Below are 144,179 nucleotides of genomic sequence, written 5' to 3' on the forward strand. Positions count from 1 at the left end.
ACATCCATTAGCACACTAATTTGTAATTAAGTCAGAAGTCAGGGTTCCCGAAACGCATACCTTATGCATAGATACACTTGACTTTTCATCGAGTGTGATGTGGCTAATTTTTCTCATAAACATATTGCATCTCCATTTAAAGTTGGTGGCACAACCTACCTCTTGCTTCCATGATATCAATTTCACCTGATGCGGGCCACTTCCCATATTTCCAAGGCCATTCAGCTCGAAGCCATATTGCTTTCAAACAAAAGGATATACGATTAAATTCTAAATGTCGGCAAGGTGATGAACAACATGTAGTGAGCTGGTGTCACTTGTGAGCGAAAAATACGCAAAATCCTTGTGATACAAAGGCGGTACGATGCGGATATTCAACAAAATTACCGCCGTAGTATCTCGGTACTACTGCAGAACAGAACATCGGGAAAGCGATAATTAGTTGTAAGCAGAAGAGTACTGCATCAAAACGTCCTTCAAAGTAACGTTTGACATACCTGGCCACAGCCAATCGCCTTTGGGGATTTGAGCCACCACCTCCACACTACCGTGAACTAGTGTTACTTTAGAATGTATTTCCGCTGACATGATTGGTGGTATGTTTTGGAGAGATCCTTCTCGGAAGCATCCGCTGTGCCCACTGTAGGTGCAAGAACCCCACTGTTCTGAAAAAAACCCAAACTTTTTTCAAGTAACAATTCATTGCTACGCACAAACATAATACCCAACAAAGAACAACTTGAATACAATTAGTATCATTCAGAAAATATTTATAAGTACATATGGTTTGAAAATTATTTGCACTTACTCACTGGTAAAGTTAAGCTTTCCGCTGTGAAGGAAATGTTCTCCAAATGTGTCAGCAGTGAAGGTCTGTATGTTAAAGAATGTAAATATTATTCCATCATTGTACATGTTATTTGGTCATTTACTGTAGGATTCTAAATCGTAGCTGATATCAGTGAGTTTAGGCAGTCCGCAATGCCATAGCAATCAATTCAGGGCCAGGAAACCAATTGTTGAGACAATAAGAAACAACTGTGGTCGCCGTGGAACATACTCAGCAAGGTTACCCACTGAAGCCACCCGAGCCTCATTACAATGAGCATGTCATACTTGAGACCTATGCTGCCCATGAATCCTCAAGTATTGATAATGGATTTTTTTATATCAGGTTCAATATGGAATTATCTTTATTAACAATTATTTTGTTTGCTTTAAAGAAATTAAGAAAGCGGCATCTAGTGAGTGAGTGAGTATGGTATTACGACGCCTCTAGTAATATTCCAGCAATATCACCGCGGGGGACACCAGAAATAGGCTTCACACATTGTACCCATGTCGGGAATCGAACCCGGGTCTTCGGCGTGACGAGCGAACGCTTTAACCACTAGGCTACCCGACCGCCCCAAAGCAGCATCTGATTCTAGATTTGCTAGGTTACAAATCTGAAATAAGCTTGCATACAAACCGGCTTAAGATAAAGTATTCCATTCCTAATGAAAGTGTTCGCAGTATCAGGGGTGTACATCTGGAACTGTCCACTCTGTAATTAGACCCGAATACTATGGTGAGGTCAAATATGATATATATTGCTTAGGTGCATGGCAGTGTGATTACTGTTATCAATTAATCACAATGTCAAGTGAGTGAATTTGTTTAACGCTGCTTTGTATTCTACATATATCACTTATGATGTGCGACGAAGGTCTTTACCGTTTGCCACTTTGGTAAAACCCTTGAGCGCAGGCTGCTGCTGAAAAACATTGATTTATAATCCGAACGAGTCTGGGATTCGAACCCACGGTCGTAGGGTTTTGCACTTCTAAGGTACGCAACTCTGAACAAAGAATTGCAGTGCCTTTAACAAGAGGGCCACATAGAATTTTTCATAAGTATTATCTATAATTTTGAGTGGTACTTTAAAAATGTTGATCGATTGACTCACTCCTCCCCCATGGGACGTTATTTCAAACCACCACTTGTTGGTGTCGAGGACGTTGGAGGAGAAGTCGTCATAGAGGACGGTGGTTCCTCTTCTGACAAGACGAGGTAACAGGGGTGTTATTGCTGATGAAGACACAAACGACACCCTATTACATTTTGAAAGGAAGAGTACTCTTTATTTGGTTTTCAAAACCATCATCATCAAGAGTGGTTCTTTAATTAAAACATGACTTCAAGGACACATCAAGAGGCTTCTATGTCGTCAACAACTACTCCCAGACACGACAGGTGAACTGGACCTTGCACTTCAAGAAGGGTAGGAAAGATCAGTTGATCAGTGACATATCTGTAACGTCAATGCATGCTTGTCGAATCGTGGTGGGTTTATCTGTTAGTAATGGTTACACATGTACGTGCATTTTTCAGAATGGTGGGTTTGATGAATTGTTCTACCATCAGATTGCTTCAATGGCATGAAGTCATGACAGTTATGATTTCTCAGACCCTTAAAAGTAATTGTCCACTCATTGCCAGCATCAAACACGTCTGCATATGTGTAAGATCCGTTGTCATTCTTTGATATCCCTTACTGTTTATAGTATTTTATATCTTGAATCAGTGAATGCACACCACCACTTACATGGAATGAAGAACCTCTCCCGAATGCGTCGTGTGATGTTGCCATCCGGTGCATAATAATATACGGAATATTCCAGAATACCGTCATCACTTGGGTCAATGGTGTTTACAATTTCACCAAAGAAATGCCCAGCATCTGAAACAGTAGGAGAAATTACATACCCATATATGATGATTCTCCTGCCTTGTTCATGATGGTGGCATTGGAAATAGACAACTGACGTATTCCATACTTCCTGGTTTGTGTTGTCAATTGTTGTCATGTCTCTACAACATGTATACTTTGTTTTCCTGTGGCTGGCCCTTGGCAGACATCTATCATTATGCTGTTCATTTGTTGACAATGACATATAACACAGACAGTGGATCGATAATTGTTAAGAATTTGAAAATATAATAATCTTTTTCGCCTGATTATAACTATAGTTCTGCTGTTAGTGTTGACATTCCATGGTAGTGTGCATACGCAGTTTGTTCCAACTCAGTGGGCCTATGTAATACTGCCGAAAGTACATAAAATGATGGATTATTGTCGAACACGAACTGGCATTTACTCAATCTGGCATATGTGTTTTGGTACTTGTATGACACGATGAACATATGTAATGATACCGCTGTGATAAACGAAGGTACCATAAAATGTTGAACTGAAAATCCCAAAGACGATTGACAAATACCTCACCTCAAATTGCCGAGGAAGGACAAATTCATGATCAAGTGCAATTTCTGAATTCGCTCCCCTGACTTCAAGGCCCACTTGCACAAAGCGAGTTAGTGCTACGAGTTAGTTGGTTGGTTGTTTGTTTTGTTGTTTAACGCCGCACTCAGCAATTATCCAGCTATATGACGGCGGTCTGTAAATAATCGAGTCTGGACCAGACAATCCAGTGATTAATATCATGAACATCGATCCACGCAATTGGGATCGATGACATGCATCAACCAAGTCAGCGAGCCTGACCTCCCGATCCTGTTAGTCGCCTTTTACGACAAGCATAGTCGCCTTTTACGGCAAGCATGGTTTACTGAGGACCTATTCTACCCCGGAATCTTCACGGGTTACGGCTATTGTAAATTTATGTTGAAGGTACAACAGTCGAAGGTATTAGTTCTCTGTGTGCAGGTGGGTCTTGGTCGCCTGAAATCGTCCTTTTGTGTGATAATCAATTCTTTACAACTACAGTAGGTTCCAGGGTTAATTCGTGGCCCCTTCATCAGGCAAAAGGTAACTCGAACCGTCGTTACAAAAAACACAGAAGTCCTCACAAATGTCATATATTAAAGTTCTTCTAAACGCCTATCAAAGACTTCACGTGCGGTACGTACTAATGATAAAATATACCGAACAGACAATATGAACAATGTTAACAGAACACGATGTATGCAATTTACATTATTTCGTCGGACAATGTTACGAACAGCGATGTATGTACGTACAGTTTCTGTTCAAAAGTAATCTTCCAGTCTGTACAGGCCTGTAGTCCACAGGGTCTCGTCTTTGTAATTCATACCAGAATATAACATCAGCTAAACCAGATGCATCTGCAAAATATGATGTGTAAATATAACAAAATATGATGTGTAAATATATCAAGATTTGGCAACCTCGATTAATAAACAATAGTAGATTAATAACTGCAACACATGTTCCAGATTGTCATTTTGTATTTGAACAGCGGACTTACACTACTTGTGCAGGACAAACCTTTAGCAATATCGTACCTGGAATTCTGATGGAGATTTGGTTACGGTTTGAAGCATCTATCTTTATCTCAGGTTGTGGAAATGCTGAACATAAACACAGGCACACACTGAGAACTACATATGTTATTGTGTCCATTGTCTTCTTGGAACAGCGTGTTATCAATAAGGTTTGTAGGACGTTTGCTAAGTTTTGTATTGGTTCAACGGCCTTATCAGCAGGTGTCCTTTGCTGACACGGAACCACAAAACCTTGCTCATAACTTTACACAGGTATTTTCATCAAATGTAAAATCTGTTTTTGTAAACCTGTGCATGTACATGTAAATATAAATGTATTAATAGTGGCATGTATGCAGAATATTTAAATTATTGTAGGGTCCTTTTGTTAAATAATCTAGGTATATTTGAAATTTAACTTTTCACTTGGAAAAGAACGGGGTAAGAGTGCAGTCTATTCCGTTAGGTGCCATTCATAACTACCCTCGCACTTCACGTTGAGCACAGAGGCTTACTTATAGTTTGTGGCCCGTGAAGATTCGGGGTGGAATAGGTCTTCAGCAACCCATGCTTGCCGTAAAAGGCGACTATGCTTGTCGTAAGAGGCAACTAACGGGATCGGGTGGTCAGGCTCGCTGTCTTGGTTGATGCATGTCATCGATCTCAATACGTGGATCGATGCTCATGATATTAATCATTGGATTGTCTGATCCAGACTCGATTATTTACAGACCGCCGAATATTGTTGAATGCGGCGTTAAATAACAAGCAAAACTTACTCACCGTGTAGACGGTTTTGCATTACAGTATATTTAACAGTATTTAGTTGTATTTAAATGTGTTAACAGTAAAAATACATGAATGAGTATCATAATTTTAGTTAGCCTATTTTCGAGGAAATGGATAGATTGACGACATATCGTATATATAGTATTAATTCGCTCTTTGTTTGAAATACAAGCCATACTTTAATTTGGACAATTGACATTTCGTCCGATTCCCGGCTGTTTTGCTTCATTTTGGAGACAGTTTGACTTACATCTTTAATGAGAGTCCAAATTGGCACCCTGCTTGTCTTGAACTACAGATGACTCGCTACAGTTCATTGTCCCCAGAAGTTTCTTTCTCTTTATATCAAGGGTTCGCATTTCGGTAAACCTACAATAACCCCTGGATCCAAAATACCCGCTCTTGATTTCCGTCAGTCATTATGTCTCCCCCAGAATGGAGGGAGACATATTGTTTTTGGCACGGTTCCCGTCGGCGTCGGCGTCGGCGTTGGCGTCGGCGTTCCCACCGTTTCCGGACCATAACTCAGAAACCGTTTAATATTTTTTCGCGAAACTTTGTATACACATTAACCCAGCACTGAAGTGGTGCCTTTTGCTATTTAGAGATTTTTGACATTTTTATTTTTTCTCGTTTCCATGGAGATATCTTGAACATAGACTCTGAATGGGGGTAAGCTTGGTTTCCTGACCATAACTCAGAAACCGTTTAATATTTTTTCGCGAAACTTTGTATACACATTAACCCAGCACTGAAGTGGTGCCTTTTGCTATTTAGAGATTTTTGACATTTTTATTTTTTTTTGTTTCCATGGAGATAACTTGAACATAGACTCTGAATGGGGGTAAGCTTGGTTTCCTGACCATAACTCGGAAACCGTTTAATATTTTTTCGCGAAACTTTGTATACACATTAACCCAGCACTGAAGTGGTGCCTTTTGCTATTTAGAGATTTTTGACATTTTTATTTTTTCTTGTTTCCATGGAGATAACTTGAACATAGACTCTGAATGGTGGTAAGCTTGGTTTCCGGACCATAACTCAGAAACCGTTTAATATTTTTTCGCGAAACTTTGTATACACATTAACCCAGCACTGAAGTGGTGCCTTTTGCTATTTAGAGATTTTTGACATTTCTATTTTTTCTCGTTTCCATGGAGATAAGTTGAACATAGGCTCTGAATGGGGGTAAGCTTTGTTTCCTGACCATAACTCGGAAACCGTTTAATATTTTTTCGCGAAACTTTGTATACACATTCACCCAGCACTGAAGTGGTGCCTTTTGCTATTTAGAGATTTTTGACATTTTTATTTTTTTTTGTTTCCATGGAGATAAGTTGAACATAGGCTCTGAATGGGGGTAAGCTTTGTTTCCTGACTATAACTCGGAAACCGTTTAATATTTTTTCGCGAAACTTTGTATACACATTAACCCAGCACTGAAGTGGTGCCTTTTGCTATTTAGAGATTTTTGACATTTTTTTTTTGTTTCCATGGAGATAACTTGAACATAGACTCTGAATGGTGGTAAGCTTGGTTTCCGGACCATAACTCGGAAACCGTTTAATATTTTTTCGCGAAACTTTGTATACACATTAACCCAGCACTGAAGTGGTGCCTTTTGCTATTTAGAGATTTTTGACATTTTTATTTTTTCTCGTTTCCATGGAGATAACTTGAACATACATTCTGAATGGTGGTAGGCTTGGTTTCCGGACCATAACTCGGAAACCGTATAATATTTTTTCACGAAACTTTGTATACACATTAACCCAGCACTGAAGTGGTGCCCATTAGTTGTTTGAAATTTCTAGGAGTTCTATTTTTGTCTCTGTTATTTAGTAATGGAGGGTGGGAATGAAGAGATGGGGTTTAACGTGAAGTAAACGAATGAATGGGGGTTAGTGGAGTGGGGGGAGACATATGTTTTTACGAGTAAAAACACTTTCTAGTTTTGATTGGAAACAGCTACTCAATGTAGGGGACCAATCGGAAAGCGAGTTACAAACCAGCCTCAATGTTTGGTTATCAACAACATGGCGGATTGGTCCCACCGATTACGTTGGAGTTAGCGAGAAATTCAACATTGAAAATCTGACTGTCACGCTAAAGAAAGCCACGAAAATCTTTTTGGTGGAAAGCATGTCCTCATTTAAATTCAAACTGGTGGTGGCAAGTCCTGCCTTAACTATTTCCTTTTTCGTTATCTCGACCTTTCATTGGTCTGTAAAATATAAATGACAATCAGGGGCGAATAATCGGAGATCGCGAGAACCTAGGGAAAAATCCAGACGTCAGTGTAGGTTTATCTAAATGCGAGCCTTGGAAATATAGAGGATGCATACATTTCAATTAACGAGTTACAAAATCAGTCACCGCAAACTTACTTGGGTCGTCAGAGTAGTGGCTGCACGGTTCCCTTCTTAAGATCGGGTGCATGAGTGGCCCAGATACTAGCCATTTTTGAATCCTATGATTATGGGTTCGAGTCCCACATTTCCCCCACCAAATTAGTAAACATCTAACACCACATCAAACCAACACGCCATGATATAAATGAATTAAACCAACTCACAAACCAATTCTGAACGAAATACGGTGACGTCATTAACGAGGAAGAAGGCTTATTTTCAAAAGAGGATTAACGTACTTTTCCTTGTATGTGATGTATATATGTTTTTATTTAAATGGGTTTACCATGCATAAGTATTTATAATAACAACCAAATGAGTAGGAGATTAATAAAGCCATGAATTATGTATCTACTAATGAAAGTTGGTGTAGTACGCTAACATTAAGAATTATGCTGAATCTCTACATTCACCATCAGCTTGATCGGTCATCAAGATGTCATTATATCAGACCGATACTTCAACGAATACTTCAACTAATAATTAAAAATAAGTATAATTAAGATATTATACGGTAATACATCTGTACGTGTTCATTGATATCGTATCTTGATGGGGGCACGGGTGGTCCAGTCGTCTAAGGCGCCGCGTTTCGCTGTGCAGAGTTGCGTCCCTTGGGCACGCCAGAAACATATGATTGTGGGTTCGAATCCCGGTTCGCCCCGATTATGTTTCTAGGTTTGTCAGCACCATGTCCGTGCTCGTGGGTTTCACCGAAGTGGTAAACGTCTGAGACCAGCATCACTTCCGGCTTTCCTCCCATATTAAGCAGACACGCCATGATACAACTGGAATAATGTTAAAAGCGGCGTAAAACCCAACTCACTCACTCGTATCTTGACTATGTTTCACAAGTATATTAAATGATATCTGTCATTAATTTTTATATATTCGCATTTTGTTCGTCTTGAACACAGGACACATAATTCAAAATTAACATATCGTTTATATTTCTTTCAATAAATCAGTAAATTTACTATCGTGCCACTGGATTTACTGGTTTATCGACCTCTTGATTGTCTGGTTTGTTTTACAGGTCGCCGCCGCATGGCAGGAGTACTGCAGTACGGAGTCTGGCAATACATGCTTACTTTTGATGCAAATTGTGGGAATACCGGGTGGTACTGGCAGAGCAGGACATGCTTACCCTTTTCGCGAACACCCAGTGTCATCTCTAATTTTCATTTGTCAATTCATATAACTTTCACAGTTATGTTGCCAAAGTAGACATAATTTATGGATCATAACTTCTTTAATACCGTAAAGGCGACGTTTCGGTACAGATCCTTATATCGAGTCAAGAAACTTAGTCTTGCTTGACAACGGTATAAGGATCCGTACCGAAACGTCGCCTATACAGTATTAAGAAGTTGTTTTCCATGGATTGTGTCGACTTTGTCATCCGTCAACTTCTAAGTAATGATATCAAACAATTCAGCTATGTTGCCCTTCACGCCAAATGGAATCTTTTTTGGCTGGTTGTTGTCTTGCATTTAGTTTCTATTTATCCATGACACGTCATACATTTGTCCTTGAGTGTAAACTTGCAACCTCTCCCGTGGTGTAGTGGAAAGAGCATCTGTCCGGAGTGTGGAAGGTAGGTAGTTCGATTCCCGACCGCGTCATACATGTTAAAATGTTGTACTTGTAGTTCCTCTGCCGGGAGCTCGGCATTAATAAAAGGGGACTAATAAAAGTTGAATAAAACATGGTCTGGTCTGCGAGGAGTCAGTGGTTAGTTCATATTTTTGTGGACACCTGGCGTCAACACTTGATGGCAATTCATAAACACATGGTGGTGATGCAGTCGGATTCGTTCAATGCTTTTGGAAGATATTTCTTATTATCACGAGTGAGTGAGTGAGTGTGTATGGTTTTACGCCGCTTTTAGCAATATTCCAGCAATATCATGGCGGGGGACACCAGAAATGGGCTTCACACATTGTACCCATGATCGAATCGAACCCGGGTCTTCGGCGTGACGAGCGAACGCTTCAACCACTAGGCTACCCGACCGCCCCTCTTATTATTACGGAAGAGGTTTCTGTCCTGTTTGTATGCAATGCCTCAAGGGATTACAAAACCATAAGTATAACCATAACTTTTTCTTGTGTATATTGTAATCTTAGTTTTATTCGTTCTCATAAACAAAGACAGACAGAAATCTTTATTCCAATATTCCTTTCCCAAGCTTCTGTTACTAATACTGTATCATCTTGACGGACTTGACCTTCATGGCGACGTCTTCACCGTGCCACGTTGACTGCCACTGCTGCTTGCTCTTCCAGAAGTCCATCATGGCGGTCGGTGAGTTGTTCTTCCATGGTTTTGCATGAGGCGTATTATGCAAGGAGTCCGGGAAGTAGTTATTGGTACCGCCTACAGCAACATTCAGAATGAGGCTCATCTGTAACACGAGAGAGTGAGTGAGTGAACGCCACAGGCATCACTATTCCAGTCAGATACTATACAAAAATAATAGGGGAAGGTCCCAAACATAACAATTTAATAGTCATAAAGCACGTGAAATCGGACATCACGTGCAATGGGTTGTATGCCAGATTTACCATTGTCACCTTGGCGCGATTGTGAACAGAGTGACGCATATTGTTTTCTTGGAACCGAAAGCTCAAGCTCACTTCATAAAACACGTTTAATTATTTAAGAAGCAACAACATTGCTCATGCGACGTTTGCAACGTGCTGAACGTTTACGTGCAATATGCATGTTGCTAGTGGGCACTCGTCAGAATAGTGTTGCCCAAACGCTGCATGTTTCGCAATCTGTCAGCAGATTGAGGGCCCGATACCAGCAAACACATAACGTCGATGATCTACGTCGCTCTGGACGCCCAAGGGCAACAACTCCAGAACCAGGACAGGACAGCAACAATAGTTTGTGTCAATACCATCCAGCTTTCCTCAAACATCAAGCTGACATTTCGTGAAACAGCGCACATACTCTCGCTTAGTCATGGAAAATCATGTGGTCAGATGAAATCCAGTTTCTTTACCTTCCCATCAAAGGGTGCATCGTTACCGCCATGAGACCAGACATTGGTACCGGATTGGTGGCTGTATGACCAGTAGCCTTGAGAAGGCGTCGTCCAGGCCATGACTGGCTGGTTGTCTATGTCCATCCTTATAAGAAAACGTGTTTAATATACAGTAAACTACGGTTATAACGAACTCAAAGGGACCACTAAATTTAGTTCGTTAAAACCGTAGTTCGTTATAAGCATATTTACAACATATAAACATGGTGCTTTGCGAAACGAACTGTCTCAATTGACAAGTTAAATGAGAAATTTACAGTTAATAACCAAACATTTTCAAGAGACTAACAAAGAACAAGAAGCGATAGTAACTCAATAAATGACCATCTGTCATTAGTGTGCCTTGTCAATGTGGAACTAACGTAAAAATGAAGTCAACAGATTGGGTACGAGCTAGACACTTAAGCTAAAGGGAGAGAATTTTCGGGGACATAACTCTTATAAGACAAAAATACATTCAAAGTGTTATGTTCATTGCAGTGAAATATCAAGTGTTACGTTCACTGCAATGAAAATATCACTTTTCTCAACTTCAGAAAAGTAAGTCTCAGTATTAAACGTTTTCACTGGTGTGCGTTGACGTATACACATAAACATGCAGTATTCCAGGACAGGATAACGTTGATAATAAGTAGTATACACATTTATAAAAGACCGGTTTTTGATGACTACATATATGTTACCTGATATGTCCAGCTGTCCAGTCCACTGAGTAAGTATGAAAAGAATCTGCCCAAGTGGTTCCGGTTTTGCTTGTTCTGTAAAACACATAGTCCTTTATGAAAGTGTGTCTGTTTGTTTAATGTTGTGTTAACGCTGCACACCGCAGTATTCCAGCCATATGACAGCATATGTGAATAATCGAGTCTTGACCAGAACATACATTTATTGACATTACGAACACCGATCCACACCGCCGAGCCTGATCACCGGCTCATCAAGTCGGCTCGTACGACCAGCACAGGTTGATGGAACTTTTTCTAAACCCGGAATTCCAACGGAGTGTGCGGAAGTGAGATAGAGAATATGACATTCGTACGACTCAACAGCTACTGATATATCACTCTAACGTCATTCGGGATTAAAATGGCGTTGTATCTACATGCATGTCATTTGGTTCAGGTTTCCACGTGTCCACGTTTAATGTGCATTTCCTGAAACATCATCTTCACCCTGCCTCAGCAACACGTAGTAGTGTCCTATAATTTAGGATGTTCATAATTGTTGCACATGTACTGACATTCGGAATGCTTGTCGAGACCAGGGCCCACTTGCACAAAGCGGTCTTAGCACTACAACTATTGTAAGCCTATGTTAAAGTATGGGAGTTACGATCATCTTAGCGCTAAGATCGCTTTGTGCAAGTGGCCCCTGATCTGAAGGTTTAATATTAATATCAAGATATTGATGTTCCATAGTAACACTAATGAACATTGCCATTTCATGTTTGTTTGTCGTTTAACGCCACACTCACAATATTCCAGCTGTATGAAGGCGACCGGTGAACAGGAAAGTATGAATCAGAAAATCCAGTGATTGATATCAGAAGCATCGATCCACGCCATTGGGGTACGATGACATTCATCACTGAATCATCAGCTAAGTCAATAGGCCTGACAACCTGATCCCGTCAGTTGCCTCTTACAACAAGCATGGGCTGCTGAAGACCTATAATTCACGGGTGGATTGTTCATGATAACGGTTGTATTACTTTGAATCTCCTTGCTGTCTGTGTTGACTTGGCGACGCTCCGTAATGAATTGTAGACAAGACACGGTCAACGCCCTGGGTGGCACCGTTAGCCTCTTTCAAATGGACGTTGCCTTTGTATGAAATCATAGATGCATGTGTTAGCGTAGACGGATTGGGGTATATTTCAAAGGAGGGTATTCTAATATTTCTAATATTTTCAACACGAGTCACTGTAACAACTAATTTTGAACTATTCTAAAAACTCTAATAGCGTTGATATGTTTTAACATGCATATTATTCCCGAGTTGTTTGGTCTATAATCATAATCCCCTCGCTCGTTGGTTAAACAACGCGCCAAATGTTCCACATAGTGAGTGAGTGAGTATGGTTTTACACCGCTATATCTATTTCCTAACAATATCACAGCGGGGACACCAGAAATTGGTTTCACACGTTGTACCCGTGAGGGGAATAGAACCCGGATCTTCGGCGTTACATGCGAATGCTTTAACCACTAGGCTACCCGCCGCCCCGTTTCACATTCTGTTTCACATTTGTTTCACCGCGACATCCAGTATGTCCAGTGAACAGGTCTTTGGAAAATGTGGTGAAACTTGGCAAACAAGTTTTTTTCATTTCTTTTCGGAACAAATATTGTTTTTTAAAAAAAAAAAAAAATAAATCCAAGCACACTACGTCCCTCCCAACTCAATATCGAATTGTCCCCACATAATTAAAAGGCTGCCAACTTACTCGCTCAATGATGGAACACATACCTCTTGATTCCATAATGTCGATCTCACCGGAAGCTGGCCAGGCACCATATTTCCAAGGCCAGCCGGGAGGAAGCAGCCAGATTGCTACAACATTTAAATCAAAATATGAACAGTTTGCTGGATATCTATAATTTCGGAATGTTCATTATTGCAATGTCCACAATGAAACTATATCTATATGTAATGCTCCAGTGAAATCATTTGCGTAAGTCATAAAAGTAAAACATCAACGCCTGAGAATAGTCAGTCGCGAAACAAATTCCATAGGGCGCAAAAGGCACAATAATGATGACAATAATATGAATGGATCACTGCAAAAAAGAGATGACACCCGGTGTTCAACATGACACGTTTGACATATGTATTTTAGGCGCATGCCATATACGGGTAGCACCATCATCATATGGAATTCGATGATATAAATCAAACGGTTTTACTCACATAATATCCTCTTTCAAAGGACCATTTCGTATTTTTGAGGGGACCTGGGATTTTATCGATAAAATGATTGTCCCCGAAAATTCTTGAAAAATATAATTATGCTGAGGCAAAAGGAAATTGCCTTCCATGAACATCACATTATTTTATTTCAATAAAATTCAGGCTCAAGGTTTAAATAAAAAATAGATCTGGTTTTGTAGCTGTAGTTGAAAAAAATAACTAATATTGACACAAAATCCTAGCCACCATCAACCTCCTCCCTCCCCCTTCCCCCACTCCCCCCACCCCTCCTCTGATGGTCGTTCCCTTACTATGCGTTACACAATATGTAATTGCATTGGACACAGAGGACCCACCTGGCCAGATCCAATCTCCTTTAGGAATCTTCGCCACAACCTCAACCCGTCCATGTGTGATTGAGGCTGTAGAAAACACCTTAGATGACATAATTGGTGGAATCTGAGCTCCCTGACGACGACAACCATTGTCTTGAGCCGCTGTGCATGATCCCCATTGTTCTGTAATAGATTTTATAGAGCTAAACTGTCAAGTTTGGTGTATGTTAGGACATGGAGACATACGGATAGGTGTGGTGTCTTTAGGGACATGGAGACATACGGATAGGTGTGGTGTCTTTAGGGACATGGAGACATACGGATAGGTGTGGTGTCTTTAGGGACATGGAGACATACGGATAGGTGTGGTGTCTGTTAGGACATGGAGACATACGGATAGGTGTGGTGTCTGTTAGGACATGGAGACACACGGATAGATGTGGTGTCTTTAGGGACATGGAGACATACGGATAGGCGAGGTGTCTGTTAGGACATAGAGACATACGGATAGGTGTGGTGTCTGTTAGGACGTAGAGACGTACGGATAGGTGTGGTGTCTGTTAGGACATGGAGACATACGGATAGGTGTGGTGTATTTAGGGACATGAGACATACGGATAGGTGTGGTGTCTGTTAGGACATAGAAACATACAGATAGATGTGGTTTCTGTTAGGACATAGAGACATACAGATAGGTGTGGTTTCTGTTAGGACATAGAGACATACAGATAGGTGTGGTTTCTGTTAGGACATAGAGACATACAGATAGGTGTGGTTTCTGTTAGGACATGGAGACATACGGATAGGTGTGGTGTCTGTTAGGACATGGAGACACACGGATAGATGTGGTGTCTTTAGGGACATGGAGACATACGGATAGGCGAGGTGTCTGTTAGGACATAGAGACATACGGATAGGTGTGGTGTCTGTTAGGACGTAGAGACGTACGGATAGGTGTGGTGTCTGTTAGGACATGGAGACATACGGATAGGTGTGGTGTATTTAGGGACATGAGACATACGGATAGGTGTGGTGTCTGTTAGGACATAGAAACATACAGATAGATGTGGTTTCTGTTAGGACATAGAGACATACAGATAGGTGTGGTTTCTGTTAGGACATAGAGACATACAGATAGGTGTGGTTTCTGTTAGGACATAGAGACATACAGATAGGTGTGGTTTCTGTTAGGACATGGAGACATACGGATAGGTGTGGTGTCTGTTAGGACATAGAGACATACGGATAGGTGTAGTTTCTGTTAGGACATAGAGACATACGGATAGGTGTGGTGTCAGTTAGGATATGGAGATATACGGATATATGTGGTGCATCTTAGGACATAAAGCCGCTGTTAGAATAGAATTCTGTTAGAATATAGACATAGAGAGTGTGTTTTCTTTTAGAACATGTACTATTCATTACAGTGGTTTCTGTAAGAATAGCATAATTTCAGAGGAATAGATATTCACAAAACTTACCAATAAATGACATCACGTTTTGGGTAAAGTTAACATCGAGATAAGCTTACTGAATAAGACGGGTGTAACACCAGACTAAGAAATAGAATATACGATGGGGGTACGGGACCACCCCATGGAAGCTCAGGAGCTGGATCTAGTCTAGGGTGGAGTTGTCCCGTACCACCATCGTCTAACTACTTCAGATGACCTCAGTGGTTAAGGTTAACTCTTAAGGTAGCTGATTTTGTTTTGTGGAACGGGGCCTTGTGACAGAGACATATGCCATAGTCTTCTGCTTTTTTATAGTGAACGTTGGAACAAACAGTCAAGTCTGCTATTCTGTCATGGAGAAGATATTTAAAAACATAAGTCAAATCTCAACTCTTCTTATAGAAAAAATAGCATCATATGGCTAAGGTTGTTATTCTGCTGAAGAGGTGCTAAAACATATGACGTTTCGAGTTGTTCTGTTGTTTAGCATACAAAAACATGCAATAAAGTCATCGTTCTGTTAACGAGAACACAGTCTGCTTTATCTGTAGGTTCCGAGTACGAATTGACCATGGGTATGGGGAAAAGAATGTTGGTATAATAAGTTTTAAGAACAAGTCAGCATTGGTTCAGATCGATTATAAGGTAACCCAAACCAGTGTCTAGAAACATTTTTCAGCTGAATTATGCTTGGTTTTGACTCTGAGGTCCATACATGGTACGACCCAGAATATGTAGACGCCGTCATGGAAAATCATAAAAACAAAATTCTATGGAGTAGGCCCGTATACAGCCTCAGACGTATCCAGGCCAACAAACCTGATATTGTCCTATTTGATAAATCCAGTGAAATCATTAATATCATTGAATTTTATGTCCCCTTTGACGCCAATGTGATTGACAAGATTCATGAAAAACATGGCAAATATGTAGACCTTCCTTTGGAAATGTCATGCTTGCATCCCAAGTACCAAATTGTCCGACTCCCCTTTGTTCTCGGTACCTAAGGTTTGGTACCTCCCAGTCTGTTGACTGACATTGGGAGAGTACACGGTTTCGCTACCAGGAATACAGCCCTTCTGACAATCTGGGTAAATAAGAAGGCTGTAGTGTTGGGGAGTTTTCACATTCTCCGAAACATTCTTGGATGGTCCCATTTGCTGTCCAGGATGCGTGTAGAGGGGGCAAGGGCCCTGAAATGATGATAAACCTAACCAGCCTGACTGTGCCAGGATCACCCAAATTCTCATTTTTGCATTTTTATTTTAATCTGTAAATAAGAATAATAGCCCAACGATAATAACTAGATTAATACAGTTTTGGGTGTTACTGTTAGCATTCTTGCATTTCTTAATTTTTAATTTCACCAGGTGTAAAACATATAAAGGTTTCTTTACGTTTGATTAGTTAGAAAAGAAGTATATAGAATAAATCAAGTTTTACTTGCATTACAAAGGTAGTGATGTAGTATACATACGTTTAACGTCAAGGACGCCGTGTTGAAAGAAATCGTCTCCAAACTTGTCAGCAGTGAATGTCTGTATAATAAATTGATAAAGTAACAGAATATGCCATTCGCTCCTCGTTTTATGTCTATAAAAATACGGTTATGTAGTTCATTTATGTTATCAAGACATCTTAAATATATTACCGGTTTGAGGTAGAGAACGCCATTCTTGATGTACGTGTTGGCAGCTTCAGGTGTATACATCTGGAACTCTCCATTCTAATAATTATAATCATAATCATAATAAAAAAAGGAACCATGCAAAACTGAAACACAAATTAATAATATATAGCTTAATATTTGGCACGTGACTGCTCAGGTCTTACATGAAGAATATCTTGTTGACAACCAAATGTCCGATCAAAGGAAAATCATAGCTCTAGTTGATGGATTTGAGATGAACTATAAAGGAAAACGTCGACTTCAATCGGGGTCATGGGTGGCCCAGTCGGTGCGTCCCTTGGGCACGCCAGAAACCTATGATTGTGGGTTCGAATCCCGGTTCGCCCCTGTTATGTTTCTAGGTTTTACCGAAGTGGTAAACCGCTAAGACCTGCATCACTTCGGGCTTTTCTCCCACATAAAGCTGACACGCCATGATATAACTGTAATACTGGTAAAAGCGGCGTTAAACCCAACATACTCACTCGTCTTGAATCTTACCCCTCCTCCCCAACATGTTATTTCATGGTGCCAATGGTTAGGATTGAGTTGGTGCGAGTTGAACGAGTCCTCAAAGACGGTGTTACCACGACGGTATAGCCGTGGGCTAAGTGATGAGGCAGCTGTAGGGGTATGTAATACTGTCATTAAGGCGTGGGTACATGTACATCATATTTGTCATACAGGTTCATTTCATGTCAACATTTGTTATTTGTTAAGCGAGTTCTTGTCGGTGCTACTAATTAAATCCCCCGTAAGAACAGGGATCTTCAGCAACACATACTTTTCAGAAGAAATCGGGTTGTCACGCTCGCTGACTTGGTTGAGTGAGTGAGTGAGTGGGGTTTTACGCCGCTTTTAGCAATATTCCAGCCATATCACGGCGGGGGGCACCAGAAATGGGCTGCACACATTGTACCCATGTCGGGAATCGAACCCGGGTCTTCGGCGTGACGAGAGAACGGACATGGTTGATGCATGTCATCGTATCCAAGTTGCGTAGATCGATGCTCAAATGATTTCAAACATTGGATTGTCCGGTTAAGATTCGATTATTTACATACCGCCGTCATACAGCTGGAATATTGCTGAGTGAGACGTTAACGAACAGACAGTAACAAACAAACGAGTATGTTCTTGTAGCAAACGGTTCTCCATATCAATGTGTGCTTTATTAATCATGTTACTTTCAAACCATTTCAAATATCTAAAGATTTACTTAATGTATATGATCAATGTGACTATGAAATATGGACATACCTGGAATAGTGAAGACACCGTCTACATGGTATACAACATCGCCACTAGCAGATAAATATTTCACTGAATATTCCATCGCTTCCTTATCAGTGAAGGCATGTTTGCTTTCGACCTCACACTTGAAGTGTCCAGCAGCTGAAATATGGGCATATATCATGAAACGAGTGAGTGAGTGAGTGAGTGAGTGAGTGAGTGAGTGAGTTATAATTTAACTTCACATCGGCAGTGTGTCAGTCATAATATCATAGTGACGAGAAGAGTTACAAAGATACATATCTGTAATTGAAACGTGAATGCGACATACATATATCTATATTATATTGGAACATGCATGTAGAAGCTGGCCTTTCAAATGATAAAACAACCTAATGCGGGCACAGTCATACAGGTCGATCATGACATTGATTGTCATCAGATGGTAACACTGACTGCTGTCTTTAGCGCTCATTGGATGGTAACACTAACTGCTGCTTTCAGCGTTCATTTGATGGTAATACTAACTGCTGTCTTCAGCGTTCATTGGATGGTAACAATGTATTACTCGCATATCATGATGACATATTTGTAATGTTATTAACTTAAGAATTGACTTCCTCATTTTCGTGTTTTATAACGTGAAAATCAGTGAACGCACTGTGTACACCTGTGAAGCGGATTTACGCCAATTGTGCACACCGGGTTTAACATAAACTTCATAAACCAAAAACAAACCATACATAAATCAATTCCTTTATCTTCGTCAACAAAAAAACTCCACTTACTACTTATATAATCATCAACAAACATAACATTGGAGAAAATAACACAATAATACAACAGTAGTACGTTAATGGTCTGATATTTTTTCGGGTGTGTGTGTGAGCGGGTGTGAGAGAGAGAGAATGTGTGTGTGTGTGTGTGTGTGTGAGAGAGAGAGTGTGTGAGAGAGAGTGAATGTATGTGTGAGAGAGAGACAGTGTGTGTGAGAGAGTGTGTGTGAGAGTGTGTGTGTGAGAGAGTGTGTGTGTGAGAGAGAGTGTGTGTGAGTGTGTCTGTGTGTGAGAGTGAGTGTGCGTGAGAGTGAGTTCGTGTGTGTGTGTGTGTGAGAGAGTGTATGTGTGAGAGAGAGAGTGTGTGTGAGTGTGTCTGTGTGTGAGAGTGAGTGTGCGTGAGAGTGAGTTCGTGTGTGTGTGTGTGTGTGAGAGAGAGAGAGAGAGAGAGTGAGTGTATGTGTGTGTGTGTTTGTTTGAGAGAGAGAGTGAGTGTTTGTGTGCGTGTGTGTGTGTGTGTGTGTGTGTGTGTGTGTGTGTGTGTGTGTGTGTGTGTGTGTGTGTGGCTGCTAGTCCGGACTAATCTCTTGGTAGATGAGACATTTGCTCGTCACGTCTATAATTTCTGCGCTTCTGTACCCTCGATGCATATGTGTCAAGTAAATCATCGACTACTGCTCAAAACGACGAAAAGCCTGAGCCACTTTATACGTCCAAAACTAACACATACTGAGGATTATTCTGTTATCTGTGCGAGATTTAACTCACCGTTTCTACGAACTGTAACAGTGTCAGTCACGCGTGGCAAATGTCCCGTTGGTTGATGAATAGCATACTTGAACTCAATGGCATTTACACCTGGTACATCTGTCAATCAAACAGGATCAAGATTAACAAATGTTATATTTGGGATAACACTTTCTTAGTAAAGTACAGATTCTCGTACTTTTTGGGGGGTTGAGCTCCGTGGATTCGAACCCAAACTTGCCAGAGTGAGGCACCTAATCGCCAGCACACAACGTCAGCGATCTAACCCACTCAGCCACCTAGGCTTCCACTAAAATGAAAGTCCGACAACTGGTAGTCTAGATCACGTACTTTGAGTACCGCTCTGACAAGTGTAAATTCGCACGGTTCCCATGGCCGAAAGCTATTCAATATTATTTGCGATTTTGTAATATTGATGATCTGATCTAATGATCCTCTTGTGAAGCATGTCAAGATTCACGATGAGTACAGTTTTCGTGAACGAACCAAGGATGTAAGACATGATCTCAATGTCAGTGTTGAATTTGATGATGGTTCTGTACTGCTGCACGGTACAGAAATGAGTGTCAACCAAGCGAAGTACCATATACACAGGCTTGGTCTTTCAAAGGAAGGCTCTCTGAACGACTACGGCCACTGTGTCGAGTTTATGTGCAGTGTGTTGAGAGGAACAACGACCCAACAACCTCCAGGCCAACATGGCTTTGAAAATTATTTGTGTAATAGATTTCTCTGTCCCTTTTGACAGTATTGTGATTGAAAAGATTCAGCATGGCACATATCAGAACCTCGCTTAAGAAATGTCACACTTGCATCCCAAGTACCACGTTTTCCGACTCCCCTTTGTTCTCGGTGCCTTAGATGTTGTACCCTTAAATTCCTTGACTGACAAGTGGAGAGTACCCGGGTTTGCTGCCAGGAACACTGCCCTTATGTCAATCTGGGTAATGCAGAAGGCTGCAGTTTTTGGGAGTCTTCACAGTCTCCGAAAAGTTCTGGGTGGGTTCGACAGGGCAGCGCTTCCTGGGAATAGTCCCATTCGATGTCTGGTCAGCCTGTGGAGGGAACAAATTCCCTGAGCTGATGATGAGCCTAACCAGCCTGACTGTGCCAGAATCACCAGGGCCCTCTGTCCTGCATTAATTTATTTCTATCTGTAAAATCTAATAACGTATAACTGAATGTGCTTACCAGGAAAGGAAACAGCCAACGTGTTCTTTTCTGCCTCGTGTAATTTGATTGTTGGTTGCGGTCCTGCTAACGTCACTGAAACCAGGAGGCCGATCAGCAGAAACATGCAAGCTGCCATATTGACGGTGCAAATGCTACTGGTCTAATATTCCTGTGGCTTTTAACGTATTTCTGGCATATGTGTGAAGTACCATGTGTTGCACTTATGTAAGGGCGCTATCTTAATACTAAAACGTACTGAACACGTTATCATTTGCGTGCGTTTAAGAGCATTTAAGATGTAGATACGTTCTAGTTTCAAAGTTCATGCTTGGGTGGAGGTGAAATCGAAGCCCAGATAATTATGCATGTTGCTTCGATTATCGTATTTTTTGTATAACGCTGTAACAACGAAGTTTTTTTCATGAATTGCGATGTCCGTAGCATTTCAATTATGTTCACGATTTAGAGTGAACAACACGCTATTGATTAAGAGCCGTGTGGTTTATTTAATGAGCTCTGTCTTTGTATCATGTATGGGAATTAAGGGTTTGGTTTGAATACATCTGCCATTTAAAATATGCTCGTCAAAACAATTTAGGGAACACTGATATTTTGTAGCACTGTTCATTCGATTCCTTTTAAAATTGGTAAATGGCCTCCTGATCGGCGGCTTACGTACTGATATTGAAGACTACCCTTACTCAAGTGACTTCATGACCAGAACAAAGAATTTAAATCACACTGGACTCGTCAACGTTAATTTTGACCAGCATTCATTTTCATGGAATTTTGTTGTTGTAATCTCCTCCTCATAGCTGCCGTAAAAATGGAGATCGTGCATTTGCTCACTTATTCTAATGAAGCACGAGCCACAAGGAATTTGTGTGCGAAATTTGGGTTGATAAAGGCAGGTCGCTATAAAACTGCATCACTGTGTTCAACATGCCACAACGTCGACACCTCACGATTGAAGAACGAGCAAGAGTTATTGGGTGGCTAAATGAGAATGTTTCACAGCGGGAAGCTAAATTACATGTTGAATGTTAGTCCGTCCGTCATTTGCGGATTACGCCAGCGATTCCAACAAACACAGACAGTACGTGATAGGTCAAGGTCAGGACGCCCTCGTGTGACAAGAGAAGATCGGTACGTCGTTCTTGAAGCATTCAGGAGGAGAACAGTCACAGCAAACCATCTTCGAAGGCAACTGAGGGCTGCTACAGGAACAAATGTCAGTGACCAAACCATAAGAAACCGTATGAGGGAAAGAAATATCAGGCCCCGGCGTCAAGCCGTAAGACCGCTTCTTCTTCCGTGTGACAGAGCAGCCAGAGACGCAAGGGCACGGCAACACCGACAGTGGACAAGACAACAGTGGTCAGCAGTTCTTTTTTTCTGACGAATCTCGGTTCTCACTGCAGCATAATGTCGGTCGTGTTCTTGTCTACAGACAGCGGTGGGAACGTTTTGCTGACGTCAACGTCCGTGAGCACAATCGTTTTGGTGGTGGTGCTGTCATGGTGTGGGCCGCCTTCTCATTTCATCACAGAACCAATCTGTACGTCATCAACGGGAATTTGAATGCTGTTCGCTACAGGGATGAGATTCTGAGACCAATGGTGATTCCTTGCCTACAGGCGCGTTTCCAGGATGACAATGCTAGACCTCATCGTGCACGCATAGTCACTGACTTTCTGGGACAAAACAATGTTACTCGCATGGAATGGCCAGCATATTCTCCTGATATGGCACCCATTGAACACGTATGGGATCTGTTAACGAGACGTGTTAGGAAGAACCACCCCCACCTCAAGATCTGCGCCAGCTTTCTCAATGGCTGAGTTTGGAGTGGCATCCTATCCCACAGAGCACACTACAGACATTAGTGACATCCATGAGGCGTCGTCGTGTTGCATGTGTGGCTGCTAGGGGCGGATACACTCGTTACCGACTTTTCTCTCATGGGCTGGATTTCTAATTTTGACACCAGTGACATTATAGATATCAACACTTGTTCACGTTATGAAATGTAGTCGATTGTTCATGATTCTTTCTTATTGTATACTCGGTCATTATTGAATTTACTACACTTGTCTTCGTCTTCTGTTCCTTTTTGATCTTTAAGTGCAAACATATCAGTGTTCCCTAACTTCTTGTGACTAGTATATATGAAGGTTTGTGTTTTTTCTGGTGATATTTTAGTGTAATTTTAGTACAATCCTATACTACTCAGGCTAACTAAAGTTATATCAAAGAATTGGGTGTTCCTTAACTTTCTTTGAGTAGTATGTATTTAATCTTTCATGGCGTGGGTGTTATCTTGGAGTGACAAAGTCTTTGTTTAACAAAGTCACTTATCAATCGAGGTATCGTTGTGACCTGTAAATGTCCTTAGTTGTCCTTGGTTTCTATGTAGCCTAGTGGTTAAAGCGTTTGCTCGTCACCCGGGTTCGATTACCGACATGGGTAACTTTGTGAAGCCCATTCCTGGTGTCCCCCGCCGTGATATTGCTGGAATATTGCTAACAGCGGCGTAAAAACATACTCACTCACTCACTCGTTTTAGTGGGATGGATACAGCATGCGTGTCGACAGATAGGCCATCCTTCAGTGTGCTATGTTAAATTCGTCCTCTATATAGTGTTTAACCTAAGATTATGTAGTGTCGCCAGCGTAATGGTGACCAATCCAACAGATTGAGGACAGATTGAGGTCAAATTGAGGCACAACGATAGTCTCTCCAGAATGATAGGAGAACAAGGGTGTCTGCGCCTAAGTCTTTTATCTGCCCGATAGAAGCATTTCTACATTCGTTATACAGAAGGCGCTTTGCTCAAAGGCAACAGTAAAAATGATCCTATAGATCTATCTGGAAAGTAGCGTTACAAATGACCCAGTGTCAAACCAATGGTTAAGGTAAAGCTTGATAACGTCTCAAATCTTCTGTCACTTTCAAACCGCTGAATATATCTAATTTAGGAGTCATAATATGTAAACGTTTTACATTAACTTGTGTGAAAATCATTAATATTCTAAGGCAGAATTTGAGTTTACTTAAATTATCATTTCATAACATATGATATCTCAACAAATCTTATAAATGCTACAGATTGATAAAACATAGGTACACGTTAGAGGAGGATGGACATAGGCTTGTTAGCGATGTGATAAATAGGTACATGGATGCAGGAATGTAATTGTCCTTCTAACAGTCCTATTGAGAAACAGTTTGATACTGAATCGCCTTGACAGACTTGATCATCATGGCGACATCGTAACCTTTCCAGGTGGACTGCCACTGGTGCTTGTTCTTCCAGCAGTCCATCATGGCTGTCGGTGAGCTGTTCGTCCAAGGTGTACGATGAGGAGAACTTGGCTAGGACCCAGAAGCCACTGGTAGCTTCAGAATGAGGGTCATCTGAAAATATTTTACAGTCAGAGGGAAAGATAATATGTACAAGCGTGATATTTGGAATATCGACGTTTTTAGAATCAAAGTCATGAAAAACGACGTATGCTTTGTTTGTTACTTATCGCCGCACTCAACAATATTCAAGCTTTGTTTAAGAAAAAACGACGAGTGGGAGTTGTTTATCGCACAATAAAACACTGCAGGGAGAATCAACCATGAGGGTCGTTTATTTCTTATGTTAGATATCATCATTGGGTACAGCCTCTTTAAGCATGATGATGAAATGCACATTCGTTTAATATGTTTACCCGTATTTAAATAATAACGACTCCCTCAACAGAATCCGACCTCGGCAATGTTGGACAAGTCCATTTGATGGACAGGTGGGTATTTCCCGCATATTCTCACAATCCTCGCGTCTATTACCCGTACCTTTTCTCCCAAGACCGATTGTCGAATCTCTCCCGGTTTTGGATGCGATCGTTCAGCCATCGCGTTTATCTGCGTTGCCCTGCTACATCTATGGGGAACAAATCGCTAGACATCCGCTTCTAAAAAATAACAAACATGTCAGTGAGCCTGACCACCCGACCCCGTTATTTGCATGGTTTACCGAAGACTCAAAATGTGCCCTTTACTTTCTGTTGTACGTGATTGCGAAACAGGAATCTTGGTATCCGTTGACTCAGTTGGGTGAATATATTGCAAACCCACCTGATGAGGACATTGCCTGTACGATATTACTGATTTAAGTGGAACATATTGACCATTCCTGTCTATGGCATTACCGAGTCTGGCGCAGGAAAGCCAGTGAACGGAAACAAGAACCACGATCCATGTTGTCGGGGACCGATGGCACAGAGCCTGATCCACCGATCAACATTTTAGTCGGCTTGTATGACAAGGATGATGTACTTGGGATCTATTCTCCACCAAACAACAACAGTGAGTTTTATGATCTTTAGGAATATACTTTGTCTCGATAGTATTGCAGAGCTAAAATGTTTTTCGCTTGAAAAGGTTACAAAAGGCAAATATAATCAAAATCAGCAGAGCGTTTTTAACGCACCACTCATCAACATATCCAGATATTTGAGGGCGGTCTAGACAGACAATCCAAGCAGATTATGAGCAACGAATTAACCATCGGGGTAAGATTCCTTGCAATCAACCGAACCTGATATCCCGATCCATCAGATCGCCTTTAACGACCATCATAGGTTGCTGGAGACCAATTCGAACCAGGAATCCCCACCCTCCATCAACCAAAAAAAACCTTAGAATAATTTAAGCCCTATTATCGTGAAATGAAAAACGTTTTGAGTAAGAGGCGTCTTTATAAACCTATTCATTGGAATCGCTATTAAGTAAGAGAATTCTTTCTATAGGCATTAAAACCTATTGTGAGGTTTCACTTTCAAGTCGGGTTAAATCTCATAAACAGGGACGTTGTAATGTCCCTCAGATTGTATATAATATCCCAGGGAAATTATATAATGTCCAGGGTATTTTATTAATATAACTTCCGTTCAGATTGTAACATGTAATGAAATGTAAAATCCATTGACATACGTTTTCTTTAAATTCCCGAGGATCGAACTCGCAACCTTCATATCTGTAGCCCAGTGAGTGTACCACGAGGCTACAGAGGTATTGATAAGCCTTACTGGTTTTTAGAATGTCCTTTTCAAGATCCGTACGCCAGCAACAGATATTTTACGCGCGTTTCCTTAGGTTCATGGAAAGTATGTTCGAAATATAAAAATGTTGATAAATGTTGTTTTAAGTTTCTTTTTTCGGTTTATAAGCATGGAAAAACACTTTCCCTCGGTTTTGGTAGACAGAGCATGCCCTGGGGGTCGGGAAAAACCGCGGGGGATTCGCCCCCTTGGTTTTTCCCTCTCCCCGGGGCATGCGCTGTCTACCAAAACCTCGTGAGCGTGTTTTCTCCGATCCAATACATAAAATCACAACGTTATGCATAAGGACAAAACTACACAATTAATTACCCCCACGGGCTTGAAAATGTCACAATGCTGCGGCATAAAAAATATTCACTCACTGATATAATGCGAGAAATTAAGGATCTTATGGTGCTCATTGTAATTGCATGTGCGAAAGCAATACCGGTATTATTCAGCTTAATCTGTGTATGTTCGCCATGATCGAACATGGAGTTAGTGAACTTGGAGGCCCGTGTGTAGTAATCTGTATAGTATCGTTATCTTCATTTAATGTCAGACATTCCTCATTTGGTGTGGAGTATCGGTGCTGAAATGTTTGGAAAGAATTATTAATCTCACGGGAACCAAATTAGAATAAATTTGGATATTTGAGTACCAAATTAAGGTAATATAATGCCTGAGTTCCCTATCAGAGATAAGAAGGTTGTAAAATGAACGTTATTCTTCTATGTGTATTCTTGTAGTGGCAAAAACAAGCTCTGTTTTGCTGTCAGGTAAGATTTATTGTAGAGTGATATGATGCCTCTTGGTTGATCTCAGATCCAATCTAATACTGTATCATCTTGACTGATCTGATCTTCATGGCAACGTCTTCACCATGCCAGGTAGACTGCCACTGGTGCTTGTTCTTCCAGAAGTCCATCATGGCGGTGTGGGAGCTGTCCCGCCACGGTTTGCCATTCTGATTATGCCACGAATCTTGGAAATAACCATCTGTGGCACCCACAGCAACGTTCAAGATGAGACCCATCTGAAACCAAACATTCAACTTTGATTTTGACATCTGAAAGGAAAGTTTGATTCATCGGTAAACGACTGAGCTGTGTACATCACGTTTTTCCGTATTAAGGACTTTTAATCAAGCCCAAACTGTCTGCACAATGTCCACACACGAAGATCAATAACAGTTTTGTAGTTTTAAGTTTAAAACTTACCGGTCCATCAAAGGGTGCGTTTTTACCACCCTTGGCCCAGGGATTGGTGCCAGAGAGATGACTGTATGAGAAAAATCCGTTGGAAGGCGTCGACATGATCTCCACAGGATGGTGATCTATTTCAAACCTGATTGAAGAAAAAAACACAATTTTTATCTCGCTGCTTACCACATTGAATTGCATGTATACAGTACAAAGGGGAACACAAGCTACCTTAAATGTCTCGAACCTATTGACTGCATAAACAGCTTTGTAGATACATTGAACATAATCAACTGCTGATTGAACATCTTAATTGAAAGTTTACGTAACTTTTTATAAATATGCATGATGAACATAGGACTTCCTCATTGTCTTTTTCCTTTTGAAAGATCAACGTCATCTTTCGTCCAACCCACCTTATGTGGTCAGCTGTCCAGTCAATGCCGTATGTGTGGAAGCGATCGCCCCATGAGCCGGTCCTGCAGCAGATCACAGATCACAGTCACAGCAACTTACGGAAAGAGCCTGCACGTATGATACACGTAGGATTTGATGATCAGCCCCAACCTATTGCTTTCAGTGGTTGCATAAGTGAGATTTTATGCTACTATGGACAGTTTTATAGTCACAGCTTGTCAGTTTCATGTGAAAGGAAAGTCCGAAGTGATGCAGGTCTTAGACATTTATCATGAGAAGGGGATGAGGGCAGGGGTGAGGACGGGAATGAGGACAGAGCTGAGGACGGGAATGAGGACAGGGATGAGAACGGGGATGAGGACAGGAATGAGAACGGGGATGAGGACAGGGAATGGGGACGGGGATGAGGACAGGGATGAGGACGCGAATGAGGACGGGAAGGAGTACGGGGATGAGGACGGGGTTGAGGACGGGGAATGGGGACGGTGATGACGACAGGGATGAGGACGGGGTGAGGACGGGGAATGGGGACGGGGATGAGGACGGGGTGAGGACAGGGGTGAGGACAGGGGTGAGGACAGGGGTGAGGACGGGGATAACAGCGGGGACGTGTCCAAAGTTCATTGAACAATTCCGATTACTACCATATGAAAGCATACGCAAGCCTGTGCATAACGAAGCACAATGGATTTGTAGTGTAGTTTGACACTGACAGGTATTTGTCACCGTTTTCACTTAAATGTCAATATAAGGCGCCTAGCATGTCCTCTTTAAGATAAATAAGTTTAAGTCAGTTGGTGATATGGTTCATACAGTAACATGAAGATCAATCACAGTATGCACAGTATAAAGTATTGGTGATAAGACGCAGAACTACAGACGCTGAATGAGACTGTTGCCGGTGCTGGCTGGATGTGCCCCAATGGAGCGTCGAGAACGCCACGTGAACACCATGGTCATGCCCACCTGTGTCCTTTAGATTCACGTTACCTTTGAATGAGAGAAGGCAAGTGTAAACCTTTGTATTCCATCAAGTGAATTTTGTTTGATTTCCATGGAATTTCTATTTAACTTGCTGTCGAAACCACGTCTGACATATCGCCCATGTAGAGTTCATGCATTGTATAGAAATATCAAATTTATTTGACGTCAACGGTAGTAAGATAAACAGGACTAAGAATTTATGAAACCAAAGATGAATGCGTACATTCCTTTGTAGTATCATAATCGAGGGACATCTCCATGAAGATGATCTACCTTATTTTTTATGAGTTCATATGTTACTTTAAAAGCGTCTTTAACAAAGGCAAATGCATGAATGATTTCATCTGCTTTAGAAAAAGGAAACGTGACTGGAAATATGTAGACGAACTGCATTCCTGTTCAAGTACAAACTCAAAACAGTGCTGAGGCATAGAAACAAACACCCATGCGCTAAAACACCGCCTTTTCATTTATACCATTTAATTGACAATGCTACATTAAAATGAACAACGAGGTCCACGCAGTTCAGAGTACAGAATAGTTGCACGTCGACCTGCAAGACGTTACATCCTGACCCAACATCATCGTGAACGGCCCTGATGGTGTAACTGGCATCGTATAATGCCAAAGCTAAGGTGGAGATAAGTCCTGTGTACCAATGAATCACGTTAAGGTGACGGGATGGTGGAGGCAGAGTGTACCGTCGACGTCATGAACGTTACACACCCAACTATATACTGCAAGTGGATCGATTTGACGGTAGAGTTATGTTGTGGGCAGGTATTCCTCACCTACACAATGGCCATACAGATGTTGTGCACAATGACTGGGGTTCGTCACCGGGATGAAATATTAGGACATCATAATGCAAGGTTATTAATAGACATGGAGGAATAATTCAGCAAGACAATGCCAGACCTCATGGTCCCCGGGCACATCAGGAATTCCTTCAAAGACTAATTCAGCTAAATATTTCAGCTAAAAATAAAAGCGACAAAACCCTTTCCATATTCGCAAGAAATCTCTGCAAATGTAGCATCATTGTAGGATTCCGTCTACATCATGAACATGTGTTTATGAATCACTATCAAATAGAGCTATACTCCTGCAGGAGTGCTATTGTGAAAATACATGTTGTCTGAACCATAATGCGTGTGTTTGTGTCTAAGTGTTGTACGTTTCCCAGGCCCCGTGCAGCTGGAGGTTTCCCAACCACTTAAACAGCAGACAGTGAGCAGGTAATGACGGTTGCACTTTTCCCGAGTGATGTTGGTAGCAGGAGCATGTGGAAGTGGATTCTCGTCAATATGCCTTCGTGTTCGACTGCCGTGACCTAGCACCATGAAACTATTTTCTTACCTCTCGATTCCATGATGTCTATTTCTCCGGAAGTTGGCCATCCACCATATTTCCAAGGTCTTGATGGTGGAAGCATCCAGATAGCTTTGGGGTTGAATTCATAAGTTAAATAATTATAATCGATATGTTGTTTGTTTTCAAGTTGTAACATCAGAGCCGTCAACTTCATCAGTCAATATATACTGAACCGCAAAAGAAACGTCATCCCCAAGTAACATTGCATGAAAAGTTATCATTGACATATCTGAGTAATTTTTGTCAAAGTTTCTAAAATTTAACATTATCTTGTCCGGAAAAATGAAATTTGATGATAAAACAAAGCAGATAACAATAAAACAGATCGCCAAGACGCATCACGGCAATGGCCATGGTAACCCGATGCACGTGAGTTCCGTTCAGATTGAAATGCACACGCGTTGCCACATTTCTTGCCCTATAAAAATCCACCCAGATCGGATAACATTCATTCGTTATTGAATTGCTACCACATGCCAAGATCGACAAGAAATCAGCGACACCAAGCACTTGGACGATTGCAAACTGGACAAACCGCCCGGCAAGTAGCCAATGCATATACATATACAGGTTCCAGCAACGGTACCAGACCACCAACACTAAAGATGATCGACAACGTAGTGGAAAACCAAGGGTCACCACCCGACGTCAGGATCGTCAGATGGTGGGACAGCATCTTGAAGATCGCTTTGTTACTGCTGCTGAAACTGCTCGACAGATCTTGGGGACACACCAGCGACACATTAGTGCGGACATCGTGCGTCGACGATTGACAAGCAGACACCTCAACTGTCACAGGTGGACAAATTCTGACACCACGTCATCGCCGGGGCCGTCTTCATTGGCCAACACAGAACCAGCATTGGCGCCACCAGCAGCGGAGAAGAGTTCTCTTCTCAGATGAGAGCCGTTACTGAGAGTCTGGCGACGCCGTGGGGAACGTTATTCGGATGCTTGTGTTGTTGAGAGAGACTCGTGGGGTGGTCCGAGCATCATGATGTGGTGTGGAATTGGTCCTGCACAGAGGGTCAGCCCTGTGGTCATCCAGAACATCGGTCCAGGGAGAGGCAATGGTGTCACAGCAGCCCGGTACATTGATCATGTTTTGAGACCACACGCCATACCTCATTTGGCACGTCTCCGCAACCACGCGTTTCAGCATGATAACGCCCGTGCCCACACTGCGAGAGCAACAAGAGACTTCCTGAAGCAGAATGGCCTCAGAACCATGCAGTGGCCTGCCCTCAGTCCCGATTTAAATCCCACTGAGCACCTGTGGACGAGATTTAAAGACGGCTGAATGACGTCCGACCAAGGCCGACAACTGCAGCTGAACTGCTTCAGGCGTTCCTCAGAGTGTGGGCTCAAGTGCCTATGGCCTTCATCAACCGCCTCATCCATTCCATGTATCAGCTTTGCCCGGCACTCATCAATGCACATGGCGGACACACGAGATACTGACTTGTGATGCCATTTTCTCAGAGACTAGTGTTGTGTTTCACTTTAAGAACATTTGACACTTTAATTTCACCCTTGATGATCAGTTTTGCCAAGCTTCTTCTTTTTAATATGTCTCAAAGTATGTTTACAGTATTTGGACAAATAAGGTTTCTTATATATCTATCCATGGTGACGTTTCTTTTGCGGATCAGTATATAAGAACTATAGAATCGGTTTGCCACATGTATGTACGACAATGATTATATTGGTGATCAACTGAAGCTGTTTAGTGTATATGAAAATAACTTCGATGTTTAGTTCCAGTAACATATTGATTTCAATCACCTTTCTCGTCAGATAAATATTCAATTGTGTTACTGTGTTACTGTATTAGTTTTGAAACAAAATAGTCACAGTCGGAGCATATTCACCTGGCCATAACCAATCTCCTTTAGGTAACTGTGCAACAACTTCGATTCTTCCGTAGGTGATGGAAGCTATTGAGTAGAGTTTAGCCGACATTATTGGTGGGATATTATTCTTCGATCCCTGACGGTGACATCCACTGTCACTTTGATACGTACACGTTCCCCATTGCTCTGGAACAGATAAATTACTGACACACTGCAATGGACAAGTTGGAAGACCCTCAATAAACCACAAGGCAGACTGGGCGACGGCCCGATTGTTGAAATTCCGCAGCGCGTCAAACACCGGGAACCCGTTTTAACCCCATTAAGGTGATCATCTCAGTGTCGGAATCCTACGTTTGTGGGACGATTTCACCTGTTGTTTTTATCGTCCGTTCTACGCCATTTCCCTTTTTCAAATGTTATTTTGGTCAAGAATTTGTGATTAAGTAATACCCTAAAGTATTAACATCAACAAAGTTGCTATGTTGACTTTACTTGCCCTTTAAAGTATTGGTTACTCTGAATCAATTCTACCCTGGAATTCCAACGCACTAAGTTTCGGAGTTTTAATTTCTATGGGCTCATATTGATGAATCTGATAACAAAAGACCCTAGGGTAAGATTACATTTATCATCAACAATCATTCTCCCAACATTTCCAAAAATATTCAACGCGTTTTCTATATCTATAACACACAACGGGCAGTGTCGAACACACAAAATCAACATTTTGCAATCTACCGTACTTGATTATTTAAGTTTAACAGCATGCCTAAGCTTTACTTAAGTTTAACGTCATTTGCAAATGTGCTCACACTAAAAGTATGAGAGAAGGAAAACGTTTTGACGGTCCAAGTTTTCGAGGTTCAATGTATCGTGACCTTCACCTTTTAATCACGAATCATGTTATCGTATGGTTCTATCTATTAACTGTTGCTATCTGTGCTATGTATTCACAACAGCTGGTCTTATCACTTCACCTTTAGCCTAATTCATGAATGCAGGCCCTTGAATTAGTTGCTTTCAATTTGAATGTTCACTTTTCGTTATAGCGATACAAATGCGAATTCTTGTCACGTAGGTTGGTCAAATAAGCTCGAGACATTCACAAAATTTATCCAGACGGTTGGGACGATAAATTCAAATGAAACTCACTGCTAACGTCCAAATCTCCATGGTTAAGGAAGTTTTCTCCAAACTTGTCAGCCGTAAGTGTCTGAATAAAACAATGGAAAACATGACACATACGTAAGTGGGTATGGTTTTACACTTCTTTTAGCACTATTCCATCGATACCATAGCGGGGAAAACCAGAAATTGAGTGCACACATTGTACATTTGGGGAATTGAACTTTCAAATCTAAAACTAAGCTAATAGATTAAGTTTAAACATATTTTATTCAGCTTTACTTGAAAGGCATTGTAAACAGGCCTTACTGGCTTATTTAAATACCACTCCCTGTTACATTTGTGTACACATCAAGGCTTTAAGGTCAATGAACAAATACAAATTGTATAATAAGAAGACCACTTTTAATACATATACATAATATCAGTACCGGTTTGATGTAGAGATAGCCGTTTTTGATGTAGGTGTTGGCTGCTTCTGGTGTGTACATCTGGAACTGACCACCCTGATAAAAAAGTAGCGAACATATTGTTAATATGACTGTAAATACATAATACACGTTTTAATTTAAAAAAACCCCACTTAAGTGTCACCTTACAACAGATTACTCTAATTTATAAAGTATAACAAATAGCTGCCTCACTTATGAACCAATATGTTAGTAGGGATAAACAATCATGATTTCGAATGTGGATACCCTCTGACCAAACTGAATTGGAAAGTGATTCTCACCCCTCCTCCCCAGCAAGTGACTTCATGCTTCCATTTGCTACTATCGAGATGGTTACTGTTGAAGACGTCATACATGACGGTATGGCTGCGCCTGTATAGCCGGGGGCTAAGAGATGAGGCAGCTGGATGACGATATACATAGAATATCATATTGTGGATGATTCATACATCAAGCATAGTCTGAAGGGGGCTATGTTACTCAAGAAAGACAGTTTACTTCTGAATCGGGTCCTAAACGTTGCACTATTTTATGTGACAAATGCTGTTTTTTTTATGTAGGATTCTATTCAACGAGGCAATCTTAAAATTGTTGTAAAAGATTGCATCTGCTACTGAACTACTTACCGGGAACGGTATATACGTCCGCAAGGTGGTATACGACGTCGCCACTTGTAGACAGATATTTTATTGCATACTCCAGCACTTTTTTGTCAGTAAATGCTTCCTCAGTTGGAACTTTGTAAGTGAAAGATCCATGTGCTGAAACAGGTTTGAATTTCGCAGGAGGATCTCCTGGTGATATCTGTCACAGAATGATTTTTGCAGAACAAGCATTTGCTGAGTCATCTGGGTCTCCTGGAGCAAAAAGCCATTGGATGACTTCTTTGGGGAAACAGTAAAAGAATGATACCTCACCGAATGATCTCTTGGAGTAAACGGTCAGTGAATGATCACCAGCAGTGAACAGTCAGTGAGCATCCCCTTCGTTAAACAATCACTTAAAGATCTACAGGATGTACAACTCACTGAACGATCTACTGAAGAAAACACTCACTGTGTCATCACCTGAAGAAAAAAGTCACTGAAAGAGCTCCTGATGAAAGTGCTGAGAGATTACCCGGAGAGGACAGTCACTCAAAGATCTGGAGCAAACACTCACAGAACGATTTCCTGGACAAAACCTTCAATGACTGATCACCAAGAGCAGACACAGAGCGATCTTCTGGAGAGAACAATCACTGTATTGTTTTCGGGTCAGCGTGTTTTTGAACATTTACATGTACATTTCTTTGAATTATTTTTGGAATGCAGCAAACTGAAATAAACTATGATGTAGTTCTGAAGAAAAAAACATTTCTGCGATGATAAGTTTCAAACATAAGACGATATACGAGGGGCGTTCAATACGTTTTGCAACTTCAATATAAGACCAAGTCGACTATTTCCTGTTCCGGCAAATGAAATCTGCCCTACGTGGAAGATGCTTCCAGGATGACGAGGACATAAAGGCTGCTACAGAGGCGTGGTTAGAAGGCCAATCTGCGGATTTCTATAAAAGTGGTATTAAAAGCTTGAAGGACAAATGGACCAAGTGTATTGAGGCGAATGGAGATTATATTCAAAAATAAGAGTGCAAAAGATATTCTGCAAATTGGTCTTATAGTGAAGTTGCAAAACTTATTGAACGCCCCTCGTATGTTTCGTTGGGGTAACCCGCTTAATGTTTTTGCCCCTTATTGAGTTCAATCAACAGGAATTCATTTGACAAACTTTGATTTTCTGCACTATTCGGGGTATGGCTTACCATGTTTATACACCCTCACAGTGTTGATCACGGAATGTATTTGTGCACCTTTGTCATGGAGTGAGTAGGCCAACTCCACTGTATCAACACCAGGGATCTCTGCCAACAAGACAAAATGTTACACTATTTATCGAATCGAATTTGTTTCAAATGGTATGCAAACATTCATTGATGCAATAATGACCTTCATAAGGGTACGGGCTGACGAAATGATAATTTCCCATTTTATTCTGATATTGTTCTATGATTATAAAAATAACAGTATGTTTTCCCAGCCATAATCATGTTTCACCTCATGATTACATACTACTGACAGAGAGTGCACCTTCTCTATTTCTCTTCCACTCCTATAACGTGCGCGACATACAAGGAGATACAGATAGATAGGTTGTACATGATACATACAAAATCAGTATCCAAAAACATTGAAATTGAATATATATATATGCAGTGTACATATAAAATAACTCTTTACTTGATTTTGGGACAATACACCGGGATTTATCATTTGTTTGTTCTTTAACACCGCACTCAGCAATATTCCAGCATTATTACGGCGGTCTGTAAATAATCGAGTCTGGACCAGACAATCCAGTGTTTGACAACATGACCGTCGATCCACACAATTGGGATCGATGCCTGCATCAACCAAGTCAGCGAGCCTGACTACCCGATCCCGTTAGTCGCCTCTTTCCACAAGCATAGTCGCCTCTTTCCACAAGCATAGTCGCCTTTCCGGCAAGCATGGGTTGCTGAAGACCTACCCACGGGTCCAGTTATCATTTAACTTAATAAGTGACAAATGTGTTTATGTAAAATATTCATCACCACGACATAAGCCCAACATGACAGATCTAATATGTCTGCTTAAGGTGTATGTATAAATTATGTAGATAAATTTTAGAGATACTGATACTGCGATTACCTATGCAAAATTTTACTGGCATACATCTTGTCGTTAAAGAGACAAGCAAAGTCAATGATAATCGCCTTCATGTGTGTATATAAGTTGACCATATCGGGATTTCAGCTAAACAGAGGTAACCCATGTTTCCTCGTAAACAAGCTGTTTAGTCCAAAAGAGAATTCTTCGACCTGGCTGAACTTGACTGACGTTAAGATTGTGTTGGGGGAATGTGCATCACATTTATTTCAAAGTAGCTGGGGACATCTACTACATTTAAGGAATATGAGGTTAGCGAGTAGCGAGTGAATGAATTATTATTTAACATTTTGACGAATATTTCGGCCAATTGCAACCAAATAATATCATTATTATGTACGTTTTAAACTTACTTGGAAAGGACAGTATCAGTTCATTCTTCTCTGTGTCTTGTCTGATAGCTGGATGTAGAGACGCATAACAAAGGCTGACCAGAAGAGATGTTAAGAACACGTTATTCATGCTTGCCTATATCGAAGCAGTCGCTGGTAGCAACCACAGGTATCTGTTTTCTGTGGTAAGATTACATGTACATATATATCTATATCTACTATCTTATCAGCAAACGACCAGAACTTGTCTTAAAAGTATTACAGGCGCCTTTGTTTCTGCAGTATTCAATATCACACAATCACCCTTTCGGATGTATGTAATTTATGTTTACTTATACATATCAATGCAATCTGCTTTTTATGATTTCAAATTAATCAGACTATTCGAGAACTCAGTGTCCGTTTGTTGTCTAGATCTGGGTAAAATAAAGATTTACGAATTGACATGGGTCAAGGTAACATTAGCACTGAACATGAACATGTTTCTAGAAACGTATCTTGTGCCCTATTAAAAAATGGTATCATGTCCTTATGTGTTCAGGGCATGTCTTGACACAATCTAGTCTCTACCTCCGACTGGGTTTTTAATTCATCCGTGTAAAGTTTTATGTTAGTGTTTGATATTGGAATGCTATTTTGTGATACACATATTTTTGGTACCATAAATATGGTATAGGGACTTACGCAATAAGGGATCTCACTGTCTTGTTTTTAAGTGCTGCCAGGCTGAGATACTGAACGTAAAGTGTAGCGTGGGATTTTGAAATTAATTGTATTTTCATTTGCAGGCAGTCTTTCCTCAAGGTGCCAAATCTGGCTAAAGTTATGCATTGCAGCCACGACGACAACAAGCCTGTGTACAGGTGCATTTCCTTGGTGGAACAATACACCTTGAGTTTTCCATGACGTTTAGCCTTGACGTCCTCACGCAGTTGCCTAAGCAGATAAGCATAATATTGGCCATTAATGGTCCGACCTTTCGGGCGTTAGTACATCAGTATTGATCCCAGAAAACCTTTGAAAACGACAACGCTTCATCTTTGGAGAAGACGGCAGATGCTTTCACTGCTTTGACGGTCATTTGGTCTCATCAAAACCCTTCCCTGGATATTCATGTAAGACAACACTTGCTGGATCTGCTTCAAATCTACATAAATTCTGACGAGAGACAACGAGTGTTTCTGATCATGACTAAGAAGTCTTGGAATGCAGCGTGTCCAGTTCATTCCTCAGAATGTTCCGGACGTTCCAATGAAAGATGTGAAGTGTAGTAAGTCGTCGCTCATTCATAATCAAGGATGTATTTTATACACAACTTCCATAGAAGTGACACTTGAACGTCTTCCTGATGTTGGATAATCCTCATGGCTCTGTCCACTTGAACTCTGCAACCCACCTCTTAACAGTGGCAAAGGAAGGAGTATTATCACCTTATGTCGACACCATATCCACATGGATGGCTGTTGGATTCAGTCCCTTCAGTTGGAGATACTTGCTGACACTGCGGTGGTCAATTTTGTCCAATTTCATCAACCGGGAATACTTTTGATGCCTGCAACAATATGTTGCATGTGTGTGTATTTGGTTTAAATTTAGCCTGGAAGCATGGAAAGTAATGTACTTGATACATGCCAACTTTTCAGCCACCCCATGTAGAAAGATAATTTTACGCTCTGCCTCTTTGAGATTGGAGCTTGTATAAAGTAATCATTTCCGTAATAATGTGTAATATCATTGCTAATGATATCGGATCATACATATAACCATCTAGGAATGGGATAGAATAGTTATTTCGTAAAATAGTGATATCGTGTATCAGTATAGAATTCAATATATACTTATAGTTGTGCATGGTATCGTTTCCAGTTTCACCCATGATATATAGCCGATAAGAGGGATGCATATAAACTGTCCAAGTTGTATACTCCTTTAGAACAAATCAGACCAAAGCCTCATGTGAAGGGTGTCAATCATAGAAAGTGAACTATCTAAAATTTGTTTATCTTATCAGTCTAATTGAGGCACTACTTAAAGATTTTGATCAAAGTCAATGACGATCATTGATCTACGTGAACTGATGTATATTATTTACATCCACGTTTGCTCTTCAGTATGAGAAATTAGATTACTTCAAGCATCCACAAAATGTAAATAAACCAAACAACATTGCTGACTCCAATAGCGGTTGGAGCTAGTCAGACGGTGTCTCGCGTGACCTGATTGATTACGACGAGTGTATTTCTCGAGCAGAAAGCAGGGCAATAAACAAACTCAAAGGACTTTGTTCTGCAAGTGGGTGCAAGTGGGTGCTTTTTTAGGTCTATTCGGCGACTGTCGGATAATGTTACCCAGCCCATGCAAAACCGCAGCAGTCATTCTCTTGTTCTGTTGGTTCTCAGCTTTATCCAGTCAAGGAGAATGGTCGGGAGTGTGTTTCTTCTGGTAGGAATACAATCAGTGAGTTATCAGTCGGACTACTGGTGTTGGCGTGGGTGGGTTGTTATCGGCCCCCTGTCTACTGGGTATGTGCGGGTACGAATCCCCTTTCTGACATCGCCTTGGGTCCTGGGTGCCGGTTAACGTGTTCTGCGTTTTGAGCAGGACAATTTCTTAATGCTAGGGTTTTCTGCGGGAGAAGGGTAAATCCATTGCAGCCCATACCACCAGATAGAGCAATATTGTCACAACAAGAGAATTTATTGAAATCTGACCAGTTTTAAAACTGTATTCCGAAATAGAAGCCTTTTATTCCAAATGTTTGGATTATTTGGACTCAAGGACATCTTCTTGAGCCTCTCAGATCCGATCTAATACTGTATCATCTTGACGGACCTGATCTTCATGGCGGCATCTTCACCATGCCAGGTTGGCTGCCATTGGTGCTTGTTCTTCCAAAAGTCCACCATGGCTGTAGGTGATCCATTCTTCCAAGGTTTTCCATTACGGTTATGCCACGAATCGGAAAAGTAGACGTCATCGCCGACAGCGACGTTGAGGATGAGACCCATCTACAAGTGATACATGTTCAAACCCGTTACCCATTGCTTAACTTATTCATAGACGAGTGTCACTGTTTATTTGGTTGATAAAGCTTGTCAAATTAGATTCGTACCTTTTGGCAATGTGGCATTGGTCGTGGCGGCTTGATCTTGTAAATTTGAATCAATTATTTTGAGTATGAATATAAAAATTATTACAACTTCAACTGGAGATTCAGTTGATATGGAATTGTAGGACAAAATCCATTGTCTCATGTCGCCATCACATTCAAGAGTGACGATATGTCTATCACACAACTGTTTGAGGACACGTTGAATGAGCGCCGTGCAAAATAGATATTTTGCATGTGCTAGAAATTACATTCATGAATTGAAACCTCTGACTAGCTCTGTCGGTTCCACTTAAATTTCGATGAAGTTCTCTAAAAACACATACCATTTATCATTTGTTTATGAACCTGCACCTTTGAAAAGAGAAACAACATAGATCCGATTTCCATTTGAATTCCTATTTTCCAAGGGAATAAATTTGTAAATACAACTTTACCTTTCCATCAAAGGGAGCATCTTTACCTCCGCTTGCCCAGATATTGTGCCCGGTCAGGTGACTGTAGGACCAGTAGCCTTGGGAAGGTGTTGACCACGCCAAGACTGGATGGTCGTCAACAGACAATCTAGTTGAGGATAACATGCATGTACACGTACGTATGTATATTATTTTGAGATACATTGCATCATGGGTGATAGGATAACAGCTGTATGTCATATGTTCCTTTTCCTTTGAGCAAATATTGTAAACCGATATTATGATAACCAATGCAATGTTTTCGAAACTGCCTTTCTTGAAACTGTACAAAGTCAATAATATGCATACATATATACAGTATATATATTTCCTTGTTCTCTGATTTCTAACAACATATCTTCCCACCTTATGTGGTCAGCTGTCCAGTCAGCGGAGTACGTGTGGAAATCGTCAGCCCATACTGTCCCAGGTGCACTTTTCCTGTTAAAGAGAACGATAACCTGTTTTCTTTGCAATTACATTATATTCATAGATAGATTTTGAGACCCAATAAGAAAAAATTGTCCAAACTGGACAACCTTATGTGTGCAGAATCTCCCACATAAAGTTTTTATAACTGAAATATTGTTGAAAGTATCATTAAGAAGATATGGATACTCTGAAAGGGAACGAAAGTAATTTACAATACAGCTGTAGTTGCAAGACAGTTTTGCAAATGTAGTAACAACAGGCCGACATATTATATTGCCGACCAATCCCAAACCTTGACACACTATGCTCCGAAAGGTCAGACAGCAGTCATGACACCTGTGCAACCGTAAATGCCGATGTAAAGTCAAGAGGATACAATTCCTGATATGAAGTGACCCGTGAAGATTCCGGGATAGAATAGGTCTTCAGCAACCCATGCTTGCCGTAAAAGGTGACTATGCTTGTCGTAAAAGGCGACTAACGGGATCGGGTGGTCAGGCTCGCTGACTTGGTTGATGCATGTCATCGATCCCAATTGCGTAGATCGATGTTCATGATGTCAATCACTGGATTGTCTGGTCCAGACACGATTACTTACAGACCGCCGTCATGTAGCTGGAATATTAATGAGTGCGGCGTTAAACAACAAACAAACAAACCTGATATGAAGTCGAGTTGTTATGATTTCCTTAGTTTGATTACGCGCATTTGTGAAACTGTACAACGAAAAGGAAAGAGAACTCTTTATCATGAGGAACACAACCTTTCGGAGTTTATACTTACTCATTCATCAGGTGAATGAAGGAAAAGGCATATACTCTGAAACGTTGTGTTCCTCGTAATAAAGAAGTTGACATCCATAAATTCTCTTCCCTGTGTGCATCACTTCTTAATGCCATTCGAGACTTGTATACCGCAGTTAATGATATACGAAGGCTTATCAAAAGACGCAGACTGAAGTGCTACCTTCCATATCCTTTACTTCGGTGCTGATCGGAAACACCCCAGTGAAGTGTGGAGCGAAGGTACTGGGCGCCATGGTCATTGCCATTGCTGTCCTTCAAGTCGAGGTTCCCTTGGTACAGAAATGAGGGATCATTTTTCTCTAACGGTACTACAGGACATGCTTACCATGGCCCGTTCCGCGAACACCTCGTGTCATCACTGGTTTTCTGTGACCATATAGCTTTCATCGCTATGACCGATTATTTTCTGGCATTGATCTTTTACATTTTGTTCAATCAACTGAATTGGATTTAATAACAAGGACATCATAGGAAGAACCCATGGGATAAGAGTAATAATATTAAAATGACTAATTGGTGGTGACATGACCTGAGTGATGGTGTGTGTCATCGAATCCATATGTCTTGCATCGTTTTTTTAATGCTATATATCGGTCGTAGGTCTGCTTGCCTGTATGGTAACAGTTTTTCTTTGTTCAAAATTAAACTTGCTCCATTGATGAAACTGTGCGTTGTCCTCATATTAATAAAGTATGTTGTACTGCTTACCAGACTCTAGAAAGTGTCTACAGTGTAATGTTATCGTTTCTTGAAGTTAAACAATAGAATGGTGCATTTAAGCACTGATGAGGCAGCCAAAACTGTTGGCGTGGTGGAAGATTGAAAGATGGGTCTGAAAATGGGCGTGAATAGGTGGTTCTGCAATATCAGAAGATGCTCGGAACAAGCATAATCCCCCGATCTCTACGTGCAACTGTGCAAGGAGACTATCAATTTATTTTAATGCAATGATCAATCACCTAGGAAAATGTAAATGCAGAGACATAGGATTTTAAATCTTTTATCAACGCAGAGGTAGCATGTACGTCACTATTTACATGGAGGCGGTCGGGTAGCCTTGTGGTTAAAACGTTCGCTCGTCACGCCGAAGACCCGGGTTCGATTCCCGACATGGGTACAAAATCATACTCACTCACTCACTCACACACTATATCCATGGAATGCGACCACACAGGCCAAGAAGATTTTTTCACAACACAAATTAAAGCCAATCTATTATGACCTGGTTTTTAAAAAAATTATATGTCAATAAAGTACTACTTCATAACTCAGAAATATCGGTGTTAAACTATTTTGAAACTTTGGAATCTGTACAGAATGTGCCTGCAAATATAAGCGATAAGACGCTTTCCATATTCATGAGATACTTAATTGTACAATTCCGACCGTATCATAACAGTATGCGTCCATGTATCACCATCGAATAGTGTTGATACCAGGTGTTCGCGAAAAGGTAAGCATATCCTACACCACCAGTAACACCCGTCACAAACACATGCAAAAGCAAGTCAATTCTTGACGTGAAAAAAAAAACCCACGAGAACATATGGTCAAATTAGGGACTTGCATTGGACATCACATCATTTTTGCCACTGAAACATCAAATTTGGCAATGTCATTCACATGTACATGTCTTCGACAATTCAAAAATTTGCCGAGGCCTTAAATGTTGTAAGCTTAATCTTGATGGTGATTAAACGATATCAGATCATCTATATATCTGAAGCTTCAGTGGAACTTCTTGTACAAATGACCTTGTTTTGACTTCGCCAATCAGAGCAGAAATTCCGATTTAATGTAAAGAAACAGATCATCAAGAAGGGTGCATATTGGTGCCCATGGAGATGCCAACTCCTTGCATTATATTGTCCAAGGCGAAAGTGGACGCTTCCCCCTTTTCATATTACCAGCTAAAAGCGTAGTTATGATTTTGATTTAAGTTATTGGCAATGCCAGATACCAGATACCATATAGCTTTGTCCCAGTTACGGTGCATTTCCCATAATCTCAGCATAGAAATGGGGTGGTACTATAATATTTCAAGACATGAAAGGATTTGCCAGTACTGTATTTCTAATGTTTTTGAGGATGGGTATCACAATGCAGGGTATCATGTGTATAGATTTGTTCTGAATACAGAAGGTTACGAGAAGGACATGTACTAAATAACTTCATATCAACCCAACACTGTTTTAATTTATTCATTAATGTCTTCATCTAATGTAAAGGTAAATAAAAACAGCGCAGTGTACATTTATCATGCCAATAATCTTAGTGCATTACTTAACTATTTTCTGTATTTCTTAATATTGTTGTGTACACTACGGTTTTGTTGTTCACTGATGGATCACTCATATGTTGTGAATTCGGACCGATGCCCTACATTCTCACGCAATAGAAACATACCATATACAGCGACTAGATATTAAGATTTATACCCTTTGTTTCGATTTCGCTTATCGTTGGTAGTGTTTTTGATGCATGAAAAAATTGACCCAGTGGCTTTTAGGTCTTAGATACTACATCTTAGTAATTGATAAGGTATGATGCATAACTCTTCCTGCATAACTCTTCCTGCATAATTCTTCCTGCATCCTAACAGGCGGATGTAAAGCCGGAGACCTTTCTCAGGTATTGTTAACGCTAGGTCTAATTGAGCAAAAGCGTACGGTATGAAAACATCTAGAAAATGGGAATTCCTCTTTGAAACTTGTTTCGGGACAATAGGTCTCGCACAATTATCAATATATTCTGAGCCGACCAATTCTTGTTTAGCTCTGTATTGCCGAACGCCAGAAAGGGTAACAACAAGTTCCATCTTCTGGTATGACTCTCTCCGGGCGGACGCTCTACCACTAGACCACGGAGGCGGTAACAGGTTTTAACACATATTTCATTTGATGTGATACCGAGTCAATTTTAAATGTCGCTGAAGGTGAAACTGTAAACGCTTGTGCAGGTGAGATTTTGGTATAAATGTTACTTTTTATATACAGAACATTTCATGAAACATGGCTTTTTTAGACAATAGTTATTACGTTTACATGTCTTTTCAAAGTATTTGTGTTCAGTAAAAATGAAAAGATCTCTAGTTGTGAGATATATCGAAATAAAAATTATGTTACTTGATCATACATATAAGCAATGCCATATAAATCAACGCTGTCATCGAAGCAATAACCCTATACGATGGACAAAGGTTGGTATTTATGTTTATGCATCCTTTTTTAATGTGTATCTAGAGTACCATTACCATAAGCAATACAGTGTTCATGCATCCATAATGCCAGCAAAGGTTACAGATCTGAGAGGTAATACCAAGAAACTATCACTTACCTCTTGCTTCCATAATGTCGATCTCACCGGAATCTGGCCATCCGCCATATTTCCAAGGTCTTGTGGGAGGAAGCATCCATATTGCTATGGTAACCATGGAAATTATTGTTTGTATAAGGTGATTGAATAATACCTTCACAATCAGTTTGTTCATAGGAACATCTTTACACAAAGTCTTAACCATCAAAATCGATACCCTTTATCAGATTATTTATAGGATAAAATGTTATTGATGAAACCATATTATAAATTGTATGAGAAATCAAACAAACTATCACCTGGTTTTAACCAATCCCCTTTAGGTAACTTTGCAACAACTTCTACCCTTCCGTAGGTTATGGAAGCTTTTGAATAGAGTTTTGCTGACATGATAGGTGCAATTCCATTATTGGATCCAAGGCGGTAGCATCCATTGTCACTGTGGTATGTACAGGTTCCCCATTGCTCTGGAACAGACATTATGTAACACGTGAAAACTTACAATCTGGACTTCCGGTATGATGTAAATTACTTTCGCAGTCGGTTTACTCGTGTAGATTTGCATACACCTTCTGGAACTGAACCATTCCTTATTAATACATACCGTGTGACATAAGGTTGACAGTCATGAATATTTTGTTTAATGTGTACGACTTTCAATGACCATTGATTCTTACTCATGAAACAGCTAATCTGAGAGATCGTGTTTTTCGTGTGGGTAATTGATTTGAACATGTCTCATAGAAATTGATCCGTATGATCATATGAATAAGAAATTGTTTGTCAATAATCATAGAGTGTGAATATGGGTATGAGTTTCATGATTTATAATTGTTAATAAAGTCGTCTAAATATATTTTGTTTATCTACTTTGTTTTAAATTGAACCTGAGATATTAACCGTCCTGTTTTACTGAACATGTTGGCAGCTTTTTGTTTTGAAGAATTCGTTCTCGTCACTGTATGACATCGATATTGCGGATGAGATGTGACATTTTAACTCATTTACTAGCTCTATATAAAGGTCATGACTAATAAATAGTGACCAGTACATGAATCACAGAAGGTGGGTGTCAGGCATGGACGATAGAGAAACCTTACTGGCAACGTCAATAACGCCATTGTGAAGAAACTTTTCTCCAAATTTGTCGACTGTAAATGTCTGAAAAAGAAAACCAAGTCTCGTGACCGTCATAGCATGAATGTAAGATGCGTTTGAACGCTGTCACAACATTAATAATTTATACTTTATAATTATACAAGCACTGAGTCCAAACATACCCTAGTGCGACAACAAGGAAAGTTGTTCACAGGAAGTAACAATAGATCTAATATAATATCGGCCTCATGAAATTAAGAAGACACCTACATCCAAGGAGAGTTGAATACGGACATGTGTTGATGAAACGTGTTAGTATATTCTAAGAAATAGAGCAGTCGCAAGTACTTTGAGGATGACGACATTTTAATCGTGCTACTGATCTCAAAGTTTACTTGGCTATGTATCACTGGTTTATAAAGGTTCACAAAACGCAATATAGCTTCCATTCAATCGGTATAGTTTATAGATGAAAATTAATAGACAGATTAGTTTATCGATGATTTATTCATGACAGACTTAAGAAAGTTGAGTACCGGTTTGATGTAGAGAACGCCGTTTTTGACGTAGCTGTTGGCAGCTTCTGGTGTGAACATTTGGAACTGACCCCCCTGGAAAATATAACTATCAGTTATTATGCTTTAGAAATAATCCCTTTAATTTTGAATAAATCATGCGTGTATTTATGACATCCCAAAGCGAGATCATGTGTTTTCCTGTGTCCACAACTGTGGTAATTGCTGTCTCTGGCTACACCGTAAACGTGATATGAATACATATGCCCAGGACTCAAGGTCATCACATGATCAGCCGACACGTAGCCAGTGACGACCACCCTGTCAGCATGATGACACACAGTATCGGCCTCATTGGCCATGTGATGATAATGTATCATCGGTCATACCTCTTACAACCACCCAATGTCGTAACTGTTCATCTTTAAATGCCAAGGTAAAGTTCGAGCACACGTTGGTTAGCACTTATCAACGTCTCCTCACAATTGCCTTCAACACCGTAAACATGCATTGATACATTTGAGGCGAATCTTACCCCGGTTCCCCTGCAAGTGATTTCATGCTTCCATTTGTTGGTGTCGAGGTGGTGAAGGTGAAATTCGTCTAAAAGGACGGTCGTGCCACGCCTGTATAGTCGAGGACTGAGCGATGATGCAGCTGGATGTCGGTATATTAAACAACATTATGAGAGGGCTAACAATATTCTTACTCTATGACGACGGTCTGTAAATAATCGGGTATGGACCAGACCGTCCACTGACTGACATCGTGAATATCGATCTTTGAATGTGTGATACGATGACACGCATCAGCCAAATCAGCAAACCTTGACAACCCGATCCCACTGGTAGGCCACAGTCGCCTCTTATGACAAGCATGGGTTGCGGAAAACCTATAATTCTAACACGGATCTTCACGGCTGGATAGTTCATGATGACGGTTGTATTACTTCGACTCTCCTACTTCTAACGCTGTTCTCCACGGGGTCATTATGAGATGAAGTACAGTCACATTTGAACAACTTACAAAAAGTATTCTGCAATTGCAATTGCCAAATTCATCCACTAAATGAGTGAATGCTGTTTGACGCTGCAATCAGAAAAATTCCACCAACATCACGCTGACCTGTACACTCTGAAATCATGAGCAGCGATCCACGCAGACATACTTAGTCTAAGTATGCAGTCCACCCGATCCTTTTCATTGGATACGAGGTACACTACTGTTGAACAGTGTGTACATGTTAAGGAAATTCTGCAACAACTTGCCGATGCCAAAGCGTACATATTTCCGAAATATATGATCATCTATACACAATGTAGTACAATTAAATAAAATAAGTGCCATGCTAGAAACGCTAAATCTATGCAAATATACCACTGGTATACATACGTGGGATGATGTATACATCATTAAGATGATGAAGAACATCTCCGGCAGCAGACAAATATTTTACTGAATATTCCAGCACATCCTTGTCAGTGAACGCGTTCTGGCTTTGAACTCTGTAAGTGAAATATCCATCAGCTGAAAAAGATAGAGATAACACGCAGCAGCTGAAAGGAGTCTGTAGGAAATGGACAGCTGTGCATTTGAATCTTGAACTAGCAGTAGCGTTCTTATGTCACATGCAAGACTATCTACTCTTCCCTATTTAGAAGAACCTATGCCTACGTGGGACAAGCCTCCGGCGAGGGCCATACAATGTATTTGGCATGCACAAATACGCTTTAGTTTGAATCAGAACGTCAATCACTTCACATATATATTTGTACCACCTTATTAAAGGAAGGTTTCAATTACAAAGTAATCAGAATACAGCAGATCAGAATGTCCTTAAACTCGTGTCTTTACAAAATGTAATTGTATACAGTTTATGATGATTTTTGTACATATGTACAAGGATATCGACATTGGCATCAGTAGTTATTCTACACATGGTTAACGTTTAACATTGTCATGAAAACCAAAATAGAAGCATAATCTATGAGCATTATATAAAGTCAAACCGACAGATCACGATCATAGTTACCTTGTCTGTGCACTCGAACGATGTTGGTCAATTCCGGCAACTGTGCCTGCTGCGTCAGAAGATGGAGAGCGTACGACAATTCAATCGCATCAACACCAGGCACATCTGCCAAATAGAATGTACACGTTACATGTTTTCATGCACGGGTTGAAATGTGTTAGGGTGAGGTGGAAACGTGATACATAATTATTATTCAACAAATAACACATTTACATACATCATGGACCGGTGTAGGAGGTAATGTATAAGGGAGTGGAGGAGACTTTTGTTTGTTGTTTAACGCCGCACTCACTAATATTCTAGCTTTATGACGGCGATCGGTAAACAATCGAGTCTGGACATCATGAGAATCGATCCACACAATTTGGATACGATGATATGCATCAACCAAGTTAGCAAGCCTGGCCACCCGATCCCGTTACTCGTCTCTTACGACAAGCATAGTCGCCTCTTGTCGCAAACATGGGTTGCTGAAGACCTATTCCACTCCGTGGAAGAGACGTGGTATTTGTATTCAACAAATAACGGATATAGACACATGATGGTGAAGGTTGTAATGTGTAAGGGTGAGCTGTACACGTGATATATATTCAACGCCTATCACTGAGGCATTAATATGTCAGCCGTGATCCAACTGCAGATAAGGAGGCATGTGTTAAAATGGATAAATCTTCAGATTGTTTGTACAATCCTGGAACATTAGAGTATTCGTGGAACATGAAAAATCGTAAGATTTGATTTCATCCCAAGACTGTACATAACAGATACACTTATATTCTCTATGGTAGTCTGGCGCCCAGTTTTCTCAACAGGATGCATACTGAATACTTTCGAAGCAAGTCGTTTCAGTTGCGGGAAATGCGTCTGTGGTCTGGATAACATTCATATATCTCTTTGTGTCATAGCACCCATCTAATAATTAATAACCGATATTAACACATTTTATTGTTTGGATAGGGGTATGTTCGTTCTTTATAACATAAAGTAATTACTACGGTCTGATACATATCGGAAAAAAGCAGCAAACTCATTTCTGTAATCATAGGAAATCAGCTTAAAGCAAAATTCTGGGGCGGTGGGGTAGCTTTGTGGTTAAAACGTTCGTTCCTCACACCGAAGACCGGGGTTCGATTCTCTACATGGATACAATGTGTGAAGCCCATGCCTGCCTGGTGTCCCCCGTCGTGATGTTGCCGGCTGGAATATTGCTAAAAGCGGTGTATAAAACAATACTCAATCAGTTAGTACGACTTCATCGGAAGCATGTATTCATGAATTATTGTCAGTTTGTGAAAAGGTGATCGTAATACCGTTTGTTGTCCCACTGTTGGTACCCGTCACAAACACAAGGAAAAGACCCGTGAAGATTCCGGGGTAGAAAAGGTCTTCAGCAACCCATACTTGCCGTAAAAGGCGACTATGCTTGTCGTTAAAGGCGACTAACGGGATCGGGTGGTCAGACTCGCTGACTTGGTTGTTACATGTCATCGATCCAAATTGCGTGGATCGATGCTCATGATGTCAATTACCGGATTGTCTGGTCCAGACTCGATTATTTTACGGACCGCCGTCATATAGCTGGAATATTGTGTGCGGCGTTAAACAACAAACAAACAAACACAAGGAAAAGACAAGTGATCACGTGAACAAACACAGGAACATATGGTAGCAGTCAAAATAAGGAACTGCATCGGACATCATTTGGTGAGTCAACTGATTAAGTCAAATATGGAAATGATCATAATGCATGACCAGGATTAACGTGTGTGGGACGCAGCACCATGCAGTTAAGTTTCATTCAGATGTCCTTTCGAGATGTCAGATGTCTTTATGGGGAAACTATTTTGATTGTATTCAAACACATTATTTGAAACACCTAACAAAAATTTCAGTCGCTTACGGGACTCTTATCTGTGGGGAACTACTTACCTTTTGCTGATATTGTGTGGGGAATGACGTCACATTTATTTCAAACTAGTGTACGCAGAAACGTTCGCGCTTCGAGCTCGGTATCTGCTACAAGTGGGCGCTGCATATTAGATTTGAATCATATACAGCATTGACGCAATTAATTTTATATAAATGACTAAAATTGACAATTTAACAAAATAATGATGACATATTGAATATAAATTGACGTCATAAGAGATTTGAACCATTTTGGCGGCCATCTTGGATTTTCTACCACCAGGTGGCGCTGCTGAGTTGGATCCATACCCAGAAATGTTCGGAATGTTTCAATGTATAAGTGTGCCAAGTTTGGTGCTTTTAACCTATAAAGTGCACAATTTTGAGTAAAATCCAGCCTTAACCGCCCCACTAACAGTGCACTAAAGGAATAATTATGTGCTTCTGATGTTCCACACCAACGATAGAGTAGGGAGTGAATGAGTAATTATTTAACGTACCACCGAATATTTCGGCCAGTTTCGACCAAATGCATATTTCTATTATGTATGTTTCACACTTACTTGGAAAGGTCAGTATCAGTTGATTCTTCTCTGTGTCTTGTTTGATACCTGGCTGTAGAGACCCACAACAAAGGCCGACTAACAGAGTTGTTAAGAACACGCAATTCATTCTTTTCAATATTGAGGCAGCCGCTGCTAGCCACCGCATAAATACCGTCTGTTCTCTCTGATAAGATTACGTGGCCATATATGCTGTCTTATCAGTCAATAACAGAACCTCTCTAAATACAAGTACAGCTACACATGTCACATTTCTGTAGTATTTTTAATATACTCTTACAAAAAGAAAGGGATCAAGAAATATAACGTTAATACCAAGTAGCAAAGATACGTGTTGACGACAAACAACCTCTGCAAGAATGTTTCTGTCAGCGAAACCTAACACCAAAACACATCCTCTCAATTGCACGTGCCACACACGTGCGTTGGGTGTCATTCCTCATTTTGACACTTTCAAAGAAGTTCGAATAATCTCTGGGGACCATTTTCAATCTGTTTTATTTTGTTTATAATACAGTTGTGACTTACTTGATTTCATTCATTGCTTGTGTATGAACTAGCAAAGGACGTCTGCAACGCTTTGAAATGCTGGAAACCGAATGTCAGCGTGCAGTGGCCAATACATTCATTGTTTCACAGTCTGTGATTAGCAGTCTATGGAACAGGTACCAACAAACCCAAAATATTGACAATCGACCCCGTTCAGGACGTCCCAGGTAAACGACAAGAGTACAGGGTCAATTGAAATACGAAATAGGTGGTAGCATCTAAGAGTAGGATAGAACAGTACTAGTAAGTTATATTAAAAGTAGTCTCGTGAATCAGTATAGAATATAGAAACATGTTTGTGTTTATTGTGGTGTGCAATAAATCTATCGTTTTGTAGGTTCACCTATGGAACAAGTACCTGGTCGATCCCAGGGATGCGTATTACTGTCTAGCAACGCAAAAACTTTTATACTTGGTAAAAACAATTCAGAAAAAGGTTCCATATAGAGGGTGCCAATCATAGAAGTGAAAATGGCAAAGTATCTTAAATATTCGTTTATCTTATCAGTCTAAATTCCGATCCACATACCGATTTTATCAAGGTAAACGACGATCACAGACGTACGTGAACAAAAACTGAAGGGCCAAACAAAGTACACCGAGATTGTTTTTTATGTAATATAAAATTAAAACAATTGCAACAGTTTGTGAAAAGTAATCTGTAGCTTGACTTTGAAAACACATGTCCGCTACCGTACCCTGTGTGAAACGTTGTAAGGTTATCATTTTAAACGATAAGATGTCTAAGATACCCAAAGTTGTGTATTATGTTTTTTAATAAATATTTAAGAGGTTTAAATGAAATTATATTATTTTTTAAAAAAAACATGTCGATGTATTCTTTGAGTGCTGACTAAGAAGAGCCAGGTAAGTTCAATTTTTGGATATACTACCGCTAACTTACGCTATTGTGAACTGAAAATCAAACAAAATATGAAATCAACTGAGAGGTATTGTAGTTTCATTTGCTCCTCTGTTTAGCATATATTTACTTTTCAGTACAGGGAAATTAGATTACTTCATGGAAGAGGTACATGCTGAAAATTAAACGTCTAGAAAATGGAAATACACATTGCTGATCCATCCGAAAGCGGTTGACCACTGTCAGACTGTGTGTCTCGTGACCCGATTAATGACTCGAATGACGAGCTGAAGGCAGGGCAAATATCAAAGGCAAAGGGTTCTCTTTCAGGTTACCCAGCGATTGTCAGAAACGTAACCCAGCCCGTGAAAAACAGCAGGTGTCACCTTCGTGTTCTGCCTCGTTCATTTATTATTATATCATACATTAATAAAGCGCAGGTATCCAAGTACTAGTATCTGCTCAAATGCTGCTTTATTTGTTCCCCGACAAGTAGATCCGTTTGCATTTCAGTCATCATTCTGCGGAGTATACAACCCAAGCTGCCTACGGGCGCTAGAGGTATTTTTTATATCCACCACAAATATCGGGTACCCAATCTCTGCCGTTGGCTCTCAGCTCTTTTTAGGTGAGAGGTCGAGCGTGTGTTTTCTCTTTTGAGGAATTCACTCAGCGGCTTTGGCTTTGTCTTGAGACATAAAACACTAAAGATATTTCCTGTACAATATTTTCTTTCACGATAAATGCGCTTGCAAGCAAGCATCTTCCCGAGGCAAGGGAGTTAACTGACCATAAAGTCCAGTTTCCACCCTTGCCGAACTAGGCTGGAATTCTAGAGTTACATTTTGGCTGGACTAAGGAATCTATACATTGGCCATTGGCATTAGCATCCGGTCCGGAAACAACATGGAGATCAACGTGCAGATTTCGGTCGACTGCAGTATTTGCAAAACACGTGTTCCGTCGACTGAGCGTCGACAGATATTTTCCAAATATTGACATGTGTTTATTCAAGGTGTTCAAATGGTCTGATGCACTTCGCGGTCGCCGCTATTTCGTTTGAAAAATAGTAAAGTGATATGAAAGGTGGAATCTGATTGGTCAAAAGGAGCGGCATACCAGGGACATAACTCGTAATAGCCACTGGTGGCGATTCGATCGAGCTTATTCCAACCTAGTTCGGCAAGCATGACGTCCTTGCCTCGGGAAGATGGTTTGTAAGGGACTGTTAGTCATGGCTTTGCTAACTGCATTTCTCAGCTCGACTACATGGAATTGGTGGGTCGGCTTACCGGTGTGGACGTGGATTGGATGGATTGTTATCCGCTGCCAGTCTGCTTGGTATCGGCGGCTGTAGGGTCCTCTTTCTGACAGCCCCATGGGTGCAGATCACCTACTTACAGGATGGCGCTTTGTGTTCGGCTTTTCCTGATTATCAGCGAGTCTGTCAATGTGTGTTGATACATTGCTATCAGCTCCCTTTGTACCTGGTATCTACGGGAGAAGGGTTCGTCAACTGGAGCCTAAACCACCAGTTGGAGACATGTTGTCATATCAAGAACAATGTATTAACATCTGACAATTTGATGAATTTATTCCGAAATAGAAGCATTTCATTCCGTGACGACTTCTCGCCAACGATCTAATACTGTATCATCTTGACAGACTTGATCTTCATGGCGACGTCTTCACCGTGCCAGGTTGGCTGCCACTGGTGCTTGTTCTTCCAAAAGTCTGCCATGGCTGTAGGTGATCCATTCTTCCAGGGTTTTCCATTAGGGTTATGCCACGAATCTGAAAAGTAGACGCTGTTATCGCCGACAGCGACGTTGAGGATGAGACTCATCTGCAAATGTTCACACTTGTTAATCATTGCATGTTTCGATTATGTACAGACCGTCGTCAATATAGTTGGAATATTGCTGAAAACAGCGTTAAACAACAAACAAAACACATTAAATCACTTATATACGAGTGCCACTGATAGATCTTGTTAAATTGGATTCGTCTCCCGGACATCCCTTTTGAAACAGTGGGATTCCTCATGTCGACTTGACTGTGGTAATAATTTATTTTAAGTTTGAATATATAACAACTTAAACTTAGTTCATCTTGGAGATGCATTTCTTATGAAAGTAGGACATAATCCATTGTCTCAAGACGTCACATTCCAGAATGACGATATATATATCACACAACTGTTTGAAGATACAAAATGGACATATTTTGCAGCTGCTTTATATATACATAGATGAAAGTTTTTAAATTGAAATCTCCGATTAACACCGTCATCAAATACTCAATAACAACCGCAAATCTGAAAACACATACTGTTTATCTCTTATTTGTGCACCTGCACATCCTATAACATGAGAACAACATATGTCATATTTCCATTTGTATTATCTATCCAAAAAAAGGAACATATTTGTAAATACAAATTACCTTTCCATCAAAGGGAGCATCTTTACCTCCGCTTGCCCAGATGTTGTGCCCGGTCAGATGACTGTAGGACCAGTATCCTTGGGAAGGTGTTGACCACGCCAAGACTGGATGGTCGTCCACAGACAATCTAGTTAAGGATAACATACATGTACACGAAGGTATATATATTTTGACATACTACTTAACATAGGCAATGACATAACAAGTGTATGTCATATCTTCGTTTTCCTTCTAGCTATTATGGTAAACCAATATTGTGAGAAGCAAATGTTTTGAAACTTCCTTCCTTGAGGTTGTAAAGATTAAATTATATCCGTGCTTTTCTTCCCTTATGTGATTTACCACATATCTTCCCACCTTATGTGTTCTGATGTCCAGTCAATGGAGTACGTGTGGAAATTGTCAGCCCATACACTCCCGGGTGCACTAGCCCTGTAAACGAAAACACAAACATACAAACAGACAAATCTTTGCTATTACATTTTATATATTTATTGTAGATTGTTAGAAACCAAGTGGCAAAGCTTGAATCTGATCACAGTGGAGTCTTGTAGGGACAAACATTGCTGTTGCAATCTTCAGCAATGCCAGCATCTGGTCATGGGTTCGAATCCTCAGTTCGCCAGAATATGATTCATGGCTTGTAAGCACCATGCTTGTTTCATCAAAGTTTTAAATGTCTACATCATTTATCAAGTTAGGATTTTCGCCCACGTTAATCTTATATTGCTTATATATTGTTAAAAGCAGCATTAGCACGAACCTTCTTATTTAAACGTTAACTTGTTGTCAGGGCACCTGAACCCTACCATGTGTACATGTATGTTTATATTTGATGATGCTGTATCATTGTAGAACAAGGACAATGATCATTTATGGCATATTGAAAGGGGAACGAAAGTACTGTACATTGTAGTTAAACTACAATGCAGCTGCAGTTGCAGGTCGGCTGTGCAAACGTACATAAATATCAAACAAGACGACATAAAAAACTGCCGAACAGAAAGTTTAAAACAATATTCTCCAACAGGTTAGGCGGTACTCGTGACACCTGTGCAAATGTAAAGTTGCTGTGATGTCGATGTGATATGATTGAGTGTGTGAGTACGGTTTTACGCCGCCTTTAGCAATATTCCAGCAACTTCACCATAAATGGGCTACACATATTGTATCAATGTGGGGAATCGAACCCGAACCTTTGGCGTGGCAAGCCAACGTTTTACCACAAGGCTACCCCACCACCCCCTAAGGTCATACATGTACGATTGCCTCTGTTTAGTTAGGCCAGTTGTGAACCTTGTAAAATGCAGTTAATGTAATTTGGAGGATTATAAAAAGACGGAGACTGAAGTCCTACCTTCCATAGCCCTTACTTCGGTGCTGATTGGAAACACCCCAGTGAAGTGAAGAGCGTATATTCTGGGCGCCATGGTCATTACCGTTGCTGTCCTTCAAGTTAAGGTTCCCTTTGATTAGAAAGGTAATATTCTGTTCCATCAACAGAACTTGATAACATCACAAGGCAAACATGAGGTTTTGTATGAGGTACTCATGCTTGGGGTAAGAGTACACTAAAGTGAGTATCGGGTGGATAAGTGACAGCATGTCATCGCAGCCCAACGTCTTGGATAGTTACTAGTATTTATTCTCAGGTTCCCAGGTTTTGCTGCCCAGTCCCGATCAGGCGTAAATATTTATTAAGGGAAATCGTTTCCGTAACAGATGTGTTTTTTCAAAATGTTTATCCATTGATGAAACGGGACATTGTGTGTTGTAATGACAATTAACATACAGAACTCTCATAATTCTTGGGGTAGTCTTTCCACTTACGTAGCAGAATCTGATGTGTAATTACAATGCAATTTTATCGTTTTTTAAAGTTGAACAAAAGAAGGGTGCATGTGATGGAAGGTGGGAAATTACACAGTCAAGTTGGTAGACTTACCAGTGTTCATGACACCGTGATTGGGAGGTTAATTTTACATTACCTACAGTCATATGCTGCTTGGAATTGTGCAAGAAGACTATTAATGTATTTTGTTTCTGGGATCAATCACCTAGGATTATGTTAATGCAACTGTAAATGTAGTGACCTCGCGTAGTAAATCTTCTTGCATGCATACCACCATCGTATGATATAATATATGTCAGTTTATACACCAAGAAACACAGATGCTAATTGTGGATTTGCTCGTGTTAGATCTATTCGTTTTGTTTCGACTTCGCTTATTGTTGGCGATGTTTTTCTTGAACGAAAAAAATGATGTTGTGGCTTTCAGTTGTTGAACAGATTGGTGGTTGATCAGGTTGATACATACATGAATGGAGAACTTGTCTGTATATGAAACTCAGCTGAAGAGTATGTAATTACTCTTTGGGGCATATTTTGGACGTTCTGCAACTGTTTATTTCGGGCGTGTTCCGATGGTTCAATTTGTGGTCATTTTCCAAAAAGGTACAGGGTCTATTGGAGGTCATACACCACTCTAATATGGTGGATGTGAGACACGGTGTAAACTGTTGAGAAGGGGAGTATTCTTTTTTCTGCGTTTTCAGGACTTGACAAACCATCTTTAAGAGAGATACTTGTATCTATTTAGGTAACGATGATGTTATTGCATAGAACCAAATACAAATTATTGCCATAATTCCTTTCTTTATCCAATACCCTACACCGTAAAACATTCAATAATGCCATAAAATAGACCACTATCATGATGTGTCAGCAGTTTCATCAAACAAACATAATGTTGTGAATCAGGACTCATGATCTAATCTAACGATGGATGTACTGGCATATATGCATATCTAGCCGTAGCATTACCATAAGCGAATCATACATGTATGATGCAAGTCAGGGCAACAGTTGAGATGCAGCACTAGAAAGCTAAAACTTACCTCTTGCTTCCATAATGTCTATCTCGCCGGAAGCTGGCCATCCGCCATATTTCCAAGGTCTTGTGGGAGGAAGCATCCATATTGCTATGATGGCCAGGAGAGGGTTTGTAAATGTGATTGAAAATACACGTACAGTTTATAATACAATGTGTGGATAGATCAAGCATCAATGGATAGTTACAATAAGTTTCTTGTGTCAGATACTCGCTTGTAGCATGGACCAGCATTGCTCAGGTTTCTTGATAGTCGAAATTTGGACAAATGAACTTCGTTGAATGAATAGTGTCTTATTTAAACTATAACAATCAACTTTAGAGTGTTTATCTGGGTAAATAATTCATCTCTATACCTGACAATAACCATAACAACTTGAAAATATACAAAATACTCACCTGGCCATAACCAATCTCCTTTTGGTAACTTTGCAACAACTTCTATTTTTCCGTAAGTGATGGAAGCCTTTGAATAGAGTTTAGATGACATGATAGGTGGGATCTTTGATCCCTGACGGTGGCATCCATTGTCACTGTAGTAAGTACACGTTCCCCATTGCTCTGGAGAAGACAAGAGACATTCCTTCACCCTCTGTTGTATCTATTGTACACATGTGAATATACAAGTGACACCGCCATGGGTAGCAATCTGTGTTCTCTGTGCGATGATTCGTGCCCAAGACGTTTTACTTAGGACATGGTCCAATCCTACCAAGCTAGACATGCTAGTTGTTCATGTTATGGAGCAGCTAATTTCACATGTATTTTCACTCTGGAAGTGGGCATTTGTTTTTAACATATCACACAGAACTTAATCTGCATAATACATTTTGAAGGCTTATATAAATAACGAATGCCTTGGTTATAATGAAACTGTGTGATTATTGATAAGATTTAAATGATTTGAAAACAGTTAATGAAGTTGTATTCAATTATGTTTTTTTCATTTTTTTTCATGTCACATTGAATCGGTAATATATGCCGTTTTTCTTGACAGCTTTATATATTTTACTACTTGTTTTCGTCATTACCATGTAGCTGACGCGATGTGAAACTTTAATTTACACACTCTATAAAATGTTTATGCTAATTAGTATACAGCAAAATGTAAAGGAGCCCGGAAGGTTGGTTTCAATCATGCAATATAGGGAAAACTCACTGGCAACATCAAGATCTCCATTGTGAAGAAAGTTTTCTCCAAATTTGTCTACTGTATATGTCTGAAGAGGAAAAGATGGGAATAATCTCACAAGCAACATAAATGGAGGTTAGACGCGTCTACACACTGTCACAACTTTAATAAATATTTAAAAACTTAGTCGAAACATAGACCAATACAACAAAAATAAGTTTTCCAAAACGTCAAAATAATTCCAGATCATCCATTATATATACTCCATGAGCATGAAAGCACAGATCCTACCTGCACCCAAGGTTAGTTGTATAGCTACTATGATGACACCAGGTGAGCATAGTCCAACGGAAGACCTTGTAAGTCGCTGTTGACCTAATCTAGCTTCCACTGTATTTTGGAGATACACACACTTATTTATGACGGACATATATACGACAGTGAAGTACCGGTTTAAGGTAGAGAATGCCGTTTCTGATATAGGTGTTGGCAGCCTCTGGGGTGTACATCTGGAACTCTCCACCCTAGAAATGACGCAAAATAACTATAAACTCTATTAGACATATTTCCTTTTAATTCGTATTATTCAGATATTAATGAATACTTATGATATTTTCAAGAGAACGGGGATGATACATATGCCTCTGTGCATAACTATAATAATTGCTATCTCCTGTTCCACAGTAAATATGACACAAATGCCCAGGGTCCACTTGCACAAAGCGTAGGCTTACGATAGTCTGAGCGCTAAGATCGCTGTGTACAAATGGGCCCAGGTGTCAGCATCTGACATATTTAACCCGTTGTAGCGTTTGTTTTGATCGTAAACCGAAAAAGGGCATGGTTCAAAACATTTTTTGATTATTTATTGATCTTGTGTGGTCATTTACTGATTTCATACTTAAGCTTCATAAGAACCCATTTTGGCCATGGGGTTAACTTCTAAGTGTCACTTTGGAAACACTTCATACAGTAATGGTGGGGCTGTTGTGTACCCTAGTTGTTAAAGTGCTGGCTCGTCACGTCAAACATCATGCCACTCAATCAATGAACCCATTGTTTTTGTCTCCGCCTGGGGTGTGGATAATGCTAAACGCAGTGAAACACTTCCTGAACCAAATGTGTAACATGTAGGAGATTATGCAATAGATTTGTGGCAAACCTTACCCCTCCTCCCCAGCAAGTGATTTCATGTGTCCATGTGTTGCTGTCGAGATGGTTTGTGTGGAAGAAGTCAGAAAAGACCGTCGTGCCACGTCTGTATAGTCGAGGACTGAGCGATGAAGCAGCTGGATTTTGGTACATGAAACAGCATTATGAGGTGAAGTATTTACAATCGCTGACAACATCTGAACTACCCACAAATATATGCAAAACAACGGTTAACAACATTCAAGTTTCCTCACGATGGACTGCAAAATATGATCGAGTCATGATCTGGTAAATCGGTGACTGAAATGCATGAGCTACGCTACCACTCGGATACAGTCACACGAAAATAAGTCGTCATCATGTCTTACCACCCGCTTCTGTTTTGTCATCTCTTATGACTCTTCTAACGCCAACAGGAAATTAATCTAGAATGTAATCTCGTGTGAGAAATATGAAAATATCTGATCGAATATTACAGATCCTTATATTTTGCCCATACACAAAGTATGTCAACGAGTAAACATTATCCTTGTGATAAAAACAACACGCAACTAAAGATGACTTATCAGATAGTGTTTTAAGTATATCTTCGCAACCCTCCTCGACGCAAATGCGTATTTGTTTCTGAAACAAGATATGGCCACCTATGTACAATGAAGTAGAACCAGATACAGTGAGTGTCATGCTAGGAACACTAAATCTATACAAAGGTACAGCCGATATACATACGTGGGATGATGTACACATTATTGAGATGATGAAGAACATCTCCGGTAGCAGACAAATATTTTACTGAATATTCCAGCACATTTTTGTCAGTGAATGCGTTCTTGCTTTGAACTCTGTAAGTGAAATATCCATCAGCTGAAACAGATAGAGATAACACGCAGCAGCTGAAAGGTGTCTGTAAGAAATAGACAGCTGTGCATTTGAATCTTGGACTAGCAGTAGTGTTCTTGTGTCACATGCAAAATTATCTTATCTTCCCTATTGAGAAGAACACTTGACTTCGAGCATTTTGGACTTGTCTCCAATGAGAACCATAAACGTCATTTGGAATACACCAAAAAGACGCTTCTGTATAACTCAGAACCTCAAACACTTCACGTGTAAATATTTCTATACTACTTTATTGCAGGAAGGTTTTATTTGCAAAGTAGATAAGAATTGTCAGAAAAAAATTCCGTGTATTTACAACATGCAATTGAAGCCCTGATACTATTCCATGCAGTGTTTGTTTCTGTACATATGTACATGTACATGCATATCCATACTGACATCAGTAGATATTGTACACATGACTGACATTCATCTTTTCTATGACAACCAAAATAGAAGGATGCATTAATTAATCACGATATGTTGTCTAACTTTTATAGTTACCTTGTTTATGTACTCTAATGGTGTTGGTCAAATGAGGTAACTGTGCCTGTTGCTTCAGAAGATGGAGTGCGTACGACAGTTCAATCGCATCAACACCAGGCACGTCTGCCAAAAGAACATGCAGACTCTACATATTTGGTATTTGTTTTCGAGTTTCAGTTTGTATGTGATCCAGCTAAAGTAGAACAAACGTTTATTGTGCATCATGCACGGATGGGAATGTTAAGGGTGATGTGGACAAAAAAGTCTATTCGCGCTCAACACATCCATAATATTAAGTAATAAATATCCATTTGAACATTCATTGAGTAATAGAAATATTTGAATGAGATGATCTGGTCCTCTGTCGTAAGTGATGAAATATAACCGTGAGTTATTCTCAGAACAGAACCCACATTCGATTAAAAACAGAAGCTGGAAAACAAACAAAACGCTAAAATGGTTAAAGAGTCACAACCTGATAAAAAGAACTCCAGGACATTACAGATTAGTTCACACCTGTCAGATGTTGACACAAAATCTAACAACGGTCTCTGAATAGAACCATGAAGGAGATGGTTCGAGCCCAAAAGAAGGGAGAAAGTGCTATGTTTCGCAATGCTCTTATGTCATTGGCTAAATGTTGATTATGGCCTGGACACTCCAAACGATGATCTTGTGGGATTATTTACCGATTTGACAATTTCTGCATTTAAGGATTTCTTGATTAACCTTCGCGTTTCATTTTAGGAATCACCCCCACCCCCATGTTTCGCAATGCTCTGCAAACCAGCACATCAAGAAGTCATTGACTGCAAACAAGCAATGAAGGCTATTAAAGGTGCCGAATATGATTTCCGTTGCCCTCCCATGGTGCACAATCTAAATAAATTCAAAATTTAAAGTTCCATAATAACCATAATAAATGAGAGTATTGGTAACATTATGTTTCAAAAATAGTTTCGATGTACGCCGATATTCAAGGCATGGAACATTATCCAAAAAATGAAAGGTAAAGATTCGAAATCTAGCATTCAAATGTGGATCATAAGCCCCCAAATATCAAAATCATCAAATATTAGTTTTGAATCAGATAATTGGAAAGGCCATGATAAATTATTTTCAATTCATGAATTCCATACTGTACTCTGAGAAAAAGGACGCGATGCTATAGTTTTATATATAAACAGTGTCTCTCATTTTCGATCTTGTGAAATAGTTCGACACTGCATCGAAAGACTGACATGACTTTTGAATAATTCAATTGATCGATCCATCATTTTGGGGATGATTTCAATGTTTCCTGTGGTAGCAAACACACAAATACTACAGAAAGGCAACTGTAGTTATGTTTAAACAAAATCCAGAAATGGTCCCTTGAAAATCGCTTTAAGTTCTCAAAAGCTAATATCAACTCAATACTGGTCAAAGAGGCCAAGTTCCATGGTATTTTTTTATTATCGGTTACGTTTGGTTTGTTGGTTAACGCCGCACTCAGCGATATTTCAGCTATATGACGGCGGTCTGTAAATAATCGAGTCTGGACCAGACAATACAGTGATTGACATCATGAGCATCGATTCCTGCAATTGGGATACGATGACATGCGTCAACCAAGTCAGCGAGCCTGGCCACCCGATCCCGTAAGTCGCCTCTTACGACAAGCATAGTCGCCTTTTATGGCAAGCGTGGGTTCTTGAAGACCCTATTTTACCCCTGCTCTCCAGGGGTATTTGTATTTTCATTTGAGATTTCTCATATTATTTCTGAGGACGTTACCTCTTCATGTTAAAATGATGTTGACAAACCTATTTTAGAATCACCCATATCACAGGATGAAATTCTGGACGCTATAATACATCTAAAAAGCGGAAAAGCTGCTGGTCCTGACCATATTGTGGTTCAAATGATAAAATGTTTGAGATGATGCCTTTTCTTAAAAAATGTTTCAATAGGATATTTGACAGTGGTATATTCCCTAGAAGCTGGTCTTGTTCAGTAATTATTCCAATACACAAGAAAGGAGTTTTTAACGTCCCAGACAATTATAGGGGAATATCCTTAATGAGTATATATTCTTGGAAATATTTTTACATCAGTACTTAATTCCAGGATTACGAGTTGGGCTAACATGCGAGATTAAATTTCCCGAAACTCAAGCTGGTGTTAGAAAAAAAGTACTCAACGTCAGATCATATTTTCACATCATATGCAATAATCCAAAAATGTCTATCACGTCGTTAAAAAAACAAAAACCAAAAAATTATATATATTAACTATGGTACTGTTTAAGAGTGAGTGAGTGAGTTTGGTTTTACGCCGCTTTTATCAATATTCCAGCAATATCACGGCGGGGAACACAAGAAATGGGCTTCACATGTTGTACCCAAGTAGGGAATTGAACCCGGGTCTTCGGTGAAACGAGCTACCCCTCCGCCCCTACTGTTTAAGAACTACTGGTTAAGGGAAAATGTACTCTATATCAAAATCTATGTATTCAAATATCAAATCATGTGTGCGATGTGGTGACAATGTAACCGGGTTTTTTTACTGTTCTGTTGGTTTACGATAAGGATGTATCTTGAGCCCGATATTGTTCTCACTTTGTATTAGTGAATTATATTATGAAACTATGGCTAAGGGTAAACATGGTATTCAAATGTTCCCAAATGTAATAGAAATTTTGATGCTTCTTTTTGCCGATGATGTCATTTTAGTATCAGATTCTTACAACTTAACATTTTAGAATGTTACACCATAGAGTGGAAACTATCAGTGAACTGTGATAAAACAAATATTGTCATTTTCAGGTAGCACTGAATGAAGGATGGTTTTTCGTTGGTAAATGTGTGAAGGTTCTGAGCCATTATACATATCTTGGTGTGATGTTTACCAACACAATGAACTTCAAGAAAAGTGTCTCGGACTTAACATCACGTGCAAAGAAGGCCTTAATCAATGTAATGTCTGTCTCGCAGAAAGTAGGAGCTTTTACACCGAATATATTTTTAAAATTATTTGATGCCCAAATCCAACCAATCCTATATTACGATACGATAGTCTCGAAAAGCTACATCTTTTAGCCTTTAAAAAATTCTTATCCGTTGGTCTGTCAACACCCAATTGTATGGTTTATGGCGAGTGTTGCATATACCCGTTATATATCAACTCCCAAATTAGATGCTTAAATACTGGTTTAATATTCTTGGAATGCATAAACGCCGAGTCCCCATACTTGTTTCTAATATGCTTGTACATTGCAAAGTAACATGGGCATCCCATATTATAAATCTTTTGTTTTCTCAGCTTTGCATGGTTAACCCAAACAGTTGGTGATATTAAAATCTTTTTGAAACAATTTCGTGAACAATCTATAAATATGTTTTACCAGGAATGGCATTCTACTCTACAGTTCAAGGTATGACTTGTATATAACTTGTATAGGACTTGTATGGAACTTTTAAGAGTCTTATTCAACCAGAAAAATACTTATCTACATTAAAATGAAGAACCCTTCGGCGTCCGTTCATTCAATTTAGGCTCGGATTGTTAGATATCATGACAAATGAAGGAAGAAAAAATGTCCACTGAAAAGTCGAAGAGGTTTTCCCCATTATGTCATTCAGCTATGGAAAATGAAATCCATTTTACTTTAGTGTGTCCTTATTATTGAGATCTAAGAAACAAGTTTATATCAGAGCGCTATCTGTCAAATTATCCTGTACCTGCTTATATTTTTCTTTTTCTTCAAAAGATGCTGCTGTCATATACAAATTGGCTAAGTATATATGCTAAAAATGCAATGTCCTTCAGAAACAAAGTGTTAAACATGATTATCAAAATATGTAAAACTACTTATTTTTAACTCTTTTGTATATGGGCCGGAGGCCTTACATGCAATAAATATCTTTGACTTTGACACACATCAAAGTAATTACGTGTTTAAAGTTGTTTCAAATTCCATGTTGGAAGGAGATCCGTCCGTCCGTCCGTCCGCTTCTCAATGGGGACAGATTTTCTCAAAAACTATTTCAGTTAACTAGAGAAATGAAATTTTACACACTGATGTTACTGGTCACGATCTCAAATGAGTTCGAATGTTGCTGTCTTAAAGTATTTGTTTTGAAGAGTTATTGCCCTTGCTCCATGCTTTTCAACTCAGTGCATACTGCATAATATGGGAACCCATTTTCTCAAAAAACTATTTGAGTTAGAGAAATGAAATTTTACACACTGATGTACCAGTTAACGATCTCAAATGGGGAAATTGATGTCTCAAATTAATATTTACAGAGACAGAGTTATGGCCCTTGCTCAAGTTGCTAGTTACAATACGGCTGAAATACTGCCGATTTGACTTAAAAGTTTACTCGAAATGGGAAATTGCACCTGATCTCTCTTTTGTCACAATTGCGTCAAATTTGGAAATGACTAACATAAAAGTTTGTGAAAGCTTTGATAAGGACTTAAATGGTGTAACCCTTATCAAACTACATTTGAGTGACAAGAAAAGGCATGTTAAATTGGGTTGTACCTTTTACCATTTCGACGCATCTATAACTGCAGAATTGCCATTTTTGTATGTGTTAAGGAAATATGTCCACATCTGTAATGGGAGTGTAAATGATGATAGAGTCATTTTCGAAGAGAAAAGACGGGTCATCAATAGCTGTCTTATCATCACTGGAATTTATACTTTCCGAGTCGAATATTTCGCTGAAATGTCTGACGACATTTGACTGGTGTAAATCAGCTCTTTCCACCAGCCATGCCCGACAATGCATGGGATCGAGGCAGGCGTAAGGGCTCAGAACATTGCACAGGCATTCGCTGCGCTTTAGATCACTGGGCCACTCTTGACACGTTGTCGAAATTGTGATAATATCCAATAATCGTATGTATTACACTTACTCGGAAAGGACAGGATTACTTCGTTCTTCTCTGTGTCTTGTTTGATAGCTGGCTGGAGAGACGCATAACAAAGCCCGACTAGCAGTGTTGTGAAGACAACACTTATGGCCATTCTTGACAATCAAAACATACAATGAGAACGCCTACGTGAATAGTGTCTGTAATGTGTAACACGTGACATACATATCTTATCGGTCTAATTAAAGAACAAGCTGTTGTGTCTATCTCAAATGTATCACAGAATCATGTGTTGACTTTCTGCAATTTGGCATTTATCTTTCAGTTTGAAATATAACAAACACCTACATATACTTTTCATTTTATTTTCAATCAGATCATTTTAGTGTCTTGGTCCCGTTCTGTTGAACGATCAAATAGCTACGACTGTTTGAATCTATGTAAAAAAAAGTGAGGGCTTTCGAATATTTTTAGCCCGAACGATGATCTCGGGAACGGGACCCAGATCATGTCTAATGAGTGTTGCAATTATGCGACACTGTTTGGAATAGTTACTAATGATTCTTTTAATGGTAATGCTTATAAATATGTATAGACCATAAAATTTCCCGCCCCGTGCTTGGTCATGAATTAATTAGGTTGCCATTTATGTTAATAGTACATGCCCCCTCATCAACGCAAAGCACGCCCCGAAACACATAGAGTGGCTAATTGTGCTCATATTTGATACGAATCAATTCAGACCGTCGTTTGTCGCCAATGTCGCGGTCATAAAACGTGTCTCGATCTTGGATTGAAACCACTGATCATCTGAACCGAGCTCGGTTACCTTGTCCATACGACCAAAGAGGCTGTCAACTTGACTCCAAACGTACATTAAACATATAATTTCCCATGTCAAATGTAATATCCGACAAATAGCTCCGTAATAAAATGGATAGTGTAATTAATACTTTAAAGTTTGGTATCACATGTTGGCATTATCACATACTTCCTACCCGAAACAGTTTCAATGAAAAATACGATTTTTGTATTGACAAAAAAAGATTTTCTATTTTTTAAAGTTTATCTCAGTATAAAGCCCATAGGCTCAAGTACAATATAGATACGTGTATTATATGCAAAGTAGTGTTGGGAATCGAACCGGGGTTTTCGGCGTGACGAGTGAACGCTTTAACCACTAGGCTACCCGACCGCCCCCATGTATATAGTGACGTACATGGTGACATACCTCTGCATTTATGAAAGATTTACAATCTGATGTCGCTGCATTTATATTTTCCTAGGTGATTGATCCTTGCGTTAAAATAAATTGATGTCTCCTTGCACAGTTGCACGTAGAGATCGGGGGATTATGCTTGTTCCGCGCAGCTACTGATATTGCAGAACCACCTAATCACAGTGTTACATTGAACAGTTTTCTAACCTGACTGTGTATCTTTCCAACTTCCACTACACCAACAGCTTTTGCTGCCTCATCAGTGCTTAAATGTACCATTCTATTGTTGAACTTCAAGAAACGATAACATTACACTGTAGACACTTTTTAGAGTCTGGTAAGCAGTTCAAAATACAATATCAGTACAACGCACAATTTCATCAATGGAGAAAGTTCATTTTGAACAAAATAAAACTGTTACTATACAGGCAAGCAAACCTACGACTGATAGCATAAAAACGATGCAAGACATATGGATGCGATGACACACCATCACTCACCACCCAATTGTCATTTCAATATACTCTTATCCCATGGGTTCTTCCTATGAGGTCTTATTTGCCTTGTTATTAAATCCAATTCAGTTGATGGAACAAAATGCAAAAGATCAACGCCAGAAAATAATCTTCGGCGTGACGAGCTAACGCTTAACCACTAGGCTACCAGACCGTCCCTCGTGACGTAAGGGAGAGGCCGTGCTGCAACCCACGAGCACGTATATGGAGGTGACAAAGCTGAAACCATAATCATCTGCAGGGCATATGATATATTAGTCATATCGCACGCCTAAGAGAGCAACTCTGCGGCGTCTTAGAATACTGGGAAACCCGCCCCATACTGAATCATATCTTCCACAAAATATCCGTCCCCGGGAATAAACGGTACTTCTATGTTGTTTTGAGACACCATCTTACAAAGAGGAAGCCAATCAAACATCCCGTAGACAGAAGTAAACATGTTTCCATGCTCATTGTATCGTTATTAACAAGTACCACTTCTGAGTCACTTTTGACTTCTCCCAACCGTGTTTTCCTTTTCCCTTTTGGAAAAGAAGGCACTTGAAGTGGTATAAATTTCAGTGATTCTATAGTCAGCTTCCTCCCCAACAACCTGCTCATCGTTGCTAGATCGGGTGGCTTCCTGTCTTCATTTCCTACCTCCTGAAACAGTGCATCAACAGAAACATAGGAAGTGATCTTGTTCAGGGATGACTGGAACTTTTCGAGAGTTTGCTGGGACTGTTGCAACTCAGACACGACATTGTTCATTTGGGCCATGTTAGCTTTATGCGCTCCGGTGACCACCTGCTCAAGGGGTGCGTAATGTTCCTCAACTAAACTAATCCATTTAGCTTTCTGGGTCTCAAGAGCAAATGCAACTGCTGAATGGTTGTCCAACGCCTCCTCTTTCTGCTCGCGTATCCGTATCAAGGAACTGGAAACATCTTTCAAGAGAGGCTGCACTCTTCCCAAATAACCTTTAGCTATCCGTTCTATGTGCGGAATCGCATCTTTCCATGGGAGTGGATTTTGACAACGTTTATGTGCCCTTGCAATGCAATGAACACATTCAAGTTTGCTGCAGTTGATGCAAAACATAGTTTGGATTTCATCGTGTAAAGAACAGGAACTGACTGGGCGATTTGTCATCATCAATTTCATATTTTGCTTCTCGTGAACAATGCCCTGAAGAGTCTCATCGGTACGGAAGCGCGATGCATAGTCTCTGTTTTGGCTTTGGGGGATTTTGAATGGTTGGTTGCATAAAGGACAAGGGACTGTTCTTGCCTTCGGCCGAGATCCGATGTACTGGTTGAGACATGATTTGCATATCCGATGAGTACAGGGTAGCATTTTGGGGTCTCCATAGACCTCTGTACAGATTGGGCAATGGAGATCATCATCTGCTATTCCACTTGTAGCCATAGTTCACTGAAACATGTAAACAAATATTAACGAACATCTGATTACGGTCTTTCCTCATGTTAATGTTGCCAGGGAAGCGAAAAACAACAACAATTGACACAATTCTTGACCTCTAAATTTTCACGAGAAATATTGAACTGTTGAAAATTTAAAGAAATCGTTTGATCATACTGGTAAGTCTGACTGAATGTAGAATTTGTACTGACTCATGCTATAAATCGATGCGTACACCACAATGAGTTGCACATGACCCACTGCATATAAATGCACTAGAGACCGCCAGATATAGTGGGGGAAATAGGAATGATAGACTATGTACGCTAAATAAGAAAGCATAGTGTTGAACATGGTTATTTGAGATATCTCTAATTCGTTCACATGTTTGTATATTTCAGCCAGTTTTTATTTATTCCCAACAAGTGAGTGCGTGAGTGTGGTTTTGCGCAGCTTTTAGCAATATTCCAGCAATATCACGGCGGGTGACACCAGAAATGGGCTTCACACATTGTGCCCTTGTCGGGAATCAAACCCGGGTCTTCGGCGTGACTAGCGAACGCTTTAACCACAAGGTTACCCGACCGCCCCTATTCCCAACAAGACCCAAATTCAATCTTCTCGTCAACTGAAACGGAAACCATTTCCAAGGAATTATTACTATATCTATATCAAGCAATGTTACAAAGGTAATCTAAAATATAATGGGGAGCATGGGTAAACCAGTCGTCTAATGCGCCGCTATTCGCTGTGCAGAGTGGCGTCCATTGGACACGCTAGTTACCTTTCATCGTGGGTTCGAATCCTGGTTTGCCACAATTATGTTTCTATGTCTGTCAGCACCATATTCGTGGGTTCCACCAAAGTGGTAAACGTCCAAGACATGCATCACTTCAGGCTTTCCTCCCACATTAAGCTGACACACCGTGATTTACCTGGAATACTGTTCAAAGCTGCGTTAAACCAAACTCAATCACCCACTCTATTATGATGCTTTATATTTCCTCACACAAGATAGTGGGTGTGTAACCTGGGACGCTGACCTATATTACGTGATGAATGAACATATTTGATCGATTTTGGCGCATTGATCGTCCTTTCATACATTATTTGTAAACACACAGACCTGTAAATTCTGTGCAACTGTTATCCCGTATCAATTCATCTGTTTGCAAGTGTCAATTCAAGTGCTATACTGTTCAGGTGAAGAGCGTAAATAAGAAACAAACGACGAGGGGATGTTTATCCTACAATAAAACACTGGTGGGAGAATAAACTATTTTTGCTTCGCATAAAACCCTGATCTCCCTCTCCTATGGGCCAATCAGATTCCAAAATGTAACTCAATAATACCAGCCTAGTTCGGCAAGGGTGGAAACTGGACTTTTATAGCCAGTTAACTCTCTTGCCTTGGGAAGATGGGTAATCGAGGATGAGGTCCTCAGTAACCAATGCTTTTCCAAGAGGCAGCTAAATCGGACAGGAGATCAGGCTCGGTGACCTGGTTGATTGAGCGACCTTGAACCCCGTCGGCGTCGGACATTGTTCATCACTGTTTTTTTCTGGCCAAGTCTCGATTATTTACGGGTCTTCTGACTGATGCGTTAAACAACAAACACAACAGATAATAATTAATTTCTCTGTATGACACGACGTCGTATTTCCATTAGGCACACTGTGTGGTCTAGTGTGACCTTTTGCTGAATAAAATGTATGTCTGTTGAAAGGTCCTTTCCTGTCCAATCCTGTTTGAACGATAGTCATGCAAGAGTTATCTTTCCATGACACGTCACCTATCAACGAGGACGTGGCACTGGATTAATCATGCATGGGTACAACTTTATAGGAAAGGATCGATGCATATTCTACTGTGATTTAGCATTCGTGGGTGTAGTGTATTTTGTTTGTAAACATATCACCAAATAAATTAATTCCGAATCTACGGATTGATGTTAATACCCTACCACCACCAAACTCGTGGTCACAGCTACAACTTCATGTCTACTTTGACCCGATATCTCCCACCTTTGTGTCCCCGACCCGTATTCAACTATAACTGATCCATATATGACAGTCAGAGTAAACGGGTGACCTGATCTAACACTAGACCCACCACTGTATGTTCGAATGTTCGTATTCAGCTTTCTTACCGTCTTTGTACTCCTTGTTGACAAATCGTGCACACCTCGCGTAATATAAATACGGTGACCGTCGAGCGGGTTTGCAAAGGGAAGTAGCTCTGTCTCGGGTTTAACGACAGCAAACGAAGCGTAATAAAATACATACACCGTCTTCGCCTATTGAACTGCGGGTTTCATACAGATTGTCAGATGACGAATTTGTCAAAGAATATATTTTAACCTTTTATTAAATGTATTTATCCCGAATTCATTTGCCTAATCAGGTGATATGTCAATTATCATATACTTTTTGGTAAGTTTGAAGAAAGTGAATCTAGTATTTTACATGGAGTCTGGATATTGTTCCAGCTGCAGCTGCAAAACAAGATAATCCTTCAATTAAAACGCAATTTAAAAAAAGAGATTATATCGTCCTACAACAATGTATTTTTGGCATGCAATTTTATTTTATCAGTATGATGCTTAATTATTTTTTTCTATGAGACAATATATATTTTTCGATAATATGGCAGCAAACCCTCTCTTCAACCAGAATATCAAATGGGCGGTCCCTAAGCAATATTGCAACATTGTCGCAACACCAGCAACATTCAACAACACTTAGAAACATGCACTGTCAGTAACAACAAGCAACATTCAACAACACTGTGTAACACTGTCAGTAACAACAAGCAACAGCAAGCAACATTCAACAACACTTAGTAACACTATCAGTAACAACAGGCATCACTCAGCAACATTCAACAACATTGGGTAACACTGTCACTGACAACATGCAACATCCAGCAACATTCAACAGCACTGAGTATTACTGCCAGCAACAGCAAGTAACATCAAGCAACATTCAACAGCACTGAGTATCACTGCCAGCAACAGCAAGTAACATCCAGAAACATTCAACAACACTGAGTATCACTGCCAGCAACAGCAAGTAACATCCAGCAACATTCAACAACACTGTGTAACACTGCCAGTACCAACAATCAACATGAAGCAACATTCAACAACACTGAGTAACACTGTCACTAATAACAATCAAAATGAAGCAACATTCAACAGCACTGTGTAACACTGTCAGTAACAACAAGAAACACGAAGCAACATTCAACAACACTGAGTATCACTGCCAGCAACAGCAAGTAACATCCAGCAACATTCAACAGCACTGAGTATCACTGCCAGCAACAGCAAGTAACATCCAGCAACATTCAACAGGATTGTGTAACACTGTAAGTAACAACAAGCAACACTCAGCAACATTCAACAACACTTAGTAACACTGTCAGAAACAACAAGCAACACTCAGCAACATTCAACAACACTTAGTAACACTGTCAGTAACAACAAGCAACACCAAGCAACATTCAACAACACTGAGTATCACTGCCATCAACAACAAGTAACATCCAGCAACACTGCCAGGTTCATTCACCTCGAGGGTTGGGGCAAAAGTAGACGGTATTATTCAGTGTGACGTGACGGAGCTTGTAAGTAAAATAGGGTGTCTGGTGCACATGACATGAAGGTGATTGCCAGGAACAGAACAATGTAACTGATAGTCTGCAAATGTTCTGAGAAAACAATATCAATTGTTTCTACGTGTGTGTCACAGCCAAGAACGTGATGTCATCAATCAGAGCCGGGGAACTCAAGTCATACCAGGCAAAGTCGAAGTGTCTTGACCCAACAGACAACGCGGGCATGTGGAGGTGAAAAACGTAGCTGTGGACTTCGAACCCAAGCTAACTCTATAGAGACTATATTACTGCCGTGTCATCTTATCTCGGATAAGACATGTTTCGGTACACGTGCTGAAAAGTTACAACAATGCAATTGCATTTCTGAAGGTTGCTTTTTATATCAGGTAACCCCACAAAACGCCGTCGGGTGCACGCTGGACTGAGACACGGTGTGGTAGTCTAATGGCTAAAGCGTTCGGAGGTCACGCCGATGGCCTGTGTTCCATTCCCGACATAAACACAATGTGTAAAGCAAATTTCTGGTGTCCACCGACGTGATATTGCGAAAACATTACCAAAAGTGGCGTAAAACCTAAACCACTCAACATTGATACTGAGAGTACTGATTTCTCTTTTGTAAGTACTACATGAAGTGCTGAAGTACTGATCATGAAGATACGAGTTAGAATAAGTATTCAGCAAACCATCTTGTCATAACTAAAGGCAACTAAAGCGAATCGAGTGAGTGAGTGAGTGAGTGAGTGAGTGCGTGGGTGAGTGAGAGAGTTGGATTTAACGCCGTTTTCAGCAATATTCCAGCAATATCACGGCAGGGTACACCGAAAATGGGCTTCGCAGATTGAACACATGTGGGGAATGGACCCCGGGCCTTCAGCGTGACGAGCGAACGCTTTAACCACTAGCCTGCCAAACTGCCCCCTGACTTGGTTGATGCATGTCATCGTATCCCAATTGCGTAGATCGATGCTCACGATGTCAATCACTGGATTGTCTGGACAAGATTCGATTATTTACAGACCGTCGTCATATAGCTGGAATACTGAGGAGTGCGATGTAAAACAACAAACAAACACACAAAGCATGCAGCGAATGTGTGTGTCTGATTGTACTTGTCCGGACTTTTATACGCTTTTAACAGTATTCCGATCATATCCCGGCTGGTCAGCTTAAAGTGGGAGGAAAGAACGCAGTGATGCAGGTCTTAGACGTTTACCTCTTTAGTGAAACTCACGAGCACGGGCATGATGCTGACGAACTATGAACATAATCGGGGCGAACCGGAATTCGAACCAACAATCATAGGTTTCTGGCGTGACGCAACTCTACACAGCGAATTGCGGCTCCTTAGCACACAAAGGCGCGCCATTTTTTTAAATCCAAGGCCCCTGAGATACCATTTGGTAGTTTAACATGGATATAATACACAGCCGACAAGTCCTTGTTTTATCACCTTAATGCCGAGCGGCAGGCATGGCAACTACAAGTACAATTTTATAACGTCTCTTGGTATAACGCAGCAGGCCGACCTTCCGCTCGCTGGGCATAGGTATATATCCACTGCACCTAGGAGGCGGTAAATTCGGCAGCAGATTACCGTGTGTAGTTGCTTCCTCGCTCGCTCTGGTCTATACACTGTTCCTAAGCAACATATTTCTGATCGTGGGTTTCCCCAAAGCAGCAAATGCGCCGCTATGGGCTTTCCCCCACGTTAAAATCAAATGCTGAAATGTAATTACAACACTGTAATGTATGGAATCCTAGAAGGGACATGTCCCGTTGTCGCACTGTCACCCTTACAAGCAAAAAGTGACAAAATTAACCAAACCGCGGCAATGCGACAAATCGCAAAAACGTCGCGTTGTCGCATTTTCGCGCTATGGTTAATTTTTGTTTGTTTATTCAAGGGCGACAATGCGACAACGATACAGTGTCCCTTCTTGGGTGTGTACTAAATGTCTACATTATTCAAAAGCGTTCTATGTTCCTACATACAGTGCATGATTGGGGTTTGCTTCGTTATGTGATATATGCATATCGGTGACTTTATTTGATGACGGGGCTCGTGTAGATCCGGGTTAAAATGGGTCTTCAGTAAAACCCGTGTTTGCCGTAACAGGTGACTATGCTTGTCGTGAGAGGCGACAAACGGGATCGGGTGGTCAGGCTCGCGGACTTGGGTGATGCATGTCATGGAATTGGTTGTTGCATGCCATCCTATCCCAATTGCGTAGATCGATGCTCATGATGTCAATCACTGGATTGTCTGGTCCAGACTTGATTATTTACAGACCTCCGTCATATAGCTGGAATATTGCTGAGTGCGGCATTAAACAACAAACAAACAAAAACGTGATGACAAGGAGCGGAAGGTCGATCCTCCCCGTCATACGCTTCAAGACGTAAAATATGGTACTTGTTGTTACCCTCCCTGGTGCTCGGCATGACGGGAGATCAAAACAAGCACTGGTCAGCTCGGAGTCAGATTAAAGTGTCGCCTGGGAGAATCTATCAAAAAAAAAGCGGCGATGAATGCTGCCTGCTGGAATTCTCCCACTTCATGACAATGCCTCTCCCCACATCTCTCGACTTGCAAAGGGTTGGGAGAGCTTTCTCACCCTCCATACTCGCTAGACCTGACAACAAGTGATTTCCACCTGTTTCCTAAACTGAAAGAACACCTTAGTGGAAAGCGCTATGACGACAAGGGTGCCCTCAAAGCTGCCGTGAATTTCAGATGGTTATTTCAGGGTGGCTTAAGAAAACCTCTTCCTGAGTGGAATTGGTTGGTTAGTTGGTTGGTTGGTTTATTGTTTAACGCCGCACTCAGCAATATTCCAGCTATATGACGGCGATCTGTAAGTAATCGAGTCTTGACTAGACAATCCAGATATCCTATCATGAGCATCGATCCACGCCATTGGGATCGATGACATGCATGAACCAATCAGCGAGCCTGACCACCCGATCCCGTTGGTCGCCTCTTACGACAAGCATAGTCGCATTTTACGGCAAGCATGTATTGCTGAAGACCTATTCTACCCCGGATCTTCACGGGTCAATTGAAAAACTTCCCTATCCATATGAAAAGTGTATCGAAGAGCAGGGAGATAAGGTTGAAAAATAGCTTTAAAAACACTTTCACAATTGTTTGTTTTGTTTGTTAGGCTTAGAACTTTTTGACCAGCCCTCGTATTTGGAGCAACGTGTTATTTTCGAAATCTATTTTAAATCTAGGTCGGGTAGGTCGGGTAGCCTAGTGGTTAAAGCGTTCGCTCGTCACGCCGACTACCCTGGTTCGAATCCCGACATGGGTACAATGTGTGAAGCCCATTTCTGGTGTCCCCCGCCGTGATATTGCTGGAATATTGCTAAAAGCGGCGTAAAACCATACTCACTCACTCACTCACTATGAGTTTACTGAGTACTTAACATGAATACGGTTATACATATTTCAGTTAATTATGGACACATATCCAAAAGACCAATGTGATTCCTATTTGTGGATATTGAAGTCAACTTTACATCGGAAATTCAAATAACACGAAATTTGTTCATATAATGTGGACACAAAACTTTCTCGGTATTTAATTTGAAATTTTGAATTGGTATAAATTCCAGTATAATAAAAAAAAAACACTTTTAAAAGGCAAATTAAAAAGCATAAGAACTTCATTTAGCCCATGTAAAATAAGCACCAGTGCCCTTCAAGAAAAAGACAGAAGTTATGTCCTAAAAAAAATACATTAAATAAGAATATGATCACAGGAAGCTTTGGTCTGGTGTACATATTACCCAACTAAGAACTTTGTTTTACTGTGAATGAACGGTGTAAGTATGTTTTCAAATTAACCGTTTGAGATAATAAGGGTGTTTGTAGTATACAAAATTACGATTCATTCTGCATGGATCATGAGTGAGTGAGTTAAATTTTAAAGTCACATCGGCAGTATTTAAGTAATATCGTGACTTTCAAAGTCTGTAAATAAATACATTAATTTTAAACTACAAAGCCTGTCAACCACGGACAGTAAACTAACTAGATTTATCACAGATTGATATCTAAAACTAGCATGGAACCATACAATTACATCACTGTACATAACAATGCATCATAAGACCGGGCCACAGATCGTCAGCAGCCAAAGTTTGACCACCATATAATACTGTTGACCGTAGGGGCTTACGATACTTCTACATCATGCGCGGTTCTCAAGTAGGATTAACCCCATCCTTTCAGTCGCTGGCGATTGTATGCAATTTTAGCCAAACATTAACACGACACATATTCTACGTATAAGATAATGGTAGATACAGATTTGCTTTGAATGACATAGATTTCTGATACACTCTTTGGGAGACAATAATTTGACGCTACTTCAACCCCCATCGAGGGCACGGCCGCTAACAATCTGAGTCAATAATTATATATTACAGTTATGAGAAACCACTTTGAACATTAAAATGTATTATATTAATCAATTTTATTTCTTTTAAAAATCCAAGAATTAAATGTGAACTTCTATTAAAAATATAATCACCCTGAAGTATTATTCCCTTGCAATACAGTCAAACAGGACATGCTTGACAGTGGTTTTGTATTCATCACAAAGGATACAGAATGGATTGCATGGATCATGAAGCTTCGTCGTCTTAAACGATACCACGATTTAACGGAGGGGCGTAATTTTGTATATAATGAATTTCAACGCCTTGGACCACCTGGTAATCCATACTTCCAGATGATATAAACTACTCAAAAGAAGTTAAAAAAGCACCCGATTCTTTCGTATTACTATAGTTAAGCTGCATTATAAATTAACTATAGTAATATGAACGAATCGGGTGATCTTTTACTTATTTTTGCGGAGTATATATTGTCACTGTTCACACCAGACTTAGATTTTGCATAACAACATTTGCTTTATTACATCAACATCAGATGATATACAAACGACTTCATGAAAGAATACTATGAATTTCCAGAACACCACACCATTCGCGTTTACAGAAATATATATTAATAATCACAGTTATACAATTCCAGATATATTTCCAAATTATACCCAACAATTACTGTACGTTATTAAATTCATTTTAAATTCACACAACGATATGATCATGACGAATAACACTTTCTGAAAGGTTACTCAGAGATAAGACGTTAGTCCCTTGGTTTACGTTTTATTGTTAGTTGTTAAACGACGTACTCAGCAATATTCCAGCTAAATGACGGCGGTCTGTGAATAATCGAGTCTTGACCAGACAATCCAGTGATTAACATCATGAGCATCGAACCATGGAATTGGGATCGATGACATGAATCAACCAAGTCAGCGAGACTGACCACCCGATCCAGTTAGTCGCCTCTTACGACAAACATAGTTTGGTTTACGAAAATTGACCACTGGAAAGTTGGCGTCATCAAATTCTGTCCTGGTCACACAGTCTTGTGAATAGTTTCTTGTAAGTCTAATTTATGAAAACATATGAATATGAGACAGGTGAGGCAGTTTCACTGGTTTCTCTCATTTCTAGTTCAGGTGGGAAAGTCACTGGAGGGGAATTTACTATTTGACCATTGTTGAACGGTATCAGCACTCGTGGCAAAATTCCCACATTTTGATTTTGCCAATCCGATTTCTCAGACATATTATGTCTTCAAGTAGTGTATTATTCTCAGCAACAATATTATTTGTAGGAGACCTACAGCAGCTTAAAAAAAGACGGACTATGGAACGCATGCACCCTTTACCAACACAATGGGCTTCAGAAATAGCTAAATATATTGAAGTGTTCAGGGTAATTCTTGTGAGGAGGGTACGGTACACATATTCATAAATATTCCCATTTGTGTACAGTGGAATCCACACGGTACCGTTATGCGTGATATGTAAACGGCCTTTGGAATCATGGGTAAATTCTTGTTCATATACTTGTTCATTATCAAGACTCTCAAGAACACAATCAGCAGGAGAACTTTGCGGATCCACAGATTCCTGAGTAACGGGATTACACGGAGTAACGGGATTACACGGAGTAACGGGATGTGACACCCGAGAGTCAACATGGACGTATCATACAGCCTGGTGGAGAATAACATTGGAGTGAGTGAGTGAGTGAGTATGGGTTTACGCCGCTTTTACATTCCAGCTTCACACATTGCACCCATGTGGGGAATGGAACCCGGGCCTTCGGCATGACGAGCGAACGCTTTAACCACTAGGCCAACCCATGCCCCAACAACTCAAGAGACCAAACTCACTGTTCGAATGGAATAAGATAAACATTCACGAATAGAACAATACCATTTTAATAATAATCTCCGCAACGTATGCATATGATCTTCGGAGGTTTGGTATTCGTTTCATTTTGTTTCTTTCATACAACAAAGACTAATGACGTAAAGTCAGGTGAGCTGAACAAAAACATATTCGCCAGAGGTTTGTGGAACAAAGCATTTGTTTAAAACAAATCCCCCCCCCCCCCCCCCCCCCCCCCCTTCACAGGAACCCAGGCACGCACACACTCATACGCCGATCATCAAACAGTAGCATCAGTTCACCTAAGAACAACGAAATCACGATGCCACATATCTAACATTGTGATCGTAACGATCCTTGAACATACATGTAAATAGAACGTAATGTCGTTAATACTGCGTGGATCTAAACCAAAATATCCGTACTCCATGAAGATCTCCAAGTGCTCAGCAAGGAACTACACATCATGTATATTCGGTGATTTGCAAACCGTTTACAATAAATTAAAAAACCCGACAACATGCGCAACAGAACTCAACGAATGAAAAACAAATAACTTTAATGTACACAATGTCACGACTATTAGTCTCACTACAATAAGATATTTTGCTCCGATACGATACCTTGATGGAAGGTCGCGTCCAGTGAACCCTAAGCGAACTTTCACCGACCAATCAAAATGAAGGACGCGTCAGTTCTCGAGCGAATCAGATGTCGTTTTCAAAACCAATTCGGCTTTAATATTTGCATCTTATAAATATATCCTCCGAGCAACCATTTCGGGTGTAGATGATAGTGCGCTAACAGACAACAGGATGTATATATTAGCACAGCAATACAGAAGCGCGGGATTATTTTATTCGGGTTGTCCTCTATTTTATTCGTTATAGAGGTACAAAATCAGATATGCTCGTGTCAATACTAATGATAATTTAGAAGGCACGACGCTAAGTGGTTGAATGATTAGACCTCCAATGAATGTAACCTCAGATCTTCATGCAGAAGGTAATCGTATCGGATTAAAAGGTCTGATTTTAATTGGATTGTCATGGTTCTAAGCATAAGACATACGGCTGAAGCGCACAACCTTGCACGCTACCTGTCACAACATCAAACACTCCTCGAGAACTTATTGGCTACCCAGGTGGCGAGGGGCATTGCGTTATATTCCCCTGCTGTTCTGCGATATTCGTCACTATGCTCCTTCCTCGCTGGGCCCCAGTCAGCAGCTGGACGGAGGGTATGCTTCAGCCGCTGAAAGGACACAGATAGTAAATAAGAATGGTTTACGCATCCTAGACTGTCCAGGGTATTTTATCGCCATTCTGTAAAGAGTGAGTGAGTTGGGTTTAACGCCGCTTTTAACAGATTTCCAGTTATATCACGGCGTGTCAGCTTAATGTGGGAGGAAAGCCCGAAGTGATGCAGGTCTCAGACGTTTACCACTTCGGTGAAACCCACGAGCACGGGTATGGTGCTGTCGAACCTCGAAACATAATCGGGGCGAACCGGGATTCGAACCCACAATCATAGGTTTCTGGCGTGCCCAAGGGACGCAACTCTGCACAGCAAATCGCGGCGCCTTAGACGACTGGGCCACCCGTGCCCCCCGTGCCCCCTCATTCTGTAAAGATAGATGCCTTGAACATATTCTCCAACATGGCTTCGTTTGGAGTATTCGAAATACTCGATGCTACAAAACAGCCCTTCTCTGAAATTACACCCTTGAGCAAGAGACATGATGTGGGAGGTTACTGGTAAGAAAACATGAGATGGTAATGCCACTAACTGAGGAAGGCTACGGTGCGGAATAAGTCAAGGGTATTTTTCCTTTCAGAATGGAGATTCGATAAACTGGACCAAAGATGGGTTTTACACCGTTTTAAGATCAGATGACACTTTATCATCCCGAAAACAAATAAATAAAAACAGCATAATTTTTTTTAGCAATTTTCCGTGACAATATAATAAAATGCTTCAGTGTGCCTAAGTAGTTGAGAGATGGAGATGGAATAAGCTCAAGCTTATGGTATATTGCTCGTAAAAAGGGGTCATTTACGATAAGCCACACTTTTGCAAATAAATTAGTGTAATCGTTTGACTGATGTTTTCTGCCATTAAGCTCAGGTTGATCAACATCAAATCAAAAGGATGCCAAGCTCAAAATATTTTGTCATTTGTCATAATATTGTCAAGTGGGAACAAACTTGCTTGAAGTGCAAGTGTATAATGAGTTTAATGTTCATCTATAACTTACATGTCAGGGAAACTTTGTCCTTTTTTAAAAATCCTTTAAACGGTTTGTTGTCGTCACAGACTATATACATTCCATAGAGAGTTAATGTTTTTGTAGTTGAATCGTTTTATGTCCCATATCCACAAAGGATACTGGGTACATAGAAATATACGAAATATGAAAATATGAAAAAAACACAAAAACTATTGTGGCTTATCGGTTCCGGCAGTTGAATTCCCAACTAAAACAAAGTGTGACTTTATAACTGTCCTGAACTTGTAATGACATTTTGTCCAGCTATTTCGGAGAATAAAATCATACTTATGTTTATTATTGTACCTCTAAAAATGACCCCTCAGCCTTGACCAGCTCCCAGACCATGAATACCGGGATGGGAATGACCGGAAGTACTGAGATGACGAATCCAATACCCCTGGCGTATACTGGGTAGATGTAGCCATCGTAGGTAGGCATCTTGTAGGTGTATATTGTGAAGACGAGCGCAACCTGTCAAAGAAGAATATACCACATACATGTAGATATATTGGTGAGTGAATGAGTATTGTTTAGCGCCTTTTTGTACTATCATTATCATTACTGCAGGAGACACAAGAAATGGTCTTCACACATTGTACCCATGTGGGGAATCGAACCCAGTCTTCTGCGCGGAGAGCAAAGGCTTTAACAACCAGGCTACCCATTACCCCTACGTACATCTGCTTTTGTGTTAGGGAGGATTCCGTTACACCAATGGTAGACAAGCATGCTGAGTACTTCAATTATTGCTGCATGTGAGGACTTGTTCACATACTGTTGTCCCTAACCATATGGTCAACATTAAAAGATAAATAGCAATATATAATCCCAGCCACGGTCCCTTATGAAAATGTCACTTACCAACATCAGTGCGGGTGTAACAAAACACCAACACAGCTTCATGGGTAATGATGGAGGTCTCCCTAGCATCATCTCGATGTCCCTGCCGAATCTCTCAACCCCTGCAACCAACGACATACACATTTGAAAAGGGAATATGTGAAACTGATCATACATCTAAACCCTTTTGGGGACAGAGTTGCCATTTCACAATAAATATTTCATAATATGATAAATTCACATTTGTGATATAAGTTAATTTTTTTGGTATAAATTAAAGAATTATTGATATGATAAATAAAGCAATAACTAGTAAATTGGCATCTTATTTACTGTTCCCTTTGGGTTGCATTGAGTAATAGAACGCGATTGCATCACGGTTAAAGTGTCAAAGGCAAATCTCTTTCTACACCAACATCTTTTTCATCTGTTTAAAAAAATGGCAACTTATAATTAGCTATTAACTGTAATAAAGGAAATAATACTAACCCGACCTGCGTTTATTTATCTCTCTATCGTTATCATCGTTCACATCTGTCTACTTCTAAGTGTATGTATATACCAGAACATCGTACTGATTGCAGAATGACACATCATCTTAACACATTTGCATTAATGTGCTGTATACACAACAATAAGTTGTTTCCATACCACAGAAAATAGCTTCCCCGATTTTTACCGTAAAACGTTCGCTCCTTGTAGAGGTGCAAGGGTGTAAAGTTTTCAATTACAAACTGGCTCGTATTGAATATAAACAAACTGATTAATTAAAGAATATACGTATTCGTTTGGCCATTCTCACATGGGTATACGTTTGTTTGTTGTTTAACGCCGCACTCAGTAATATTCCAGCTATATGACGGCGGTCTGTAAATAATCGTATCTGGACCAAACAATCCAGTGATTGACAATTTGAGCATCGATCCCCGCCATTGGGATACGATGACATGCATCAACCAAGTCAGCGAGCCTGACCGCCCGATCCTGTTAGTCGCCTCCTACAAGAACAGTCGCCTTTTACGGCAAGCATGGGTTGCTGAAGACCTATTCTACCTCGGGTCCCCGGTAAAAGAGGACATTTCACTTGTTGTCAGTTATAGTTAATATAGTGTAAATTATGTACATAATTAAGTGGCAACTAGTACGGTTTCCACATGACAAACTGAAACATCCTCACTTTCAACGGCGAAGAGGCATGTTGGCCTTCCTCTAGCTTGTTCATCAGCCACACATCTTCTTTCATAAAAATAGATCTACTTGGCAGCATAGGTTCAGTATGCGCATGAACGTTGACAAAATGTCTATGTTAAAATGACGTGAAGAGTTTACATGACAAATATTACCCTGAACACTCTACCAAATTCTGCCCATTAAAATACTAAAAATATTCGACTAAAAGTATCTGGTCCAACCATAGAGATGAAAATATGTGTTTTTATACCAAAACATTTAATCCAACATATTACTCTCTAAAAACAGACCGCCTCCGTGGTCTAGTGGTAGAGCGTCCATCCGGGGAGATGTTCGATCCCCGGCCGCGTCATTCCAAAATATGGTACTTGTTGTTTCCCTGCCTGGCGTTCGGCATTAAGGGGCTATAACAAGGACTGGTCGGCTCGGAGTCCGTATACTGTGTCTGAGTGGGGTAACACACACACACACACACACACACACACACACACACGTGCATGCACGTCGCTACATGTATATAAGCGAATAATCTTGGACGCGACGTTAAACTCCATTTAACCTCACATAAGAAGATATTACATAGATGTGATCATAACCTGTAGAAACCTATGTCGTACAATATAACATACAATATTTAACCATATTAAAGCTCATTTGTAACAATACTAACACATACTATATAATGTCGTCGCTATAAACTGAAATATTGCTCATGCGATGTAAACCTTGAGCATATTCACTATACAATGAAACGTGTCGGAATAATTGAGTGTGAGTTGGGTTTAACGCCGCTTTTAACAGATTTCCAGTTATATCGCGGCGTGTCAGCTTAAGGTGGGAGCAAAGACGGAAGTGATGCAGGTCTCAGACGTTTACCACTTCGGTGAAACCCACGAGAACGGGTATGGTGCTGACAAACCTCGAAACATAATCGGGGCGGACCGGGATTCGAACCCACAATCATAGGTTTCTGGCGTGCCAAAGGGACGGAATAATTGGTCGTCAAAGTAACTGTCCAGAGAAATCTAAATTTACAATGAATCACAGAATTCAGTCCTGGATTAAAAAGTTTCAGTTAATAAATTTGAAAAACTGTGTGATAATAAACCCTGAAAGAGATTGTTTGTCAAGAGGATAGACTGATTTAGATAACATGCCGTGTCTTGTAATAAATTATAAACGTCAACGCCAGAGAATACTCAATCTATAATAACTGCCAGAACTGTTTACATTTAGGGAAAACATATTATATTATGTTATGTCATATTATACAAATATTTGTTGCACATTATGTATTCAGACTTCGGTTGTGATACAGTTGTTTAAACAAACTAATGACGTTTAACACGTCATGACGAAGCCGTAACAATGACATCCTGTGGTAAGGGCATCGTGTCAAGTTCTGTTGACACAAATGCAAAAACACAAGTTTCAAAGCAAATGTGACGTACAAAGCAAATATATTTTCATGTGCTCAAAACATAAATTACCCTTCTTTTTCAGGGATCCTAATTAAATATTATGCAAAATGTACTTATGTCACAGCTTTATGTCCTCATAATCCCATAGCATAACCCAATCACCTGTGGTTGTCGTCATTCACCTGGTCCTCAGTGTATTGCTTAAGGTGTAATTAATGGTATACCCCCTCTGTCCCTGCCTATAATGTACATGTATGTGCTCGGAGGATGGCGTCTGGTATGTAGCAATCAGTGGTTTTCATTTGGAGTTTTCTCTTTTTAGGGGTAATTATTTAATCAACGATTTGGTTATTAATTTAGATGTTTCGAATAATCGATGGAACAGAATGATATTTGGATTTTTTTAATGTCGATTTCTATTCATATTCAGGACCTCTTTTTCAGTGCTATTAACCGACGACCAATTTTACCCAAACACATGTGGCTGAAACCCCCTTACATGACGTTAATGCCGATACGATCCCACGCAAAGACTTTATTGTTCCATTATGTTGTTGCCTATCTGTACTCCATGAAAAGAACCAAAGATTTTTTTAATTGAATTCCTTTGTCATGCATAATGTATCATGGAGTCCCTGCACAGATGGTTCCCTATCAAATGAGGGACAATGACCCACACCCAGCAATAGCTTATTTTTATTGAACATTAATTTATTGTATTGACTGAACATGGAGAAAGCAATAAATTAGTAGCAAATTGACAGATCTCACAGAATAGAACATTCAACAGACTCATTACCTTGTGAACATGTTTATGTTTTTCTAAACAGTATCGAAGAACTAAAAAACTGGAAATGAATTAAATTGGAAAATAAGAGAAGAAATTAGTAGTCAACGTTTTTCACAAAAACACACTCTTCCTTTAATTATAATAAACAACATTCTGTTATTTTAGTACTAGTCTAGAGGAATCCCATTTCCAAAACCTTTTATTACCCTGTTACAGTATCCGGACCTCCAAGGGAGGGTAATCATGTTTGTTTGTTGTTAAACGCTGCGCTCAGTAATATTCCAGCTATATGACAGCGGTCGGTAAATCCTAGAGTCTGGACCAGTCAATCCAGTGATTAACATCATGAGCATCGATCCACGCAATTGGGATACGATGACATGCATCAACCAGGTCAGCGAGCCTGACCACCCGATCCCGTCAGTCACCTCTTACGACAAACATAATCGCCTTTTACGGCAATCATGGGTTGCTGAAGGCCTATTCTAACCCGGATCTTAAAGGGGCCACTATTTAACGCCTCCACGGAACACTAGTACATACCATATATCCACCCAATGATGAGACACTCCAGGAATGATGTCAGAAGAACACAGAAAGCTGCAACGAACCAGTCTAACAGTTGGAAGACATATATCCCACCCTGAAACAAAACACGGCCTTGCTGTCAAGTGGTAGCCATATCATTATCCAGAGCTTCAGAGATGGCAATCGGTGACATCAAAGAGTGAGTGAGTATTGTTTTATGCCGCCTTTAGCAATATTCTAGCAATATCACGGGCGGGGGACACCAGAAATGGGCTTCACACATTGTACCCATGTCGGGAATCGAACCCGGGTCTTCGGCGTGACGAGCGAACGCTTTAACCACAAGGCTACCCGACCGCCCCTGACATCAAAGAAGGATCAATAGATGCATAATAATTTCCTCAGTGTATTCTTATCATTTATCAAATTTTCAAATAACTAAAAGTCATATGCGTTGAGATCGGACAATTGGATTTTCATTTGGAGATCTATCTTGATTTGTGTTACAAAACAATCTACACACATATTGTCTGTCAGAAGTACCAATGTCTTACTTTTTGAGACCATACAAAATGGCCTTCTATAATTTCCTAAACTCCACCCCAGCGCTATTCTCGGAGCGAAGAGTACAATATGCTTGGCATCGCTGTGCTGAGCTACTTGAAACAGGCTAAGCTATGACCAGTAGATCTAGGTATCAAATTAAAGCAACGTCCCCACGGTATTTGAGTCTGCTTTCGTAAATCACTTGAAGCAATGATTATTAACTTCTTTAATTATGATTCTTATGAAAGAGTGGGAAAGCAAAAAACGTCTGTCGTTTCTGTAACCTTGAACTATCATGCATAAATAATTAAATGCACTTACATTAGTAGCAATCGGAAGGGCTACTAGGTAGCTTACTGCTGCCAGGGATGAAGTCACAAGTAGCCTCTTCTTCCTCAGTTTGTTGGGAAAAGCGTCCAATATGCCACTAACAAGTGTCTCGAACATCCCAAACTGAAAAAGAACCGTTTTATATAATAAAACATGATTTAATTTTAAACTGATGATTATTAAGCTGTATTTTTGTGAAAAAGCTATTGTTTGTTTGTTGTTTAACGCGGCACTCAGCAATATTCAAGCTTCATGGTGGCGGTCTGTAAATAATCGAGTCTAGACCAGACAATCCAGTGATTGACATCATGAGCATCGATCCACGGATACGATGACATGCATCAACCACGTCAGGTAGCCGGATCGTCCGACCCCGTTGGTCGCCTCTTACGACATTCGTAAAAGGCGACTAACGGGATCGGGTGGTCAGGCGCGCTGACTTGGTTGATGCATGTCATCGATCCCAATTGCGTGGATCTATGCTCATGATATCAATCACTGGATTGTCTGGTCCAGACTCGATAATTTGCAGACCGCTGTCATATAGCTGGAATATTGCTGAGTGCGGCGTTAAACAACAAACCAACCAGCCAACCAACTCTTACGACAAGCATAGTCGGCTTTTACGGGAAATATGGGTTCCTGAAGACCTATTCTACCCCGGATCTTCGCGGGTCACTACGGGTAATAGAAATTACACGGGTATATATGAGTACGTATGTGTCTGACCTGACTGTCTAGCCCGAGGAGGAGCAGCATAAAGAAAAACAACACTGCCCATATTTGCGGAAACGGAAGTCGTGTTATGGCTTCTGGGTAGGCAACCAAGGCAAGTCCTGGACCTGGAATGAAAGGACATTTATTTTGCGTTGACCATTGCAGTACATTTGAAGAAACACCGGAAGAATATCATTTTGCAGATCTACCAGGGGTGTTCATTAAAGATTTCCCCTAAACCACTTAGGGTTATCATATTTGGTTGAAATTTCACATGTGTAATGATACATGTATCTATCGGTTATGTCTGAATTTGACGCACCGAACTATTAATCTTACCACTTTTACAGGTGTTATGATCGAGTAGGGTGTGACAATGGAGCCAGTAGAATACGAAGCAGTGATTAGGTTTTTATATTTGAAAGGTCGCACACCAAAAGAAACTTTCGATAAAATGAAAGCAACTTATGGGGAAGTAGCCATTGATGAGGACACTATCCATCAAGCGGAGACTGTCATTTTGGTAGACCGACGTATAACTGTTCACCAGTTAGCACAAGATGTCAAGATCAGTGTAGGGTCTGTGGAAAAAATCATCCATGACAATTTGAACATGCATAAGGTGTCTGCACGATGGATTCCCAGGTTGCTCACACCTTTCCAAAAGCAGGAACGAGTCAATTGCTCAAAGGATCTTTTGGACATGTGCCAAAAAACCAGGCAAACTTTTTTGACAGACTTATCACACAGGATGAAACATGGGTCCATCACTATGATCCTGAGACTCAAGTTCAGTCGATGCAATGGAAGCATGTGGAGTCACCACCCACAAAGAAGGCACGTGTCCAACCCTCTGCAGGCAAGGTCATGCTCACGGTCTTTTGGGACCAGCACGGAGTAGTGATGATGGATTTCTTGGCAAAGGGTACCACAATTACAGGAGCTTATTATGCTTCACTGCTGTGGAAATTGCGGGACGCTATCAAGCTTAAGAGGCGTGGCATGCTGACCAAGGGTGTCCGTCTCCTGCAAGACAATGCTCCAGTACACAACTCTCATGTTGCCAAGACAGAAGCGCGGTCCTGTTGCTATGAAATCCTTCCACATCCTCCTTACTCTTCTGACCTTGCACCATCTGACTTCCACCTCTTTCCAACAATGAAGTCATTTTTGAAGGGAAAACGTTTCACAGATGATTAAACACTTTTTTCTGAAGTCAAGTCCTGGTTTGAGACGCAAAATGAGGGTTTTTACAAGCGAGGTCTCCATAAAACGATGGGAGAAGTGTGTAACTCTTGGTGGTTCCTATGTGGAGAAAGACTAATACCTATGCCAAGTTTCATTCCACTAGGTCCATCGGAAGTGGGTCAGGGGAAATCTTTAATGAACACCACTCGTATGCTTTTCCTGTATATACAGAAATAGACGATACAGATTACGTGACTTAAGGATTGTATGGTAGTAAATGCAAAAGGACCTGATTCTGTCTCCACAAAATCTCTACAAGACACTGACCTTGGGTTGCAACCTCTGTGATAGGTAGATTTGATTCTTTAGCCATATATCCGACGACTGCGAAGATGACAAATCCGCCATAAAAACTAGTCATACCGTCCGCCAGGGTCGCAATTACGGCATCCCTGTGAACAGAAGAATATATTATATATCAATACTTACTAGTGAGTGAGTGAGTTGTGTTCAACGCTGCTTCTAACAGTATTCCAGTTATATCACGGCGTGTCAGCTTAATGTGGGAGCAAAGACGGAAGTGATGCAGGTCTTAGACGTTTACCACTTCGGTGAAACCCACGAACACGGGTATGGTGCTGACATACCTGGAAACATAATCGGGGCGAACCGGGATTCGAACCCACAACCATAGGTTTCTGGCGTGGCGTGCTCAGCGAATTGCGGCGCCTTGGACGACTGGGCCACCCCTGCCCCTCCCCACACTACTTACTAACTTACTAACTTAAAGCAAAAGGATATATATCACTACTTATTTAATGAAGGCAAAAAAATGTATACATCAGCACTTGCTGAGGACAAAAGAACATATATAATAGCACTTACTAGAGGCACAAAGATTTTACTTCATATTTTGTTACTTACATATCAGTACTAACAGTGTTAAGAGTTCGATTCCCCAAATAGGTACAATGTGTGAAGACCATTTCCGGTGTCTTCACGTCGTAATGTGAATGAAACATTGCTCGAGGCGGCGTAAAACTCTAATCATTCATTTAAAGTGCATATCATTTAAACATTTATATAAAAAGGGTTTACCATTGGCCGAAGTTGTATATATAAATATTCTTCAAGTATGGGCAATGTAATATGTCTGCATGTACGTTAATTTCTAACCATACAGTGTTCACCTGAAACAGTTGTTATCGAACTTGTTGAAACTGGACATGGTGATGAGACCTCCCCAAGCAGGACCCAGCGAATAAAACACCTGAATACAAGCTTCTATCCAAACCTGAAACACAGTTTTAGCTGTCAAAATAGTACAAGGGCACTGTATTTCACTTGGGTGTTTAGTCAGCATTTTGAAATGTCAACAAAGAATGCACGTTCTTCAAGTTTGTCCATTTTCACAGACCCCAGCTTGTTTTGCTAACTTGTTCAACAACACAAATTGATCAAATGACTCCAGTATTTATGGATCAACCTCAAGGACATTTTGTGATGTCCAACAACAAAACATTTCACTCTCACTTAACTACTTCTATGCGAGGCTTAGAGCGTGTGAGTGAGTGAGTTGGGTTTAACGCCGATTTTAACAGTATTCCAGTTACATCACGGCGTGATCCAGAACGTGTCTCATAGCCCTCGCACAATTGTACAATGTTCATACTTGCAACACGGAATTCGATAAACGTTTCAATCGGCTGACGTCACCATTAAAAAGAACAACCTAAACGCCAGTCCACTCTGGAGGCTTCAGCCTGGTACTGAGAATCGTTTCTTTGCTGTAGAAGCTTAATGGAAACTTACACTAAAATGTTTCAACTTGGAAAAGTCGGGCGTGACATAGAACTTGATGCCGTCAATGGCGCCCGGCAACATGGCGCCCCGGATAAGGAAGATTGTCAGCAACACATACGGCAGGAGGGCAGTCACGTACACAACCTGAAATACGAATATGTTTGGACCTGCATATTATCAGTTACATCATGGCGTGTCGGTCTGAATAGATGAAGATCTAGCATAGCATTAATTAGGGAAATCTGGAATTTAAACCACAATCAGTGTATACAAGAACGGTTTAAAAGTCGCATCTCCGAATACTTCTGAATGAATTTTGAGAGTTTGGTTTAAAGCCCTTTGAACAATAGTGCAGTCATATCACGTAGTGTCGGCTGGATGGAGCATAGTGGAAATTTTCTCAATAAAAGTATTGTAGAGTTTGTTGTTGATGAATGTATGGTCATTATGATGTTGAATTTCCAAAAAGTTGTGTTCGTCTCGAATGACTGCAATGCCGAGCTGACGTTAAAGTCCCTAACTTACTTATCCATCTATCCATCCATCCATCCACTCATCCCCCCACTCGCTTATTCACTATCTGAGACACACTTCCACCACCCACTCACTCACCAGACCGCCCCAAATCCATCAACCCACCCGATCATCCATTCACCCGCCCACTCACTCACTCACTCACGCACCCACCTCCGAACTACCCGTACTCACTCAATCACCCGTCCATGTCCTACCAACAACTCACTCATCAAACCTCCCTTTCAACCGCACTCATTCACTCACCCAACCGCCCAAATCCATCAACCCACCCACCCACTCACTCATCCATCCACCCGCCCACTCACTCACGTATCCTCTCCTAACCATCCGCACTGTCTAACTCACCCGTCCAAATCCATCAACCCACCCACTCATCCAGTCGCCCGAACATTCACTCATCTCGGACACCTTCACTCACTCACTCATCCACTTAAACACTCAAGCCTTTCTTCTCACCTTGCCTAGGGACTTAACCCCTCTGAAGAGACAGAGGACCACGAGGGACCAGGCTGCCAGAAGACACAGGGCGGAGTGCAACTGGAGACTCCCTAAGTCCTCCAAGCCGGAAGACTTTCTCAACACGTTGTATCTGTACAGTAAAATCAAGACGCTAACGTTGTTAACACTCTTCAATACTCGAGCCATCTAAAGTGTTTACGAATTGGTAAGGTAGACGTTTACAAGTTGCGAGGAACCATTGGCCAAACAATAGTCGAAGTTGTTGGTGCCTAACTATCAGTATCGAACAGCCAGATGGCATCTTACCCAGGCAAGAGCGTTCACTTGCCTTTTTATCTAAGTCTTGTTTCCACCCTTGCCACTTTTCTATGCAAAATATCATTGGACTATCGCACATTTGAAAGAACGTTTCACAAAATCAACATCCACGACGGGTACATCTTCTTATGAAAATGATTTACCGCTTCCTGTCTTTGTTGACACGTCTTTTTCATCGAAAGACGAATGCCTATGTTTTGTGTCAGGGATGAAATCGCGAATGATTTCGTTATTTGATTGACCAAGTCGTCGCCTATGGTAGTCGTCATCTTTGTGAAGCTATACGAAATAAGAACAGTGATCTGATTGGACATTGCGTTTTAATTACAAGGGACACAACTCGTGATCTACGCGAGGTGGCGCCAGGATGGAGCCAGGAAACGTGGCCTTGATGTGGGAAGGGTAGAAACTAGGCTTTGATATAGGCTAGTGGACACGCTTGCCTCGGGATGGGAAAATTGCTGCTGCTGGAGGTATACCACTTGGATTAAACCCGCAAGCAGGGTGTGATTGTGACAACCCTTGGATCGTAATCATCGGCGTCTGGGATTCGAATCCACGATCGGCTAACATTGGCAACTGCACAGTGAATGGCGGCATTTTGGGGACAAATCTCCAGAAAATACGGAAGACAAATATTTTTGCCTCCGGTTTATAAATCTATAAAAAAAATGGACTCATGGTATGCTGATTGTCCCGGAATGTCCGTGTGCAGTGAAATGACTCCAACAGCATCTCAGTCCACCAAGGAAGACTTTAAATAATTGCCAGTGACTGTTTGTTTGTTGTTTAACATCGCAGATATATTCCAGCAACATGACGGCGGTCCTTAAATCATCTTGACATCGAACCACGCATTTGGGAAACGATGGCATGCATCAACCAAGTCACCGCTTGACCACCTGGTCCATTTAGTCGCCACTTACGACAAGCATAGATTGCTTTGGGCCGATATTTCCACCCGGAATCTCAATGGGTTCGTTGCCTCAGACAACTTGACCACTGTGCTGTGAATAATATAATAATATACAAAAAACAATTATATTATTTTAAAAAGAATAATGACGTTGTTGCAATGTATTCTGAGCCAGGAAGTCAATGGCCATTTTGAATGTGTATTTTATGAAGTTAAACGGACGCAACAATAGGTCACTATTCAAACATATGGAGAAATTATATATCAACCATGGTTCAACGATTCAGAGAAATCACTCTTCTGGAATCAACAGTACGGACACGTCATATATACTTACTGCCAAAATTCTTCCGCCGCCGTTTTACCCCTCTCCGCTGTCATGTTGAAAATGGAATTGTTGAGGAGACTGTAATTCGACCCATAAAGCCGTTGTGCCTCTGTCATGTTGCACACAGGGTTGGTTGAACAGTTCTGCGTTACTAATGACGTATTAACCGTCAGTCCATCTGTGGTGTTGTGTGACATCATTCGGGTATCTATACAGGTCGGCGTGTTCCACCAATGACCGCATCGGCTCCAGGGTAGTTCCGACCGGAAGGAGTTGACCAAATAGTATATGACCCACGTGATGACAGCATTATAGTAGATGCACGCCATCCCTGAGACTATTACCATGCCGTATCCCACACCTACAATACAACACACACACCAAGGATGAGGGTCATTCCATTGCTTGCATGTTTGTTTGTTGTGTCACGCCGCACAATATTCCAGCTATATAACTGCGGTCTGTTAATATTCGAGTCTGGACCAGATAATACAGTGATTGACATCATGAGCGTCGATCTACGCAATTGGGATACGATGACATGCATAGACAAAGTCAGCGCTTTTAACAATACAATCCTCGATCAGCAGATCCTGATACGGCTTGGGGCCGCAAGTACATGTATATATGGACATCATACGAAGAGAAATATAGAATATCAGACGAGCTCCCGTGTAATACCATTTTATGAAATAAGTGAATAGTTCTTGTATTCGACGAGCGAAATTGGTATTACACAAGAGCGAGTTTTTTATTTTTTATTTATTACTAACCCTTCATAATATTTTGTTTTTAAGTTTTACTGTAGTGTGCAAATAGCCAGACATCTACGCGATCAACGGCATAATGATTGAATTTAACAGAATAATACTTCACACGTAGTTATTCAATACAATACAACGGTCTAGGACGTCATTTGAGAAATTGTGTTGCAAGATACACTGGCGAAACAATGCCATATGACGTCAGCCTAGCAGCAGGGTTGCTGGGGTCATCGGGTTTGCATAAGCTCCTCTCCTCTATCATCTCAACACACAATATCATTGAATAAGCCCAAGGCTGTTGGAAGTTTTCAATATTTATCAATGAAACTAGTTCCAGCAGTACATGATCACGCGCTTTGTTATTAAACACTGTGTAATGCCAACTTATTTGTTGTTAAACAGTGGTATCGTCAACGGGCGAGTAATAGGTGTTGGATATATACCTTAATGCATACATTGTACACTAATTAAAGGAAGATAGTTGGTTGAACTGCTACCTTTAAACAGAGGGCATAATTTCCAAACGAAGAGCGAGCTTGTTCCCGAGAACTGTCCAAGACATACCTCCAGGTAGAATAATGGAATTCCGGCCAGAAGAAGGAATGTGAAGAATGGAATAAGAAATGCTCCTGCAAAGAGAGAAAAACAATGAGTTTGGTTTAACGCCAACTGTATTGTAGTCAAGTCGGAAAAGATTGCAGTTCTCAGACGTACACCGGTATGATGTTCGAAATCCCGAAACATAATCAGGGACAAGCGGGATTCGAACCCATGATCAGGTATCTGGCAATCATACGGGACGTCACATCGAACTGCGGAAACTTAGACGAGATGGAAATTGGAAGAGGTGGAGACTCCCTACATGCAATGTTCCCAAGGATCATTAATTACACGACGTTGCAAAGCTAGGAAAGGAAGTGTTTTCTTCCCGGAATGTACCGCCCATTTATGTGAAAAGTTTGTTTCTTGTTACATAATATGATAATAGACGGCCGCATAGGCATATACATGTGAGGTGAGGTGAAACTGGGTTTAATGTCGCGTTCAAGATTGAAGCACTTATATAGCTACATGTATACGTGTACTTATGTACTTCACATATATTTAACTCATTATGATGACGCCCGCTATAGCTCTTGCAGTTGATTCTGACCTTGAAACTAACTTGTCATTCTGGACGTGAACTATGTACAAGTAAAACTGACACAACTACTCGAACTCTGGCCTCGTTGATTCCACTTCTGGAATCAACAGACCCAGAGGATTTCTCGAATGCACATCGTTTGAACCACATTTAAGCCCTGTTCAATGTATGACAACACGTCCTACCCCCGCCATTCCTGAGACACAAGTAAGGAAATCTCCACAAGTTCCCGACGCCCACAGCATAACCGATCAGCGACAACACAAAGTCCATCTTTCGGCTCCATTGTTCACGACCCTCTTCGCGACCCTTCTTTTCCGGTTCCAGGTGATCCAGGTCCCCGGCAATAAAGGTAGCTGTCGCATCCTTTTCGTCGGACTGCATCTGCAGAGATAACGGGTGTATTGAAATAGGAAGCTGATATTGAATATGATCAGCTACAATAAAACGTAAACTATACATGTACCACTTTGTAAGAGACAAAATATTCCTCTTGGGGACTGAGTTACAGTAGTAATGCACGCCCGCACGTTGGACACAACAGATCATGAATATGCATGAAAGTCGCTAAATGACCTGTGCATGACGATACACGTGACCAGAAAGGGATTTCCCTCGACTGTAATATTTGGATTCCCCGACATTCCGCAGTACTAAAAGTAGTGCGCCTCGGTGGGCGTGGCTTAATGTTTTACATTCATTGGGAAATGAATGCATGACACGTGACCAATTCAGCTAATCAAAATGCCGGAATTTCAATGAACACAACGAAAATTTAATTATAAGAACTTGATAACATAGTGCGTATGCCCCAGGGAGGGCAATGAATTTCTGCCACGAAGACCAGGGGCCACACGGAGTTCTGAGAGTGACAATACATCTCTTGCAAAACGATGCACGTTGTTGAATCAATGAAAGTCACGCGATATGGTGCAAGTCGATCTTGGGTCTGTCAGACAGTTGTCTATCAATTTTCATATTTAGTCTAATCCCCGTCCCTCGTTAGGTTTTAGAAATAAATCAGAAGGCGGGGTGCATTAAAGCACGTGGCGTCTGACGACAAAACATGAAGACATTCCACAAACCGTAACAAAAACGTAAATTGATCATAATTGCTGAACGTCTTCCTGATTTTAATTTTTGGGAATTATTTTTGATAGATTTGCGTCTTTGTATTTCGATCTTCAACAACAGAGATCACTTCCTTCATGTGTACAGAGGGGCGGACTTGTAGCCTAGTGGTTAAAACGTTCGCTCGTCACGCCGACGACCCGGGTTCGATTCCCGACATTGGTACAATGTCCGAAGCCCATTTCTGGTGTTCCCCGCCGTGATATTGCTAGACTATTTCTAAAAGCGGCGTAAAACTATAGTCACCCATGTGTACAGAAACCTGATTAATATGTGTTATTGTTATTTATCTTTTTATTTCATTACACGTGGTGCAGAAAAATAAATGGATATGGCATCAATTATCATTCAATAAAAAATAATATCTCCTTTCATCATTTGTAGATCCCATTTGTATCATACACTATTGCCTAAAAGTTCATTCCCCATGCGTTACACGCATGTGACACGGGTGCTCAACGGGTTGCACACGGGTCGAGAACGCGTGGGTTACTCGTTGCACACGCGTGTGCCATGCGTGTACCACGGGACCGGGTTTCAGTTGAAGTTGGAAAATATATCAAATGAATAGTTAGATAAATCAAAACAATGAGATGTGAATCTTGACTTGAGTTGAGCGGACATTGACCACTGTTCACCAGACCATAAAAACAACGACCTTGTGCCCGTCTTAATTAGTGTTCGTTTGCTGGACTTTTGTGGCAGGAACCATTCCACGAGGGTCCGGTCTAGCCATTGTGGCTACACGACAGTAGGACAGTAGTGAATTTAGGGCTTGCCCTCATTTCGCCTACACCTCATTTCGCCTACAATAATTCAAATGCTTAATTGCCTAACCCCTATTATATGAATGGGCATTATCCATCACATTCTTTATAATTGTTACAAATTGGTTAGTTCTTAGTATTGGTTTAATTAAAGGAAATTAGATGTCTGCTCAATTGTTGAACTGTTATTGTTGTTATTATTGCATTGGTATATATGTACCTGACCTATCAGCTTACTAGTCAGCATCAAAATGGCGAATCTTCAGAGAGCGGAGTTTGTAACATCACAGAGACGTGGCCAGCAAGTACTTTATGCAGGCTATAGATACAGACTGAATGTCAAGCGTCAAGTTGCTGTTCACTGGAAGTGTGTCCACACAGGTTGCAATGGTAGATGCAGCACTATTGCAGAACACGTCGTGTCTACAACTCCTCACAGCCACCCCCCTGTAGAGAATGAAGAACACATCAGACTCATTGGTCGACTCAATCAGCGTGTCCAGACCGACATTTCTCCTGTACAGCAGATTTACAACGCAGAACTGGATCAACTTGATGAAGAAGTAGCTGCGACTGCCCCTTCTTTTGCAAGTGTTCAAGCTTCCCTGTACAGAGCAGCAGTCAACTTTGGAGGAACGTGGACACAGACAGAAGATGGAAGAAACTTTAGGTGCATCAATGACGGGGAAGACGACAGATTACTGGTGTTTGCTACCACTGAGATGTTAGAAATCATGAGTGACTCTGACAGTTTGTTTATGGGTGGTACTTTTTTTGTTTGTCCTAGCTTGTGGCTCCAAGTGTATATTATTCATTGTCTTGTAAATGGTAAAATGTATCCTGTTGCATTTCGTTGCTTCCAACAAGACCAAACAGACATATGCTAGACTATTTAGGTTGTTGAAGGACACAGTAGGAACCAGAACTGGTACTGAACTTTCTCCAGAGGTGTTTCATACTCATTACGAGTCAGCAGTCATAAGTGCCAATGCAGAGGTTTTTCCTGATAGTTATGTGAGGGGTTGTCTGTTTCATTATTCACAATCTTTGTGGCGTCAGGTAGTTGAAAGAGGTCTTGTACGAGAATACACGAAACAATCCAGCAATTCAGTCCCATGTTCGACATGCCGCAGCCCTGCCACTTCTCCCACTTGACCAGGTACAGAATGCATGGGTTGAGGTGATGGAGCAAGGACCTGATGATCAACAGATTGGTGATTTTAACGACTATGTCACCAGCACATGGGTAGATGACGACGCTAGATTCCCCTGCCGTATTTGGAACCAGCACGACAACACCGGTCCCCGATCCAACAACTATCTGGAAGGGTTCCACTGTGGACTGAAAAAGAGAATGCCCCGACATCTAGCAGTTCTTGGAGGAGATCAAGCAGATTGAAAAGGCAGACAGACGCTCCAGGAAACAAATTGATCTTGGAGGATCATGCAGACCCCGAGATCGTGTTGACAGACAAAGGGACGAAAGAATTGAAAGACTAAAGACACAGCTTCTTAGTGGAAGAAAAACTGTAATGCAATTTCTTGATGCCGTTGGATATGTACTAAAGCTACAGTAATCATGAGTCGAATTTCTTTATTTCACATACTGAAGAGGCCACAGGCCTATAGTACAAGTTGAAGAATATACAGTTTTATACAATTTATGTACATATCTCACCAGATCACCTCACGTCATTCCACCTCGCATTTCAACGCAGTCACATAATTTCGCACATTCAGTACAATACCATGCCCTGTAATTTCATAATTTCTATATTACCATATCACATCTTGTTATATCATACAACATATTCTATAACATCATATCATATTGTATCATTATTATAAGTTCATATTATATAGTTTTATTTCATATAACATTATCATAACATACTATACATACCATCGTACCATATATCACAACTATATTGTATCACATTTAAATATGTCATATCACACAACACATTAGCAATGCCATAGCTTGTCCCATCTTATCTTATCATATCATACCATATAATGCCATGTCATTCCATGCCAATTTATTTCACATCAATTAATCAATATTTATTCAACACTGGAAGACCGCAAGCCATATAATATGTACACTAAAAAAAAACAAAAAACCCCCAGTATTTACACAATTTTATAATACACATAATATATTGCATCATATCCCTTCATGCATCATATCACACCACATCACTTCATATCATATCACATCATGTCATGTCACATCATATCATTTCATATACATATAACTATACTTAACCATTTGTAATATCACGTCCCACAATATCATATGACAGCCTAGTAGTTTAATACCATTTCTAACTCTTTTGTTTGTAGTTTATTCAGATGGCAAATATCTACAAATATGTACTTAATGTATATACACAATAGTTTCCTAGTACCAAGCAGCTAAGATTATTCTTTCATAAGGTTCTGTCGGTATAAAGAGGCATAATATATGAACATGGACACATTTTGTAAGATACTTCTTTTTGTGTTTGACAGCAATGTAACAAATTTAATAATATTAGGGAACCTGTAATAATAAGCTTGCAGGTATTTTTCTCTAAGGTGTAAATACACTGGACATACAAGTAAGAAATGAAATTCATCTTCTACTGAGTTTAAACTACATAGATTACAGATTCTTTCTTCACGAGGAATGTTTACATAGCGCCCTGTTTCTATTAAAAGGTCGTGAGAAGAACATCTAAAACGTGAAAGAGCCGTTCGAAATTTTTTAACATTAACTTTTGATAAATAATCTTCCATAATTATTTCTGATTTAAACATTTTGTAATAAAAGCATTTGTTTGTTAGAGTCAATGATGCAGTCCAAGATTGTAAATAAATATCCTTTCATCTCTGGGTTAATGAAAGTATAAACATTGGTTTGGAATACACATTTTGGTTTTGCCAAATATCACCAAAGCCACAACTGAAAAGTAATTCTCTAACACCTGTAACCCAGTTTCTTTTCCCATTATTATCATGAGTCATTACTATTATTACTGCATAATGTAAATATCAGCTATTAAACAATGTATGAAGCTTCAAGATTGTCTTGTCTGTTTAACTGTAGTGCAATTTCTTGATGCCGTTGGATATGTACTAAAGCTACAGTAATCATGAATAATTATTATTATTACTGCATAATGTAAATATCAGCTATTAAACAATGTATGAAGCTTCAAGATTGTCTTGTCTGTTTAACCTTCTTTTGGGTCAGTTCATTAATTTAGGGGTAACACAGCACTTGACTTATGTGCAGTCAGCTGTAAATTTGTTTTGATAAGGGTGTAGGCGAAATGAGGTATAGGCGAAAAGAGGACAGGCCGAATTTAGAAGCGAGTTTATTGCTAGGGGAACCTCGAGTTGACACGATTGTCGCGGGTTGGTAAATGTTCGCGATTAATGACGTGATTGTTTGTGGATTGCGGACATATTCGTTTTAAGTTTTGACCACGTGAGTCATTCCAGGTGACTGCAAATGTAACGTTTTTCGTTCGCCAAATTTATGCTTTAGATAGTACAATTATGATAAAACAGTCACCACTACTTATGTCTTATTTTGTCACGTAGGAATATGTCCCATTTTCCCACAACCCACTTTCTGTTTGGTATTTTGTAAGAATTAGTAAGAGAAAGTTGTGTGTGGTACTCTAACATTTATCACTTACTCTAAGAGGATATGGGAAATGAATATGAACATGTTGTCTCGCTGTTGATAGAATTTGAGATCTTAACAAACACCAGGTGTGACCATGTAGACAGAATCTCGGTAGGGTTTGTGATTTTTACATTTGCCCAATGACCATGGTGAGTATTGTTGAGGATACCAAAGGTGATAGTTTACTATGAGAGGAAATTGATTGTGAGTGTTTATTTCATGTGGATAGGATGTCTTTAGGATTTTAATTCTTTCTTTATCTGTGGGTAATCCTTTCACGTTGATGTGAAGGAGGTCACTCAACCAGGTCATGACAATGATTATGCGCAAGGCTCGGGATAGCGAGAAGATCCTTGGAGGTGTTGATGGTGGCTGGACATACAGCATACAGCATTTCCAGTGTAGACTGGCACCTCGTCTTTGTTTCACTCGGTATTAGAAACCTTGATATACAAGGCTACGGCCACCACGCCATTCACAGGTGCATTTGTCTTTTTACAATGAAGTTGTTCAGCGTTCCCAGTATTTATATACTATCTCACTGATTACTTGTTAACTGGGCATGAATAAATTTTACTATTCATATCATTATAGTTAATCAAATTGTAAATAAAACTTTAATAAAACTGGGCTACACTCTCTCGAAAAATGTATTGTCTGTGGGTAAGTTTAAATGTCAAGTCACATCAGCATTTTTTCAGTTTTATTGCGGCGAAATAATTGCAAGCTTTTTGGACAACATGTTACATGGCTGCTTTTACATGTCTTATTCAAGTGCTTGACTTCCTCAGTAGTTCATGAATTTATTATCAAATAATTACTATTTATTCATTATGTGACATCAATAATTCATTTATGGATACCAAAGAATGAATTTATATCACAAATTTGATCTGATTTTTATCATGAAATGTTTATTAATATAGAAAATCGTTTTTTAGATATCAATAACTGAATTTAATATCAAATAATTTTTATCATCTAAAAAATCTAATATGGTATTGTATCTATAGCCTTCGTCTCCGTGAACCTTATACCCATTTCATAATTCGTGAAGATAAGTACAGTATCGTAACATTTACATTTATAGTCACATTCAGATGATGTCACTACATATAAGTAAGGGCAAGTTTCTTCCCTTTGTTTAATCATTTTTCCTCCTGGCTCTGAATGTGGAACACAGGCTTTAGGGTTACATATGTATCATTGTATTTTAATGCGATATATAATTATTTTCTATCGTACTTACTTCATGTTTTAAATGAGACTTCATGTTTTAATTTACATGTCACAACAAATTACAATTATTGCTTGTAAGCTCAACACAATTGACGAATACTCTAAAAGATATGACCAGTAAACCATTAATGTACGTTGAAAAAATATATATTGTAAATGCCAAAATGATGTATCTAGAGTCAAGTAGAAGATATATTGACAATGGCGCTGGGATTTTATTCAACAAACCCCTGAAAACAACACTCAATGTTTACCTCTCCTGGCGGCCATTATGCAACGGCCATCTTATACACAACCCCGCGCTCACGTCTACAGGTCTGTTCCTGTAGTATGGTAGTTAGGAGAACCCTCTCCCCAAAGTATATCCTCCATGATATAACCTACTCTCATTAATTAAATGCTGCCCTTTCCCAGCGTCACGGCTATGGAGCTGAGTAGTATAGGTAATGATGGTTCTGGCTCACTTCCACTGGAGCCGGATTTATTACCTATACTGCTACTACAGGTAGCATTTCTAATGCCAAAATGATTATGTGATTTAATGATAGTCATGAGATTCAGCTAAATTGACTCTAGCTCACCAATACCTGGGGCCAATCATTGCTTTAGATGAGTCTAAATGGTAATAAAAATATTCTTCATTATTTTTAGCGATAAAGCGATATTCAACATTTTTATTAAGTTCTTCGTTCATTTTACTAGGAGACCAGACTATATAACTACACTCTTCTTGTAAATTGATAAGAAACAATTGATTACCGTATTTGGTTGGTTTGACATCACTGATATAATAAAAACCTTGTGGTAATTCTCTCCATTTAATAGTTTTTTCCATTATTATATATATTTATGTAAGCATTTGTCTAAATGTGATCAAAAGATAGTAAGCAATTTATTTTTAATCTCCAACCAGTTCTTTGGTTTTGGCACGGAATAATTGACGCGCTTGTTGCCTCCCTTGTTCTATGAACTTTTTTTTCTCGTCTTCGCTAATACCATTGGTCTTACGAGATTTTGATCGAATCTCCTGCTTCATTACGTTGTATTTGGTGAGCTCCGACAGCACTAAACGAAACTCATCCTCGGATATCTTACAATCGGCCATTGCTGTCGAAATATGATCCTCAATGCTGTTCAACTTTGCTTCGGCGAGTATCCGAATCTTATCGTGTTTTAATGCTTTCTTTTGTAACCTACGAGAAATGAATTTTATCGCTATTCCTGCCAGTCCCGAGACTCTGGCGGTTATTTCCATGCCGAGCACGATAGGCGCGGCAATTATAGTTGATAGTAAACCGACACCGGCTACACCGAGTCCCCATGCCCAGGATGTGTATAAAGATATGGCAGAAAAAATAGATATGTACGACACGAGCGATTACCCAAAAGATAATCCACTGCACAGCGTAGTAAATAAAAAGGTGTTAGGTAAGATGAAGGATGAATGTGCTGGGACCCCTATAGCGGAGTATGTAGGATTAAGACCTATAAAATATGTATTCTATAAAAAAGTCCGATAATGGAGAGATAAGAAAAGCTAAGGGTGTTAAGAAGTATGTGGTAAAAAAGCATATCAAACACGAACAGTATAAAGAATCATTATTCAACGGTAGAACGTTCAAACTCGAGATGAACTCTTTAAGAAGTTACGATCATAGGATATATAGATTAAGAATGAACAAGACATCATTATCCCCCTTAGATACAAAGAGATGGATTGATAATGATGGTGTAACTACCTATGCTTATGGTTATGGTGGTAATACCGTACCGTCGGGAACTATGAACAACTCTTCTCGTACAAATGCCCTACCCGGTCCATCTTGAAGATAATAAAGAATAGGCTCTCCTTCTTTCGTAACCAATCGACTAATGTTATACGTCTTAAGGGACCATATGGGATCGGTTGCACGACGTAGGCCTCCTTCGAGTTCACCTGCCTGGTATAAATATCTTACCCTTACTCTATCCGGAAGTTTTTGTTCTTTGCCTCTCCTCGGTGCTGAAGATTCGGAAGTCACGGATTTCATTTTAATCGCATCGGATGGTTTCTTCCCTATTAATCTCGTTACTTCATTATTCAGCGCTGATACAACGGCTGATAATCGTGTCACCCATTCGGTTGATCTCAATCGCTCGGATTTCATTTCGATCCCATACTGATAGCCAAACAAACGTTCCGCTAATGTCCTGTTAAATCTTTCGACGATAGCTTGACTGTGGTGGGCCTCTCTTTCACCACGGACGATTTTGACATCGTGCTTTGTTAACAGTTTAGTTACCGATCCCATAAACTCGCGACCGGGATCTACTTGAAATAGCTTAGGCCATTTTAGCGGTCCACGTTTATATATGCGGCTCAGTGCATTAGCTACTTGAATCTTTCGAGGTTAATGGCTCAGCCTCTTTGTATCGACTAGCCACATCCACTAATGTTAAAGCGTATTTATACGTTTTGCGTTTTACCTTATCGTGGGGAAGAAACAAGAGGTCAGCCTGATGAACTTCATTCGTCGTAAAAATATCAAACTTCTTCCTCGGTATATAACGTATTTATTGCTCCTACACCTTTCCAATATCCTCGTGGGCTATAGTAAATTTTATTCATTATTAATTAATATTGATGTTTCGTTTAATACATCTCATGACTATCGTTGAATCGCATAATCATTTTGGCATAAAAAATTCCATCCGTAGTAGCAGTATAGGTATATGAATCCAGCTCCAGTGGAAGTGAGCCAGAACCATCATTACCTATAAAAATTTATATCATAGACTCCAGGTGGTGGTCAATTTAGCTGAATCTCATGACTATCGTTGAATCGCATAATCATTTTGGCATAGAAAATGCTACCTGTAGTAGCAGTATAGGTATATGAATCCAGCTCCAGTGGAAGTGAGCCAGAACCATCATTACCTATACTACTAGCTGAGACAAAGAGACCAAACCATCATAAAGTAATTAGGGTCCAATAAAAACAATGCTCCGCCAAACCTCATAAACATGATCACTGAAAGTCGTACTAATGTCAAATCACAAAAAGCATTTGAATAGCATTAACATTTAACAGGGTCATGTATTCTCTTAACACCATCGCAAAACATCATGTAGATGCCACAACAGTACTCATATCACATCTAAAAATGAGACATCAGCAAGTACATATAATAAAATATGTATAAACATTTTGCGTCAGGAAAAAAAATATCTCCTTGTTACCACCTCCATGTTCAGCTAAACACAGGCCCTCCTTTGGTCAAAAGTTTGTTCCCCTTGTAATGAGTGTGTCACGCGTTGCACACGAGTGACAAACAGGGTGCACACCCGTGTTCAACGGGGTGCACACGGGTTGCGTAACGCATTGCTCATGAGTGTAAGAGGAATTAACTTCTTGGCAGTAGTGTACATGGCACAACATAAGAGAGCTACGCGATAAATCGCAAAGAACAATGAAGAACCAAGCGTGGTTCATTTCACAATAAAACATTGTTCTATCATGACGTCATTTCTAGAGATTCGGGCCACCTGCGTGGTCTCGTGGTAGAGCGTCCGCCCGGAGAGCGGAAGGTCCGGGGTTCGATCCCTGACCGCGTCATACCAAAAGACGTTAAAAGATGGTACTTGTTGTTACCCTGTCTGGCGCTCGGCATTAAGGGGCTAAACAAGGACTGGTCGGCTCGGAGTCAGTATACTGCGTCTGAGTGGGGTATGCTAAAATGCGGCATGGTATCTCAGTGAGCTATCAATATAAATCATCATCAGTCCGGACTAGTACAAGCAGCCACACAAACACACACACATTCATGCACGTCGCTTTATAAGTGCAATAATCTTGGACGCGACGTTAAACCCCATTTCACCTCACCTCACCTTCTAGAGATTCGAACTTGCGCTCGCACCTATGTTTGACGACGTTACTTTTGAGAGGGGGGTGTCCAGTGAGTTGTTCACCATAGATGTAGAAGGGCAACGCAGATAAACGCGATGGCCGAGCTATCACATCCAAAACCGGGAGAGATTTGACAATTGGTATTGAGAGAAAAAGTACAGGTAATCGACGTTATGATTGTGAGAATATGCGGGGAAATAACCTCCTGTGCAAAAAATGGACGACTCGTTGTCGTTGTTTATCGTACTATATTTACAATAAAACACTGCAGGGAGAATAAACCACTCGGGGCTGTGCCCCTCATGGTTTATTCTCCCTGCTTTGTTTTATTGTACGATAAACAACTCCCACTCAACTTTTATTTCTTAATTAATGTCAGAAAGTGTTAAAACGACACGTTATGGTGACAAAAGTGATGATGTATTAAGGGTGCATGACATTTAATTGTTTTCAGATAACTAAAACAAATGCTGCCAAAAATTACATTTGTTTACGGATCCACTTCTTAGATTAGTATTGCCATTAATTTCTTCTTCAGTGTTATTTATTACTTGAAGGAGATACATTTCGTAGACTTAAGTGGTGCCTATCATTTCCACTTTTGTCGTATTTATTACTTAAAGGAGATACATTTCTTAGACTATTGGTGCCTATCATTTCCACTTTTGTCTTATATATTACTTAAAGGAGATACATTTCTTAGACTAATGTGGTGCCTATCATTTCCACTTTGGTCGTATTTATTACTTAAAGGAGATACATTTCTTAGACTTATGTGGTGCCTATCATTTCCTCTTCTGTCTTATTTATTACTTAAAGGAGATACATTTCTTAGACTATTGGTGCCTATCATTTCCTCTTCTGTCGTATTTATTACTTAAAAGAGATACATTTCGTAGACTTGTGTGGTGCCTATCATTTCCACTTTTGTCTTATTTTATACTTAAAGGAGATACATTCCTTAGACTTAAGTGGTGCCTATCATTTCCACTTTTGTCTTATTTATTACTTAAAGGAGATACATTTCTTAGACTTGTGTGGTGCCTATCATTTCCTCTTCTGTCTTATTTAATACTTAAAGGAGATACATTCCTTAGACTTAAGTGGTGCCTATCATTTCCACTTTTGTCTTATTTATTACTTAAAGGAGATACATTTCTCAGACTAATGGTGCCTATCATTTCGACTTTTGTCGTATTTATTACTTAAAGGAGATACAGTTCGTAGACTAATGAGGTGCCTATCATTTCCTCTTTTGTCGTATTTATTACTTAAAGGAGATACATTTCTCAGACTAATGGTGCCTATCATTTCGACTTTTGTCGTATTTATTACTTAAAGGAGATACATTTCTTAGACTTGTGTGGTGCCTATCATTTCCACTTTTGTCTTATTTATTACTTAAAGGAGATACATTTCTCAGACTAATGGTGCCTATCATTTCCACTTTTGTCTTATTTATTACTTAAAGGAGATACATTACTTAGACTTGTGTGGTGCCTATCATTTCCACTTTTGTCTTATTTATTACTTAAAGGAGATACATTTCTTAGACTAATGGTGCCTATCATTTCCACTTTTGTCTTATTTATTACTTAAAGGAGATACATTTCTTAGACTTATGTGGTGCCTATCATTTCCTCTTCTGTCTTATTTATTACTTAAAGGAGATACATTTCTTAGACTTGTGTGGTGCCTATCATTTCCACTTTTGTCTTATTTATTACTTGAAGGAGATACATTTCTTAGACTTATGTGGTGCCTATCATTTCCTCTTTTGTCTTATTTATTACTTAAAGGAGATACATTTCTTAGACTAATGTGGTCCCTATCATTTCCACTTTTGTCTTATTTATTACTTGAAGGAGATACATTTCTTAGACTTATGTGGTGCCTATCATTTCCACTTTTGTGTAATTTATTTCTTAAAGGAGATACATTTCTTAGACTAATGTGGTGCCTATCATTTCCACTTTTGTCTTATTTATTACTTAAAGGAGATACATTTCGTAGACTTGTGTGGTGCCTATCATTTCCACTTTTGTCGTATTTAATACTTAAAGGAGATACAGGTCCCCAATAAGACATAACCCCGCACTGACAAGTTCCTTTAAGACATAACCCTACACGAACAAGTCCCCACTCACATTACCCTACATTGACAAGTTCCACTCAGACATAACCCCACACTGACAAGTTCCACGTGGACATAGCCCCGCACGAACAAATTCATATTTGGACATTTCCTCATGTACTATGCACATGTTCGCCACCATAATTGTCGTTATATGAACAACGGTATATGAAAACGGCTTGTACGGAGGGTTACGTTTCATCATAATATATATTTAACAAAGAACAAATATACACTCACACACATTTAATTGCACAGCTGTTGATAATATTAAGATCACAAATTCCAATATCATTACTGACACTACGGTTGTCGACATGTATTAGCAAATATTTTATGGGGAATACTGTATTTGCAATATTGCAGCAAAGGTGGTCAAATTTACAATTTGAGTTAAATTAAATGCACAAATCTTTAGAGACACAATTGCTGTAATCAAGTATACAACATGTCGGCTTCATGAACAGCCATGTTTCAGGGGATATGTCAATATGCAGCCACTGTTGATAACAACAGTCATGGGAATGTCAAAAGAATTAGTTTGCAAAATATATCAGAGCAAACGAAACAACGTATCCCATATTCACCCGCATACCACATACAAGTTTCATATCCAATGTGAAAATTATACCTGCACAAATTTCAGGGAAACGGACAAAAGTGATATATAAAAGCGACAAAAGCATTTCCATATTAATAAGAAATATCTTTAAAAGCAGAGTTGATTGTTCGATTCCGACTATGTCATGAGACGTTGTTACTGAACCACTGTCAAACAGTGCGCGAAAGGTGGGCCTATCCTTCCTCCCCGACGGCACCCGTCACAGCATTATATATACAAATTCCACAGTTATGGACCAGGACTGAATGCGTCCTCGCTTTCAATAACACTCACGGTCGACAGGAGAGAATAATCATAATCAAGTTAGTCTCGGTTATCTGCCGAAACAGATTCAATTGGGCTAAAAAGGCAAATTAGTGGTGAACATTACATGAATGGATCGCTAAAAGACAGTGTTGACATCAAGTGCTCGCGAAGCGTTTAAGCTTGTCCCGCTCTAACTGCATAAGAGAGTAAGTGTTTATGGAAGAGAATGATTTAATTTTGTTTAACGCCTTTTTGAACAGTATTTCCCTTATATGAACCCCGACGGTATCTGAATGGTGTTGGAAAGTCATAACTGACGTAGTCCGTAAAAGTTACGTCACACATTGGAAGGGTGCTGACAGAGCACGGCTCTTCATTGGGTCGTTCTTTCGTTCAATAGAACACAACTTGAATGATCGTCAGTCCAATTTGGTCACATTAACTTGCAGGATACATATATCTCTTGTGTGTTGCAAAAGGTGACGTTCACGGTAAACTCTCTGTGAACTCGACAACGCCATCATGTATCATCATGAACCGCGAGGTACCATGATGGATCATACTCTACATGTGTAAGTACATCTGGCCATAAAGACCACTCAGTATTCCTTAATGTCTACACAGAAACTATGTCATTATAAAGTACAGGACCACGTTGTCTTGGCAGTGAATAAGTAATGAGCCCTTTGGCCTGCGACCCATTTATTCGGGCATCAGTCGTGCTTATTCAGATGTACTAGTATCTAGTTGCGAGAGGTAAAAAAATAAACTTGCTAAAGGAATAAAGAGCAGGATTTAAATCTACTTGAAATAATAAAACACAGTTCTACTACTATTCCTCCTATCGATATATTTCAGTCACTCCATGGCATCAATTAATTCTACAAGAGAAGTTATGTATGACTGTAATAAAGCTCATAACATACATTAATGTGTTTCTCGTCTCTATACTCAGAAGAAAAACAATTGCTAAAGTAACATACTGGTATATAATAACATTGATTGAGAATACAACTGGTAAGTTGTCTATCATATACTGAGATATATGCAAATATACTAGCGGCAAAAAGTAATCGTGCTACATATAATGTTGTGTAAATGTTATATTATTGAAATAACATCGTAGTTGGGTGAGTGAGGTAAAATTTCATACGTCTAAACAATGTTTCATAATGACATATTCATTGATCAAATCCATTCCTGTACCCATGTCAGGAATCGAACCCGGGTCTTCGGCGTGACGAGCGAACGCTTTAACCACTAGGCTAGCCAACCGCCCCTACAAACATTGGAAATAACGGAACACATGTGTTGAGTTCCGCGACTAGTCGTAGATTTACCACATTCAACTACATTCTGCTGAGTAACTGCCATAAATAGGTTTATATACAGTGTTGCAATGACGGCCATTTTGAAACAAAAATGGATTTGAAGTTTTTAAACAAATTGATGTGTTAGTATTTGTTGGAACAAGCATGTGCAGTTTTATCTTCATTTGTCCTGCGCTTTCTGGGGCGAGGACGTTTACAGTACAATGATATGGATCTGGAGAGAAGTTTGGAGCATGGCCAAAATGCAAATGTCCCATCAGGGTCACAATTTGAAATATAGCGAAAAACGGAACAATCTTGAGTTACACTACTTACTAAACGCATATATACCACTACATGTTGAACGAAAAGGGACGAGTAATGGCTATAAATAGCCATAAAAACAAAGTGTCCATTTATTGAATCGGATTCGAACCTCTTGAAGACATCGACGTGTCATTCTCAGTTGAAACATTCCAGCTTCATATGTCCGGTGGTTTCTGAGGAGATGTTTACGGCGGACGGAACATTTTGTGATAAACTATACTTATAACATGTTGTCCAAAAGACCGAATATAGTTTCGATTACTGCAAAAAGGAGAAACTGAACAAGGTACATTTTACACAAAGCATTCTTCAGCACATCAAGCATCAAGCGAATAATTCGTTTGTAAACCACGAGAGTAAAGTTTTTTACCCTGTATTATCTGGATAGTTTGTTTTTAATTGTTTTTTGCAACATAATGGGGGTATGTTCTTACAGAGAAATACAAACAAACGTCTTGTATACATTTCAAGATACCTATGTTAATTATCCTATGGGGCGCCTTTAACGTTGTTATCACATAACGTTGCTCAAGTATACTACCTATATAAACCTATTTTGAATGCATCACATCCACTGGTTTTTATGTTAGCAAAGTTTTTCAGTATTTCGACATGAATGAACGAGACCGTCAGGGTTTTATGCAACATTTTCTGTTTTCATACTCACAGCATGATCATCAAATGCCATGGTGCCTGGTCGACAGGCAGTGTGGATGGCAAACAGAAGGTGCTAACCATAACGACCATGAGGCGCTATTGGCAGCGACAGCTGTTCATGTACATTAAGGAGAATAATACTCGGGCAAAATTTGACGTCCAAGCAATTATGATCCAAGAAATTCAAAAACCATTCTATTTGGCTCCTGACTTAAGTTTGTGATGTAACTGTAAGCCATTATCCGAAGTCAATGGCTCAGCTTTACACAGGGTAATAAAGACAACGTTTAGATATAGACTGGATTGAGGGAGTTGGGTTTACCCCGCTCTTAGCAATATTCCAATACACAATACAACGCTGACTATATAACGTGGCAGTGTCATGTCGCACAACATAATTCATGTACCTCACATTTGTTGATGAAGATGATACATGAAGAGTTGGGTGAGCTATAGCCGTAAATTACAAGTTCAAAATGACAGACATGATTTGAGTCGGACAATGATGTGAGCATATTTTTGATATAACATTGCTTGAATCCCAAACATTCCAGCTTAATAAACCCAGGGGTTTCAGAGAGGCTGAAAATTAAGGAACACTTGAAAAACGAGGGTACGTGAAAGTCAAACGTCTTAACTGGATCCACAATAAGAAAAAAACGCGTACAAAAACGTATTATATGCTGAACAAAAATATTAGGGATTATGAATAGTTTTGGGATATTTTTTATAAAATTATGTGTTCAAGCTTCACTGCAACAACATATTTCCAAGAATATTTATGATCACTAACTTTTTGTGTTTAGTATGTATAATTCCACAAACCACATTCTCTTTGCATACAAGCTTTCATGGTAATACACTCAGACACGGCTTTGGTTATGGAACTACATGTATGCCATGTAAAACATACACCAGGAAATAGGACACCAGGGATATTGTTGCTGACTCTCTGCCATTAGAAGGTTCAATAACTGGAACACAATCAAGTCGACGATAGAATCATAGGATTCCTGCACGACTACGGGACGCAACTGCATATGCAAGCGAAATTGTGGCATCTTAGACGACTGTGCCACCCGTGTGCCCTTGTACTAACATAAAGCTTACCCAAATACCGATCATACCTTCATTCGAGGCTAACGATACGGATACCAGGTATCATACCATAACATGTGGGGCTTCCGAAAACGAATATACGTCCCCAGCAATGTAACTGTCCGTGAAGATTACTGAAATACTGTGCAAACATAAACTTACTGTCCCAACTACGTGGATCCATGCTAATGATGTCAACCACTGGGTTGACAGGTGCAGACTCGATTATTTATAGACAGGAATATTATAAGGCAGGAATATTGCTGTGTGCGGCGTAAAACAAAAACAAACATAACAGTTTAACGGGAATGGCTTGGTAAAATCATTTAATAATAAGTGCACAAGTTGCATAAGTGAGAAGGCGTTTCTGATATATTTCATGTACACATACACGCCACATTCAGACACAAACACAGACACACAGACATACAAGTAAACAAACACCTGCAGACAGACACAAAACATCCGCATGTTAATTAGCTCCATGCATCATATCGCTGTTCTCTCCATTCCTTTATTTAGCTGTACAACAGTTTAAAAGGAAAAGACAAGGAAAGGTGTGACTTTCTGTGAACCAATTACATTGTATGTTCATAAAAACAACATCATAAGCTACATGCATCTGTTTTGACAGGTGGTTTGTTGTGAACACAGATGAAATATCGATCAATGTGAAATATATGGTCCATAGGATAATTAATTATTTTTCAGTTATCAATGTGAAATAAGCGTAATTAATGTAGAACGTGGAGCCGATTGCATAAACAGGTGGCTGGCAGTCAGTCATACTGTATACGTAGTAAATCGTAAATCTATCCGGAACTTAACATGTCCACATAACACCCATGTGTGTTGTCAGAGTCGACAAAATAGAGGGCAGAGCTCCAGATAAACTTTTGGTGTTGTGGGTATTTTACCCATGTATTTTAAAATCATTGGGTATCAGTAATTCTATCTGGGTATTCAAATTTCTGTTACCCACTAGTTTTTACACATGTGAGTATTTAAGTTGAATACTAGTAATTAAAAACACTAATCATCTAGTCCCTGCAAAGCGGTGTTGTGTGTGTTCGAGAGCTTTATAGGACTCAAAAATACCACGATACTTCCACAAGAAAGTGTGATGGCAAATGATCATGATGTAACTGTCATCCCGGAGTTTGGCAAGGTTGACGGAATGCCTGTTTATAATTTCAAAATAAGTTGCTGATTTGCTAATCGAATACGCAGGGTTACTTCACAATATTTTGATGATACGCACAAGTTTTATTTTTGTAGCTTATCTGTAATGTTCGTTGCGTATTTGATACGCTTGGATTTTATTTTACTGCGTATTTCTGCATTTCTGAGGCGTATTCTACGCAGATACGCAGCTTATCTGGATCTCTAGTGGTTACAATAGTGAAATTGCTGAAAGCGAAGCATCGTATCTGGATTACTTTGTGGTTAGTAATGTTGGCAAATGCAAGTCTATTGTACGATTCCGACTATATTATACAGGTGTCCCCTGGTGTAAATTCGATTATTTACAGGCGAATAATGTTACAATTTATCTAAAACGATTCACACTTCAACAGACATTCACTAACATGATGTTGAACTTGAATCCCTCAGTACAAATGTTCTTTCGATTAACTATAACTAATTAATGTCAACATGTTGAGTAAAATATATGTAATAAGCTGTTGCCATGCAACACATCCCACCATCCTCGTCATGTTAAATTCACTTGTATTGGTCTGTCTGGAATATTCCTGACTGCGACCGACGAAAAACAACATACATTCAATCACGCATTTCAATGGCAACTCAATCGTATACCACCATAGGATAAATATACGCGGAACCAGTATGTGAGTGTGTGTGTGTGTGTGTGTGTGTGTGTGTGTGTGTGTGTGTGTGTGTGTGTGTGTGTGTGTGTGTGTGTGTGTGTGTAAGCCACCAAACTAGGAACCATGGAGACACACAGTACATCTGGTACCTGCATCTAGATCTAGATTCGGAAATATTCCAGTAGAGAGTAGGCTAGGGTGTACTAAATTCAACGTATACCACAAGGTCTTACTCATTTGGGGACATATTTGCGACAAAGGTACACGCTCAGTGAAACGAACTGCCGAAACAAAGTTGCACCCCTTTCCCTTTCAAAAAAAAGACTGTATTGTCGCTTACAACATCGCAGCGTCGGCCTACATTTTAAGTAATCCTAAGTCGCTCAGTACATGTAATAACGATTCAAATGATATGTAATCATACTGAGAGGTTTCGTATGCATGGAGCAATAGCGGGAACGTTGTGGAGCGGTGGGAGAGGCATTTGAAATCATAGCGAGTCGTCTGCTAAGGAAGGTCAGGTCCGGTTAAATCAATACTCAGATTTTCGCCTCTATACTGAAGAGCTCCATATCCGGAAAATATTCAACATTGAGACAAGCAATCGCCATCAACGGGACAATAAACTATGACAATTATATACTCACGGGTGAATAGCGTTGCTAATACTCGTAGCGTCAGGTTGTGCAGCGTCAGTATTGACTGTCGGCTGGTGATATGTTATTTAAACATGCTGTGTTCGTGTCCTCGCCTGTAAATATACGGCAGGTCAAAGTCCAATCAAAAGGCTGCACAGGTTGAGCTCGCCCGTTCCCACCGTTTTTATGTATATACCTGCGATATTTTATCTTTGATTTAAAAATAGTAGGGATCGCAGACCATTATCAGCACAAGCGAACGCGTTTTTTGTGGTAATGGTCGGTGTGACATACTGAGAGGAGAGAATCCATTCGACCTGATTATTTCGGCGTTCGTAGTCGTCCGTGAATGTTTGTTGGTCGCCTCATCCATGTCGGTCTCATTAGCAGTGTATGACACACATTTGTCATCAGAAAATTACAACAGTCTGTTTGACAGAAACATAAATACCACGATGAACTTGTCCTGGCCCTGTGCACATGTGCTTGTACTGACTGTGACCTCTGACCTAGGGCGTATGCATAATGAAGAGGTCATCTATCAATAGACAGAGCGTTGGAGCGGAAAGCAAACGAATTGGGATTCAGACACACGGGTGTGTATCGCACTGGGTGTCCTGATGGTTCGTTGATGATAATTCACACTTAATATTGGGAGTTGAAGTTTGAGTTTGTATTGCTATTTACATTTGTAGTTGTTTTTTTAAAAAAAAAAGTATCGCCATTTACTCGATAGCACAGCACTTAACATGAGAAGTCGAGAAATGACACACATGCATATATATAAATATATACAGAGCTCCAAATAAGCTGCGTATCTGCGTGAAATACGCATCAGAAATGCAGAAATACGCAGTAAAATAAAATCCAAGCGTATCAAATACGCAACGAACATTACAGATAAGCTACAAAAAAAACCTTGTGCGTATCATCAAATATTGTGAAGTAACCCTGCGTATTCGATAAGCAAATCAGCAACATATTTTGAAATTATAAACGGGCATTCCGTCAACCTTGCCAAACTCCAGGATGACAGTTACATCATGATCATTTGCCATCACACTTTCTTGTGGAAGTATCGTGGTATTTTTTAGTCCTATAAAGCTCTCGAACCCACTCGACACCAGTTTGCAGGAACTAGATGAATAGTGTTTTTAAATATTTAACTGTGTAAAAAATGTGTAAAATCTAGTGGGTAACAGAAATTTGAATACCCAGATAGAATTACTGATACCCAATGATTTTAAATTGCATGGGCAAAATACCCACAACACCAAAAGCTTATATATATATATATATATATATATATATATATATATATATATATATATATATATATATATATCGACACACACACACACATACATACATACATATATATAAATAATTATATATTTGTATGTGTTTGAACACTAAATTTCGTCTTGGAGATTGCGCGTGTTATCTTGTAAAAAGCAATTCTTTGTTTTATCTATAACAAAATCATGAGGGATTTCCTCTCTTAGTTACGCATCACTAATATTTAATTCATCATCGCATATATTTCCAGTGTGGTTTTTACATGACTAAACACACCAATAACACATGATACCATTTGGCATCAGACTCCAGATGCTACACGGATGTATATATAAATATATATGGCTCCATGCCTTGACAGCCCATATGCGCACATATAGAGGTTATCACGCGAGTGTGTTTGGGGATGGTAAATATCCTGCATTAGGAATAAACATTGTATTTAGCGAGCCTTGGCGAGCTAAATACATAGTGTTTATTCCTAATACAGGATATTTACCATCCCTAAACACACAAGCGTGATAACCTCTTTATCATATAATGTCATTCTTCAATTCTGTGCTTGAAAATCGCTTCCCCTCACTCACAAACATTACCTAAACATTGCGAGTTTTCCTGGAATGCGCGCATTAATATTTATTACGGCACAGGGTAGGTGAAGTGTCAGTCGGACTGTGACAGTAGCCAATATAGTTCAAACTGAAATCTTTTTCTTATACAGTGGCGAAGCAACATACACGCAATTGTTCTTACTTGCCTTTCGCGACAATCCATCGGTCTGTCCGCTAGAGTAACTGCCCTTTGTCAAAGGGGAGCTACTCTAACCCTAGTCTATGAGACTTCACGGCCAGTGATTGTTCACAGTCGGCCTGTTCTGTCATAACGTTAAGAAGTGTAGTCAGATGTATACACAGCGCCAAAACGAATCAAGGTAACAATTCATACATATTTCGCCTAAACCCAACTATTTTTATTTGTGGTAAAGGTTTCAAGCCGCAGAGGTCTACAAGCACAGATATGGCTTCTGATCCCGCTTAGCTAGGCCTAGTGCCCTCGCAAAATTGTTTCGAAATTTATATCTCCAAAGTTTCTAAAACTTATAAAATGCCTTAGCGACGTCACAGTTAGACACTGATTTTAAGTATATTAGACTGTTCTTTTCATAATGATAGCAATCATCTTTGAGTTTATCCAGATTCCCGATGGTTAATTCTGACTCGATCGCCGAATGACAAGTGCAACGCCATGTTTGTTTATAAACACTGAAAGTAGTCCCTACTTGACCTTTGATATTTGCATCTCTATCCGCATATGACCCCAACGGATATCGTTTTTATCCGTTGGCTTTATCCTGCCGAGAAACCTACCCATTATATGATAAATTAACAATATCTTCCTCTTCAGCATTCCAACACGTGGCACACCTATTATGTAAGCGGCAATAAATATATGCAGATGTAATATATCAATGCCAAACTGACACCAGAAACTATTATAAATTATTACTATTAAATTAATATTATTAAGAAAATACAGAAATATGTTCTTCCATTCATACCAGGACACAGTTATTCACGATTCATGACAATTTGGGCCAATATATACAGAACTGAGAAGGGTATGGTTCGCTGACTTGATTGATGAACGTCATCGTATCCCAATTGCGTGGATCGATGCTCATGATGTCCATCACTGGATTGTCTGGTCAATCACTATAGTCGATGTTGATGGTTGATTTGTTGTTTAACGCCGCACTCAGCAATATTCCAGCTATGTGGCGGCGGTCTGCAAATGAGCGAGTCTAGACCACACAATCATGTGATTGACATCATGACCACCGATCCATGCAATTGGGATCGATGATATGACATGCATTAACCAAGTCATGGAGCCTGACCACCCGATCCCGTTATTTTCTCTTACGAGAAGCATACTCGCCTTTTACGGCAAGCATGGGTTACTGAAGACCTATTCTACCCCGGATCTTCACGTGTCCCCAAAACATTCAGGATCCCTAACTGTTTTGGTTCAATATATTTCCAGTGAAATCGTAGGTTTCATAGGTATTGTTTTGTTGCACCTGTTTGATCGTTAGTTGCTTGAGAGAGGAATCTTAGACGCCCAAAATTTGCTTTGTCCCTGAAAACAAAGGCATGGTGGATTTCCACAACTGCACTTTCGGGGACGTCATAACAACAATGTGATGACATTGTTGACGACACGTTCTGATATAGGGTTAGCCCCAGCTTCCGTTTTAAGAATGAATGTCTTTTAAAAATATTAAATGATGAGGCTTGGATCCACGGATTATCTCAAACTGCTTGAAAATACTTGTTTCAGAGTGAGTGAGTTTGGTTTTACTCCGCTTTTAGCAATATTCCGGAAATATCACGGCCGGTGACACCTAAAACGGGCTTCACGCATTGTACCCATCTAGGGAATCGAACCGGGTCTTCGGCGTGACGAGCGAACGTTTTAACCACTAGGCTACCCTACCACCCCACCTTTTTTTCTGAAGTAGTTTGTACGTGTATATGTACTTTACTATACTATGTCCATACGATCCAGGGACGGTGGGTTAGCCGAGAGGTTAAAGTGTTGTTTTTTTCTCGACGAAGAGCCGGGTTCCATTCTACTCACGAGTGAAGCCTATTTCTGTTGTTTCATAGCTGTGACATGGCAGCAATATTGCTAAAAACGGCGTAAACATCTCAGCACTCACTACCATATTATCCAGCCATATATGTTAGATGATTGTGTTCATGTTGGCGAACTGAAGAGTCCAAAAGAAACAAATGTTGTCCTGCTTAACATGAGTGGGTGCGGTGGTGAAGGATTTGGATGTGGGTGGAGATGGTGTTTGGGAAGGGGATGAGGATGTGGGTGTGGATGTGGATGTGGGTGGGGATGTGGATGTGGATGTGGGTGGGGATGAGGATGTGGGTGTGGATGTGGATGTGGATGGGAATGTGGATGTGGATGAGGGTGGATATGGTGTTTCGAAAGGGGATGTGGATGTGGGTGTGGATGTGGATGTGGGTGGGGATGTGGATGTAGGTGTGGTTGGGGATGTGGATGTGGATGTGGATGTGGGTGGGGATGTGGGTGTGGGTATGGATGTGGGTGTTGGTGTGGATGTGGGTGGGGATGTGGATATGGGTGTGGATGGGGATGTGGGTGTGGGTGTGGATGTGGGTGGGGATGTGGATGTGGGTGTGGATGTGGATGTGGGTGTGGGTGTGGATATGGATTTGGATGTGGATGTGGGCGGGGATGTGGATGTGGGTGTGGATGTGGATGTGGGTGTGGGTGGGGATATGGGTGTGGATGTGGGTGTGAGTGGGGATGTGGATGTGGATGTGGGTGTGGGTGTGGGGGTGTGAGGATGGGGATGTGGATGTGGGTGTGGGTGTGGATGTGGATGTGGATATGGGTGGGGATGTGGATGTGGGTGGGGATGTGGATGTGGATGTGGGTGTGGGTGGGGATGTGGATGTGGGTGTGGGAGTGGGGGTGTGAGGATGGGGATGTGGATGTGGGTGTGGATGTGGGTGTGGATGTGGATGTGGGTGGGGGTGTGGATGTGGATGTGGGTGGGGATGTGGATGTGGGTGTGGATGTGGATGTGGATGTGGATTTGGGTGGGGATGTGGGTGTGGGTGTGGGAGTGGGGGTGTGAGGATGGGGATGTGGATGTGGGTGTGGATGTGGGTGTGGATGTGGATGTGGGTGGGGGTGTGGATGTGGATGTGGGTGGGGATGTGGATGTGGGTGTGGATGTGGATGTGGATGTGGATTTGGGTGGGGATGTGGGTGTGGATGTGGATGTGGGTGGGGATGTGGGTGGGGATGTGGATGTGGGTGTGGATGTGGATGTGGATGTGGGTGGGGATGTGGATGTGGATGTGGATGTGGGTTGGGATGTGGATGTGGGTGTGGATGTGGGTGTGGGTGTGGATGTGGATGTGGATGTGGGTGTGGATGTGGATGTGGGTGAGGATGTGGATGTGGATGTGGGTGTGGGTTTGGATATGGATTTGGATGTGTATGTGGGCGGGGATGTGGGTGTGGATGTGGATGTGGATGTGGGTGTGGGTGGGGATGTGGGTGTGGATGTGGGTGTGGTTGGGGATGTGGATGTGGATGTGGGTGGGGATGTGGGTGTGGGTGGGGATGTGGGTGTTGGTGTGGATGTGGGCGGGGACGTGGATATGGGTGTGGATGGGGATGTGGGTGTGGGTGTGGATGTGGATGTGGATGGGGATGTGGATGTGGGTGTGGATGTGGATGTGGGTGTGGGTGGGGATGTGGGTGTGGATGTGGGTGTGAGTGGGGATGTGGATGTGGGTGTGGGTGGGGATGTGGATGTGGATGTGGGTGTGGGTGTTGGGGTGTGAGGATGGGGATGTGGATGTGGGTGTGGGTGGGGATGTGGGTGGGGATGTGGATGTGGGTGTGGGTGTGGATGTGGGTGTGGGTGGGGATGTGGATGTGGGTGTGGGTGTGGGGGTGTGAGGATGGGGATGTGGATGTGGGTGTGGGTGTGGGTGTGGATGTGGATGTGGTTGTGGATGTGGGTGGGGATGTGGATGTGGGTGGGGATGTGGATGTGGATGTGGATGTGGGTGGGGATGTGGGTGTGGATGTGGATGTGGATGTGGATGTGGGTGTGGATGTTGATGTGGATGTGGGTGGGGATGTGGGTGTTGATGTGGATGTGGATGTGGGTGGGGATGTGGATGTGGGTGTGGGTGGGGATGTGGATGTGGATGTGGATGTGGGTGTGGATGTGGATGTGGGTGGGGATGTGGATGTGGGTGTGGATGTGGATATGGATGTGGGTGGGGATGTGGATGTGGATGTGGGTGTGGGTGGGGATGTGGATGTGGTTGTGGATGTGGATGTGGGCGGGGATGTGGATATGGATGTGGGTGGGGATGTGGATGTGGATGTGGGTGTGGGTGGGGATGTGGATGTGGTTGTGGATGTGGATGTGGGCGGGGATGTGGGTGTGGATGTGGGTGTGAGTGTGGATGTGGGTGTGGATGTGGGTGTGAGTGGGGATGTGGATGTGGGTGTGGATGTGGATGTGGGTGTGGGGGTGTGAGGATGGGGATGTGGGTGGGGATGTGGATGTGGATGTGGGTGTGGGTGGGGATGTGGATGTGGGTGTGGGTGGGGATGTGGATGTGGGTGTGGGTGTGGGTATGGGGGTGTGAGGATGGGGATGTGGATGTGGGTGTGGATGTGGATGTGGATGTGGATGTGGGTGTGGGTGGGGATGTGGATGTTGGTGGGGATGTGGATGTGGATGTGGGTGGGGATGTGGATGTGGGTGTGGTGTGGATGTGGATGTGGATGTGGGTGTGGATGTTGATGTGGGTGTGGATGTGGGTGTGGATGTGGATGTGGGTGGGGATGTGGATGTGGGTGTGGGTGGGGATGTGGATGTGGATGTGGGTGTGGATGTGGATGTGGATGTGGATGTGGGTGGGGATGTGGATGTGGATGTGGGTGTGGATGTGGATGTGGGTGTGGGTGGGGATGTGGATGTGGGTGTGGATGTGGATGTGGGTGGGGATGTGGATGTGGATGTGGATGTGGGTGGGGATGTGGATGTGAATGTGGATGTGGATGTGGGTGGGGATGTGGATGTGGGTGTGGATGTGGATGTGGGCGGGGATGTGGGTGGGGATGGTGTTTGGGAAGGGGATTGGGATAGAGATGGGGATGGTGGCTGAAAAGTAAGGAATGGTTATTTGATGGGGTTGTATTTGATACGGGTACCATAATTGTGTTTGGACCTTAAGTTGCAGCGTTTCGGCCAGTTTGGAGGCTAGTGGTAACGTTTTAATAACGTTTTCAAGTGTATTCTTTTCAAGTGTATACTTTCTTTAACCCTGAAGTTTATATTATGTTGATAAGCGCTTGTGTAAAATGGCGTTCAGGCGGCAAACACAGCCATAAAGGATGCATGTATACATATTTCGAAATAGTTAAAGAAATAGAGCAATCAGTCACAAGTATGATTAATGTTGCAGACTGAGTATTTCCCATTTTCAACCGATGTCCCCAAATTTATTTTACGTAGGATAAAGGATGCCAAGTACATGAGCGAGATAATCCATTAAGTTAAGTGTACATGGTGTCGGTAATTTTATGCCAGGTTGAAACGTAATTACAGTGGACCATTTGACGAGGATTGTTTTAAAATATGACAGAAACGTTGTGCGTTTAATGCAAGTGGACAGGTATGTGTTACATATTATTAAGTAACAAGTCATATCAATTGAATTTCCAAATCATAACATTAAGGTGTGCACGTTCTATCACGTCACATGTTTCATAACTCCATAGTTCACTACAGTGTGGCAATAATGGTAAAACTAATCTATCAATGTTGCGAGCAGTAGATCTACCGATAGTTTTAAGTTCCTAAAACGTGATTCACAAACTTGATTGTTTTAAATTAATCCAGTATTTAACCCATGCAATTTCCGGCGTTGGCACAGTGCTTGCTGCATTTGTTTTCAAATTATCAACACTTAATGCTGACAGTTACAAGGACGAATCATTATTAATTATTACTTGCCCGTGAAGAGATCACCCGTTTAATAAACATACAGCTTTATTACACATTGTGTAATACCAAAACGCGTACTTATGTACTCTCGGAACACGTTTCACGAACAAATATTGAAAGCTCTCAACATCCCTTGGCGTATTCAACGACATTGTGTGTGGCTATGATAGATCACTGGGAGGAGCTTATGTACACTCGATGACCCCAGCAACCTGGCCGCTAGGCTGACGTCACATGGCATTGTTTCGCCGATGGATCTTGCAACAAAATTCAACAAATTACGTCATCGGGTATTGTGACGTCATTGTAAACTTTGAGCTGCAAGGCCCCGTTCCACAAGGCGATCGTACTGTAGCGCAACGACAGTCGTTAGTCTAAGTTAAATTATGTGAGTTGTGATAGCCTTAGCACTACGATAATTTTGTGGGACGAACGCCTGAAATCTAAAGGTGGACCATTGTATGATATTAAATTCATACGTTTCAACTTTTGACGTAGAAGTATTATTCTGTTAAACTCAATTGGATTATGCCATGCATGGATCGTGTAGGTGTCAGCCTATTTACACTCAACAGTATAATTCTAAAAACATTATAAATGAGAAGTAATAAATAAAATACTAAACTCGCTCTCGTGTAAAACCAATTTTATGAAACTCGTGAATAGTTGTGGTATCTGACTCGCTTTCGCTCGTCAGATACCACAACTATTCACTCGTTTCATAAAATTGGTTTTACATGGGAGCTCGTTTAGTATTCTATATATAGACAATACTCAAAACGTTACACGTGTTTCTGAGTTAATGTAAAGAATTCACGGTTCTCTGTTTAAAATCATTGTGGTGAAACTTGAAAATCGTTGTGTGTTTGTTTTATCCCAGGACGCCGTGCTTTCATTTTATGGCTGGTTTCCGGGTTTCACATTCAACGTTTAGGTTATGATCTAATCATCTAACTTCTAAGGAAGGTCATTTATGGATGTCAACTTCTTTATTCTGAAGAAAACAACGTTTCGGAGTATATACTTAATTACTCCTTCATCTGGTGAATGCTTGGTCTCGTCGCTATATGGCTGAAATAATGCAATGCGACGTTAAATTTTAACTCACTCACTTACTCATCAGGTGAATGAATGCCAGGAGGCAGAAAGCAAGGAACTGCGTAAAATTAAAGCATCCCAAATATAATCTGAGTAAGACAATAAACAAGACTAATTACTGCATTGTAAGAAATGAAATAGGAAGTTATTGTTGATGTGCGAAGGTAGATATTTTAAGATCATGATATACTGGACATATACAGAAAGTGAAAATCCTCTTCTACGTTGTTTGAATTATTACATATTTTACACAAACGACCCTGACATGGAATAACATCACGTCTACCAATAGTTTTGTAAATGGGTAGTTTGCAACCCCCTAATAAAGTAATTCTACGCCATGCGTCTCCTGGCGTTATGTTTAACAGGTATGTTTAATTTTAGAATATATATCTAATCATGAACAGTTGGAAATATCCGAGAATACAGGCAGCTCTTTGCAATTTTGTATCCTTATTTAAACAAAAAGGTCTCTTTGTAACCAACCCCCGTGCTTTCCAAACAAAACCATATCCATATCTAAACAATATCCGTCTAATATGATAAGACGTTTTGCGTCCTATATAGCTACCTTATTATGTTGAATATCTGTTTTGAATACTAGTATCTGCTTTCTGGTCTAAGCCAGTATTTAACCATTTTCAACAACGAATCAACACAAATATAATGCAATCCACATTCATCTAGGATAGCAACATTATAACTGACACCTAAGAAATATTTAAGAATTATTAAATTTCAGACCACTATTGGAATCCCCATATCTCAGACGCAAACAAAATAATTGGTTTTATCTGGGCATTGATTGAACTTCAGGTGACATTTTTTTCAACCTGTTAACAAGATTTTTAACAGAGGACTGTGCAAGATTTTGAACTGATTTTGACCAGGACAGCTTATTTGAAGAGAAACTGTCCCATATAGTTATAATAGGTTTTCCACCATTTCTAATTATTAAAACTTCTTTCTTCTCAAACTTAATACTTAATCCCCATTTGTGACAAAGATGTTGTTACAGGTAACTTTTCTTTGTGGAACAATTTAATTGTCAGAAAATAAACAAAGGTCTTCCGCATATAACAATAAAAACATTTCTAAAAAACTCCGAGCAAATATAATTCCTCTGTGCCAGCACTGTTCTATTTCTTTATGCAGTTGATTTACAAATAAAGAAAACAATAGACGTAAAATTAAACCTGCTCAAGGAATTAAATAAGATGTCATAGACGACCAACGATCTTCCGACACTTTATACGGCACTAATGATGGAACCGATTAAACCATTGCTATTTAGACCCGTTAATCCGACAGTCTCGCACTCCGAAAGCAGGTTTCTTGAGCCTTGCGGCACTAGTTTCAAACTGACGATTTCCATTCCAGACTATGCTTTTTAAAGTATTTTGAATCAGTTATACAGCCCGTAACCGTAGTTCCGTGTTAAGCTTTAGAGTATGCATGATTTGAAAACATATTCCGCAAACAATGTAACATAACAATATGAATATTTCATTTTTGTTACAACGTGGTTGTATCGTTATCTATCGTGAAGTTGTCCGATTTTCATTCACGAACACTGATAGAGAATAATAATATTTTATTATAGTGTCGACCGCTGTACATATAAAATGACAGGGCAAGAATGTAAAAACTCAGCGACTTGCCGAAATGGCCTACGAGACACTAAAAGACTCATAAAAAATAATATTTTATATATGTACACACCATATTTAATAGTAATTATGAAAATAACATTCATAATATTATCCCCCATACAAACATCCTATATACACACAACCACATCCATTCCCACATCCAGGCCTTCACTCACAGCAGCTTACGGAAACCACTCAAACACACCCGCTCATTCAAACACATCCAAACCCTCATTGACAACCGTTCAGTCACACCCGAACCCTCACCCACACCGCCACACATTACCCTTACCCAGACCGTCACACATTACCTTCACGCACAACCTATTTCTCAAACATACCCTCGCCTGTATCCATTCCCACATACTGACTCCCTTATCTGCATTATCAACCACGTCCTCACTCGCATCCACATCCTTTCCCGCTTCCACAAAAAAAGAAGCATCAACCACGTACAAAGACATCAAAATAACAATCCACTGTCCCATATACACACTCCCAACTCAACAACACACATGCACACACAATTAAACCCGACAATACAAAACACGCATACAGAACAATCTTTCGGGCCAGTCACTCATCACAACTCCATACTCACAGTATCTCCATACACCAACCATACAACATAGCAAAACAAGATAGATGATAAGAATTATCACATGTATACAACTCCCCAATGTATTGTTTTATATCATATTTTTTTCTCCGCAACATTGAGAGGATTAATGCAGCTGGCGGTTTAACCAGATCGTCGCACTGCATTAAGAATACGGTTTGGTCTGTCGGAGACATGGTAATAAACGAGGGGTTAATAAGGATACTTTCTGCCAAAGATTAAGTCTTAGATCTCTATAACAGTCACACGTTACCAAAAAAGTGGACTTCATCTTCAAAGGTTTGGCCGTTACATAATTTACAGACGTGTTCAGAAAAGGGGTTTTCGGGCGTGTGTAACGACCTCTTTCTAATTCTAACGGTAAAGTTCCACAGCGAAGTTTAGCTAAAAAGCTTCGTCGTGATCTATCCAGAATATGACGTACATAAAATGAAACATTCAGTGTATTTTTAAACAATCCAAACGTCCTATTACCTGTAGCATAGCCAGTGTCATTCCCAAGTCCACGAAACCAGTTTTCTCTATCAAGTTCTATCAATTTTTATTTCAAAATTTGAAATCTATATTACCAATATTATACAAATCCAAGAATGGTGGCTCCAAAGAACCAAACATTCTTACAACTCTGCTGTCCCAGGACTTTCGGTATGATCAATTTCTGATACGAGCTATAATTCTCTGTGAGGGAGCTGAATTCAACTTCTTCCAGAAACGTACAACTTAAATTTTGTGTTTAGTAATAATCGATGACCAACCCATCTCACCACTTAAGGCCAAATTAGGAGTAGTTTTTTCTGCACCCAAGAAAAAGCGACCCGCTCTATTTTGGATGGCATTTACTAAATTCTCTGGTTCCCCAAACTGCCGCACCATATGTTAAGATAGGTTGTACAAAATTATCATACAAAGTACTGAAAACATCATAGGTCATTCTTCCAACTAATTTAAATTTACTTATAATTACACTGAGGGCTCTCCCAGCCGATTTAGCAATCTGTTTAGCTGTGAAATTTAAATCTAGGTGTTCCTGGAGCCAAAGTCCCAAATATTTATATGCATTACAAGTTTCAATATTCTCTCCTCCACAATGAAAACTGACACTGGAACGCGTAAAAGACTGCTGTCTATAATATACAATTTTAGTTTTTTTGTATTGATTTGAAGACGCACCAATTTTTCAACGCAATTTAGCATTCGTTGTAATGAGTGCTCGTCGCCGGCTATAAGAGCAATATCATCGGCGTATAAGAGTAAACTAAGCATAGAATCATCGCCGATGTCAGCACCACTGTGCAGGTCATTTATGTCCCCAGCCAAGTCTTTAATGAACACGGAAAAGAGTGTCGGTGATAACACACAGCCCTGCTTCACTCCACTGTAAACAGGGAAATCCTCTGTCAAGTATCCGTTAACGGACACACAGGATCGAGTGCCATCATATAACGACTTCACTGCAGAAAACACCAAGTTTAAGTAATTTGTACCAAAGACATTCCCTGTTTACTCTGTCAAACGTCCTCATTGCGTCTAAATAACATACAAATGTAGAGCGTTTTTGAAATTTCCTATTATTAATAACAGAATATAAGGAGCATATATGTTCTTCAGTGTTCCGCTTACTACGGAATCCATTCTGCTCCTCGGACAAAATACTATAACGTTCAAGCCACTTTAATTTGTGGTGCGGTCGGGTAGCCTAGTGGTTAAAGCGTTCGCTCGTCACGCCGAAGACCCTGGTTCGATTCCCGATATGGGAACAATGTGTGAAGCCCGTTTTGGGTGTCCCCACCGTTATATTGCTAAAAGCGGCGTAAAACCATACTCACTCACTCATTCAAGCCACTTTGTAAACCTCTGTTTAAAATATCAGAATAGACTTTCCCAAGTGGGTCCCGGGGATCGGCATCTGGTTTCAGGATTGGTGAAATTATACTATGGCGTCAAACATCAGGACAGATATTATATTCAAAACATAAGGTAAAAAGCCTCAACAAAATGTCCACAAAGGAACTATTTTTGAGCGCTTCTGCGGCGAGTGCATTTACAACCTCTTCACGAGATATTGGTACATTTAGGTGACAAGCATCGAGGGCAGGATATTCTCCTGTGTCACAGTTAATTTCAGATTTAAGTTTCTGAACACGAGCATCATTAAACGTATTTAATGGATCATCATTATATATACTGTTGTAACTTAAATTCCAGATATCAAGAACACCCTCCTTGTTTGTGATCACGCCTCTGTCCTAAATTACCTCGCATGGGATAGAATTTCGCCTATCACCAGCAATACCTATTTTGCCAATAACTTTCCAAAATTCTCGGCTGTCATGATGTTTATATTTATCAAACAAGCGCTGTTGTTCTTGATGCAGTTTGTCAAAACCTTTCCGTCCAGACACATATTTCTGTTTTAACATTTTCTTTCTTAAAGATGATTTACTTTCCAACCAATCCTGTTCGGGTAAACAAACAGAACCCCATTTGGATTGGAGGGCCTCACACCAATAGGGTTTATACATGGATTTACCTTTTGTTTTACTGATATTGCCATGAGAAAAAACACCAACATTCCTATCCAGCTCAGAATATATACATGACAAAAACTCAGTACAAGCAGCATTAACATCCCGCTGAACAGACAACTGTGTCTCTATCTTATGTATTGTCTCTGTTACCATGGCTACAGCCTCCTCACTCTGGAGAAAGTAATGTTACGTTGATTATAACGTTTATGTTTGAGGGCTCCAATCACACAGCCAGAATCATCCTTAAGGCTAACTAGTCTGTGAGCTAATACATCACATACAAGCACGGAGTGGTTGGGAATAACGCCTGGTGCATTAAAACCATTCACAAGAGATGATATTGTGATCACATTAAAATCTTTATTTAAAGCAAGGTAAGTTTGCATGTGTCCTTCATTTTGGAAACTTCCCACTTGCTCCAACAAAGTCTCCAAAAATTGTTCTGCGTCATGTTGTCTACTCGACCCAGTGGGAGGCAAATAGCACACGCATAACACAAGTTTATAATCAGTATCTGTGCGGGGTGTAAGTTTAAACCATATAATATCATCGTGATCAGTGACTACAATAAACTGGCTAAAAATTTAGTTTTTAAAAAAAGGGCCCCCACCCCTCCAGATCCTCGTTTGGCTCTTACTTCAATATCACGCCGGTTCTTCCCGAGTGTATCCGTCTACCACTCTATCCTCTTGATGCTTTAAGAAAGTCTCAAAAACACCGAAAATATCATAATCCAAATCACGCAGAATAGAGTCCCTCAACTGTTTATTACTTGATTCCCGCTTTAACCATTCTCAAACATTTCCTTTCTAACGACAGAAAACAAAGTATACCTATAGAGGTAATCTATTAATAATACTAGTGATGGACAACCAGACATAACAGACTTAAAGAAAACAATTGATTTGTCAGTAGAGATGGCTGTTATGAGTTTGAAGAAGGAAAAAAGCAACAGGCATAGATGGTGTACCAATTGAAGTGCTTCAGAACCCACACTGTGTTGCCTTGTACATAAGGGGCACAGGTCAATAATTAACTAAAACTAATTAAGTGTCTTTGTGAGGCGTGTACTTTCTACAAAAATGTACACAATTAGTTTTAGATTTTGAAAATCTAAAACCATTTTCTAATGACCACTTAAGGATTTCTGGATCGAAAAAGATAGACACTGCATGTTGTTTGTTTATTATGGCTTTTTTAACAAATGATTCTAAACGTACTAAATGATCGATAGTACTTCAGTGTTGTATATGTGTAATGAGATTAAGTACGAAACAAGTCGATTATGGATCAGGCGTTCCATGATTTTGTAAACACCGCTGGTAAATGAAATTGGACGATAATTTGAAGGAACAGTATGATCACGTCCTTAGCATCACGCCACGATGTAGGAAACTTATACATTGCTGCTGAAAAATATAAGCCACATAAATACGTTGAAAACTTGATTACGGCTACATCGTCTATGGTGGAGCATGTTAAAGTAATTTACAAAAATTAGATACAATCCATCATTAAGGCCTGAGGCTCTGCCGTGGAGCCGTTCGAATTACCCTATTCATAGTCTGTACGTGAAGGCGGATGAGTCATCCCTTAAACAACGCCGTTTGAAATTATCCTTATAATACATCACCAAATTATATTCAAATCAGTCAAATCCAGGATTTATTTGCACATTTTATCCTATTTGCGAAGATATTTACAATCAGATACTGGTAAACTATCGACAGTGACTGAACGGATTATATAAATACTGACGGGGTCCATGCAGGAAACAATTTGAAAGGTCTTGTCAGTCAGACGGTCTAATCCCCATGGTCCCTAATATCTCCCTGTCACTGGCTATATGTAGCCCTTTTTATGTTGTGTTGTTGACTACTACTATATTCTTTTAACTGGCCTCAGCTAGGTATAAATCGAATCTGTGATATTCTAGTTATTGTACTGTGCATCGATGACAGGTTTGTTATTTAATCTAAATATTATATGTATTATTAATGTATAACGTCTCATCACGATATGGCTGAACTATTGCCGATGTGAAGTTAAATATTAACTCACTCACTCATCTATCATTAATCACTGATATATGCATTTGGATGCAACCACGTACAACGTAGAATACAAAACCGCACATGTACATATCACTGTACATAGAACTAATAACCTCTTGCAGAATATATATTTTATGGCACACAGATAATGAGTTTCTTTGGCAGACATAGGGGAAGTGACGCGAGTTTCCTTGACCAACAGACTATCCAAACAGAGCAAAGACGCCATGAAGCATGTTGGACCATTGTGCTTCTAAAATATGTTCTTCTGACACAAGGTATCTCCAGTTTTATTGATCTCAGAGTTCTAAATCTATTGAAATGGCCGCCAAAACACAACTAGGTCGTCTACTTCGATAACAGACAATCTAATGTGATTACAATCTGATCTTGTACTTCCACGCATACGTCTCTGCGTGAACATCTCACGACATCGCCACAGAAGGTAGCAATGAGGTGAATTCTAAGTGATGACTGATTGGCCAATCGTGCTGGTCTGACTAATTCGCTTACACGTACCGAGAATTAAGACACCTCGACTCAATTGGCTGATTGGAAAGTTTAATTCACACGACCTCCTATGGATCTTCAGGCAGAGAGGTATTGTGTCGGAGCAAAAGGTCTGACTTTAATGAGATATTCAAACATAACAGTAATAGGCATTATTTCGGTTATATACCGAGTCGTGAAAGGCATGGTGAAAAATAATTTACAGCGTGGCCACTATGTGTTATTGTGGCGATAGGCTGACTGACTTTACATAAGTGCTAAAAGGACTCCCAATACACGACAGTTCGAGTTGAGCAGTGAACACAAACTCAAATCAGCAAACATAATTAACAACATTGGTCGTCACGATGAATGGAATGACTCGTGCAATAGTGTTGTAGACAATGTCAAAAACAAGTTTGAGAAGCACGGGCCGGTGGGCGGACGAGGGACAGATGTTTCGTCAAATATAAGGTTTGCATCAAATGATCTTGGCCCTGACAAAGCCAAAACAATATTTAGTGGAGGCAAAGACAACGGGCCTCATTCCGTCAAGAAGAGGATTTTTTCTTCGAACGGGTTACCGTTAAAAGGCCGTGCCCCCGTGTCCTCTTTTAGGCTTTTGCGACATGTTCTGGAGACGAAAACTTTTGTTCAGACTAATCAGACATATATACCAACTATAAGTCAGGAAACAATTTCTTTATGTATATGAAGACTATGGCAATCTAGCGTTAGGCTAATATAATTGGATAATGATTTAATTTAATTTAAAACAACATACTTCACGCTATTGCACCTCGACGGATCAGCCACCAACTGTCAAACTGACTAAATTTCAGCGGAATCTTTGTCTTTAGTCATAGTTTGCACGTTTTGGCATCTGTACTGGATTCACGTTTTTAACCAGCATTCTCTTGTAGATGCAACTTTCTGTACTGATGTGTCACAACTCGCAGACGCAATGTTTTGTCTGTACCCCGGTCCTTTAGATGAACGTCCACGGAGCCCTCCACTTCGTCCAGAGCAAACAATACCATCACTGACGAATGCCGATAGGAACTTGAATCTAACCACTGTTAGTCGACTAAAACGTGCATTCATCCTCGACCGAGTGCGACACCCGTAACGACCTCTGCAATACGGCCGCGTTAAAGTTTCCGATCGACAATTTGCTGCTGTCGTTGACCAACAACAAAAATACAACTGAAGACAGTTACTGTTGCATAGTGAAAACTAAAACAAACACCTTTACATCTTGAGAATATATTATAAACAACCAAGTTAGTTTGGTTAGTTTGTACGGTCGTCATTACTCGAGCCAACGTTAATGTGAAATAGACCTTCATATTACTGGTCCGGATAACATAGTGTGAACGATGTCATCAGTCGACAGGGATTTGTTAGTTGTGCTGGCAGATCTAAATGACGAATTATTCGATTCTGCCATGAACGATACAGTGAAATACTTGGTCAAAGCGACAGATAGTTTAAGCGCTCCACCAATCCCCGCTTGATCTACTGGCCGAAAGGTTACTGTAATTCAGTGTAGGTGGCCCATGTTAAGGACGTCTCTCTGTATACTAACAGCTATCAACACGGACCTCTCTCTATCTACTAAAGGCCATCATCACGGACATTTCTCTGAACACCATCGACCGTCATCTTGGGCGTATATCTGTGTACTACTGGACATCATCACGGGCGTATTTCTGTGTTAGCCTCCCTTTGAGGGCAGTTACCGATGGATTGCCACGAATGGCAAGTAAAAACAATTTGTGGAGTCAATTGTTGTTTTGCATATACGTATTTACGCCCCTGTATAAGTAACGGGGTTCAGTTGGAACTATATTGGTCAATGTCCCTGTCCGACTGACACATCACTTACCTTCTGACGGAATATATATTCATGCACACATTCCAGGAATAAAGTGCAGGACTGATTGCCTGGCATCTGCGTCGATCGAACAGTGACAGTTCAACAACATGCCAAGATTAACAGAAGTGCAAAGAAACAACGCCATAGGTCGATTGCAGGCAGGGGAATCCCGATCAGATGTAGCCAGGGTTTTCAATGAAGCGCTCAGCACCATCACAAGGCTCTGGGATCGGTTTTAACAGCACGGGTTCAAAGGTCGGCCAAGGTCGGGACGACCAAGAGTAACCACTCCGGCCCAAGATCGCTACATCCGACTACGCCACCTATGTGAAAGGACCACCACGGCCACTCAACCGCATCCCAAATACCCGGACTACGCAGAATCTCCGACCAAACCTTACGAAACCGTTCAAGAGGATCAGGTCTACCAGCAAAACGTCCTGTTCGACGCGTCATTTTGAGTCGACAACATCGTTAACAACGATTCTATTGAAGTCGTCAACTGCGATGGAGAGATGTCTGGTTCAGCGATGAATCAAGATTTCTCCTCCGTCGAGGGGATGGAAGAGCACGGGTAGAACGTTACGCCGGAAACTGCGCACAGTAAGTGGACAGGTTTTGTTAGGGTAGCGGATATCTCTCATCAGGGATGGACAAGTTTGGTTCATATCCAAGGCAATCTTACGGTTCAACGATACATCAACGAAATTCTCCTAACACACGTCCCCCCAATGGCAGCCAGCGCCAACGGTGTATTCCAGCAGGACAACTCTCAACCGCATACAGCACGGATCACAACAGCCTTTCTGCACAACAACAACGTTGATGTCCTCCCCTGGCCCTCCAGATCTTCGGATTTGAACCCGACAGAGCACATGTGGGATGAATTGGATAGGCGGCTACGCAACCCCAGACGTTGCAGCAGTTGGCTTTTGCGTTGCAGGCCGAGTGGGCTACCATTCGTCAGGAATACTCGTCTGTTCCATGGGCAGGCCGTTATCGATTCCAACGGGGGAAATACGCTTTGTTGATGGTAGCTTACCTTCACCTTGGGCTTTTCCTATGTACCGAATGCGGCGTTAAGCAATAGTCACTCACTCACTCCTATGTACCGATAACTGAGTTGACAACAATCACCAAGAGTTTTCTCCACAACATTTTGGCTCAATACCTTGTACGGTTCCTCGTATAAATGTATTTTCCTACCTCACACAAATCTTGCTTTGCGTTTCTTGTTTTGAAGAGTATACAATGTTTATTCCTAATACAAGATATTTACCATCCCCAAACTCACAAGCGTAATAATCTATACATATTAAATGGGCTTTATCACGGACGCATTTCTATATACTAAAGGCCATCATCAAATGCGTCTTTCTGTATACTAACGTCCATCGTAACGGGCGTTTCTCTGTATACAGACAGCCATTATCACGCGCGCTCCTCTGTGTATTAACGGCCATAATCACAGACGCCGTTTTTGTACATTAACGATCATCATTGGAGACGTTTTCTGTATTTTAACGGCTATCACAACGTGCGCCTCTCTGTATACTAACGGCCATCACAACGTGCGCCTCTCTGTATACTAACAGCCATCACAACGTGCGCCTCTCTGTATACTAACGGACATCACAACGTGCGCCTCTCTGTATACTAACGGCCATCACAACGTGCGCCTCTCTGTATACTAACGGCCATCACAACGTGCGCCTCTCTGTATAGTAACGGCCAACACAACGTGCGCCTCTCTGTATACTAACGGCCATCACAACGTGCGCCTCTCTGTATACTAACGGCCATCACAACGTGCGCCTCTCTGTATACTAACGGCCATCACAACGTGCGCCTCTCTGTATACTAACTGACATCACAACGTGCGCCTCTCTGTATACTAACGGCCATCACAACGTGCGCCTTTCTGTATACTAACGGACATCACAACGTGCGCCTTTCTGTATACTAACGGCCATCACAACGTGCGCCTCTCTGTATACTAACGGCCATCACAACGTGCGCCTCTCTGTATACTAACGGCCATCACAACGTGCGCCTCTCTGTATACTAACGGCCATCACAACGTGCGCCTTTCTGTATACGTGACACACAATGATTTCGTTTTAAAAAACCGCGCAGACTGTTATTTGACATAAGATTTGTCAAGTGGCTTTTTCGAGATATGTTATTGTTCATGTAATCTTGGAAATCTATGGATATGAAACCCTTTCAATTTACAGTCTTCTCAACAGTATGTTAATGTTCAAAACAACACTTGAGATACATATTACATTTTGTAGCATGCATTTGCCCCCACATCAAGGACCCTGATTTTCATAGAGACCCTTGCAAATATGAGTATCAGGCTCGAAGCAATTAATCCATGTACCTTCGCGGAAGAAATTATTCCATGCCATCTTAATTTCATCAATTAAACTGAATTTCCCCACTCTAGTCGTCATATTTTAAAAATATATCAACTTCAAATTTTACAGCCTAATCACTGTTTTACTATTGTTAATTGAGGGTGTAAATTGAGGACAAGTGTCAGTACTAACCCTGTTAATCACTTGCCTTCAATTGCTTATTGCCGCTTTGAACAGCCGGGCGTGTTCACGGATGTCTTGACAGGCTGATTTGTGACGCGTGAGCAGCTCAGATTCTAACAGTTCCTTATGAACATAAATATTGTCGTTGACAAACAACACATGGGGCCAAAAAGTGAGTTCGCTATATCCGTTTTTTCGTTACAAGCGTCTTCGTTATATCTATCAACTGTATATGGCAAAATATAGAGCAATTGCCCGGGCCCAAAACAAAATTCGTCATATCCGTCAGTTCGTTATAAGCGTGTTGCTTATAAACGTAGTTTACTGTATTTTCATTTCAGATATGACTTAAATTCTGATGTACGTCGATACAAGAGCAGATGTTACAGGTACTCCATATGCAATACATTATATGTACGCTGTGGCAAATTCAAGTTAATTCTTTAGACTGGGTGATGTAATGAATATAGATACGTTCCTGGTTATCTGTGATACATTAGTGTTTTACATGTCTGAGGATGAGGGCACATATAAACATTTTGTGCTGTTTCACCATTTGGCATTTGAAGAGCTACTGGCACTTATCACGTACGGCTGGTAAGTCACAGAGAACCATGGTCTTTCCTGTCTCCGTGTACCATTTCAGCGGTCTCTATACGTAATAGTGGTAAGAATGTCTAAAACTTAAACGTTAGGACGACATTGATCTAGGCAATAACACACAACTTTGAGTGAGTGATTGAGTATGGTTTTACGCCGCTTTTAGCAAAATGACAGCAATCACGGTGAGATATTCCAGAAATGGGCTTCACACATTGTACCCATGTCAGGAATCGAACCCAGGTCTTCGTCGTGACTAGCGAACACTAAAAACCACTAGGCTAGCCCCCAGCCCCCAGGCTTACGGACATTACAGAGGACAGTTATTGACAGCGCACCATCATCATTACAGATCGAAACAGCGTGTTTACCGCAGAAGGTGAGAACGAACGGTGGCATGTTGCGTTTAGGAGGTCGTGCCGTATGGTGGAGGGCACGTTATGGTGTGGGGAGAAAATTTATAGGCAGAAGAGAACACCAGTGGTAAACTGGTTACATGGATAACATTCTTCGTCCAATTGCCCTACAATTCTACAACAGCTGTCACGTCTTGCCCTTTATCAGCGTGACAACGCCAGACCCCATACAGCCCGAATCTACAGAATTGCAGCCAACAACGTCAACGTATTGCCGTGCCCCTTGTTTCTTAGGTACATTTTCTAATTGTATAAAATCGTGTTGTTTGATTCTTGGAATATAAACAGAACCTTGTGGATCCGACCATATAAAGGTCCACACGTTATACACACTGCAAACACGAAAACGTCGGTTTTTTCCGTACATGGTCATTGGTCGGAAAAACGACTAAAAACTCATTAAAACTGATTAATTGGTGAGCGTCTAGAAAGTGTCCAGAAAAGGGTCGAGTTTTTCAAGCGTAAAATGGACGGAAAAACGATGCTTTTTGCTCCGCCTCGTACAACTGATAACGGCCAATCAGATGGCGCTGGTCCCCCGACGCACGTGATTCCTAAGGCTTCCTTTCGAAAGCTTTAGGTTTCGTATTTCTGGCATGCCTTGCTCTAGTATCTGTCGCGCGCAGTGCAGCGAGATTTGCTGATAAGCCAGTTTTAGGATATGTAACATGTTAATGGAATACAGGCACGCTCCAAGAAGTCAAACCAAACAATATTACCAAGTTTATTGTGGTAACATATCCCTCGGCTATGAACAGTTACCCTTGTCGGATAATGGATTGTGTTTAATTTGGTTATAATAATAACTATTTTTTTAATGTGAAGTTATACGGCTAGGACGAGAGGTCGGTCACATGACGTTCTTCACGTGACTGTATTCTTGAAATGGCGTAAACACTGACTACTTCGACATACAGAAGCGTGGTTGCACACCCGTTTAAGGATACTCTCACTTTGTTTTTTCTCTGGGATGGGTTGTAGCGAGGGTATCCTTAAACGGGCGTGCAACCACGCTTCTGTATGAATTCGTACCAGGGAATTCCAAGGGTTTTCCCTAGGAATGTAGAAGTAGCCATTTCAAGAATACAGTCACGTGAAGAACGTCATCTGACCTACCTCTCGTCCTAGCCGTATATCTTGTAAACTTCACATTAAAAAATTAGTTATTATTATAACCAAATGAAACACAACCCATTATCCGACTACTTACAGAATCGTGGTTGCACGCCCGTTTAAGGATACCCTCGCTACAACCAATCCCAGAGAAAAAACAAACGAAAAAACATCCAAACTATCGTAGTGACAATCTACAGCAATCTATGAATTTACCTTAGTGTCTATTTGACACATCTTTACAATCACCTTTCAACGATCGGCCAGTTGATCAGTCATGACAAAGGCTTGAAATGGCCACAGGTTAATTAACAACTTCGGAAATATCTTCCGTCACGTTTATCGTGTCGGCCATTTTGACGTATTGTACTTGATGTAAATGTATTACGACGCTCTGTCATTGTAATTGACTTACTGAGGTAATTCTGAAAAAAGATCTTCTCATCTAATGAGGATATTGTTTGGAATATATTTCTTGTAAATATACTAAAACATGGGGAGGGGGGGGACTATTTTATTCCGGGATGGCCTATTAAAGCTAGCAGTAAGTCAAGACACAATGCGTGTATATGATCTGTTATTATATGTGTTTAGATTACGGTTTGGCGCGTTTATAAAATACACTGACGCAAGTATATTCTATTCAAATCAATTTGATAATTGAATATGCTTTCTTTATATTACATAACAGCACTGCACAACATTTGAACAGTTGCAGTAACACACTACAGTAATCACATTAAACACCATTTTCAACTGTACAGTATTTCAGTATTTCAGTTATATCACGATGTATCAGACTGATGTGGGATTACAATCCGAATTGGTTCAGGCCATCCAACGGGTGTTCGGGAAAAGGTGAGCGTGTCCTGCCACACAAGTGGCACCCGTCACAAACACATGCAAGGACAAGTCAATTGTTCACCTGAACAAAACACGGAAACACACAATGATGCCCGTCCTCACTTTTACCGAGCATGTTAATTATATTGTCCGTCAAAAACATGGACGAGTATAAACAATATGTTTATTCACGTAATACTCCGTAATACTCGAAGCATTATTGATAATCACAACGTATAGTATCGGCATGCAGTTGAACTCATAACCCATCCCAGGTTTTGATAATCCTTCTTGAAGATCTATGAAATCAGAAGCTGCAACACTTTATCTTTTAATTGGCATGTCAGATTTCTATTTCATAACTCAGTTTTATTTGCACGCATCACTATGGAAGGGACATTGTCACATTGTCGCGTTGTCGCATTGTCGCATTGTCGCATTGTCGCATTGGCGCCCTTACAAAAACAAGCAAAACGTGTCAAAATTAACAAAAACGCGACAATTGGCCATTTGTCGCATTGTCGCGTGTTTGCATTGTAGCTCTTTGAATAATCCTTTTCTTTATTTTACAAAAGGGCGACGATGCCGTAACGCGACATGTTTAAGGTCCAAATATGTCTCGTTGTCGCATTGTCGCAAATGTGTATAAAAGGCGTAAAGTATAGTTAATGTTACAGTTAGGAAGCGGTAACCAAGTTACATCTGTCGTAGAAATTCAACCTGATACATGTAAGTCTTGAAATGAACACACAAGTCCGTCCGCGAGTCAATAACGTTTTATTGTGAGCTCTTCTCTAAAAGTGCTTAGTGTTCCAAACACGTAGTACCTCATCAACAATCCACATACCTCTAGTGCAGTCTTCCGGAAGATCTTACTCTTGACCGCGTTAGACAACTGACGAGTGCACGCCTGACCTGTGACCTCGTTGCAACCCTCATGAGGTGTTTGCCAAAGGGAGAGGGGAAGGAAATGTGTGCTCCAGCCCAGCGCAGAGCTCGCGACACACTGTATACTGCATGTTGTATACAGTATATTGCAGTTGATATACTGTATACTGCATGTGATACTTTTTAGCGGAAATGTTACAACTTTCAAGATTAAAGATTCAATTTGCATTTATTTCATATACAACAGACCGCCGTCATATATCAATGGAATACTGCTGAGAGCGGCGTTAAAACAATTTGTTTTCATAATGGAGCGCTGCAGTCATTTAAAATAGATCCGTAAACATATGTAGTACCAACTCACTCACTCTGTTTCGAATATTCAGCAGAAAATATATTATTAACCAGGTCTTTGGGAAAAGATATCAGATTTATAAGCAGTCACATAGGGATGATAAAGGACCCCTCGCTGATTAGGTTTTTGTTTACATAAGAGCAGAGTTGGCCATGTTAGATGATATAACCAAAGTCCAGGAGCTCCGGCGGGGGGCCAATCTGGTTTTGTTAGTGTATGGTATGAGCTGTGGCGTTGACCCAAGAGAATAATGTAAAAGATGAGACCAACTCAAGTCTATAATGATTGGGAAAGTCTAGATTTCCACAGCCCTTGCCTGAAATTAGGAACTGTTCTAGGCTCCATTTTAATTGTATTATGTTCATTTTGTAGATATGGATGGACCAGCCAGGAGAGAAATTGATGGAATATTAATATCACATGTTACCACTAATCCAGTTAAATTCATCACACAATAATATATTAGTATTTGACATTACGGCATTTGATTAGTAGGGCATGATCATGTACATGTTCACTGTAGTAATGTACACACCAGTCAACTTGATTATAATTTTTATTGTAGTGTAGCGCGGCATCAACGATTACTTTATGATATCGTCACTTGTCATCGATGTATTGACATCGAACAATGGACGACAATTCGAAATTCTTAAAAAATAGCTTCAATAGGGACAGCGCCGGTGTCAGTACAATTTTCCTAGTTAAAAATATGTCTCTCCAAAATATAATCTGAAGCAGACAAGAACAATATTTTTTTATTAATGCTTACTTTCATGAATAGAATTGAGGCAATCTAGGCTTGCCAAATCGTTCTAGACTTGAGCTGGATTCATTTTTAATTTATTCTCTATGGTCTGGGAGACGAACGGGCGTCAGTATCGCATGGAGAACTGGGACAGCCTGAATCAGTGTAATCGGATATGTTGTGGAGTTTCGGTTTGGGGCTGTTTGCTGAATAGAACAAGGGCTCATGAACAAGGGCACAATGTAGAGATTAAATCATTACCACCTCTCTTTATTATCAGATATGTTATTGTGATTTGAAATCTCTTTTGGAGAATTGCGAGTTATGTATACTCTGTATTCTTTCGTCATGGTAGCATATATATGTTCTATGTTGCTTTTTGAATTATCCACAAATAATGATAACTACAATGTAAACCTCTCTTTGAAGATATACAGTAATACGACTGAAGGACATATCTGAAAAATGGGACTTATTGACAAATATTTCTTTCTTAAATACTACCCGTTACAGGCATTCTGATCATTATACTTTGTACTGTTTAAAAGTCAAATAATGGCAAATTGTATCTTTCTACATTTTGAATTAATTATACTTTCTGCAATAAAAACTTAGCATCAGATAGTGATATAAACGAATAAGATCTATACTGTGATAAATGAATTATCAATTTCTTATTATGAATTAGATAAAGAGAAATATGACAGTAAAACAAATTATTTTAATCTGTTCGTGTGAGTAGGTAACGAGAGATCTAGGCAACTCACTAACGTAGCCATTTGTGAAAAATGAAATCTTAAAAGTTTAGGGGGTTGAACATGTATGACAGGGAAGAAAGCAACGCAATAATTAAATTATGAATCAAATTATGTTATAAATATAACAGAATATATAGAAATATAAGTTTAATTTCTCATTGTTGGAAGGTGTTTAATAATAGATTTTGTTTGTTTGTTGTTTAACGCCGCACTCCGCAATATACCAGCTATATGACGGTGGGTCGTAAATAATCCAGTCTGGACGAGACAATCCAGTTATTATCACCAAGAGCACCGATCTACGCAACTGGGATACGATGACATGCATCAACCAAGTCAGCGAGCCTAACCACCCGATCATGTTAGTCGCCTTCGAACAAGCATGGGTTGTTGAAGGCCTATTCTAACCCGGATCTTCATGGGTAATCTTTTTAATAATAAGGTACAATGAAATTCTGCATATGTGTAATAGGTGTGTATAAGTAGGTGGATAATATGTCCATACACGCCAATTAAATGGGTTAGACTGCATATGGTTCAATGATGAGTTCTTTCACAAGTCCATATTTCAAGACATGTATTTGATATTCATAATAAATCCACAAAAGCTACACAATGGCGACAGAACTGTACCAGCATCACAGATACCAATAATACATGAGATCCATATAATTACTTGAAAGTTAAAACATCTAAATAGAAAATTGGAAGGATAAACTTCCGACATTTTTCGCATTGTGTTTTCGTTTGGAGAGAGAAGTTGTGATTGGTATCGGATGGGTGCAAACAGGTGTTCCCTTCCGCCCAGGCCTTACGGCAATGCTATAGCCCAAAATGAAACAAGCCTAGATGTTCAACAGGTTCAGGCTGAAATTTCCATCCCACTTGGGCTCCTTTCAAATTTAGATATAGTTTCTCGTGTCGATATGTTTCAAAAGAAATGAATTAAATATTACAGCACTGGTGAATATGTTGTTTGCACATGTCAGCGTCGATCCTACAATATCCTTTTATGCAAAATACATATATACTGATGAATTAACGTAGTAATACTACGCAAATATATGCCCAGATGTATACATAAGTTCATCTCATGATCTTTATTCGTGCTTTAAGCTCTTTTTCTACATTAGTTTATGGGTGTTACATCACACCAGAAAGCCAGGTCCAAATTCAAGTCATAATTTCATGGTCCGTCTTGTATGTTGGAAACCAATATCGCAACATGGCTGAATATTGCTAAACGTGGTATTTACCCGATTACTCACATAATTATTCCATTTTCTTCGTGCACGTTCTACAATCATCTACGATCACTATCTATAAGGAGGTATATCTGTATTCATCCAAAGGTTTTTTACGAGTGGAAGTATAACAAAGGGATACACTCCAAATCCATTCGCACAATTAAAGGATCGCACAACAATTAAGACAGATATTTATTAACAATGCATGATAGATTATCAATACAGCTAAGTTTACTATGGGAGAATTAGGCTTGGGCTACCATGTACAATAATGTCACCATCAAAGGGCTACAGCAAGTGCATACTTATATAGTCACCCTGATTTCCATGTTTGATTGTTCACTCCACTCCTTGGTCCACGAAAACACATATATCCATAGTTCCACATAAGTTCACAATGCAAGTTTTCCAAGGCACACATTTGCAAATATCAGCATGATTTCTAGTTCAGTTTCACAAGCCCCGACATGGGATACAATCTCTCACACAGTGTTCTGATTTTTAACGTTAAAAATGAGGAGGTTAAAATACAGGTCTGGCCAACACCCAAGAAACAGAAAAAACTAACAATTTTTGAATCACCCCAACCTTATACTATAATGCTGATTAGCTACAAGCTTCACAAATGACATAATTACTTAACCCGCTCAGGCAGCCAGCCCCCCAGGTGTACCATTCAAGCAAAATTACGCAAACCCAAGCCTTCTTGTTTCAAGTCAAGTCTAAATGCATCTGGTATACGAACAAACATATAAAAGCATACACCCATACACATAACAATGTACATACATATATGTCCGCATACATATGTATTAAGCAAGTCACACATTCTTCCTTAAAAGATAAATGCTAAGCATTTCCTCTGTATGTATTTATATATGTAAAAATCGTTTTTATGTCAACGCTGATGCAGTGAACGTACCACAGACGTGATGCTAGAATAACATCTAATCTCTGAAATGAACATATTTTACAGAAAAAAACAGTTGTTAAACAATAGTTATAAAATATAACAAGAAGGAGCCAAGAGACTTTCTTCATTTTGCCAAATTTTGGCTGTATTGGACATATTTGTTTCGGGGTCTGTATGACAGACACACCTAAGTATAAAGATAAGTACATGTAAGTATAGATGTGGTATATATTCAAATATGTTTGTGATTAACCCGACCTTGAAAAATATTGAAGGGTGAGTGGTATCTATTTATGTCATTAACTATTTATGTCATTTATTTCGAATTAGAATGATAGCACATCAGAAAAGCATCGCACTTTAATATACGTATCTTGTTAGCCCAATAGTGTTTTAAGTAGGAGCAACATGTATATCGAGAGTATAGGTTTGGTGCGTTACTTACCCCACATTACTGTCAGAAAGTGTGCATGCTCTGTTCATCGGGAATAAATGACATAAGGCGATTCATGCGGGTAAATACGATTTACTTCAGAACTAGTATAGATTACTTCAGGTTAGGAGAAAATGTATGCACGCTTCGTGCTCAGGGGGTTGTTTGGGCGGGTTTAAAGGATACGGGTCGTGGCTTGGTCTTTGTGTTGGACGTGTAACTGGCATTTCCAGGTTTGACGTATCAATGACCAAAATGATGTCTGATGCAATTCTCTATTTTGACTTGTACCGTGTGTTTCCGTGCCTTTTCGGGTGAACAATTGGTTTGCCTTTGCATGTGTTTGTAGCGGGTGCAACTAGTGGGCCGGGATGAGCTTGCCTTTTTGCGAGCACCCAGTGTCATCATTTTATAAGGTGAATAATGAAACATGCATGCTCCTGGTGTTGTCGGAATCGTGCAGTTGGCGCTACTTTTGGCAAGGGTTTCTTGTGATGAT

The 144,179-nt window shown here is 40.3% G+C and overlaps 6 protein-coding genes, 1 long non-coding RNA gene and 1 pseudogene across 9 annotated transcripts in view; all 8 read right to left on the bottom strand.

Annotated features, from left to right (window-relative positions):
- LOC139449561 (beta-1,3-glucan-binding protein-like) overlaps positions 1-4,441 on the bottom strand; it is an 8,179-nt gene extending 3,738 nt beyond the window's left edge. The window contains exons 1-8 of one of the 2 annotated variants that reach the window (XM_071231016.1): positions 4,309-4,441; positions 4,024-4,128; positions 2,588-2,722; positions 1,949-2,070; positions 1,472-1,546; positions 813-873; positions 498-665; positions 160-240 (exon numbers count right to left, since the gene is read on the bottom strand). In XM_071231016.1, coding sequence (XP_071087117.1) covers positions 160-240; positions 498-665; positions 813-873; positions 1,472-1,546; positions 1,949-2,070; positions 2,588-2,722; positions 4,024-4,128; positions 4,309-4,426 — 865 coding nt within the window. In that variant the 5' untranslated portion in view covers positions 4,427-4,441. The remainder of the gene's footprint in view (positions 1-159; positions 241-497; positions 666-812; positions 874-1,471; positions 1,547-1,948; positions 2,071-2,587; positions 2,723-4,023; positions 4,129-4,308) is intronic. The other variant, XM_071231024.1, reaches the window with a different exon arrangement.
- Positions 4,442-9,589: 5,148 nt separating this feature from the next.
- LOC139454331 (beta-1,3-glucan-binding protein-like) lies at positions 9,590-21,058 on the bottom strand. Its single transcript, XM_071235962.1, has 12 exons — positions 20,879-21,058; positions 19,688-19,786; positions 18,171-18,305; positions 17,412-17,533; positions 16,893-16,967; positions 16,719-16,779; positions 13,809-13,970; positions 13,012-13,095; positions 12,254-12,365; positions 11,226-11,300; positions 10,501-10,627; positions 9,590-9,894 (listed from the first exon to the last, which is right to left on the bottom strand). The coding sequence occupies exons 1-12, from the start codon at positions 20,994-20,996 to the stop codon at positions 9,688-9,690; spliced, it is 1,377 nt and encodes a 458-aa protein (XP_071092063.1). The 5' UTR covers positions 20,997-21,058; the 3' UTR covers positions 9,590-9,687.
- A 3,145-nt stretch (positions 21,059-24,203) lies between these two features.
- Positions 24,204-26,456, bottom strand: LOC139453153 (uncharacterized). Its single transcript, XR_011652398.1, has 3 exons — positions 26,400-26,456; positions 24,705-24,823; positions 24,204-24,278 (listed from the first exon to the last, which is right to left on the bottom strand). It is a non-coding gene; the product is annotated as an uncharacterized lncRNA (long non-coding RNA).
- A 272-nt stretch (positions 26,457-26,728) lies between these two features.
- LOC139449575 (beta-1,3-glucan-binding protein-like) lies at positions 26,729-36,610 on the bottom strand. Its single transcript, XM_071231036.1, has 12 exons — positions 36,464-36,610; positions 35,168-35,266; positions 33,988-34,122; positions 33,643-33,764; positions 33,341-33,415; positions 32,937-32,997; positions 31,800-31,967; positions 29,914-29,997; positions 28,452-28,560; positions 27,570-27,632; positions 27,172-27,298; positions 26,729-26,987 (listed from the first exon to the last, which is right to left on the bottom strand). The coding sequence occupies exons 1-12, from the start codon at positions 36,570-36,572 to the stop codon at positions 26,784-26,786; spliced, it is 1,356 nt and encodes a 451-aa protein (XP_071087137.1). The 5' UTR covers positions 36,573-36,610; the 3' UTR covers positions 26,729-26,783.
- Positions 36,611-39,169: 2,559 nt separating this feature from the next.
- On the bottom strand, positions 39,170-50,849 carry LOC139454332 (beta-1,3-glucan-binding protein-like). The gene is made up of 12 exons (XM_071235964.1): positions 50,676-50,849; positions 48,205-48,309; positions 47,565-47,699; positions 46,708-46,829; positions 46,194-46,268; positions 45,660-45,720; positions 44,859-45,026; positions 44,581-44,664; positions 41,405-41,513; positions 40,373-40,447; positions 39,989-40,115; positions 39,170-39,450 (listed from the first exon to the last, which is right to left on the bottom strand). Exons 1-12 carry the CDS (start codon positions 50,821-50,823, stop codon positions 39,250-39,252), a joined length of 1,410 nt encoding a protein of 469 aa, XP_071092065.1. The 5' UTR covers positions 50,824-50,849; the 3' UTR covers positions 39,170-39,249.
- Positions 50,850-53,635: 2,786 nt separating this feature from the next.
- Positions 53,636-66,126, bottom strand: LOC139453732 (beta-1,3-glucan-binding protein-like; annotated as a pseudogene).
- Positions 66,127-66,341: 215 nt separating this feature from the next.
- On the bottom strand, positions 66,342-71,288 carry LOC139449585 (tripartite motif-containing 13-like). The gene is made up of 2 exons (XM_071231048.1): positions 71,226-71,288; positions 66,342-69,087 (listed from the first exon to the last, which is right to left on the bottom strand). Exon 2 carries the CDS (start codon positions 69,079-69,081, stop codon positions 68,044-68,046), a length of 1,038 nt encoding a protein of 345 aa, XP_071087149.1. The 5' UTR covers positions 69,082-69,087; positions 71,226-71,288; the 3' UTR covers positions 66,342-68,043.
- Positions 71,289-79,201: 7,913 nt separating this feature from the next.
- Positions 79,202-115,109, bottom strand: LOC139449592 (sodium- and chloride-dependent glycine transporter 1-like). Of its 2 annotated transcripts, none has more exons than XM_071231060.1 (14): positions 114,629-115,109; positions 95,235-95,433; positions 94,403-94,534; positions 93,151-93,502; positions 91,577-91,709; positions 90,593-90,727; positions 89,971-90,074; positions 89,108-89,232; positions 87,605-87,717; positions 86,867-86,998; positions 86,015-86,114; positions 82,091-82,191; positions 81,533-81,700; positions 79,202-80,211 (listed from the first exon to the last, which is right to left on the bottom strand). In XM_071231060.1, exons 2-14 carry the CDS (start codon positions 95,431-95,433, stop codon positions 80,068-80,070), a joined length of 1,938 nt encoding a protein of 645 aa, XP_071087161.1. In that variant the 5' UTR covers positions 114,629-115,109; the 3' UTR covers positions 79,202-80,067. The 2 variants fall into 2 exon arrangements, with proteins under 2 accessions (XP_071087161.1, XP_071087170.1); XM_071231069.1 differs by having other exon boundaries at positions 115,071-115,100.
- Positions 115,110-144,179: the final 29,070 nt, after the last annotated feature.

Source organism: Haliotis cracherodii, unplaced genomic scaffold (genome assembly GCF_022045235.1).
Source record: "Haliotis cracherodii isolate W230 unplaced genomic scaffold, xgHalCrac1.p SCAF_10, whole genome shotgun sequence".
In the NCBI taxonomy this organism is placed as follows: domain Eukaryota; kingdom Metazoa; phylum Mollusca; class Gastropoda; order Lepetellida; family Haliotidae; genus Haliotis; species Haliotis cracherodii.

Excerpts from the sequence above, each read along its gene's own strand:
- LOC139454331 (XM_071235962.1), bottom strand. The coding sequence starts at position 20,996 with ATGGCAGCTTGCATGTTTCTGCTGATCGGCCTCCTGGTTTCAGTGACG. Across the intron at positions 11,301-12,253 it reads AGACAGCAAGGAGATTCAAA|AACAAGCAAAACCGGAACCA; the intron begins GTAATACAACCG and ends TGTGTTTTACAG. Across the intron at positions 9,895-10,500 it reads ATGCACCCTTTGATGGGAAG|ATGAGCCTCATTCTGAATGT; the intron begins GTAAAGAAACTG and ends CTCGTGTTACAG.
- LOC139449575 (XM_071231036.1), bottom strand. The coding sequence starts at position 36,572 with ATGAATAACGTGTTCTTAACATCTCTTCTGGTCAGCCTTTGTTATGCG. Across the intron at positions 27,299-27,569 it reads TGGACAGCTGACCACATAAG|GTTTGAAATAGATCACCATC; the intron begins GTGGGTTGGACG and ends TTCTTCAATCAG. Across the intron at positions 26,988-27,171 it reads ACGCACCCTTTGATGGACCG|ATGGGTCTCATCTTGAACGT; the intron begins GTAAGTTTTAAA and ends GTTTGGTTTCAG.
- LOC139454332 (XM_071235964.1), bottom strand. The coding sequence starts at position 50,823 with ATGCGGTGGCTAGCAGCGGCTGCCTCAATATTGAAAAGAATGAATTGC. Across the intron at positions 46,269-46,707 it reads TCACTTGCAGGGGAACCGGG|GGGGGTCAGTTCCAAATGTT; the intron begins GTAAGATTCGCC and ends TATATTTTCCAG. Across the intron at positions 40,448-41,404 it reads CGAAGTAAAGGATATGGAAG|GAAAAGTGCACCTGGGACAG; the intron begins GTAGCACTTCAG and ends TCTCTTTAACAG.
- LOC139449585 (XM_071231048.1), bottom strand. The coding sequence starts at position 69,081 with ATGGCTACAAGTGGAATAGCAGATGATGATCTCCATTGCCCAATCTGT.
- LOC139449592 (XM_071231060.1), bottom strand. The coding sequence starts at position 95,433 with ATGCAGTCCGACGAAAAGGATGCGACAGCTACCTTTATTGCCGGGGAC. Across the intron at positions 87,718-89,107 it reads CACAGAGGTTGCAACCCAAG|GTCCAGGACTTGCCTTGGTT; the intron begins GTCAGTGTCTTG and ends CTTTCATTCCAG. Across the intron at positions 86,999-87,604 it reads TCCTCGGGCTAGACAGTCAG|TTTGGGATGTTCGAGACACT; the intron begins GTCAGACACATA and ends GTTCTTTTTCAG.